Source organism: Pezoporus wallicus, unplaced genomic scaffold (genome assembly GCF_028554395.1).
Source record: "Pezoporus wallicus isolate ANWC-B61680 ecotype Strahan unplaced genomic scaffold, APGP_CSIRO_Pwel_v1 contig_447, whole genome shotgun sequence".
Taxonomy (NCBI): Eukaryota; Metazoa; Chordata; class Aves; order Psittaciformes; family Psittacidae; genus Pezoporus; species Pezoporus wallicus.
The window spans coordinates 693,529-835,183 of record NW_026636385.1 but is presented as its reverse complement, the minus strand read 5'-3'; the positions used below and the strand labels follow the sequence as shown (position 1 = coordinate 835,183).

Genomic DNA, 141,655 nt, shown 5'->3' with positions numbered 1-141,655 from the left:
ATAACTGTATGATCTTTATAGGCAATTAAACTAGCAGGATAATGGAATATGTCAATTGGCAAAACCAAAAATTCAGTCAAGATCTACACAGACACAGCTGGGCCAGAAGTTCATCGTGAAATGGGACTGCAGTCAGCAGGGAATAGGTCAGCCAACTGATAGTGCTAAAACCGTCAGAACACCAGCTGTGGTATAGCCAGACATACAAGTCGGCCCTCTTTCTCCTTTCCTTCCTTGTGACCAAGTTTACAAGCAAAACCCAGGGTATCTTGTAACTGTAGCCTCTTCATACTAGTTTGATGAATACTGCTCATCAGTGAATATGTCATAAAGTCCACTAACATGTGTGTTGCCTCGTAAAAGGCATTTTGAACCCAAGATCATGATGTTCACCTCATATTTGTTTGCTTTATGCACTGTTAGTATACTTCTCTATTTAACTGTGTTAAGAATGTGCTTTGCCTGAAAGCTGCTTTACTGGTGAAATATTAATAAACTACTGAGGTTTTTCAAGATTTAATGTCCAATGAGCTTGATGGCTGATCAGAAAGATTTAGGGTCCATTATGTCAGATCATTTCAACATAAAGACATTTTAAGTAGAAAGCACATATGTCTTGTTCAACATCTTTGTCGGTGACAGGACAGTGCACCCTCAGATCATTTCAACATAAAGACATTTTAAGTAGAAAGCACATATGTCTTGTTCAACATCTTTGTCGGTGACATGGACAGTGCACCCTCAGCAAGTTTGCTGATGACACCAAGTGTGTGGAGAAGGACTTGGGGCTGTTGGTCAATGAGAAAATGAACACAAGCCAGCTTCAGTGTGTGCTTGCAGCCCAGAAAGCCAGCCATATCTTGGTTTCACTGAAGGCCTGCAGCTGTTGCTGAATAGACACTAAAGCTGCTGCCTTGAGCAAAGGCAAGATACCACTGCTCTACTTGTAACTTTCCCTGGACAAGGCAGTAGTTTATGTAATTTGTGTAATTACAGACATGTAATTTGTGATTTTTGGATATATTTGGCTTTAATACCGGTCTTGTTCAACATCTTTGTCGGTGACATGGACAGTGGGATTGAGTGCACCCTCAGCAAGTTTGCCGATGACACCAAGCTGTGTGGTTCGGTTGATATGCTGGAGGGAAGGAATGCCATCCAGAGGGACCTTGACACACTTGTGAGCTGGGCTGATGCCAACCTCATGAAGTTTAACCATGACAAGTGCAAGGTCCTACACCTGGGTGGGAGCAATCCCAGGCACAGCTGCAGGTTGGGCAGAGAAGAGATTCAGAGCAGCCCTGTGGAGAAGGACCTGGGGGTGTTGGTCAATGAGAAACTTAACATGAGCCAGCTTCAGTGTGCGCTCACAGCCCAGAAAGCCAACCGTATCCTGGGCTGCATCAAAAGGAGTGTGAGTAACAGGTTGAAGGAGGTGACCCTGCCCCTCTACTCTGCTCTTGTGAGACCTCACCTGGAGTATTGTGTGCAGTTCTGGTATCCTCAACATAAAAAGGACATGGAACTGTTGGAACAAGTCCAGAGGAGGGCCACAAGGATGATCAGGGCACTAGAGCACCTCCTGTATGAAGACAGGCTGAGAAAGTTGGTGCTGTTCAGCCTGGAGAAGAGAAGGCTGCGTGGAGATCTCATAGCAGCCTTCCAGTATCTGAAGGGGGCCTATAAGGATGCTGGAGAGGGACTCTTCATTAGGGACTGTAGTGATAGACAAGGGGTATTGGGTTAAAACTTAAACAGGGGAAGTTTAGATTGGCTGTAAGGAGGAAGTTCTTTACTGCAAGGGTGGTGAGGCACTGGAACGGGCTGCCCAGGGAAGCTGTGAATGCTTCATCCCTGGCAGTGTTCAAGACCAGGTTGGACAAGGCCTTGGGTGATATGATTTAGTGTGAGGTGTCCCTGCCCATGGCAGGAGGGTTGGAACTAGATGATCTTAAGGTCCTTTCCAATCCTAACTATTCTATGATTCTATATACCAGTAACAAACAGTGACATTTTTGAATCAGTGGTAATACCAGCACATGTATAGAACTGCCTTAATGTGGCAAAAATGCAATGTCTGAGACCCCTGGAACATTATTTTAGAACATCTTTAGGAACATCTGGTAATAGAGGCTAGCGCAGATTATTGTTAAGTTTCTAAATGTAATATTTTTTGTATTAGCATAGTCTAAAGTCTCTCAACTGCTACTAAGTAAAGCAGGTGTATCCTGAAAAATAATTCCTTTGATTTTGCTGGTATCCACTGGTATTAAATTTAGGAGCCCTCATATGGGGATTGGAAATTGAATGTGTGGCTGGCATGTAGACTGATGTTTGCAACCTCAAACACATAGAGAATAGCAGGGCCATCAGTAGAGAAATAGTTGTGTGGTTATAGCATTGCTCATGACTGTTCTCAGCATGTGAAGCAGTCCTTTGGGACCAGAGACAGGCAAGTGCAACTGCAAGTTAAGGCAAACATTGTTCTCTAGTCCAGTTGCTACATTTTCCCACACAGTCCTGGGGTACATGAGGTACCTCTGTCCCCTGAGAAGGATGACATTCTTAACCCAAGGGTCAGCATATTCACCCTGTTTATGGCAATTTCTTAGCTTCCTTTCAGTATTGTCTTACAAAGAATAATTCAATATCTGTTCATGACAAAGCTGAAGTAAACTCATGCAAAATTCCAGGAGCATGTGAGTCTTTAATTGACCCAGTTCTCCTGACTGGAGGTGGCTCTGACAATTGGAAACTTGGTGAGCAAAGATTAAGGATGCTAAGTGATGTTCTACCCCCATCCAGTTTCCTGCTAAGAAAGGCAAAAGCTAAGCACTGTGAGTGTGTGTGTACCTGCTCTCTCAAAGCTATAGCTAGCTTGCTGGAAAAGGCTCAAATAAATATAGAAAATGTCCTGAAGCCAAATTAGGTGTAAGGATATCTATAAGATGTTAGTATCTATGAAGTTTAATTTCTTCGTCTCCAAATTGGATGATTTCTTTTTACAATATATTGTGCTAAAATTCAGAGTTCATCTCACTTGTGCTTAAAATCTGTACAGCATTGAATGATTTCAGAAAGAATGTCAAATCTGAGGAAACCTGTTACTGAGGATTGCCAACCCTAACCCAAGCATGCTAGTTTATTCCATTACTGTAATGTGAGCATTCTGCACAAGGGCATTTTGCATTCAGCTGGGCCCCAGCATTATGCCTCAAGGGCCAGGATGTAGGCTGGGAATACAGGAGGCTTTAGTTTGGAGAACAGTCTTCCCATAACAAGAATTAGCTAGAGATAGGTGTGACACTCAGTAAGACGTAAGAGAAGACTGGGGCCTCAGAGGTCCCCTCCAGATTAAATGGAAAAAAAAAAGAAAAAAAGAAGGAATTATTTTTGCTAAAAAGTTAAGGATTCAGTTGCCTTTTCTGCTGCTGCTATGCCAGAATATACAATTGTTAACCTAATGGACTCCAAATACTTTTGTATTCCAGGTTGTTTTCAAACACAGATTGTGCTGTATTGAAAAATAAGCCCTTCTGAAGGGATGCAAAAGTTACATTAAATGAAATGCCATAAAATTGTGGAACTGATAATGATTCATTGTGAGATAATATTTCAGTAATATGGAAGTTACTTCAATGTTTTTCTCTCCAGTTCAGTTACTGCTAATGAAAAAAAGAAAACATTTGGTTGTTTAAAGGAAAAAGGTTTAAGGTCACTAAATATATAGAATTGATTGTAAAATTAGCTTTCTGTTTTTTTTTTTGTGTATGTGTGATTAGAATACTTAGCAATAGAGTGACTTAATTCCTTTTTATCTCATCATTGCATAAGTTGCAGCTCACATCACTAATAATTATTTACAGGTGAAAACCAGGGTCCACTATTATTTGGCTCACATGCTATCCTGTGAGTTGGAGATGGTTATACTAAGTTAGTCTTGGTTTAATTTATATGCATCTGGTAAAAGCTTTGTTCCCATGCAGAGATAGTGTCTGCTGTATTATTGAGCAAATTGTTAGAACCTCAAGTATATATATAAAAAATAGATTTTACTGAGCATGTCTGCTGCTTCTTAAACTGGCTTATTTCAGAATGACATTCTAAAGCTTTCAAATTGTTCAGTTCATACAGTACCAAGAAATAGGCAGACTTAGCAAATAATACAAATAAATTCACTGTATAGTTTTACAAGTATTATGTCCAAAATGTGAATAAATGTCACATCTAGGAAATGCAGGTTTATTATTATAGCACTATTATATAGATTTGACTACAAAGAAAAATAAAAATACAGCTACCTTCATACAAAACAATATTCCAGGAAATCAAAGCAGATCAGAAAACTAGGTTACAGATAGTATTAACTGGAAATGTTTTGCTTCCAGCAGACACATAGTGGATTACATGTCTTATGCATGTAATTATGGTTCTAATTCTGCAGCTTTTAATTACATGGAGGATAGTTTCCACACATGTAATTTCTCACTAAACTGAGTAGTGATGGCTTATATGAGTCATTATTCAGACCACTCCCTCTAGGACCTAAAGCTCAAGTGTGTATTTATATATAAAGTTACACATGCAATTAGCATATCAGATTAAGTTGCTAAGGGAGTATCATGTTTGGTGTGTCAGGTACTCCGCAGTCATTTTATATGGTATAAATAGTTAAATATTTTCTTTTGTCTTCTTTTCTCAGTTCCACCTTTCTTACTTGTTTATGTAATTTATATATACATTCTTCTGGATCATACAGAGGGAATTGCATTTGAAGTTGTTTTGTTGTTTGTTTTTTTTTTTTTTCCTCAGGACAATTATATGTGGCTGCATGACCCGACATCTACCATTCTTACAAAACCCTCATGGTTTTCTTAGATATGCTTTAGGCTATGTAATTTCTTAATGCTGGGACACATCAGTGAGTTTGACTGTACATGTTCTTTGAACATTTATTTGTAGAAGACAGGCTTGACTGATCACAGGCTTCAGTGATTGTTTTAATACATACTGGAAAACTGACCAAAATAATAGACCAACACATTTATAGTATGATTGTCACTCCATTTCTTTGTACTTAAATTAGAATTGACTTTTAGAGGATTATTTTGTTCAATTTGGTAGAGATGTTATTAGTAAGAATATGATAAATAATGCCATGCAATACTATGTAAATAAACCAAAACATACAGTCCAATCAAACAAAACAAACCAACCCAACACACCTGACACTGTGGAGGCTTCAGAAGTCAAATTTCTGATCCTGAGAGAAAACGTAGGAGATACTATGACAAAATTACTGAAACTGAGCAATAAATTGCTTTTGCTAGCTAGCCTCTGTGGGTGAGAGATTTTCAGGGATCATGTAATTTCATTTGTGTTTGCCTGCATGGCTTCTAGTCACGTTTCTTCCAGCATGAAATGCTTGTGCTTGGCTGCATGAAAAGATGCAGCTGAGCCTCCAGGCTGGTGAAATGCCATGTGACTTTCCACCTGTTCACAGGTTTCATCACTGTTTCCAACTGCAGCAGCAAGTTGTCAGGATGGATGACAAGGTCCATCCTTGTGGGACCATCTTCTTCCAATAGAAAGCCATGTGTAATGTGAAACAGAGAGAGAAAAGGGTTGTCTTATAAAATTGGTAGTAACATGTAGCAAATCAAAATATTTTTACTCTTATTCTGTATGGAGTTAATCAGAAAATGGGTGGTGAGTTCCACTCAGGGATATTTTATATTCTTTGTCCCACTGGATATAAAATACTACCTTCTTCCAGAGAAGCTATAGTTGAACCTTGAAAAGCTATTGTATTTAACAGAAAGCATGCTTTGCTAACATACGATGAAGACATATTTACTACTCCATCCATCCATCCATCCATCCATCCATCCATCCATCCATCCATCCATCCATCCATCCATCCATCCATCTCCTTCCTTTTCCTGTCCTTCCCTCAACACAAGGTAGTTTTATACAAAAGACATCATTTTCTAATCCCACTGTTATTGTATGCTTACCATAGCAAATGCTGCTCATGTGTAGACTTCTGTTTTGTCCAGATCTCTTCCTGCATTAAAAGACTTACATAATCGTATTGAGAGAAAGCGTTTAGAGACCTGTAATCCACTGGTCTTACTGAATGACTTTTTACATAATGAGAATCTGTCAAGGGTAAATATGTTGACTACGAGTTCTGTTAGCACTTAGAAACAAGATATTTACGGAAAATGTACATAATACTAAACACTATAAGAGAAGGAAGAGAAAGCCCATAATGAATCCTTTCAGACTACAGGCAATAAACACATTTAATTTTTAATCTGAAAACTAGTCACATCAGTCATTGTTTTTATATAATTGCATTCACATAAAAATATTTTCATATTTACCTGAAGAATTTTGAAACTAATTTATTTCACATAATGTTGAAGTTTTTATGTTACATTATTTGCAACGTAAGGAGAATGACGTTAATTATGGTTCTCTGTTCATTTTCTTAATAAACTGCAAAACAGTGTAGAGGGACTTCATGGTAATAGACTGGAAATTTTGGAATAAAATTAAGATATATCACTATATTCAAGTGTGGGAACCTGAGAAAGGTGCATTTATATACAGAGAACTGTAATGAGAGTTACTTTTATTCCTGTGATTGAAATAAGGATTTTTTGTTTAGAAAAGCTTACTGACAAGCTGTATTAATATTGCAGGTTTTGTTTGGTTTTAATTACTGCTGCAAGCCAACAAGTAACTTATAAGAACAGACTTTAAGTTAAATAAATAGTGACATTAACAAATTTCAATTATTCAAAGTGTAGAAAACACCATCCGTGCACAGGCAAAACCAGTATAACTCAACTCAGGAATATTTTAGTTTACAGCAAATTTAATGCATATATCCTGTGAATAAAGACAAAAGGACTGAAGTAGAACAACACTGAAATGAAGCAATTACCATTTTCTTTTGTACCGAAAGCACAGTAACATTCTCATTCATTGATCAGCATGAGCGTTTGCATGTCATTATACTATTTAGAGTATTTTTAAGTTTGACCTCCCATTTTTCGCTGACAGAAATCGCATTTCCAGTCTCCTTCCTGTTGTATTCCAGTGGCTGGAAAAAATGAAGACTGAAAATATACAACATTGCTTTATTTCTTAATTTGAAAGAAGCATCAGTACTTTTGGGCAGTGGTGGTTTCATCTTGGTTTGACATTGTGCGCTGTTGTGCCTGACTTCCGTCACATGGAGCGTACACTTGTTATCTAGTGTAGGAGAGTAGGAGATCAGTGGCAGGAACATGATCTATTTAGATAGTGCCAATCCTGTTAGAATTCTACTTAATCTATTAATTTTAGATAGTCTAAAGATAAGATGATACAGATTTTTAGGTACAAACTAATGATGAATAAATCTGCAGCCAGCTTTGACTTAAGATTTGAAAGGACATTATCTTTCCAAGGTCCAGTCCTTTAAATACTAATGTTTACATACTTATAATGAAGCAAGACACATAGTTATAGGCTACATATGTGAATTCTTTGAGTCCTGTATCCAAAAATCCAAATTCAAAAAATTGCAACTGACTGAAAATTTACAATTCACTGACTTGCTGAAGCTTACTTTGGAAGATGAGATTACTTGTTCTTAAAGGTTCTACACAACTAACCATGAATAAACACTGTACCCACTTCAGGACACCAAGATATATGGTAATGAACACTGGGTAGGTGTTACCATTTACTAATCCACCAGAAACCAGACTTGCATTACTTGGGTTTTCAGAACATGTGGTTAAGCAATCTGATTTCAGAAGGAACATGGAGCTTTCAAGAAGCACAGCACAGAGTCCAACTTCTTGACCACCTTCCTCTGAACTAAATAAAAGCAGAGCACAGAGTTCAAATGCCCACAAATCCTCAAGGACTAGCAGTGGCACTCCAAATATGTACATTCTCCTGCAGCTTTTGCTGTATTTTCCATGAATTTGTTTAGTCAGGATGACTGTGAAGGAGATGATCCCATTTAAATCAACACACAACAATTACACCTTGTCTAGACAGATTGAAGCAGTAGCACCAATAAGTACAGGCCTGATTTTGTTCGAATGCTGCCAGGGATCTGAGGACCTTGATTAATTATGTAGAAACCCCATCCTATGAAATGAAATACATGTACTTCACATGGAGTGAAATACAGTAAAAAGGAACGTGGAGTCATCTTATAAAACTGAATTCGCATGAGAATGGAGCTACGCTGGATTTATGGGTAGAACTTGCAATATCCTTCAGCGTAAGGATAGTCTCTAGGCTGTAATTCAGGCCTCCACCTACTGTCTTTTCTCTATTATTTTCTTTCTCACGTACAAAATGACCGGATTCAAATTTGTCACATTTTTTCTCCCCATATCCAGTTCTCTTAAGTTTTAAAGAATAAAGTGCTTGCTGAAGTTTTTCAAAGTATGTTTAGTTCTGAACTCAAAAATACTAGCTGTTTATGAGTGTTGTCCACATCATTTTATTTAACAAGCATCAAGACTATTGTCTAAGAACTTCACAAAACATGTCTGGTTGCTACTGTTTAATAATGTGCCCATAATAATCGCTGCAGAGGAATAATAAATTACTAATCCCCAATATTACAGGGCCTTTGTATTCGGCCATGGAGTGCTTCATACACCTATGGCACTAGAAAGTATGAACCATGCTTTCTTGATCGGGTGGTGTGTGTTCACAGTAACAGGAGGTATTTCCATAAAGTTACACAAGAAACACCATCAAACATGGGTCCTTTTACAAAAACATAAAGCTTGTCTGCAAAATTAGTGTCTGTCCCCTCAGCTTTACATGTAAATGTAGACAATTCCATAAGGAAGCACTGGAAAATTTTACGATGCTCTTACATTTACCTGCCAAAATTGCCATGTATCAAGCTGGACCAGTCCTACAGGCTCCCTGCTTCACAGGTTAATCAGACAAGAGTGAGGCAGGAAACTGAGAGGCATTTTCATCTATCTCTGGTTTTCTGCAAAGAATTCAAGAACTTGCAGAAATGTGACAGTCCATAAACAGGCATCAATCCCTGCCTGCCAACCTGAGAGAGGATCCCTCTGCATTATAGAAAGGTCTGCTTTAAATTTTTTCTTTTCTTCTAAAATCTATTTTCAAAAATGACCGCCTCTGCTGTGGGCAGATTCATTGCTCCTATTTCCATAGTTAATTGTGAGATGCAAACCGTTAACTTCTACAAAAAGAAAAATTGGAACCAGTTGCCTTTCTGTAGGGGAACACAAACTCATGGTACATGTGGATGAGAACTCTTGCTGGGATTTTTCTGAATACGCAACTCTCCCATTTTTCTCCCTGGGAAAAATTGGGAAGTGATTAGTCATTCATGTACGCAATGCCAGTCCATGCACTGGGGTTTGTACAACCCAGTCTAATTCAGCAGAGTTTGGTATCAAACACAGCTTAGGCTGTTTTCTCCCTCCTCCCCCCCTCACCTCCAACTATTAGCAAATCCAAAATAGAGGTTGTTCACATGCTTTTTCAAGGTTTTCATCCTTCCCCTTTTCCTCCACCAAAATAATATTTTGTGTGTATGATTAAATCCCCTTTAGTATATTCATTTTGTTACAAAACACCTGCATTAGACTCCGAATTCATGTTACTCTCCAATACTGTAAACAGTGACCAGTAGCAAACACTAGAGCCTGTTGAAGAACAAAAAATACAGGCTTCTGCGAATAGCCATCTATTAATAGCAGACAAATCCCTGCTATAGCCAGCAGTGGTAATACCCTGATACTTCACAGTTAACCGTTACAAGTCCAACACATGAAGATATCATCCTATGCTGCAGGCTGATGTGCATCTCTTCAAAGAAGAAGAAACAAAGCGTGCATTTTATGATACTGAGAGGCAGTTCTGCTTTGTTTTTCAAAGTGCTACGTTTAAATTCTCAGCTCATCCAAGTGACCCATTCTGAGATGAAAGGTGAGGTGTGAAAGAGACTGACAGGGTCACTCTGGTCAGCCCCACACCACCCTAAGAGAGTTTCACCACACACACAGCCAGGACAATAGCGATAATGAGCACTGCAGAGAAAATAATCCCAGCTAGAACCTTGCTGATATCACAGAAGGATTTATTTTCCTCCACGGAGATCATGCCAATAGAAGATGCGCCGACGCTGATGGTGGATTTTAGTTCGGCCCCCGGGTCTTGCTTAGCCTCTACTGTCCACTGGGGGACATTGACCTTCATTTCCATCTCGTACATCATCTCTCCTACCTGGTTAATCTCATTTTCGAGGTCTTTCAAATCCACCACGTCTATATTGTGCTCGGCCTCATATTTCATGTTCTGGACGCTCATGGCCCTGGCAGCCACGCCAGAGGTTCCCCCACTCATGCCTGTTTGGATCAGGTGCTTTTTGGGGACGTTCAGTGGGAACTCGTGGCCCAGCTCCAGGGCTCTCCTCATGTCTATCTCCAGGATCTCTAGGCACGTGGAGAAAATCACCCATAGCCTCTCGAACTCAGCTTTATCTTCTTTACTCACGGTTTTGTCCTTCAGGACCGTGGTGAGCTTGTTTCTGTTGGCCACCGCTAGCTCCTGGGCTTTCTGCCGGGTCTTCTTGAGCTCTTCGCGCAGGTTCTGAGAGTCCGAGGTGCCGCCAATGGTCAGCACCATGTGCCGGTAGCAGGCGGTCACCTTGTTGAGCGCGTCCAGCAGCGCTTTGCACTCTTCCTTCACCATGATCCCGGCGGCAGGTGCCTCCGCGCCGGTCTGCCCTGCTTCTGCTCCGCCCGACTACCCGGTACCGGGACCAGGGAGCTGCCAAAGGCGGATGCTACCAGCACACATGGCAGGCAGTGGCTTCAGGTCGCGCTGCATTCAGCACCCTCTCGCCCGCCTCGCTTCCTCGCCGGCTGCTCAGGCGGCTCCGACGTCTCCGGGAGCTCGGGCGGGCTGCGAGGAGCCCCGAGGGACAGATAGCATCGCTCCCAGCCCGCTACCGCCGCTGTGCCGCGGAAGCGAGGTGGATCATTCCGCACCGCGCTGAAACGGGACTCCCGTAGATCGGGCGCCGCTTTTTGAAAAGCGCCGAACACTGAGGAGGGAGGAGAAAAATCAGATCAAAAGAAAGCAAGGCTCTCGAGGGCGGCAGCCGACGGCTGGCTAAGGCTGGCTGTTCCCGGCCGCCGACACTCACGTTCAGCCCACCCCAGCTAGAAGCCTGCGGGGTCACATGCTGCCACCTGGGGAATGCTCGCTACTGCGGGCGCGCCTCTGCCCGGCTCTATAAGGCCTCTCAGGCTCCGCCCCACCCCAAGCTCCAATTCCGCGGCGGCTGCCAGGCTCCACGCTTGTTTCCCGTCGGCGCCTGGTCATTGGCTTCGTGCGGCGCTGTCGCCGCGCCGGACCCGCCCTGGATTCCGGTAGGGCTTGGCCGGGGCGCGGAGCGGTTGGGGGAGGTGGGCCAACAGCGGCACTCCGCGGCTGGGCAGGAAGGGAGGCGATGTTGTCGGTGTAAGTAGGGCTCCCTTCTCGGACGCCCCGGCTCGGTGTCCGGCGACTGGACGCCTTCCTGCGGCGCCGGTTACGGGACCTGCTCTAGGAAGCTGCCGCCAGGCCCCAGGGAGGTCTCGTGGGTGCCTCTCCGCCCCTCCGTGACAGGCAGGCTCGGCTGCGGCCTGCCCGCCGTGCTGGGGCAGGGGCTCTGCCGCGGCCTGCGCCCGGGACGGAGCGGCGGGGCGGGGCGGCGGTGTTCGGCTTTTGCTGGCTCTTTGGCCTGGCGGCACAGGGCGGTACCTGCGGTCTCGTCGGCAGCCGCCTTCTGTCTCGTTCCTCCACCAGAAAGTGCTGTGTGTAGTGTTGCCCTTCACGTAACGCCAGGTTGGGTACGCGGGGTCAGTGCGGTCGGGTTCCGACTAGACCCCATAGCGCAGCGCTGGGAGAGAGCTCACCGCATCCTCCCTCTGTAACGGGGTGTTTGGGAAGGGCTGGTGCGCACTGAGAGTGCCTGCAGTTAGCAATTGAACATCGCAGTGTAGGAAACACACCGGTTCCTTGCTGACCCAAAGGATGCCTCGTAGACAAGTCTTGTGAGTGTGCTGAAGCACGATATTATGGTTAGTGGTGGATAGTAGGCCATGCTTATATGTACATCTGAGCTGTCTAGAAGACCAGAATTGATGGTGTTGAATGCTACAGAATAAACTAAGCTGTGTTGTCTCCAGCACATGAGGCATCTTTGCCAGTGTGGAGTTCTGGAAAGAGAACTTGCTTGACAAAACATATGCTGCTGCATATGCATTGATGTTTGTGTTTTTCTGATACTAAAGTAGCTTGAAAAAAATATGAAGACATGCTGTGATGAGAAGGGGAAGCATGACTCCCTTATCATGCCACCATTGTAGTGCTGTGTGTGCTATGAGCAAGGTAACTTGCTGTGAAGAACAGAGTTCAGGCAGACTGCGTTTCTGGTGCTGAGCCTAGCCTGTACAGTCTTCTAAACTATGTTCCTTTTGGATCTTAGTAGCCTGGACTCCACTGACTGTTTTTTTTTGTTGTTCTGCCTTAATTTTAGCCCTAATTCTAAGCCATGAGTAGCTTCTGCTGCAAGTTGCCACCTGTGGAAGAAACTTCTGTAGATTGCCAAGTTACTACAGAGTAAACTGAGTAGCTCTCCTAATTTGTGTGTTGGAAGCCTAGATATGAACCAGTAATGTCTGTTTCCTTATAGGAATAAAGAAACACAGAAGATTTTGACCTCATCGTAAGTAAAGTCTTATAATTGCTTAATCATTGTCAGGTGGAAAAAGGATTAGCTCTGGGTTTGAATCTGGAGTCCTGTGTGACTTAAGTGTTAAGCTTATTGCAAACTAAATGATGCATATTTATGTGTGTACTACAGTAGCTGTGTTTAGTCTGCCACATATCACTAAAATTACTTTTCATTGTTGCACATCAGAATCTTGAAACTGCTTCTCTGAAAGTGGCTGAAAAGGGGGGAGTGTTGTTTCAGGAACATGTGACTACTTAAATCTGAGGGTGGCAGCAGTTGTAATCTATATCAGATAATACCTAAATACATCTTTAGGTGCGTCATGTGGGAAGAAAGGCTGTTATTTAGATTAGTTCTAAATTAAGTTCAGCTGCATGCAATTATACAATTCAGGCAGATTGTGGAAATGCTTAAAAATCAGTTATATTTGTCAGACAGACATGGTGTTCTGAAATCCAGATCTTTATACTGCCTTCAAAGATAATGCCAGCTAACTGAAATGTTGTATTGGGAAGTTAGGATGGAGTGTAAAACTCCTTAAAAATAAATTGGGGTGTTAGCATGATGAGTAGGGAGAGATGTGTTTCCTGGTTCTGTGGAAAGACTTTCTTGCAATTGATGTTAATGATCATAGTCTTCCTATTTCAGTACCCTTAAAAATGTTTGCAAAGTATTGTGATGGTTCTTGAATGTCACTACTTCTTAAATCCTATATCTTTAATAGACTTGTAAATAGAATTTTAAGTGAATACAAGTCTGTTTTGTTTAAGTGGTTGATGAGCCTTGCCTGGTGGCTTACTTCTGGAGGAAGCTTCTATAAGAATTCAGTCTGTGGAATGCTGTAGCCTGGGAAAGCTTGAAGCCACTGTGAAATGAGTGGGGAAAATAAGGATGGGGTACAGTGAAAATGAAACATGACTTTGAGCCCTTCCCTCACCCAGATAACTCTGTATAACTTCCTCCAATAACTATTCTGTGACTTGCTTTCTGCTAAGCATTTTGCTAATAAAGTGGCTTGATCCATGGGACGAATCTTAATTTATATAATGGAAGACTGTTAGACTGCTATGTCTGTGTGAGGGTATTTACTGCCAGAAAGCTTTTAATTATCTGAGGCTGGTGTATGGTGCATTATATAGCCTCAAAACAGTAGTGGTGGTTAAAATAATTTATTTTGCTAGTTAGAAGAACTTACCTGCTGAATTGTGTTTCAGCTTTCCTTACCCTTGCTCTGCTCCCTAGAGGAGGGAACTAGTGTAATTTTACACTGTTTCTCTTTTCTAGATATTTTAGTAATGATCTGATGTTTATCTTACTGTAAGTCTTAGAGCTGGCCTGCATGGACTTGGTTGTCCTATTCAGGTATACAGAGAATGGACTAAATTCCTGTCCAGTTGTCTGGTCTAAGGACAATCTGCACTAAGGTTCAGGGTTGCTGGCTTCAGTTCCCCTGTATTTCTGTGGGTGGCCTATGCTGGGTCTGACCCCACATACTGGTTTCTTTACAGACTTGCTGCTAGTCTTGGAACTGATACCAACCTTATGTGGTTTGCTGTGAGCAGGGGTTGTCTAGCTCTGTAGTCAAGAAATGGTGGTACCTGCTGTGACCCATGTCTTGGCAGTACTGTGTTCAGACCCACAGCACCCTCAATACACAGGCTGGGGAATTACACTGCTGTCTTGCCTCAGTAGCTAAGAATCAGAATAACTGGCTTACGTAAAATATTTTTAATCCTTGTATTTCAGCTCCTTAGTTTTCCTCCCCATCCAAAGAAGTACTTGTGCTGACACCTCTTCAAGCCTGAGCAGGTGGCCTTAAATACAGCTTACTAATATTTGGAGGAAACATCCTTGTTTGAGCAGCTGTCCTGGGAACTTTGTTAATGTTTTACTGTAAATGTTCCTTGTAACTGTTTGTGGTTCACTGACCAGCACTCTGCACTCAGTTCCAGGGCTTGCTTGTGATTAGCTCAGGATTCCTTATCTCAGAATTTAATGGAGCTTTAAAAGCGGTAAGTAAAAGAATGCAAAGAAATCCAGCTATTCCAGTGGATTTCTAAAGCTGTGAGAATTTGGGATCTAGTCTCTGTTGTGAAGAGGAGAATGCAGCTTGTTCCTAATACTTGGCTACAGACAAGATTATCTCAAAAAAATCAATGGAAGTGACTGGATAAAAGTGGGAAGCTTGCCTGTTGGCGAGTGAGGCACTCAAAGTGTAATTTCTGTGGAGGAAAGAAACAGGTGACTGGAGAGTCAAGATAGTATGTTCTTTACTGTCACATCTGAGATAAAAATGCATCCACAGCAAACTGTGGTGCTAATACACTGTTACAATAGAATCATAGAACAGTTTTGGTTGGAAGAGACCTTCAAAGGTCATCTAGTCTAACACCCCTGCAATGAGCAGGGACATGTTCAACTAGATCAGGTTGCCCAGAACTACATCCAGGCCTTGGATGTTTCCAGGGGTAGAGCGTCTACCACCTCTCTGAGCAACCTGTTTTGATATTCTACCATCCTCATTCTAAAAAGTACAAGATCTGAAACGTCTTACTACTTCTTAAGAATGGGCTTGGTTTTGGAGCTTACGAGGTGGTGGTGAGGGGTCATAACAAAAAAGCTGTATGAGGACTTGATACAAACCGATCTGCCTGTACTCCCCTGTTGCTGGTAGGTGCTGTAAAGTCCCTGGGGGTCATTGTCTGAGAAGGGTGGGAGCAGTGGTAGGAGGGCTGGACTTGCTAGGTCTAAAAAGGGCTTGGGGGATGTTGCCCAGAGACAAAACCAAAATTATGAGATCCTGTGCCATCTCTTAACCCTTCACTGGAAGAAATATGTGCCTGAAGGGGAGGGGCTGGGAGAAATGAGCATCTTCCTGGAATGCTGCTGACCCTTTCCAGACCCTGTTATATTGCTGTCAGACTGATGTTTTGGGATCATAAAACTTAGCTTTTCTCTGCTTGCTGGAAAGCCTTAGGCTGATTGCAGATTCAATGCTCTGTAATCTGATAATTCAGAGGTGTTGCTCTGACATAATTCAGTCTCACAGAAATCGATACAAGCTCAATCTGAAAGGGGTAGGAATAGATGGTTTCCTCCTTTGCTCTCTTGCAGTGAACAGGGTGCACTGGAACATCTTGACCGTTTTTCATATAGTGCTCAGTGTTCATCCTTTAGGGAGTGAGTAAAGGTTCTTGTGTGCTCAGAAACAGTGAGGGGTTCTTTTGTTTTTGTTTTGAGGTGAGTGCTGGTTTGAGGGTTGTAACCTGTGCCCAGAAGTAGAGTAAATGAAGAATAATTGTGCAGGTAAAGCAGTGGCTGAAGTAACAACTAGATTTTTATTTGGGCTGAGACTAGTTAAATTACACGGTTAAATTCCTTTTTGCAGAGTGCTTTAAGATTATGCTTAGCTTTGGCTGTTTTTGTTAAAAAGTGATGCTCTTAAAAAGAAAGAAAAAATTTATTTGTTTTTCAGAAGTGCTTTCAAGTTAACTACAACTGGGGAACAATTGCTTCCTCTTCTTCTGCAGAGCTCTGCAGTTTGCTAATGTGATAAATACACATGCAAATTTTATCATATGTCTGCTACTCTGAGCTAAATCTACCATTACTGTTGTCGAGTTGCTGCTTGCTCTGATTTTTCTCATGATTTTGAGCATTTCAGCAGGTGGTATTTGAATTACAGGTTTACTAAGCCTTAGTTGTTTACTTTTGTAAAATGTGCAAGCTAAGATGAAATTGGCTTTGTTGTGAGAAACTAAGGAGGAGTGGAACTTCACAGTGTTGTTATGCAAGTAAAATTCGGTGAGTTTGTTTCTTGAGCATGACCTGCTAATGGATCTGGAGAAATGGCATTCTGCTTCTTTGTAGCTGGACCTATGTGGAGAGGACACTGACATACCTGATGTTAGCATTCCAGTGTAATAGCCTAACATGCTCTCCTGGGAAGATTTCAGGTTACTGAGCCAGGCTAACAATTTTTACCAACTTCCGTAGCTGTATTACTGTCTTTGTTCTGCCAAAGTATTATTAAAATGCCTTGGTGAAAACAGAATCTTACACTGTCCAACACTGAATATTAAGTGTTTGTGTATTAGAATTTTGTATGTAGATGTTTGTATATTAGAATCCCTAATGCTGTTATGAAAGGCATCTTCTCTGCAGTATATTTTGTTAGTTCTTTAGTAGTTGTTTAGCAGGACATTCAGAAGACTATGTGCCTAAGAACTGAGTAAATAGTTGAATGACTTGAATGTGGACATGATGTAACTGCCAACTAGCAATGCAAATGTGATGACATCATTGCTTTAATGTCTGTTTGTCTAAATTTCAAAATGCTTCTTAAAAGGAACTGAAACCTAATAGGTCTGTGAAAGATACCTCACTTGGCTATCTCTAGAGGAACACTCCATCAATAACAATAAATTGTCATAGTTAAGTCCTACTCATTGTTTTCAGTAGTAAAGGTCTTAAGACTTCATTTCCAGTGTTTTGTAGAGAACAGTGATGTGCCTAGATCCCATGGTATGTTTTTATCTTCAGCTGTTCCTTGTTACCACTAGTATCATTAGAATTATCACTCTGCTCTTAATCTAGAAGTGATTTGTCTGTTTTAAGGTTATGATTGTAGTTTTTTTAAGCAGTAACATAATGCTTATTAGATTATCTGATCAGCTAGCTTCTGTTTTTCCATCAATTTCAGCTATTTCTGTGTTCACAGGCATGAAGTCACACACTTAAGTGATTTCATTTAAACATTTTATGTGACTCTAGTACTTGTGTATTGCTTTACAGCTCAGCATGCTAGAATTTAATAAACATCATAGCAAATGTGGCTTATGACAATTTTTAGTGTTTTTTCTGTTGAGCATTAAACAGTTCTGGTAATGTATATAAGGCTTTGTACATTTCCTGCTTTCTTAGTGTTAGTAAGTCTAAAGCTGTCTGAGGTGCAGCTAGAAGAGTAAGTCTATTCCCTGGTGCTCTTACCCTCCCCCCTCCCCCTGGTTAAATTAGGTTGAAATTGGATGTTGTGTTCTGCCAGCAAACTCTCTATGGAGTATTGTAATGTGTTCCTAGAATTACAGCAATGCATTAGCCGTTGTTTTCAGATGCATTTAATGCTTGGGGTAGAAATTGACTTAATCTCAAAAATGGCTAAGCCAAAATTTGGGGAATCTCAAATGTACTCTATACTCTGTAGACTTAATCTATTTAAGTTTAATATAAATTCCTTTTTTTTTTTTTCTGTAATTGCTTGAATTGTGGGTGGCTTATACATCCACATTTCTGACTCTCTGAAGAATGCTGTGGACAGGTGAAGGTTGTCCAAGCAAATATGGTAACTGTTTCAGTTAATAAGTATTCTACCCTTTCTTTTTCATACCCACATTTTAATCAGACAGGGTAGCTAACAGCTAATGTTGTGCTGAGCAGATGCAAGGCTGGGAGAGAAAAGGGAAGGATATGCAGAACTATGATTCTCAAAATAGTACTAATTCGGCTAGTGGTGGTGACTTCCTGCTGTATAGGAGCATGGATGTGGTGAACTGTTAAAAGTTTGCAATCTGCTTCTGCTAGAGGTAGGTGAACTAGAAGTTTTAGTTTCCTTATTGGGGTACAGCATGTCGATGGCATCTTAGTTGCATTAGAGTAGGAAAAATGCCAGAATTCAGTGTTTGAATACAGTGCTCTCAAGTGTGATTCAACCCTGTTAGTAGTTCTGTAATAAAATCATCTACACGGGTGTTACTAAGTATTTTAAACTAGTTATTCATGGTATGCAACTCATGAACTAGGAACTGAATATGACAATTTCAAGCTCTTTCTGTCATGATCTGTCAACTGAAATGATTCTTAATGTACTGTAATTGCTTGTGTGGGTTTGGTTTTTTTGTTGTTTTTTGTTGTTTGTTTGTTTATTTGTTTTTCCAGGCACAGGTAATGATTTTAGAGCTACATCAGTTGTATAGACAGTAAGCTTCATAAGCTGAGGTTTTCTCTGGGAGCTCTCCTTGTCCCGTAAATATCTCTACCTGTTTTGCCAGTGAATGAAATGTTTTTAATTCCTTTCTGGACAAAGCTTATCAGTTGTTTATTTCTTTCTGATGGTCAGCTATGGGTTTCCAGATGAGGATTTTTTTTTTTGTGGAATATGTTATTTTCTTTCCCTTTCTATTAAGGAAGAACTTCCTGGACTTACCTTTGTTAAACTGAGAGTAGTACAGTAACAGCAATTGGAAGCACTTGTGCACTGAGGTTGTCTCTGCAGTATGATGCTTGATTATTGTTTCAATGTGTCTTGTGTCAATGTGCTCTTTTCCTTGACACAGTACACAGTACGCTGATACCTTCTCCATCTTTCTCTTGAAGTGACAGTCTCATCTACTGCTTGACCAGATGCTGAACATGAATTCACCAAAGAAAAAGGCAGATGATGATGCCTCAATGGGACAGCTACAATAAAAACCGCTTGTTTTGGAAAATGCCTTAAGAGACCATATAAACTAGCCTCCTAGCTTTACTAGGAGTCTATTATATCCTCTAGTAGAGATTTGTTTAACAGGTTCTTATTTATAACATGAGAGACTTGATAGCCCTGCTAAGCAATCTAAAATGTGTTTTTTATGTTCCCTTTTGAAAGGTGTTCCTGTTTTCTTCAGCTAAGGCCTTTTTCTTCTACAGATATAGAAAAATCTTCAACCCTTCACTAAGTGCTTGGGGAAAAAAATCTGACCTGTTTCATGCAGTTTCTTCAGTGTGAACAATATCAGTGCATTTCAAGTTTGGATCCTGCTTCTAGGGCTTTCTTGCCTTTCTCACTTCTGATTCTCCTTGCTCAGTTCATTTCCTCTGAAGTGTAGCACACAGAAAAGGATGTAGGACTCCAAAGTAAGTCTTGCTGTGTCAGACTCTTGCAGGCTGCACATGTGTGTATGTAGAGTACTTATTATGTATAAATCATCACTGATTCATGTTTAGACTGTAAGCTGCAGTCATTTAAGATTTTACTTGGAATTGCTGCCTAGCCAGCTGTTCAGCAGGCATTTTTATTTGTAGCTAAATAATCCTGCTTACTAAGGTCTGTCTTAGCCCCGATGTTCTAGGAATAACTGAGAAACCTGTTCTTCCAGCAGATGTGCCCCTGGGCTGGTGTTGACTTTTCTCCTATCCCCCACCACAGGCTGAGGAGGCTCACAGCTTGAACTTGGATTGCAGCTGCCTGCCAGGAAATGTTTATAGCAGTCATCAGCTGTGGAATTATTGGTGATCATGCTGTCTGCTTGAGCACTGCGGTAGGGCAGATCATAGAATCACAGATTGGTTTGGGTTGGAAGGGGCCTTAGAGCTCATCCAGTTCCAACCCCCTGCCATGGTCAGGGACATCTTCCACTAGAGCAGGTCGCTCCAAGCCCCACCCAACCTGCCCTTGAACACTGCCAGGGATGGGGCAGCCACAGCTTCTAAGGCCAACCTGTGCCAGCGCCTCACTGCCCTCACAGGAAAGAATTTCCTCCTAATATCTAACTCTGCCCTCTCTCAGTTCACAGCCAAAAAGAAATCTTGTAAGTGGATGAACCATTTTATCTGGAACTTGAGAGAAGTACTCTGCTTGAGGCAGTTATCTGCCTCTGCCAAACTTGAGTGGTTCAGGGTAAGGTTGCCCAAGTTGTAACTGGTGACCACCTCATAGTGGAAATTGCTTGTAACTTTAACTGATCATTTTGTGTTTAGCTCCCTTACAGAGTTCTCCTTGTGCCTAGTTATAAGGAGGGAGCGGAGAGTAGATCAGTTAACAGACTGTAGATCAGTTAATGGTATAGCTGAAACTCAAAGGCTATCTAAAAATCTGTGGAAGTTGGGTGTATGTTATTCCACTCTTAAACTGCTGTACAGTGGTTTCACGTCTCTTCCATGATCTACAGAGAAAGGCATTTTTTAGCACCAGTACAGCATTAAGTAGTAAGATATTAAAATACTACAGAACAAGTGTAAGGAGCTCGCACTGAGTAAATAATGTGCTAAGTGTAATTCTACATTTAGGAAAACAAGAGGGTACTGATTGTGTAAGGATGGCTTGCTCAAAGTCCTGCTGTTCTCACCCTTTCCTGCGGTGTACAGCAAAAATTGCATGAGGATATGCAACTCATGTTGATTCCTAAGGGAAGCTGGATAAGGGGGAAAGACACGGAACAAAAGAATTACTTAAACACTTGTAAGCCTGTTAATTTCAATTATTCTGAATAAAATAATTAGTTATTCCAGGAGGTACCTATTTGGGTTTTTCCTTCTGTTGTGTCTTGGATTAATTCTGAGGAAGCAAGCAGTCGAGGGTCTAGAGATCATCTTTTCCCTGTGACATACCTAGTGATAGCTTTTCCAGGGCTTACAAGTTGAGTTTTCTGTTTGCAGTTGCTTTTTTGCTCTCTGTTTTGCCAAATGTTGTGCATCAGCCCTATCTCAGACCATTCAAAAATTTTTCTGTGTGAGCAGAGATTACCACAGATGATGCATTTAACTGTGGCATTTTAATTATGACATGGATATTTATACCTTCTCGGTGTACCTCTCTCCTATAACTTTCCCTGGAAAGTTGAGGATTGCCTTACACAGGAGTTCCTGTTAAACTATCTGGGTGTCTCACTGAGGTATGTAAGTTAGTAATCCTTACACAGGTGAGTCTTAAGACTTACATGAGTGTGCTACAAAAGCATCGATGTCCTGTGATGCAGTAGAGTCTCCTGTAAAGAAGATGTTAGTTTGTGTCTCTTGGCTTGTTTTAGATCTTGACAGTGCAAGTTAGCTTCTCTATCAAAATGGTAGCAATGTAATCCTAAATTCTTTCAAGTTTAGTGCAACCATATCATGCATTGTTAGACTCCAACAATTGGAAGGCTCAAGGAGATACTATGAGGATAACTATGTAATTGGAAATGCATATTCATGGAAAATAATATATCTGAATAACTTCTGAGTGTCTTATTAGTTAAGCATGCCATTGACTGTTTGCTTGAGACCTGAACCTCCTTTTTGCTTTTAAACAAGGGAAATTGAACAGCCCTCTAGGTATTCATAAATAGTATGTTTTAACAGATACTATGTATGACATGCTAACCATTCTTCATGTATATTTTAGAAAATCTCCTTGGAATATCTGAAGTCTATATGGCAATGTATGATGAAGATATCTTGAAAAATCCATTTTATTTAGCCATTCAGAAGCAACGTCCTGATCTATTCAGCAAAGTTGCAGAATTCCATGGTATTGTAAGTATAAATCCAGTAGATTTAAAGGCTGATGTTAAATAGCAGCCATATGAATTAAAATCATATGCCTGCTATGACACATGTAAAGATCAGTGAAAGCCTACAAAACTGGGAAGTGAGGTAGAGCAACTTTTAAGTTGCTTGTTATTTACTAATATGGATGTCTTGATATACTGCATGGTAATAAAAGGTCAAAGTTGGTGTTGTTCCTGAACTACAGGAAGCTCGTTTTCTTTGCTGTGAACTAAAGTTGCATATCTTTCATTTGTAACTTAAAATGATATTGACCTTTTGAAATTCCTGGTGGACAGGCAATCACTCATTTCTGACAGCGTTTTATATAGCAAAATACAGCTGTGAAACTGAGCCGGAATAAAAGCTCCACCCTTAAGATTTCTAATCTGGGTACTCTGCAGTTAATCTTCATTCAGAATTAAGTGTGTGGAGACTCCATGTAACGTGGAGGTCATTGTTACCTGATTATAAAATTAAGCCCTAAATTACACAGGGTTCTTTCACTGGTGTATTACTTAACATGGTGTTCTTTCACTTGTGTATTACTTGACATGGTGATGTGATCAGCTGAAATGCCACAGTCTGTTGACCAGTTCTGTCTATGGTCTAGCACTTCACTATTTCTGAAAGCAGCTGAGTACTGAAAGCACTGCTTGATTCGTGCTTCTCTTGAGAATGAAACATGTCTCTTCACTGTGTGTACAGTGTTTATGTAGTCATAATGTGTTGCTTTCTGATTAGGGATTTTTCACGAGCTGCCAATCTGTTGGTGTGCAGTAAAGCCAAGATGCTTCTTATCTTAATTTTTGTTTTCCTTATTATGATGGAATTTCATTTTAGCTTGAAAATATACTTCACTTTTACTAACTACCTTATTTTAAGTCATCTAGGTGACTTGGTGCTGTAATTTAAGATTTCATCTGCTCTTACTATTGCTTGCTTCAGTTACATGTATCATCCTTTTTCAGTTAAGTCACTAAATGAAACTGCTAGGTTAACCACCAGATTGTGTGTGTCTATCAACGACCTTTCCTTTTTATTACTTAAAAAGAAATGCTTATATTTGCTGGTAATTGTTTATAAGCCAGATTTAATTGCTTGCCTCTGAAAGGAAAAAGCTGTTGGTGTTTAGCTGGTGTTACATGGCGTTTCTTTGTAACACGTGGTCTAACCTTTTTTTTTTTAGGTGTTAGTTCCATGCAAAGGAAGCCTTTCAAGCAACAGTCTGTCTACCTGCCAGTTTGAATCTTATGTTCTGAAGCCGCTAGAAGACAATTTTCAAACCTTAAATGGAAAGGTATTTCTGTTTTGATGTCTGAATGTAGCCTGGGGACAGTAAAATAAATGATTCACTGCTGTTGGTGATGGATAGTGTGAGCAGAGGTAGCTAGGAGTTAAAGCTAACTGATGAAAGCAGTATGTTGCCCATCTAAGCCTAAGTTCTCAGGGAGGTACTGCTTTCTAGGAAAAGCTTCGTTTTGGCATGTACACAAGAATAGTTGTCCTGTTTAGATGGTAACACTGCCTCTTGTTTCTGCTTACTATTCCAGTTTGTCAGTTTGTGTTCTGTGGCCGTTAGGTATTCAGGTATGTGGCACAAGGGCCTTTAACACTTAGATCACTTTATCACTTAGTATCACTGTTTCTGAGTTTCAGGCAAATAGGCTGCCTATTTTTGCAGATGCAAGTTCACCAAGCTTTAAGACAAAACAATGATATTGAGTTGTATCTGAGGTCTGATGTATTCAGTTCAATAAGCAGAGATTAATGTAGCAGCAAGCCATAATAACCAGTTGTAGCACTGCATGGGATCACTTTTTTCAGTGCAGTCTGAGACGTTGCACCCGTTTGCAGGCTGTCATCTAGATCTTCCTACTGCAGGTGTCCTTACTAGAGTTGCTTGAGAAGTTAAAGCTGAGCTGGAGAAATGTAGACAAGATGGGTGGTATTTTTCTGAAGCTGGACTTAGTCCCCAATTCTGAGTTCTTTTTCAAGGTCCCTTCCCTTCTACTAAAAGTGTTGTAAAAATCTGCAAACTCTGAAACCTCCTCTAGTAGCAGACTTGTGAAGAAAGTAGGTATGAGTAAGGTTTAGCCATTGTAGACTAAAGGAGTCTTTGTTTCGGTGTCTGCAGAGCGTGAGAATATGAAATCTCTTCAATCTGGAGCTTCTTTTTCTTGCAAGATTCTCCACCACCACCCCCCCCCCCCCCCCCCCCAAAATGTAACTGCAATGCAGAAGACAAATTATAACTTTCTTCTGGTGGAATTCTACATTTGGATCTGGTTTCTGTTTTGTTTCAGGAGATATTCATACAAGGAAAACTCATCATTTTAGGAACTGGTTTTAAGTACAGTCTCTCGGTACCTGTTCTTTTTGAGGAAACATTTTACAATGAAAAAGAAGAAAGCTTTAGTATATTGTGCATAGCTCATCCATTGGAAAAAACAGAAAGCTCAAGTATGTACTGAAGTGTTAACTTGGTGGTCTTGTTTGCACAGTGAGCAAATTAGTATGTTTGATACACTTAACTTCCTTCATTCTGGAAAATTTTGGCTTGGTTGAAAGCTGTTGGCATTTATTAGCCTCCTGGAGAGAAATATTAAGTTGCTTCCAGGCAAATTTAATTCTATAGGGTCTATGCCCCACTCAGCACTAAAAGCCATCTGTGGAATATGTGATCCAGCATGATTTCCTTAGCAATGCTCTTTTTAGTTTTGTTTGCTTAAAGGGGTTTAGTCTTCCATGTGACATGTCTTGAGATGCTGCATCTTGAAATGCAAGGTGGATGCACAAGAAAATGGAGAGGTAAATTCTTCCATGATCGCTTCATCAGTGGTTAGAGTCTGTGTAGCACATTTATATAACAGCTCTTGTGGTTCTGGTCTGCATACATATATGCTTCAATTCTATAAATATTAATCTAAATAAATTTTTTTGGCATTCTATATTTGGCCATTACTTAATGTACTTGTTTAGCAGTCCTTCAGAAGTGAGATAATTTGTAATTCCAGAAGTAATTTGGAATGAATGAGATCTAAGCCTGTTATTAGTTGCCTGCCTTTGACTGCAAATGAAAGACTTGCCTAGAAAAAAATTTCTGGAGAAGCCGTATGAATTTTAAGTGAGGGATCCAATTGTCTTATTCAGAAGGAAAATGGATTTGATGTAATGTTTACATGAAGCAACTTTGCTCTCCCATTCAGAGACAGCATTTCTTAATAAAGAATATATTATGTGAAAATCCAAGATAGGATTTCTTACAGCTCAGTTACAGCAGACTGACTTCCTACATGGGCATTCAGTCATTTCCATAATGTACTTTTCCTCTGCATTCAGGCTTGACTCATGCTCAGATTGGGTTGTGTATGTGGCAATAAATTACCCCATTGTAAAAAAGCATATGGAATCAGTTTTAGGTGTTCCGAATAAATATTTGACATAAAAGGCAAGAGAGCCTACTCTAAATGTGATGCATTAAATTCTTTTAATTAGAGCAGTGCCTTCAGTTAAAGGTGTAGTAAGGTGAATTAGTGTTTCATTGCATGCAAGTTGGCTCTGTATGTTGGGACAGAAAGTACTTTACCATGCATGTGTATTAAGCCTACATGTTAATTCTTGGCTTTCATTCTAGGTGAATCTACAGTTTTGTCAAACTCCTTTTCTCTTAAAAGTATTGAAGATGTTAGAGAATTCTTGGGAAGGCACTGTGAGAGATTTGATAAATACATAGGATCTTTCCATAGAACGTTTAAAGAACATGAAAGAAAAAGTCTCCGCCACTACATAGTCAGTATCTTGCTTCTTGATATTTAATTTGCTAAACATAATTCACTGCTTTGGGTGTCTTTCTTATTTTCTGTATCAAAGTGAGCTAGAGTTGAGGGCTAGTGGGAAGGGAGAAACAGTTACTTGCAAATTACTGCATCTTAACTACTAGGTAAAGGCGGTTTTTGCTAGCTGAAAATCTTACCATAATTCACACTTCTAAGGCAGGAAAGACTGCTTCTTTTGCTTATTTACCTGCTTTGTTGCTGCAAGTCAGATTAACCTGAATCTGACTGCTTCTTTTCCTCTCTCCCCAGGATTCTGTCAGTGCACTTTATACCAAATGTCTCCAGCAGCTTTTGAGAGATTCTCACTTGGTAAACACTTACTGCAGTAAATACATAGTATGTAGTGTTACTTAAGCAATAAATTGTCTAACTTTGTGTTTGTATGGCTTTCTTTCTCTAGAAGGTGCTTGCAAAGCAAGAAGAGCAGATGAATCTGATTAAACAAGCTGTTGAAGTAAGCATCTGAAATGAAGGAAAACAATTAAGAAGCTGTTTTTTACTCTTCCCTTCATGCCTAAAGTACCTTTTTTTCTGCAGATGTATATCCACCATGCAATATATGATCTAGTCTTTAAATACGTGGGGACTATAGAGGCAAGTGAGGTAAGTTTGCTTGATTTGTGAAGATTAATGTAACTAATCTAATGCATTTTAAAAACTGTTGCCTTTCTGTTGCTTAGGATGCTGCATTTAACAAAATTACAAGGAGCTTTCAAGACCTGCAGCAAAAAGACATGGGAGTGAAGCCGGAGTTCAGGTGAGAGAAATGATTGTGGATTCTTTGAGGAGTCACTGGGATCCTGTCAAGACATCCAAAAAGCGTTTGCCTTCAGACAATAGCAAGTCTTACTTATACTTCATTCATTTGAGATGGAAAAGTTAAAAAAGTGTCATTTTAGGACAGTCTTTGTATTCCTGGTTATTTCCTTTGCTTTTATGTTTTCATGCTTCCCTCTGCATCTACAGGGTACAGAAATGCAAGTGTACTTGAGAGTATAGATGGAAATACTTTAATACAGTTCTTCATTTCAGCTCTGAATAAGTTAAAACTTTGGTTTTGAACACACTGCACAGGAGCTCTGTATGCTAACCATTTATTTCAAATTATTTTGTAGCTTTAATATACCACGTGCAAAGCAAGAACTGAGTCAATTAAACAAATGTACTTCCCCTCAGCAGAAACTACTTTGTCTACAAAAGGTGGTACAAATTATTATGCAATCTCCTAGCCAAAGAGGTTAGTAATTAGTGAATTAATAATTTAATTTAAAACCTTTTTCTTAACTCATATGCACAAAGCACTTTGGTATATAAACAGCTGTTTGAATAGCATTTGTGGACTAAACACAATTAGGCTGGGGTGTGCCTTGCAGATCTCTAAACAAAGCAAAACAGAGACAAGATAGATACTTCTGTGTTTCTCATTGGGTGAGGAGAGGTACTTGGTTAGCTTATATATATATATATTTTTTTTTTTCCTTAGAGCATGCAAGCTTTTTGCATGTGGTAGGATTTTTTCTCATGCATAAGAATTGAGGGTGATCCATTTTAAACGCCACTGATTGCTGCTTCATCGTTCTTGCCTGCTTGTCCATGCTTCTTGGTAATCTTGAAATGGATGCTTGTCGGATGCATTTTTTGCAAAATGCAGTGCTGGTAGGGGACAACAAACTTTCTGTATGCTGCATATAAAGTGCTACCATAGATTACAGAAATTATTCTGTGATAGGAAAGCATGGCCCTCTTAATCTGGTATTTTATCTAGTCTGGAGAGAGAAGATACTTCCACTAAGCAAATGGAGTAGTACAACAAACTTAGGCTTTCCCTACATCATCTTTTCCTTTTTCCATGACCCAGGAGTCTTCCTAGAGAAGTGTATCAACTTTGAGGGTAGGGTTTTTTTGGTGGTGTTTTTATGTGTGGGGTGTGTGGTCGGTGGGTTTTTTTTGGGAGTGGGGGTGGTGTGTTTTTTGGATTTTTTTTTTTTAATTTATATTTATTCCTCCAGGAGTTTTAGAAATCTGGAGCTAGTGCTCTGGCTTTTCGTGTATAGAAAAGAAGGGATGCTAATCAAACATTGCAATTTGTACAATGCAAACTATATTTGTTTTTTGGTGTCTGGCAACCTATTTTAGAGGGAGGTGGAGAACATTTGAAAGGCTGCCTTGGTTGCTCAGTGCATTCTACTAATAGAGCTGGCCCTTGTTCTAGGGAGGTGGAACCCCATTTGTATGTATTGCTGTTGATTTGAGCCATGACATGACTAACATTAGGTATTAATTATTTTTTTAGTTAATGTGGAAACCATGTGTGCCGATGATCTACTCTCTGTTTTGCTGTATTTGCTTGTAAAAACAGAAATCCCAAACTGGTATGTAACTATTTTGGCTATACAGAACTTGATCATATTTTATGTGTAATGCTGCTGTAGCGGCAAATGTTACTGAATAGGTAGTGATGGAACTTACTGGAAGTGAAGAGGGGCTGATATAATGCAGAGAACTATTTTAAGTAGGACAAACAGTGAAGATGTATTACAGGTGTGACCAAATTAAGGACCTGTCAGGAATTAATGTGCTGCATCTTGCTGTTCTGATTGCCACCTAAAAAAATACTGTAACAGAAGGCCATGTCCTCTACAAAATCAGCATGTGAATGTAGACTTCACAGACTGGTCCTTCCTTGTCTATACTTTTAGCTGTGAAACCTTTTATGAAGCTTCAATACATTTCATATAGAGAAACTTGAATGCTTAATGGCTTCTGCTAGCCTGTGCCATTATGTTTAACTCTCCTTGCTTATCAGTAAAAGTATATCTATACAGGTTTCACCTGTACCTGAACTGAATTTTAGTGTTGGTATATCGCATATCTCAAGCATTTTTCCCTTAATTTCTAGCTATCACTTTATACTGGGACTTACAATACTTGAAATACTTGTTTGAAATGTATGAAATAATCTCTTACTACTGTTCTTTTGCTGTCCTTTATATTCTTTATGTCTAATTAATAACTATTCAATTAAAAGTTAAGAGATAAGTAGTATTCTGATCCATCTGCAAAGCTTAGAACAGCTATTGTATTGCTAGCCTAACAATCTTTCTAGAAGCTTTTTCTTAACCCACACCTATTGTCTGTCTGGATTGCTGAAGATGAGTTGCAGTGTGTAATGCTAGTATCTTACTAACTTTTATTTCAGGATGGCCAACTTGAGTTACATAAAGAACTTCGGGCTTTGCAGCTCAGTGAAGGATGAATTGGGATACTGTCTAACCTCAATTGAGGCTGCAATAGAATACATACGACAAGGCAACCTCTCTGACAGATCAACAGTAAGCTGATCTTAATGTCTGTCAAATACGTGTTTGTTAAGCTTGTAGGCATAAATCCAGTCAGGGGGTACAAACAGCTAAGATGAGTTCCTTTTTTGCACTTAAACTGAGGTAACTATACCTGAAGCAAACACTAAAATAATCTAAGTTATTACTGTGAAGTCCTAATCATTTAGCAATAATTACTGTTCATGGTATGCTCCTTGAGGAAGCACTTAAATGTTGTCTGCCTCTTCATGTAAGTAGAGGAGACACCACAGCACTGTTTTCAACAGCTGAGTCTTTTGTAAGCTTATTATCTCACATTTGTACTCTTTCTGTCGTGTAAAAGCAGTGTGGTACCTGAGATCAGGCATAGCTTAAACATGCTTTTCTTTCATAATTTCAAAAAGCATAGCTATGCTAGCAGAATGGAGATAGCAGTGTAATTTAGAATTACTCAGTAAATCTTCCTACTCTAAAACCTCGATGTGTTTGCAGTGCACTTACTGTGTTGCACTAAGTGGATAATTTGATGTGAGTGCAGAACCATAAGGTGACGTTTGAAGGTCAAATATGGCTCTTGGGATCTCTAACCAAGCAGGAGGAGGAAGTTTGTGGATTCATGAGTTATTTCCTACTGGGCAACTAGACCTTCTGTCAATCAGGTCAAATCCCTGCAGGTCATATTGATATAACTTCAGAAACTTCTGTGATTCAAGAACTTTTGTAATTTATTAAAGGAATCTAGTCTTATGGCTGTAAAACTTCCTACTACTGCAAAATTAGGTTTTCCTGATCTGATGTAGAAATTGGGAGTGGACTTGAAACCAGAATAAATTTGATGTGTATTGGTCTGCCCAGCTGAAAAGCACTGGAATCTAATTGTAGGGGCCAGAATAATGGCTCAGTGCTCAGAGCTTGGGATTTGATGGCCTGGGTCACAATCTTAAAAGAAGGAGCACTTAAAGTAACTTAGCCTTTTTGTAATTTTGGGGTTTGTTCTGTCCTGGGCTCTTTCCATGAACCTGTTACGAATGGGGTTTTGTACATTCAAAAAAAAAAAAAGAGGCTCTTCTGTGTAAAGAGACTGTTGTATTTTTGTCTGTAATGCTGTATTGAATGATGTTTAAGAAATAAATGTCAGCTAAAGAAAATAACCCTGCCAATCAGTTTTGCTTCCTGCAGTCACATAGCTGTCCTGAACAGTCAATATGCAAATTGCTATGCTGGTGGTCTGGATGGAGAACTGAAACAAAAGTACAGCTGGCTTCAACAGTTCTAGAAAGCTGGGAAAAAAAATATACTGCTCTTAAAATTCTGCAATAAAGACTGCCTTCTATTAAATGCATGGTCCTATCTCCTTATGTGGCTAAGTATTTTATATTGGGATTGCCCCCAAGTGCTTATAATGAGTGTCAATTCCATTAAGGTACCTCCCAAAGAAATAATAAAGTATCTCTCCTGAAAGATGAACTATGTATTTCAGAAGTCTAAATGAAGGCAGTCTCATACATAAATCAGCTGGATCAGCTCCAGACCTCAAGTGCTAGTTTCTAACTTCCTCACTTCAATGTATGTACAGTGAGCATGCAACAGGAGCTCCTTACTTATAAGCTGCCATTCGTAAGACTCAGCATGACTTGGAGGTAGCACCCTGGCAAGAGGTAGAAAGCAGCACGGTGTTGAAGACAAGGAATTGGGTGACCACTGATCCTTCCCACGAGCACAGCTGAAAAGGAAAGAGACCACCCTCTTCTCTAATGTAGGGTAAGGGATGAGAAGATGGCACTCAATAAAGAGGAAGAAATAGCCCCTTGGCAGGAAGGGTGTCGAGGAGACGGAAGAATGTGATAGGAACTTCCAATAGTTGAGGAGGTAGAGGAGCATCATAGGAACTTCCAACAGCATTGCTTTCCCTTTAGGATATTTTAATGTTTAGTTTCTGGTAGAGGAGCTCAGCTTCCTGTTTAAAACGGCAGGAGCCATTGTGTTCATGCCCTATGCTTTCTTTTTCCAGATGGTGCTGGAAACGGCTGTGGGATTTAAGTGAGCAGGAACATTGCTGTGCCCTGGGGCTTCATTACAGCCCCTCATGTGGCTACACTTAATTTTATAGCTGGCTTCAGATGGAGCCTCTGGCAGCTGAGTAATGCTGTTGTCCAATCCCTAATGAAGCTAACTACATAAAGAAAACTTGGCAGGGAACTAATGTACCATGTGGGATAATGGGCATATTATCACCCTCATGTCAGTAAGAAGATTGCATGTAGGAGCTGCTTGCCAGATTTCTTCACCCAAGGTCATATAGGCCTTGGGGTGACATTTTGGTTGTGGGGAGGAGAGGAGGAGGAAACTGATAGCACAAAAAATTATATTTTATTTTCTGGGAGTTGTCATTCTTATTAGAATTCTAGTTAACAAGTATTGGGCCTTAGTTATGTTGCTATGCACAGCTAGCGTGCCGTAAAACCCTCTAGTTCAGAGGTTTGAAGTTAGATATAAAGTAGGGAGCTGTATTAGCTGCTAGGGAATAAGTAGCATTTTGGATCTTGTATGCAAAGAGCTGTAGGTGGCAGTGAAGTAGGTATGGAGGAACTGGGAAGCTGGGAGAAGCGGGGAAAGGAAGACTTGAGCAGGAACTGAGGTTAATAAAGTGTTTGCCTGGGGGTGTGTGTGGAGGTAATTTCCCCAAGTCATCAGTTGTAATCTGTGAAAGTCACCTTGGACAGGCCATTATACAGGTGCACTTTCATAGGTATAAATATTTAATTTCTTTAGTATGGAGAGCAGTGTCAGATAAGACCATTAATGTTTTGATGTGTGTTTCTAGATGATATATATTTAAAATGCCTGAAAGTTCCACTCAAAGCGTGGGGATTTTTAATTCCTGGAACTGAAGCTCAAGCAAGTTTTATCATTGAAGGCCCAAACTTAATGCTTCAGCCAACACATGATTCTTATGCCATTCTTATTCAATTTCAAAGATACACAGTTTCACCTGGGATGGCCACTTTTTTCTCAGTTGCAGAATAGATAATACCTCTACATAAGGATTGCTGTCTCAAGTGACAAATAATTATTCCACTTATCTTGTAAAAGATACAGAGGAAAGAACAGTGCAAAAACTACAGTAGGTCCTCCTAGTGGTTACTTAGATTCTTCGTAGTGCAACTATAAAGCTGTCTGTGAGCATTCATATTAGAAATTCCAGTTAGACTTCAGAAACTTGTATCAGCAGTAAGGCTTTAACATTTTTTTTTTTCTCTAGTTACAATGTTTTATTAAATATTTTTAGGGAATTTACTCTGGATCACACTGAAGAATTGATCCAAGGAGACTAGTGTTATGTGCCTTGTAATTCTGAAAAGATATGCTTGGATATCTTTAGCTAAAGTACTTGGGTTTGAAAAGATTGTTATCCTTGAGTACCTGAGTACAAACAACTGAGTGTGAAGTATACCGATGTAATCTTTTATCTCTAGATTTCATAAACATGTTTTTAATGACATCATTTTCTATACAATGAAGGATCTTTTAGTCAGTTTTATCAGAGGCATCTGTGTTGATTTTTCAAGCTTAAGTGATCTAATTCCTAGAAAATTTCAACTCTTTATTTTTGGTATTCAAGTGATCATCTTTATTTGCAGTTCACTAGTTTCTTAAGCTTCATGCTGACTTAGGAAAATTGAGAGCAGAGTTGGACTTCTTTTACTCATTTCCATCTGGTCTCTACCGCAGAGGTTATAGCCTGGATCCTAAACCATTAAAGTTTATCTGACACATGTGGTCTTCAGTTTGGTGCATGCTTTCCATTTGTAGGGAAATAGTTTTATCCAAAACTAACATCCATAGAAATGATATTCACTGCCAACCCTAAGGACTGCTTGATCAGAATCAAAAACCTGCAAGTGTTTCCATCTACTTTCTTAGAAGGTATTTTCTTTATTATTTTATTTCACATGAGACTCAATGTTGCCATTTCAGATTTTGAGTCACACTTAAGAATTTTCACCTGGTTTTGGAAATGTTTGTGTTCTTTGGTGCATTCTGAATTCTTCAGATTTCTCAGGAATTGGGAAGTACTGCTGTGAGAGTAGAGTTACATGTCATCTTAGTTCAGTCTCTGATTGTCAAGAAGTGACCAGTGAGAAACGCTCTGTGAATGAATCTACAGCAGAGTAATGCTTTACCTGGTGCAGTTTTTTATTTCCCAGCAGGTAGAGAGTTCAGTGGGGTCTTTGGGTGAGAGTTGTATCTGTGTCATCTCTCGTCATAGGCACCAGTCGATGTGTCTTATGTGAATTTGTCTAGTGCCGCTTTGAGTCCATTTATGCTTTTGATTTTTGCAGCAGCCAGTAGACATGAGTTCCACAATAAGAGAATACTTTTCTCTTTTCCTTACTCCCTCCCCCGACCTAATGTGTGATGCTTTTGTTGGGCACCCTAGTTCTTATCTCTTGAGGAATAGCAAATACTCATTCTTTGCATGTTTTGTTTGGACTTTGTGATTTTTTCTAGATCACTGTAGCACAGCTGAATCTTTTCCAGGATGAAGAATCTTAATTTCTCCTTACAAGAAAGCTTCATTGCACCTTTTTTCGTTCTTGTTGTCTTTTTTATGTCTTTTCTTGTTTTGCCATGTTCTTTCTTACCTGCTGGAGTCATAATTTTATTAATGCTCCAGTAAAGAAATATTCTGATGAACATCTGTGTATTTCTTTGAACAGCAGGTGTGCAGATTTTCAGTCTCAAAATCCTAAATGTGAAACTGATTTAGGTTTTGCATGCATCTCATAATTCATAAGTGGTAAATACAGTGTTTCATTTTTTTTAAAGTTAATTGAACTGTTAAGGTACTTCACTTTTGCCTGTAAATGAGTATATAGATAATCAACCTGAATGTTTTATTTTCAGGAATCTGAGAGACTATGTGACAAGCTGCTTTTAAGACAAAGGATGAACTTGTCCCAGATGTCTGCTGCTCCAATAGACTGCTTATTTAAGGTTAGTAACTTTTATGGCAGAATAAGTATGTATTTATATCCCTTCCTTTCTGTGATTTTCTGAAATATAATGCAGTGTTAATTACATTAGTACTGTGAAGTGTGTTTTCGGAGATGCTAAGAGCGTTGTTTTGAATTTAGTGGATTTCTGTGCCAAAATATTACCAAGTTAATATTACAGATTTCAGCATGTTACACAAAATACAGAGCAAATGAGGATGAAATGCTATTGGTATTGATGGGCCCATTTAATGCACAGATGTGATGTTACTGTCAGGTTCTCTCTCACAGCTTTTAGTGCTTGAAATTAAGTTTTCTGAAATAAGCTAAATGTGGTCACCTGACAGCTACTTCATATTATATGTTAATCTCACATCATTCTAAAAGAATTTTGCCTCTACAAGGACTCAAAGCAGAGCTTCTAATTATATGTGTTCACAGCTTATGGCTAGAGACTTGCTAATTTTATAGAAATGTTTTTGCACAGAGGGAACTCAATTTCGTGACTGAGTCTAAAGAGAACAATAGAAATTGTTTCAATTTTTTATAGAAAGTGAAATAAGCCAAGAACAGATTCTTTTTAATACTGAATGCCCGTTAGAGGGGTTTGTGCTGTGACATTGTTCATTTTTGCTTCCTAATGCTTGAATACATGTCTTTTATAATCAGTTCCTTTCATTTTGTGCTTCAGTAAATTACTCTGTTTTTTCTGTGGTTTTTTTTTGGGTTTTTTTGTTTGTTTGTTTGTTTTTGGAGTTTGTTTTTTTTTTCCTTAAAGGGAAACTTTTTTTCATATTGGCTCCTCATTCTCTTTCTCCTCTTGGATTTTCATAGCATATTGCTTCAGGTAATCAGGAGGAAGTGGAGCGATTACTAAGTCAAGGTGACAGTGATAAGGACACTGTACAGAAAATGTGTCATCCACTCTGTTACTGTGACAAATGTGAGAAGCTAGTGTCTGGGTAAGCACTTCTCATATCCACAGATATACAAAAGCTATGTAAAAGCCTTAGTCTGAGATTTAGTTTTAAATGTATGCTGTTCTTGGTTATAGAGGAAGTTGGTAGTACTTCATAATAGAGTAGAGGGTGTATGTTTGTGTGCTTTGAAGAGGCAGAAGAAAGACTAGGAGAATACTGAATGCCTGGGAACCATCAATTTTGCGATGGAGGCTCTACGTCCTTTGGTAAATGTGGTGTAAAAATGTTTCTTCTCTTGAACCTAACTTACACATCTTAGGCAAAACTGCATCTCAGAACAAAATGTGAAACTCTCTGTAAGATAATTTGCCAGTGTAAAAGGATAAAGGATAAAATTTCCAAAATCAGGGGGGTTTGGCAGTTTCTCTCCTCCTTAGCACTGCTGCATAGGTAACTGAGCTGCTTTTAAAAAAATTGTGTTTTAAAGGAAAATGAATGATCCTTCCATTATCACTGCATTTTCTCGAGATGACCGGGGATATACACCACTTCATATAGCTGCTATTTGTGGTGAGTATTGTTGGTCATATTCACTAGTGTTTTCTGCTCCTTATTGTTCCTTATCTTTGTGATAGCATGTTTTCTAACTTTGCGTTAAATAGTGAATTTTGCATTAAATTGTTTTCTGCTTATTTGCTATGGAGACTGGTGTCTTGGCACAGACTGGAGTTACTGTATATTCTTTCAGACTGAGTTTCTTATGGTGAAGTTACTGTTTTGTTTGTCTGCTGGCTGCTTACCTTTGCTGTAGCAGTTACCAAGGTAGCTCTTTATTTAGCTGTGAAAAAAATGTGTCTTCAGAAACCAGACTTGTTTCAAAGAACTGGGACATTGAGAAATGGATCTTTTTTCTCTCCTTCATCTGGCTATGTATGGTAGATCTGTACCACTTCCTGTCTTGTAATGGTCATTATGCCATTAATCTTACATTTATTAAAGGATGTGTTAATTTTCTTAGTGATTTTTTTTTTAACAAATAATTTTCTTTCTTATTATCTTGAATCCCAATAGGAGAGTGCTTTGTGTGATACAGCTTTATTTTATCTTCTTTTCCAACTTGTAAGATAAAGCATAGCTTGCTTTTAGCTGGAGGTTCTTTTGTAGAGTTTTGACCTTGAATAATCTGCAACAGAACCCCCAAATACCAAGGAAGTCAATTTATGGTATATGTAAACATACTATACAGAAATGCAGGATATCTTGGTTTATAGTTCACATTTGAATTTTAAAAGTAGTAATGTTCTTGTTTACTACTTTGTTTTAATGTTTGCATATTTTTCAAGGGCAAACATCATTAGTGGATTTTCTAGTAGCCAAAGGAGCCGTTGTCAATGCTACAGATTACCACGGTTCAACTCCACTTCACCTTGCCTGTCAGAAGGGATATCAAAATGTTACAGTAAGCACCAAAAGGCTTAATTAGAAATAAGAAGAAATGCTTAACCTAAATAATAACTATATGACTCTTATTAAGCTCTTCTGCTCTTGCTGTCACCTACATCTTCTGGGAAATTTACCAGAACCGCACATGCTGTAGAATTGATGGTCTTTTGTCATTGTAGTTGGCATGGTATTTTTTTTTTTTCTATACTGCAAAGTTTTCAGCCATTTGTGATAACCAAGAAATGGACAGCTGTGCATATCTGATAATTCATGCATTTTACTAACACAAATCTCTAATACATAGTTCAGATGGAGAGCCTATAAACATCTCTGCTTTTGATTAAGGCAGAAGAACTGTTGCAGTCATTGGAATAAATTAAATGATTTCACATTGTGAATACACATTATGATAGCATGTGTAACTGCATTAAGTATTATATACTTGAATTTTATATATGTGAGATTCTTCAGGTAGCATTGTTGAAATTAAGCTGTGTCATCAATTCCATAGGCTCTTAAAATACAGGATAAATTATCATGTAGTATATGTATTGCAGTGTTTGCTGCAGTAGGTGATTTCTGTTTTCAGTGACAACTCTAAATATATAAGAAGCAGTTTTATTTGGTTCCTAGAGTAGGGCAAAACCAGTACTGTAATGCTGAGAGTGTAGTGTCTGAAATAGGAGGGACATAGCTAGTTTTCATGAAGTGCTTCATCATGCTAGAACCCTAACAGAAGCTACAGACCAGCAATTATTTGTCCATTAATATTTTATTTACTTAAATGTCTACTTTTATTTTTCCTTAAAGCTTCTCTTGTTGCACTATAAGGCAAGTACTGATGTTCAGGACAATAATGGAAATACTCCACTTCATTTAGCCTGCACTTATGCTCATGAGGATGTAAGTAATTGTTTTCTAACAAACTAAGTGGGCATTCTAATGGAACGGAGCTAAACTGTGATGCAAATTTGCACTAAACTTGCATATTAAAAAAAGTAAATAAAAACCGTTCGGAGGCTAACTGTTTAACACTGTAAATTAGGACATTATTCAGTAGTTCATAGCAATTTTTATTATGCGTTCACATAAAAGATAATAGTGTGCAAATGCAGCTGATTTATTTACCTCTTTGTTTAATGACACTGAACTGTAAAACCTTGCATTTCAGCCAATGGCTTATATGAACAGCAATGAAAAAAGCCTTTTTAGGATTGCCCGTTATGTGAATTGAGAGACAATACTGTAATTTATTGATAGCTCTCCTTCTCTTTCCAGTGCGTCAAAGCTTTAGTCTACTATGATGTGCAATCCTGTAAACTAGATATTGGTAATGAGAAGGGAGATACTCCTCTCCATATAGCTGCTCGCTGGGGCTATCAAGGGATCATAGAAGTGCTTTTGCAAAATGGAGCAAATCCAGAAATTCAAAACCGGATGAAAGAGACTTCCCTACAGTGTGCATTAAATTCCAAGGTATTGCTCTTCTAGCCCAGCTTCTTTCTGATGCAGTTCCATGGAGGTGTAGATGCTTACCTGCTAATAGGATTTTGTGGTCTGGTGTTATTAAAATTAAAATGTATGTTTCACTGTAAGGAAGACTGGTCACATTTTAAATCTAGTAGCAGGAATACAGCATGTGGTATGCAACATAAACTTGTAAATGGGCGCTTTTAATCTGCTCAGTCATAATCTGTTACTAATATTAGGTTGTTGGCTAATTTGTGTTTTGGTCAGTAGATTCTTCTTTAAGTGGAATTACATTGGTTCTCTTTATTAATATTTTTGTGCAGATTTTGTCATTGATGGAATTAAACTCTCTAACATTTGAAAGAGGACAGAGTGCTTCTGAGGTAACAATGAATGCAAGTTGCTAAACTTTTTGCCATTGTTTAACCTGCTTAATTTGATAAATAACTTTTCTTTTGTGTGGGGTTTTGTTTGTTTGGGGTTTTTCTCCAACTTTAAGTCACCACTTAGGTCTCCTCAGCGGTCAACAGAAACTTTCAGCAGAGGATCATCTGTCTCAAGCCTATCATCAACATCAACTGAAATAAGACAAGAAGAAGTGAAAAACAGTTATAAAGAGGTAAGACTAAGGTGTAAGTTCTTACAATAAGCAAAGAGACGGAGCTGGAAGAGTGATATTTTGGAACACTCTTTTAAACTGCTTATTCAAGAATAGCCTTCTGTCTGTTTTGGAAAATTATATGCTGCTATCTCAGGTGCTTGTCAGCTGAGTATCTAAACACTTGTATGGTATCAACTGCTTTGCTGCTTATTTCTGGGGGAAAACTGAAAGCATATTTGGAGTAGTTGTTCAGATTTACTGCAGTTAATACATAACTGCATACGTAACTGAATTTGTTGAAGTCTGTAAAATTATAATGGCAGTCAGTGCCCGAAGGACCTTGCTGTCCTCTCCAGAAGTTGAATGTCTTTTACTTAAAAATCTGTCAGGGAAAGAGACTATTACAGGCATACTGGCAAACAACAAACTAAAATATTAAGACAGTCTTTCAAAATAGGCATAGGAAATCCGTTTTGTAACATGTGAAGCAGTACACACTATGTATTAAATATCTTGTACATATGTTGTTGCTGATTTTGCTTTATCCACACCAAACAAGATGTCATTCTCTGATTTTTTTTTTTTTCATGTGAAACCTTGGAACCCTACTTTCCATTTATCCCTTCCTAAGACTGTCATATCACCACTCCTTCTGATGCTTCTCTCTTCATTTTTTTCCAGTTCTCCTGTTCAATTTTTGTCAAAATTGACTTCCTTAGTGTTCTTGTTTCTCTCTCTATCACCTCTATGTTAAAATTTTTCCTATTCCTGCTAGTAAAAAGTTGTTCTCTTGCCAGAAGTTTCTGCTTTCTAAAAATGTTCAAGACGCTCAAAGATGTAGAGTTTGACTGGACAATATTACTTTACACTTCATTATCACTTACTCTGACAGCCTCAATGCAGGACTGTTCCTCCTTGTTTGTGCAAAGCCAAGTACTCTAAATAAGGTCTAATATGCATAAAAATTCACCTTATAGATTTAGTTTCATAAATTCATAGATTTATCTGTTTTCACTTCAGGGCTTATTTTTCCTTAAAGGAACAAATTTATCACACCCAAAAGTTAAGACTGTAATTCAAACCAGGGGAAAAGATTACGAGCAAGTTGCACCTTAGATTCTTGGCATTAATGACCTTCTCCTGTAATCCAGCTTTAGTTCCTTTCTGTCATGGTGTATGTCTTGTATGTGGCTTGTTTACAACTTAGAAAAGAGAGAGTAAAGGAGCCAGGCATGTAAATTTGGAACATCCTCTGTTAGAACTAAACTCTCTGCACAATTTCAACAGGAAAACTGAGCATGCAAGTGAACTGCAGTAGATTCATTTCATCTGTTTTTACATTTAAAGGAAGGCACTTATATTCCATGGAGGAATGAGAAAGCAAACTGAAAAGATGGGGAAATGCATGTAGCAGACATTTTGCTCTAAGTACTTTTAATAAATTATCTATAAGCTGAATAACAGATGTTGTATGCTTCTCCACTGCTAGGGCCTGAGGCAGTTTTTAGAACTATAAGGAAGGTGCTATTTTTGGAAGGAAATTATCAGAGCTTGTGGGTCACCTGCTATTACTGTTCAGCATCTTGTATGTGATAAGACTGGCTCCTGAAAATCATCAAGACCTTTACAATCTCCTTTGACATTATCCTATATCAGCAGGGGAGACATATGGGGAGCAGAGGCCTCCCTAATATATATAGTCCATTTTAGATTTAGATGTATAGAGATTAGGATTCAGCCCAGCTAACTTCAGATGTCTGAAAGACAATTGTCCTAACTTCAGACATCTACTTTCCCTGCTTAGTGAAGAGAAATCAGTACTTCCAGAGAGGAATTAATCTCAGACATGCTTAGTTTGACCTGAGTTGCACTTCAGTGTCATTTGGTGACTGCATTTTGTTCTGTAGTTAGAAGAGAAGTTTAAAAGACTGACCTAGGTAAGAGGGCTAACTTTTAGGCATTCAAAGTTAGCAAAGAGGAGTTCTGCTTTGAGTGCCCATTGTACCACTTCAGGGAGCTTTACCTTGTATTGGCAAGTGATAATAAAATAAAATTTAGAAGCTTTCCTGAAAAAAAAAAAAAAGAAGAGATTCAATCTAGCCTCTGATCTTTCAGCTCTGGATGCTCTGTCCTTTTGCTAAAACCCTGAAGAAATGGATCAGACCAGTAAAACACAACTTTCTTTCAGTCTCCTTCCTAGTTTGCTTTGCCACACACTGCTGTCACAGCAAGATAGTAGTTTCAAGATAAAGACTGAAATGTAACTGTAACTGTTGCTCCATGACATCCTCAACTTGCAGGATGTTTCTTCATATTGAAACAGCTTTGTTTACACAGCAGAATCTTTGGTGATTGTAGCACAGTACTAAAATAATATGCTATACTGCTGAATCAGACTTTCACAAAGCTTATTAGCTGATTCTTCAACAGTCTTGTCCTTGGTTCAGCAGTAGCAGTCATTTTTCTCCTTCTTAGTAGCTGGTGCAGTGCTGTGTTTTTGACTTTCAGCCTGGGAACAGCACTGATAATGCCGATGTTTTTAGTTGTTGCTCAGTAATGATTACTCTGACCAAGGACTTTATGAGTCTTACGCTCTGCCAGGGAGGAGGGGAAGTCGAGAGGAAGCAGAGACAGGACACCTGACCCAAACTAACCAAAGGGGTATTCCATACCACAGCACGTCATGCCCAGTATAGAAACTGGGGGGAGTTACCCAGAAGGGCTAGATCGCTGCTAGGGTTGGGCTGGATATCAGTTGGCAGGTGGTGAGCGGTTGTGTTCTCTTCCCGTGTTACTTCCCTTATCATTATTATTATTGGTGGTAGCAGAGTGTTTTTGTGTTATACCTTAGTTACTGGACTGTTCTTACCTCAACCAGTGGGAGTTACATTCTTCCAATTCTCCTCCCCATCCCTCCGAGAGCAGGGAGAGGAAGAAGGAGGGGGAGTGAGCAAGTGACTGCTTGGTTCTGAGTTACCAGCTAGGCTTAACAACAAATCTGCGTAGGCCGGACGAGTCTCCTTGCCCATTTGCGGACACCTATCCACTAAGTTCTGGCAGGTTAGATCTCAGCTCCTTCATGTGAGAGTAGAGAATCAGAGAAGCAGGGAGACAAGTACATTTCATTCTCTTGCTTTCAAAAGCAGTCAGAGGGATCAGGAGAATGGCATCTGTGCATTACAGAGCATCTTTCATGTCTTCTTCCTCCTACTTGCCTCTTTCCCCCCTGCAGAGCTCATAAACAGGAGAATACTTACATCCAGTAGCTGTGCTCAGGCATTATCTGGCCTGAGCATACACATACTTTTTGTCTAGTGCTGGTCCCTTGGATTAACTCGCTGATTTGAAGTGACCTGGTTTGTGCTAATGCATACCCTTTGATATTTGTATCTTTTCAGATTTTAAGTAAGAAAGCAGATTTCATACTTACAGTCAAGTTAGATTTGTAAATGTTTGGGTTTTTAACATAGGAATAAACCAGTAATCTGCAGATTGGAAACAATTGGAAAGCATCATTTTCATCTTAAACTGTTGTTTCTCAAATAGTAAAATAAAATCTGTATCTTTTGTACTTCTGGTAACACACAGTAGCTCAGGAAGATTCCAAACAGTACTAGCATTTATCAGGGTAGAAATTTATCTTGACTAGGGATTCTTAATGTTAGGTTCACAACGGAAATGCGTGATCAGCTGCTGCTGAAGTGGCATAGTAACATATATCGGCTTACATGGCTTTGTTTATGTGTGGGCTACATGTCCTGTATTTAGGTAAGTACTGTTTATCTTTAACTAAGCAAGTCAGATCATCAGATGGCCTTGCATGGCTTTTGTACTTCATAAAGGAAGAAGGTTTTTCCTTTAAAACTTTATCAACAAATATGAAATGAGCAAGCAGTAATGCTACCACATGAGCTTAGGGAGGTTAGTAAAGGACACAGGGTTTCCTGTGTACAGCTTAATATCAATACTAACAAAGCAAATAAATTGTTTTCTTAATACATAGGTGCAAAAACTCCTGAGAGCAGTTGCTGATGGAGATCTGGAAATGGTGAGTCTTAGGATGGCTGTTGGATATTGCTGAATTCCAATTTACCTCATTGAAATTGAGGAAATTATTTGTCAATAATATTTTGAGTAACACCTTCCCAGAAGATCTGCAGGAGCTGTGAGAGGTCTTGCCTCCACACACAAGTACGCTGATCTTCCTCCTGCCTTGGTTTTTGAGTGCCGTGATGTTAGCCCTTTCCAAGTACCTAAGAAAAGGTGACTGTTAATGTATTGTCCCTTACATTATGAGACCAATTTAATTCTCACTTTGTCTTGAGTTTCTGAAAGACTTGTCTCACTGAGCATAATACAGACTCAGAATAATACACTAGATAGATGTCAGGTGTAACATTGCCAGATGGTGTGATCATGGAGACTTAATAAAGTTGCTGCTGATTCTAAGATGACTTTTGTTTGTAGGTGATTAATGAATTTCAAGGTAAAAATTTATTTCTTAAACAGCTTTTTTTTTTTTTTTCTGCACTGAATATAAAATTAACCTGCAGTAAGCACCACTGTTTACAAATTTCACATGAATGCTCTGAGTCCTAAAACTGTCTACATTGAAGAACCTCTTTCCTCAAAAATGTGGCATTGTATATTGAAGAAAAAGCGGAACTGTCAAGCACCTGGGAATTGACAGACCTGAGAAAAGTCGGTGCCCCTGCTTAGTTTTGGATATGGGTTAAATATCATCACCCTTGCCACATCTCAAATTCCGTAAAGCAAAAGATGAGGCAGAATTTGCATTGATATGAGCTGGCACAAGTCATCTGCGCTAAAAGGATTGGGAGAGTTTGAGAATAAGCGAACACTGAAGTCTTGATTAGGTAGCAGGAAGTAATTTCTAATGTGTTTCACTGCTGTGTATGTTGAAATTTGTAGCTGCTTTGCCAACAATAACATTTGATTTTTTAATTTGGCCTGTGGGCAGTTGATGCCAGGAGGTAGCTGTATAATCATCCTGAGATATTCACAAGTGTATGTTTGTGAAATCTTACTTGTCTACATATGCAAATTTATGAGGACATGGAGCCTTTGGACTTTCTAAAGGAGGACTTGCTTTTTGTGCCAGGTACGCTATCTCTTGGAATGGGTGGAAGAAGACTTAGAAGATGAGGATGACACAGCCAGTGCATCAAAACTAGAATTCTGCCATCCGTTATGCCAGTGCTCAAAATGTGGGCCAGTACAAAAGGTTAGAGTATTCATTCTGTAAAAAGAATAAATTACATTCTTGTAATGTAACTTTTAGCTCTAGGGAAGTAGCATTCATATTGCCCAAAACCTCTATCTCTGCCTGAAAAGCAAGGGAATATATATCGATCTGAAACAGTTCATCTGATGTAATGAAATCATTTTCTTTTTAATTGAAGGGTAGAAAATTTTGGATACAGGAAACATTCAAAGATTTGCTCAATATCTAATGGGGTGAAAAAACTTTGCAGTTTGCTTTCAGAATATGTGGATTGCTGTAATTAAGGTTTGTCCAACTTTGAATAAATACAGTACCCTGTATTTGCTTGGAATTTCTCTATATGAAGCTATCATGCTGGAAGAAATGAGATAAAAATAAATTTCATTGTTCCGTTCAAAAGTGCTACCAAGGTGCTCTGGTTTACTAACTCTTTTCCTGAAGGTCTCAAATTATGCTCTGTAGTAGAAGTTCTTGTAATGCCTGTTTTCCTCTTTGGTATATACTTAGCAGGTATTTGGCTGCTTTTTAGTCAGGAGAGAGAAGCATAATTAATTTTGTAGTTCTGGTGTCTGTTTCCCTCAACAGAAGTTTTCGAAGATCTCCGCTAATGGACTTGGAGTAAATGTTTCCAACGAAGATGGTTTTACACCACTGCACATGGCTGCACTGCATGGACACTCTGAACTTGTCTGTCTCTTACTGAAACATGGAGCCAGTATCAGTGCCAAGAATGCAAACCATGCAGTTCCTCTTCATCTGGCCTGCCAGAAGGGTCACTTCCAGGTAGCTGAGCCTCTTCACAAGTGCAAGTTATTTAACACTTAACCACCAAAAAAAAGCTATTTTGTGAAATTATCAACATGATTGAAACAGTAACAGTGAAATGTAGCTACTGTTGTATGCCAAGCATTTTAAAAATACTTTGTGTATCTGGATCTTCCTATGTATTTTTTGCCTGTACCTTCTGTTGAAGGAGGTTATGTGTGCAGCTTGGTATCTTCAGTAGCCACAGCATTAAGTATTTTCTGTGTCTTCAACTAATTTAAGTAGATTATGAGCCAAGTGGTAGAAGACAACCTTATCCCTTGCTTCGAGTCAGGGAAGCATGAGCATTGAAGAAGCAGTACGAGCTAGTGAGGCAAGGATATTAGCACAGGAGGGAGAATAAACAAGGGGAAAAACAATGATCTAGGAAGAAGTAGATGCAGACAGGCAAATTGAGAGTGTGCAAAAAAGTGGAAAATCGGGTTTAAAAATAGGGAGCTGAGAACTGCAAGAGGGAAAAAAAAGAATTATGAAGATGAAGGGGAGACGAAGCACTAGGGAAAGGAGAAGAAAACAAGAATACAAGTTAAACTTGTAGATTAATGGAGGTTAGTTTGTGTGGTATTTACAGCACAATTCCTTCCAAGTGTTCTGATGAGTTCTGGAGAGGAAAGGGTGAAAGGACACTGTTGCTGTGGTCGTTTGGTTTTCATGTTTTGTGAAGTTATTGGTTATGCATGGTTTTCACATATCTCCAGGTTTATTTTCTGGCCTTTCAGTTGCTTTTCTTTGTGTTTGCTTTAAAAGTGTGTGGTAGAATGTGAAAATGAGTATGATAGAAAGAGATGCTTGTGGTTATTATCTGTTTGGCAAAGATGAGACTTCTCCATCCTTTTTTCTTCCATCTCTTTTCATTCTAGAGGAGGGCTTTCACTGCATGATTATGGTTGGCTGGTGTCTTAAAAGGTTATTTCTGTCAATAGGTGGTAAAATGTCTGATGGGTTATAATGCTAAACAAAATAAAAAGGATATATATGGAAACACTCCTTTAATTTACGCATGCTTGAATGGTCAGTATGAGACTACTGCCTTGTTGTTGCAGGTAAGATCACTGAAAACAGAATGTTCAGAATAATATTTCTCATGTGATACTTATCCAGCACTCAGGAACAGTATTTTTAGTTATGTATTTCTCTGTCACAGCTACTTGGGAAAAAAATTAGTGTATCTGTTACCTGACTTCTTTCAATCCCTTCCTTGTTTTTTATTAGATAAATATTACTCTATTGTTGTACAGAGAGCTTTTTTTATGGAAATTTTTTTTGTGGCAGGTGTTAAGTTTTCTTGCTGATGATTCTGTCGCAAGGGGGGGTTTGTGGGTTTTGCATTTTTTTTATTTTTTTATTTTTTTTTTTTTAGTATCTCTTAAACTTAGAGTATGTAAACATACCAAAATGAAATGAGCTAATCCATGAAATTGTGGCTATGAGAAAGGAGAAAATAATATCAGGTGGCTTATTGTTGAAGTGTTGATTGCTAGCACATGCTTTCTGGGTTCCTATACAGCCACAAGACTTCTGTTGCATTGTTCTCATTCATACATTGAAAAGGAGAGGAAATCAGAATAATCATATGCTATCTCCATTTTGTGCTGTTCTGTCTTTATAACTTCCATTCCATCTTGCTGCCCAGCACGGAGCTTCTGTTAACCTTTCTAATGCCAAAGGAAATACAGCACTGCACGAGGCAGTGATAGGGAAGAATGAAGCCTTGGTAGGCTTGCTCCTTCGGAATGGTGCAATGACGCACATCAGGAATGAAAGGAACTGCACCCCTGCAGACTGCGCTGACCCGGTGAGTGCAGAAAGATCATGTCTGACATTAAATTTCTCTAAAGTTCCATGTGCAGATAAAATTGCTTGTCACACCAGTATTTGCCAAGGCTTCTATACTTGACAGTTATGCATGATACAAAGAGTAAGATGCCTGTTCATTGTACAATGTGCAATACAGTACCTGTGGTAGATAAAACCTGTTGTATTTCTAAAATAAGTTATCCTAGACAATCTGGAAAGAGTGAAAGCACATACATGAACAAAAATGACATTAAAATATGTACTGGTAGTGGCAAAGATTGCAGAAGAAATGTTGAGTGTAGGAAAATGAACATCTTAAGCTAATCAGTTACACTGAGAGCAGTCTTCCTTGTTGCATCCACTGTGTTTTGCCCTTCATGACTTTTGATACCTTTCATCCTGTCTTTGATAACTCTGACCTTCCTTTTATTAACAGAATAATATGTAATACTAAATTATGAAGAATTATTTCAGTCTTTTAATTATTTGATGCATGGTCCCTATCTTTATGTGCCTAAATAGCCTCTGAGATGTAGCATAATGGCTACAAAATTCTGTACTGTATCAATTTTCGTGTGTTTATTATCATCTAAACTGAAATAAGCTTAACCATAAATAATGCAGTTTAAAATAATAGGCCAAGACTACAAAATCATCACTTCAGTACAGTGCAGCTTGTCCCTACTCAAAATGATACAATTGAATTGTATTTATAATGAGTTTTTTTTGTGTGCATTACATTCTTTTAAGCAGCAATTAATTAACACTCTGCGTAGACTATAATCCTGAATTGTATTGATGTTTTTCTTTTTCTTTAATAATGGTGAAAATGGAAACTTTTAAAATTAAGAATTCAAATATCATTAAGTTGCTGGAAACAGCACCAAGCTATGTACCTGCATCAGCAGAGAAAGAAAAGGAGTGTGAGCAGCATGCTTCTGTCAAGATAAGAAAAAAAGGTACATGTCATATTTCCACTGGTATGAATAAAAAGGGATTTAGGAATTCATGTGTGACTCCATCAAGTATTTTGTATAATTGACTTATATATAATTAAAGGATAGTCAACTCTTTTGCACATTTGCTACAGGTAGTGCCTAAATTACTGTAAATGCAGCATACTTTTATTATGTTCATGACATTGCTACAAACTCACTTTTTTGTGCGTGGGGGGAATTCTATGTACAAAAGCATTTAAAGGTGAAAAAACATGCCACATTTGAGATTATATTATTAATATATACGCGTACAATTTCAGTGCAAAGTAAGCAAAGAAGTAATTTTCTCTAAAACAGGTTAGGCAGTGACTCTTCCATTAGTTAGTGTCATACTGTGGGAAAGAAGTAAGAGCTACAAAGGTTAAACTGTTAAGCATGGTTAGTTAATTAATAACTTTCAGTAAATGGCAGGATATTGTACAGCCTAAGCAGATACACTGATACAGACGGTACTGTTTTGACAGTACATCTGAGCTGATGCAGTGGCTTATTGCCACTTGAAAGAGGTGGTGTTACTCACCATCCATCCTCACCTCTTTCTTTTTGCCCTCACTTTTGGTCTTGCTTTTGCACTACTTTCCTTAGTTGGCTCAGTTTTTCAGATGAATTTTCAAGCAGGTGCAGTTCACTAACTTGAGGCAAGGGGTGTAACAGGTTTCATGCTGAGCTAGACAATGCAGCCTAGCAGAGGACCAGCTGCCACCAAAGCTGTGGAAGGATGACAGTGAAGCTGTAGAAGTAAGAACTGAGGAAGATGAGGAGCAGGAGTGCCCATTTCAGCATCCATGAGTTTCAGTTAGGCTTCTGGAAAGAAGTCTTGCCTGCTCTCTATGAAAGACTGTGAATGCTTCCTTGATATAAAACCAAAATTAATCACAGTATGCTGATGCCCAAATTTGATACAGTTCTTTCAAATATTAAGAGAATAGTTCTAAAAGAACAATAGAAGACATGAGTAGGTAATACTGATGCAGAGCTGGTATACCACCTGTGTGTTAATTCAGGTTTGTGAAAATTGGAATGAAGGGACTCAAGGTCCAGAATTATACAGTCTCATCAGAAGCATGGCCAGTCATGCTAATCTGATGGAGGATGCTTACTCCTGCAACTTAAAATGCTTTAAAATTTCCAAAGATAAATTGTGATTTTGATACAAGTTATTACTATTATACAGTTTTACTATAAAATTTTAATTCTAATGTCAGTAGAACCACTTTTCAGAACTATGTTTTTTAATTCTCAAGTGTGACTCCATTCTAATTTTAGCTGCCTGTTCTTTTAAACCCCTAGTGAATTCTAAGCCATGTGAGAAAGTTGATGATCCCATAAGCAGACAACTTCAACTGGTCCAGTCAATTAACAGATTTAACAAGTAAGCATAGCAGCTTCCTCAGAAATGTTTTAACTGCTTCCCACAAGCAAACAAGAAATAAAATGGTTAAAAAAGCCCCCAAACGGGTCAGGCAGTATTGCACATTACATACGACTAATTTGATGGTAGATGTTAATCTGCGAGGTGTGCATGTTCATATCACCAGGCAGATGTTGTGATATGACATGCTTATTGGTGATCAACACCACTGATGTGCTGTGCAGCAGAAGGGAAAAGCTGGCCAGCAAAGGGGTACTTGCAACTATACTGAAAATTGGTTTTCCACTAATACTATGTATTAAGTACTATGAATTAAGAATTTCAAAGCAGAATGCTTATCTTAGTCCTTCACTCAGTGGTTGGGTCTTGCCTATGATCTTTTAAACATTAAAGCATATTCTGTGATAAAATACAGGAAATACTAGTAGGCTGTCATTCCGAGGTTCAGGTGCCAGCGAGCAGCCTTTCTCTGGGGAGGTAGTGCCACCTTCTGGATTTTCTGTGGCAGAGACTTTGCAAAGAGTTAATGTGGTTGAATTTAATTTCTTTAAAATATTTTTTTAGAGCAAAACATTTACGGAGAACAGTAACAAGAGATAAAAGTGTCCCTAATTTTGACTATGAGTTATTGCATCAGGTAAGTGGAAACGCTTGCATTATTTGTATAACAGTAAATCTGATTGTTTTGTCTGCTGTTAATACCGATACATGTAACAGAAAAGGTTTTTTTAGTAGTGGTTGTTGGTGAATCCCAAAAGTTCTGACCTCTTTGCTAATTTACTAATGTTTCATCATTGTTTAAACTTCACTGGTGCTTCTGTAACACCTCTTATTCTTACTTCTGTAACACATCTTATTCTTACTTTTAAACCTCTTAAGCCTCTTACTGCAGGCTTCATCTCTGTCTTTTCTGTGTCATGGCTAGAAAAATCTAGGTTATACCAAGGCTTGAAAAACTCTGCAGCTTCTGAGGGCTGTTGTTAGCATTGTTTCAGTAAACTGGTATTATAATTAATTTCTTTGGTTCTCATCTTAGAAAATCTGTCATGAGCATGCTTGGATTCTCTTTTGTTTTTTTTCTTGGTTGCAGGGGGGGCCAGTAATCAAAGAGAGCCACTCACTCTGAAAAGGAAAACTCAGATGGGGAAATGGAACGTAATAATAGCTGGAATGTCCAAAAGGAGTCTTTAAGGGGGGTGGGAGGGTGGGGGTACTTCCTCCCCATTCCTCCGGGAGCAGAGGCGGGGGGCGGGGGGAGTGAGTGAGCGGCTGCGGGGTTCTGGGTTGCTCGCTGGGCTTAAACCACGACACCTTCTCTGACAGGTTAGATCAGGAAGCAGGGAGCTCTTGCCTTTGCCTTCATCAGTGCCTGGTGGAGCCTGTCTGTATTATTACTTACATTAGTACTTAACATGTTTCTTAATGGTAAAAGAAATGGCTGTTAATTTCAAGTATCTTGAGACTTGCATTACATAATGTGCTTAGAAGAGTTAGGATGGTACTGGGACAGAGCAGTGAAAATAAGTTTTGGAAAGCCTTTGTTACCTTTTCACTTGTGGTACTGCTGTGTATAGCCTGGGGCAGGTTTGCCTCTTCTTTTTTTCTCATATGTAGACTGAATATAATTTCTGTCCTACAAAGTACACTATTTTTAATCCTTGGCTGTGCTCTCAGTGTAAAGAATACCATGTAATTAATGTGATAATTGTAGTCAAGAAACACTATATTCGTTTTACTTCTTTGTAATGAAGCAGGCAATGCTCTTAACATGCCATTTTCCTGTCCTCACAGTTAGCTATCAAAAGCTTTGATAAAGCCAAGTTAAAATCTGTTGAAACACTGGACCAGAGTGAAGTGAAGATTATTGGCACAGGATGCAGTGGTGAGTTTGTGAAACATGACGATGTGATAGAAGTTCCTCACAGGAGCAAACTAACCCACTGGAGACACACTGTTAATATGCCACTTTCAGCAAAGAATGTCAGTGATAATAGTTTATCCAGCCCTGGAAATCCAAGTTTTTCACAGTCAAAGGACTGCTGTGATGACTTGCTTTCAGAATATTGACAAGTGTGAATTTGATGTCAAAAGCTGAGGTTGTGGCAATTTCAGTAACCCTTCGCTGTACACCCAGTGATTGATTGACACTTGCAAGCCTGCCTTCAAGACAGAATCCAGGATGACCCCTGTGCAGGAACAGAATGCTCCTAGCACTTTGGAAGACTGAATCCTCTCTGTTGGATTTATGTTGGAGGTGTAACTAAACAGCCAGATTGTTACTGATCTCAACGAACAGGGACTTACTGAGGTGGAGACAGCAAAATTAGTTTCCTATTCTACTTAGCACTTATTAAAAAAATCTGTGTAACAAGTAAACCCAAATGAAACCCTGTATTGTATTTTTCAGCCACCACTTTGTTTTTAAAAGTCTTTGAATAACTTTTTGCATTTTCAGTCTTTATCACTACGTTGGATAAGTATATATAAATAAATATATATTTATATATAAAGATATATTGGATAACTAGGTATTTATTGCCAGAGGTAATTGAAATGTCTCTATTTTTATTGTATGTTACAAACTGTTATAGTATATATTTCTGTATATCTCAGTAGCTGGGAAAACAACAGTCCATAACATCTGTGGTGCTGTGTTAGAAATTTATACATGCTGTTAATGAGACGGGGTGTAATCCTTGCTCATTTCTTTGCGATGTGCCCTGTATTGGTCTGCAAGATCAAGTTCTTACACAGGATCCAAGGGAAGAAGCAGAGAGCCCTTGACAAAGCTGAACTCTGGACTTGATGCTCACAGCCTCATCAAAAAAAGGATGCAGAGGCAAGTGTAATGACACATAGAATCATAGTGGTTTGGGTTGGAAAGGGCCTTAAGATCATCTAGTTTCATCCCCACTGCCACGGTCACCCCAGACCATGTCGGCCGAGGCTCTGTCCAACCTGGCCTTCAACACTGCTGAGGATGGAGCATTTACCACTTCTTAGGGCAACCCATTCCAGTGCCTCACCACTCTCACAGTAAATAACTTCTTCCTTATATCTGACCTTAACTTCCCCTCTTTTAAGTTTAAACCTATTTTCCCTTGTCATATTGCTACACTCCCTGATGAAGAGTCCCTCTCTGGCATCCTTGTAGGCCCCCTTCAGATATTAGAAAGCAGTTGTGTTTTGGTTCCCCCCTCTCCCTTCCGCTAAGGAAAGTCATGCAGAAATGCACAAATAAATATTCATGGTTCTGAACCTGGTAGCATCTGCAGATAAAACTGGTTTAGAGCCTGCTCTGGACTGCTCTTTAAAAGGTGGAATTCCAGTTATGACATGTACTTCTCGCATCAGTAAGAATTTGTTAGAATAGGGCAAATACTGTCCCATTCCTAGAGGTGATAACTGAAGAACTGAAAGCCCACAAGTAACTATGAGATGACAGCTTAGATCTGAACTTCATTTTCTACTGTTTCTGTTATGGTAGGAGAACGTGTAAATAGCACAAGCCAGGTTTCTTAAGTGCAGTATTTTTTATCCTTGACTCATCACATCCTGCTTGCATTTTATTTCAGCAACTATTTTGTATGAATAACTCCATTTCTTTTAACTGTGCTATTAGTAAACTGCCTGGCAAAGTACAAAGCTGGAGGACATACTGGTGATTTTTTTTAAGTAACTTTTTAATCCAAGAGGTAAATGGGCAATAAGTGCACATGTGGACATTTGGAGATATGAGGGTCGTGTGTTTATTTTTCTAATAATTTATGAGTTAATCTGACTTTCTAATGTGCCTTGGATTTGTGCCAAATGATGGAAAGAAAAACTAGTAAAAACTCTTGAAAACACTGTTTTCTATGAGTGCTTTTTTTCAAAGAATTTAGTCCTTTATGCAGATTTCCTTGCTTTTGTTGTGGGCATTTGAAGACTTCACCTTGTTTCTGTATGTAAGTTGAAGAGAAACTGTTGGAATTTACTCTCAAGTTCAGTGTGACTTTCTTCCCTCTTACATTCATGGATTACTATTACTAGGTTGTGTGCCTTTGGATTAAGGTTTAACATTTTCATGTAATGCCCTTTAGCTCTACATTCCCATTTAAAAATGTAGGATGGATGTTCAGCTGCTAGAAGCGAAAAGACCAAGAAGAAGAAGAGATCAATTAGTTGTTTGTTTTTTTTTTAATTCTTGTGGCATTAAAAAGATGACCTACAGTAAGTCACTTATCCTCATCTGTAGCAAAAATAACCTAGGTATTATGTCTAAAGTTTAAGATGCAAGTTAAAATGTAATAGATCTGGTTTCCAGACTACATAGGATTTTGCTTGTGTTTTAAACTATGTTGTGTATTTAACTATATTATTCTTAAGACTTCTTCACAGTATGGATGAGAAAAGTCACTTCATTAACTTTTTAATACTGGTGGTACTGTGCTACATTGTAAGCATAGAATATACTGCTGTAACTACAGTTAGCACAGGGACAGCAGGTACAGTATGAGGTCTTTTTTTCTTAATCCTTAATAATAAGCATAGTGTGGCTGAATAGCTTTGGAAACAAGTTTTAAGACGGCTTATTAGGCACCTTTGAAAAGAGTTAGAGAAAATTATAAGAGGCTGTGAACTCTGGGTATTTGCTTTTTTTTCTATTAAAACCAAATTTTGAATACAACAGGTATTCAAGCAAACAACTTGTTCCACACTGCTAACGTTTTAAGTGCATTGTGTTGTATTCTATTCAAATTATGACCCAGATGCAACACTCACAAGTTTCAGCCTCAATACAGTTACAGAATTACTGGTTAATTTACTTGGAAAAAGAAAAAAGAATTGGCCAAGTGTTAATATAACACTTCCTTTGAAAAACCTCCCCCACAAATGAAGTATTAAAGAAAGTAGTAGCTTACTAAAGCAATATAATGCAGACCTGGTAAATATTTGCTATCGTATTTTTAAACAAAATTTAGATTAAACAAGACATCTAACAGGAGAACATTTTTTTTCTTTAGTTTTATAGAAAAAGTAGAAGTTTATTAGAATTAACCTGAGTTGTCCATTCTACTACAGAATAAGAATAGTTGTCATTGTGAACCTGAGGCTACTTAAGTGACCAAGCCAGGTTTATTCAGTGTTCAGTCTAGAATAAAGCTTATTTCCTAGCATTCTGGATATATAGAGTATGTACTAAAAAAAAACCACTTAAATGCCAGACAGTTCCACTCTAATCTAAATGATGGAAAGATAACGACCGACAAATTATTTAGGCAAGTTTGCAAGTTTCCTTTGATGTGCTTCATCAAGCTTGTAATTAAAAAATACTTTAATATTCAAGATATGATGATCAAGGGCTAAAGAGGAATAGGATTTGAAGGGAGTACCCCTGGAAGCTGTCCCTGTCTAACCATGTGCAGTGCAAATACACCCATCAACTTCATGACACTTGGAATTTGTCTGCAAAGTGTGTTATCTACCACACAGTTCAGTTTAACCTCCAAAAGGTTGTAACTGAAAATAAATCCACATTGTTAAGTCACATTTTAACAACTCGCATTTTAACAGCCGTTCCAGAGCAGCAAGGACATAAAGCTCATGCAGAGAAGAATTTTATAAACTCAGGAATGGGAATGTGAAACATGGATGCTAAGGACCTACCTATCTGTAGCCTTAATGGGAAAACTCTTAAACCATCTATTGCCACACCATAGCTTGAAACTCTTCACACTGCTAAAGAGTCATTAGTCTAAAGAAATTTAGGATACACCCACAATGGTACTGAAGTTAAGGGATCTTAATTACAAAAATAGACAAGCCATATGCCATAGTCCATATTAAACAAAAATAACCATTTAAATACTCTTCAATGCCATTCACACAAAAAGAAAACCACACACTAGTGCTCACTTAAAGCAATTTTATTCTGTTCCTAAAAAACAATGCAGTTGGGATTCATATATGTTTCTGTAAATCAGGTCAGCAAAGGGGACTGTGGTGGTAGAGTGTTTATCAGTACATTATTTATCGTACTTACTTCCATAACCATGTTCTTGAATAAACATATAGCACAGGTTCAGTTTCACTTTACGCATGCAGGAGCTGCAGAGAGTTTAGGAAAACGGTCTTTTTTCAAAGTAAGAAACACTCCAGCCATTTGATAAAAATGGAGGTAGTTTTAAACATATAGGATACCAAGTGTCTGAACAGTGCTGTATTACAGAGTTAACTTCCTTTTTTGAGACAATTTATTTCATAGGGGAAAGATGTTGTCTGCTGGTTACAACTTCACAGTGCCTGATCTGAAGTCCTCCGATTCAAGCACCACTGTGATACCCTCACTTCATTTGATTAATTTTCAATAAGGAGTTGAGAGAGAGTGAGCTGCTGGATGGGGTACCTCAGAGGCTCAGGAAATTTCCTTTGTAACACTTCTGTGACTTAGCACCCAGAGGTAAGTCTTTGAACTCCTAGGAGTGGCTGTTCCAGCTTTACACTTAGCTCCTCCTCGTGTTACGGTATATTGTCCTGGTTTAAGCCCAGCCAGTAACTGAGAACCATGTAGCCACTTGCTCACTCCCCTCACTCCCGGAGGGAGGGGGAGAACTGGAAGAATGTAACTCCCACAGGTTGAGATAAGAACAGCCCAGTAGCTAAGGTGTAACACAAACCACTGCTGCTACCACCAATAATAATAATGATAAAGGAAATAACAAGGGAAGAGAATACAACCGCTCACCACTCACTGACCAATACCAAGCCCAACCTGAGCAGTGATCTGGCCCTTCTGGGTAACTGCCCCTAGTTTATATAGTGGGCATGATGTGCTGTGGTATGGAATACCTCTTTAGCTAGTTTGGGTCAGGTGTCCTGTCTGCTTCCTCCTGACTTCCCCTCCTCCCTGGCAGAGCATGAGACTCAGAAAGGCCTTAGTCAGAGCAAACATTACTTAGGAACAAGTAAAACCATCGGTGTTATCAGCGCTGTTCCCAGGCTGAAAGTCAAAAACACAGCACTGCACCAGCTACTAAGGAGAAAAATGACTGCTATGGCTGAACACAGGACCGTATCCACCCCTTATTCCACACCATTCACATCATGCCCAGATCCCACATTTTTCAATATACCATCACACTTGTCTCATATAAATATATATATATGTATATATATCCACACCCACACAAAGAGAGAGATATCATTACTTAGTGCATGGACCAGTCCCTATAAAGCTGCTGAATTCATCCTGTCCATGATGTCAGGCTCCATCTCTTGTAGCAGTCTTTCAGAGCAGGAGAGATGGTGTGCAGTGTTGGATTGTTGCCTGCTGACGACATCATGGAACTCGTCTAGTCATTGCTGAGCTTGTCTGGTTTCATCAAAGTTCATTCCTTGTTGGGATGATGGTCGGAGGGAAGTCAGGGCCAGTCGCTGGTGACCTGAAGACATCTAGTCGATGGGCTATAAAAGTGCTACATAACAGGCAACAGCATACAATTGAGTTCATTGGCTGTTTTCCCCTAAAATAAATTCCCTTGAGGTACACATCGGACTTCCCATCTTCCCGCATTACCCACCAAGTATATCCAGGTCCCTGAGCAAAAGCAATCCCACGAGTGGGTTTGCCTTTACCTGAAGCAGGAATAACCCAGACTGTCTTCCCCAGCAAATTCTTCATATGCACCACGGGAACTTTGTCCCCTTCTACAATATGTAAAAGTTCTGACTGGGCTGGGCCAGCCCTGTTGGCAGATCCTCTGGTGTTGACCAACCAGGTGGCCTTTGGTAAATGTGTATCCCAATGCTTGAAAGTTCCCCCACCCATCGCTCTCAGTGTAGTTTTTAACAGCCCATTGTACCGTTCGATTTTCCCAGAGGCTGGTGCATGGTAGGGGATGTGATATACCCACTCAATGCCATGCTCTTTGGCCCAAATATCTATAAGGTTATTTCGGAAATGAGTCCCATTGTCTGACTCAATTCTCTCTGGGGTGCCGTGTCACCACAAAATCTGTTTCTCAAGGCCCAGGATAGTGTTCCGGGCAGTGGCATGGGGCACAGCGTATGTTTCCAGCCACCCGGTGGTTGCTTCCACCATGGTAAGCACATGGCGCTTGCCTTGGCGGGTTGGTGGCAGTGTGATATAGTCAATCTGCCAGGCCTCCCCATATTTATACTTCAACCATCGTCCTCCATACCAGAGAGGCTTTAACCGCTTGGCTTGTTTAATTGCAGCACATGTTTCACACTCATGAATAACCTGGGCAATAGTGTCCATTGTTAAGTCCACCCCTCGGTCACGGGCCCATCTATATGTTGCATCTCTGCCCTGATGGCCTGAAGTGTCATGGGCCCACCGGGCCAAAAATAATTCACCTTTATGTTGCCAATCTAAGTCCATCTGAGCCACTTCAATCTTAGCCGCTTTATCCACTTGTTGGTTGTTCTGGTGTTCCTCAGTGGCCCGACTCTTGGGTACATGGGCATCTACATGACGTACCTTCACCACCAGGTTCTGCACCCGGGCAGCAATATCTTTCCACAGTGCAGCAGCCCAGATGGGTTTACCTCTGCGTTGCCAGTTGCTCTGCTTCCATTGCTTCAACCACCCCCACAGGGCATTTGCCACCATCCATGAGTCAGTATAGAGATAAAGTACTGGCCACTTTTCTCGTTCAGCAATGTCCAGGGCCAGCTGGATGGCTTTCACCTCGGCAAATTGACTCGATTCACCCTCTCCTTCAGCAGTTTCTGCAACTTGTCGTCCAGGACTCCATACAGCTGCCTTCCATCTCCGATGCTTTCCCACAATACGGCAAGAGCCATCAGTAAACAAGGCATACTGCTTTTCACTTTCTGACAGTTTATTATATGGTGGGGCCTCTTCAGCACGCACCACCTCCTCCTCTGGTGACATTCCAAAATCTTTGCCCTCTGGCCAGTCCATGATGACTTCTAGAATGCCTGGACGACTGGGATTTCCTATTCGAGTTCGTTGTGTAATTAGTGCAGCCCATTTACTCCATGTAGCATCAGTTGCATGATGTGTAGAGGAGACCCTGCCTTTGAACATCCAGCCCAGCACGGGCAGCCGGGGTGCCAGGAGGAGCTGTGCTTCAGTGCCAATCACTTCCGAAGCAGCTCGAACCCCTTCATAGGCTGCCAGTATCTCTTTCTCAGTTGGGGTATAGCTGGCCTCAGATCCTTTGTATCCCCGACTCCAAAAGCCAAGGGGTCGACCTCGAGTCTCCCCTGGAGCTTTCTGCCAGAGGCTCCAGGTAGGACCGTTCTCCCCAGCTGCAGTGTACAGCACATTTTTTACATCTGGCCCAGTCCGGACTGGTCCAAGGGCTACTGCATGAACTATCTCGCATTTAATTTGCTCAAAGGCTTGTTGCTGCTCAGGGCCCCATTTAAAATCATTCTTCTTCCGGGTCACATGATAGAGAGGGCTTACAATCAAACTGTAATTTGGGATGTGCATTCTCCAGAACCCCACTGCACCCAAGAAAGCTTGCGTTTCTTTCTTATTAGTTGGTGGAGACATTGCTGTTATCTTGTTGATCACATCTGTGGGGATCTGTCTACGTCCATCTTGCCATTTTATTCCCAAAAATTGAATCTCCTGTGCAGGTCCCTTGACCTTACTCCGTTTTATGGCAAAACCGGCTTTCAGCAGGATTTGGATTATTTTCCTCCCTTTCTCAAAGACTTCTTCCGCTGTATCGCCCCACACAATAATGTCATCAATGTATTGCAGGTGTTCTGGAGCTTGCCCCTGTTCCAGTGCAGTCTGGATCAGTCCATGGCAAATGGTAGGGCTGTGTTTCCACCCCTGGGGCAGTCGGTTCCAAGTGAACTGGACACCCCTCCAAGTAAAAGCAAACTGTGGCCTGCACTCTGCTGCCAAAGGAATTGAGAAAAATGCATTGGCAATATCAATCGTGGCATACCACTTGGCTGCCTTTGACTCTAGTTCATACTGAAGTTCTAGCATGTCCGGTACGGCAGCACTCAATGGTGGTGTGACTTCATTCAGGCCACGATAGTCTACTGTTAGTCTCCATTCTCCATTAGACTTTCGCACTGGCCATATGGGGCTATTAAAGGGTGAGCGGGTCCTGCTGATCACCCCCTGACTCTCCAGTCTACGGATCAGCTGATGGATGGGAATCAGGGAGTCTCGGTTGGTGCGATATTGCCGCCGGTGCACTGTTGTGGTCACAATTGGCACTTGTTGTTCTTCAACTTTCAGCAACCCCACAGCAGAGGGATCTTCTGAGAGACCAGGCAAGGTGGACAGCTGCTCAATTTCCTCAGTCTCCAAAGCAGCAGTATCAAAAGCCCATTCGTACCCTTCTGGGTCTCTGAAGTACCCTCTCTTGAAGTAGTCTATGTCGAGGATGCATGGAGCCTCTGGACCAGTCACAATGGGGTGCTTTTGCCACTTCCTCCCAGTCAGGCTGATTTCAGCCTCCCATAGAGTCAACTCTTGGGATCCTCCTGTCACTCCAGAAATATAGATGGGTTCCTCCCCTTGACAGCTTGATGGCATCAGGGTACACTGTGCACCGGTATCTACTAGAGCCTTATACTTGTGGCTGGGACTGATGTGCCAGGCCATCTGATCCACACAGTCCAGTAAATCCAATTGTCCCCTACCTCCACCTGGCTGGAAGCAGGGCCCCTCTAATAGTGATCACAATATTGGTTACGTGTTATTGACAGGCATTAGTCTTCTTTACCACAGGAGCTGGAGTAAAATCAGTTCGTCCACTCCATTTGGAAACCTGCTCACCAGAGACTGAAGCCACAGCTTTCATGGGATGACCACCCTTGACCTCTGTTCTCCTCTTCAACTCACACACCCATTCCTCCAAAGCTGAGGTAGGTTTTCCATCCCACTTCCTCATGTCTTCTCTGTGATTCCACAGGTAAAATCATAGGGTGGCCCGTGGCATGTACCTCCTATATCTTCTCTCTCAAGCAGTAGAATGCCTTTTGTTAATAGCTGAGACATGCGCTGGTACACGTGAGGAGCTGGATAGATCAGACAGACTGTCTCTCAATTGTCTGAACTGAGACAGTTTTTCCCCAGCTGAAATGATGGAAGGGGTGAGATTGTCTTTGAGCTCTCAGAGCTGACAAATCATTTCATCCACTGTTGGTGGTGTTACATCATGCCAGGTTATTGAAGCCAATGAGTGGGAATATGATGACGGTGCACTTTAAATTTTTGCCACATGGGTCATGCACATTAAGTTTCAGCTGGATCTACGGATGCATTCCCAGCATCCAGCCTACGACAGATCATGTCTACAATGGCTGATGCCCTCACAGACTGGATGGATGCCTTTCTCTAGTGTGGTCCAGCTGGCCGAACGACCCATACCATTGTCCTTGCATGGAAACCTCTTTCACAGCTGCCAAGAGCCACCTCCAAAGGCTCAGGGACTGTTTCTCACGTAATAATAACTCTTGTTCAGATGCTGTCCCATGTAGTAAGTGCATTGGTTCTTCATCTTCTTCACGGTACGTGTTGCTTTTTGTGCCTTGTTTGCTTTTCCCCTTGCATACAGCGGCAACCGATACTGGCATGAATTGCTCCTTTGGTTTAGCTGCACGGATTATCACTGTGGTTGGAGTGTCTGCAGTGTCTGCCACTAGGGTTGGAGTGGCTGCAGCATCTGTTGTGGGGGTTTGTGCAGCTGCTCTGCTTGGGGGCTGAGTAGTACCAGCAGCTGCACTGTTGCTGTCAGAGTCTGAGTAGCTGCTGTAGTTGTCACTGGGGTTGCTGTAGTTGCTGTACTTGGAGTTGGAGTAGCTGTGCTGTCTCCTGCTCTGCCAGCAGATCCAGAGACATATTCCCTTTGAAGGTGCTGGATAGTGTTGAACAGGGCTCTCTACGCATTGGACAAGCCCCAGCACGTTGCCAGGATTTGTCCCTCTCTGGTACGACCAGGATGACAACACACCTCATTTAAGTGTTTTACTAATTTTTCTGGATTTTGCACTTGTTCAGTGGGGAAGTTCCAGAGTGCTGGAGGGGCCCACTGGCCTAGATACTTGCCCATACTATCCCACACACCCTGCCACTCATGACTGTCCAGCCTCCGGGAAAATCTCTTGGTCCTCTTATATTGTCACCTAACCCTAGACAAGACCCAAACCTGACTCTGCTTAACTCTTGAAATCAGATGAAATGGTAGTGGGCAAAACACACTCTGTATGTGTGCCAACATGGTGATCCCCATCACAATCAGCAGGCAGGTCTCAAGGGTACCCAAAGGTCTTCAAAACCTTTACAACTCTCAAATGATGCTGTAAATGGTCTGGTGAGGAGGCTGGGGGTGTAAGGAAATGTCTCCTTCATAGGCTGACCACCCGAGAAGGGAAAAAAACATGTGTAATTGCTAAACATTTCCATTACATACCTCCCAAAGTATATAGGTGATAACCAAACTGGGAATGCAAAACAGATTAGTTTCATCATCAATGAGTCTATTGTATTACAAGTCATTACCATAAAGTACAGTGAAACAAGAACCTTAGCCCAGGCCCCCCCCGATAAACACACAGCAAAGACCGGCTGTAAGTAAGGTACAACATGCTGAAACTCAGAGATCAAGCACAACTCTGAGAGCTAATAAACCAGCATTGTGACTATTGACTGTTAATCCAAAACAATGAATGCTTATCACAAATAGATTAGACACACTCTGGTCAGATCTGTCATTGTCTCAACCCTTCGTGCCCCACGTTGGGCACCACAGAGAACTGTTGTGGTTTAAGCCCAGCTGGTAACTCAGAACCACGCAGCCGCTTGCTCACTCCCCCTCCTTCTTCCTCTCCCCGCTCCCGGAGAGACTGGGAGGAGAACTGAAAGAACGCAACTCCACGGGTTGAGATAAGAACAGTCCAGTAACTAAGGCATAACAAAACCACTGCTGCTACCACCAATAATAATAATGATAAGGGAAATAACAAGGGAAGAGAATGCAACCGCTCATCACCTGCTGACCGATACCCAGCCTGACCGAGCAGTGATCTAGCCCTTCTGGATAACTGCCCCCAGTTTTTATAACTGGGCATGATGTGCTGTGGTATGGAATACTCCTTTGGCTAGTTTTGGTCAGGTGTCCTGTCTCTGCTTCCTCCTGGTTTCCCCTCCTCCGTGGCAGAGCATGAGACTCAGAAAGTCCTTGGTCAGAGTAATCATTACTTAGGAACAACTAAAACCATCAGTGTTATCAGCGCTGTTCCCAGGCTGAAAGTCAGAAACATAGCACTGCACCAGCTACTAAGAAGGAGAAAAATGACCACTATTGCTGAACCTAGGACATATATCTCCAATTGCAGCAAGTTAAGCGTGTGCTGTTGCTGGAAGCATAGCTTACACAATGAGTACAGGGCAACAAACTGTTCATGCTAATGAAGCAATGGGGAACCCCACACTGCTCAGGCCTCTTACACTACAAAAAAATTATGTTATAGTATCCCCTTCTCAGACTTAAAAAGACGAGTTCATTTGTTGGCCTTTTTAATTATAAACAAACAAAAAAAAAAAAACACAAAAAAAAAAAAGCGTAAACATTTTCAGATCCTGCATTCTGCCTGACAAAAGCATGTTGCCTTTTCCCAGGCATTTTTTTTTTGGCAGACAGTCCTACAGTAGTATCAGTAGTCATCTTCTTCATCGGAGTCCAATACTTTCCTTCTGTTGAACTAAAATGAAATGTGAAAATAGAACGGTCACAGTAAATACAACACACAGCAAGCCTCTCAACCTCCATGCATTGAAAACATTACATGGGAGCAGAACATTCACCCCATTACCCACCAAGTCCCTGCCTCGTGTAAGAGTGCAGGACAGACACAACAGAACACTGACAGCCCAGTGCCAACATCTGCAATTCTTACTATAGGCAAGGACTGATGGGATTCAATCTCAGAACTTACCACTGTAGGTAAGACAGGTAGTAAATACAAAGTGAAGTTCACAGAATCACAGACTGGCTTGGGTTGGAAGACACCTTAAAGCTCATCCAGTTCCAACCCCCTGCTAGGGGCACAGACACCTGCCACTAGAGCAGGTTGCTCCAAGCCCTGTCCAACCTAGCCTTGAACACTGCCAGGGATGGGTCAGCCACAGCCTTTCAGGCCAACCTGTGCCAGGGCCTCACCACCCTCACAGGGAAGAAATGGTCCAATACCTGCAATTTTTCTGCCCTTTAACAAATCAAAATTACATGTAGGAAGCTAAGCTTACCTTTACTGTCGTTTTCTTTTCTGTTTGCTGACTCACTTTTTCAAGTATTTCTATCAAACCTTGTTCCGATACCTAGGAAAGCAGAAGAAAAGCCATATAAACACATTCTGAGAGATGCTGTATCAAACAACTGAATCACATTTCCCCTTCTGTTCTGCTGCCAGGCAGGGTACGCCACAAAACGTGCGTACACTAGCTCTATAATATGCATGGTTTATTAAACCATGCATGCTAAAGTAAGTAAGCACACTAAAGCAAACCATATATATATAAAGTACATATATATTTATATATAAAGTACAGAGGAAAATTAGTAATGCATCAAGTCATTACTGCATAGAGAGAACAGAGATCAGAAGAAATACATGACCAGTCACCACCGAATCATCATCCAGGTCCACACTTCAAGCTGGGAAGCCCCGTTGCAGCCGATGCCAGGAGTCTCAGGTAACTGGAAGAATTCCTATGTGGTGCGTCCACCCAAAGGTGAGGCTCCAGATTCAGCCTCAAGAGGGTCTTGCCTTTATACCCTTAGAAAACCAACCAGCTTTATGCCAGATTTCTAATTGTTTACTTGTGGAGAAGCTACGCAGGCTCTCATGATCTCACTGTTGTCTATGCTCAGAGTGTTGGCCAGGTGCCCCATTGCAGCCAAGTATGAAGGTCACAGAACAGCTGCACACCTATGTTTTCCTGCCTCTCTCTGACAAACAGTCACGATGAACATAAACATGTACACTCTACTGAATACACTTTGACAAAAACATGGTTTGTTATGACGCTCAGTCATGAGAGGGAATTAGATCCTAGCTAGGCTCCCACCTGTTACACTTTCTTATAAAAGGAATTATATAACACTACTTAGAAGCTCTCAGTTGTCTTTTTCAGTTATTTAATTTACAGATACTAAAACCACCTCCCTTCCCCCCCCCCTTTTTTTTTTAAGTGTGAATTGGGTTTGCTAACAGATACATGCAAGAAAGAATTAGAAAAATATAACTCACCTTTCCAGGTAATTGTCCAAATCTTGCCATCTGTATAAGGTAATTCTCCACTGCTTTTGCTTTGTCTGGTTTCACAAGTGCTAGATTACTTACTGCAAGAGAAACAGGTTCCATTTGTTTTAAATCATACTCAAATACCTTCACTAGGAACTAAAAAGTGACAGATATCCCTATGCAACTGTCTTCTTCATGCCAGCATCATAAAATAAATTCAGAAAGGCATTTTCATTTATGTAAAACATAGAAAGATACAAGACAGTTTTATTTCTTACTTTTACATATTTGATCCTAATTAATCTAATTTTGATTCTTACTATAATTCCTACTATTAATTAAAAAAAAAACCATCATTTCGATGTCAGTTAACCCTACCCCTCCAATTGTTGCCATCAAACTAAAAAGCTGTAATGGTTTCACCTTCTCATCAGCACCAGTGTTTTTCTGCTCTGGCCTCTACAGAAGCACATACATGCTTGATCTGAGCAGCACTGGAGCACACTAGGTGGGAATTTTTAATTAGAAAGTTACTTGGATACTTACATCTTGCACGAGCTGCTTGATCAAGAACTTGAGCTAAAATAGTATTTCTTATCTCTGCTTCCCTGTAATGAAAAATCAACCACACATTAGAAGTGTGATTTGAAACACCCAAAATAATGTACACAAACCAGCTAACTACAGAAGACATTCAATTCTTGTCAGTGACTTCTTGAGGTCCCTTCAAATCCCACATCAACCCAATTCCTTTTGTAGCATTTTCGGTTGTGAGTAGCTCTATGTATGTTGACAAGTTAAACAGCTGACCACACCTTCCAAGAAATCAATGTGGATTTATTACTACTCACACCTTCCTCCTGTTTGTTATTACATCTCAGAGACAAAAGCCATGCTACCCACTTGTAAATACTCTGTATTCAGAAATCTGAATTTCATGTGGAATTCAAAGGGAGCGCACGGTACAGCAAGTGTTAAGGAACAGTCCATGCAACTGCAAGACAGAACCAAACCTCCTTATTTATGTAGAAGTTTTTAATAAGTCTTCATATGCTTACAGTTACTAAATATTTGCAAAACTGGAATTTTAGTTTATGCATTTCAGTTGCTATAAACTTTGAGTGTGTGCAAAGTTGAGCTCTTTAAACACGTATCTTCAATTCTCCACTTACTGCAGCTTCTGCAGTGCTTCTGCACTAAGTTCTGACACAAAGCTTTTTGTTTCACATTTTTAACTGCAATAGATGTCCCAGAAAATTGAATCAACTAGGAAAGCATGTCCCCACTGCACTAACAGAGCCAAACCCAAACTCATCACTCAGACAAACACCAGTTTGGGAAGAGCTCCACAAGTCTTCAAGGGTTTTTTTATGACCAGGTCTTAGCAACCCTGAAAAGCCAAGGTTTCCCAGTTCCAGAAGCAGATGACTGTGGGAGTGATAATGCTTCCCCCAAACATCCTGTTATATAACTAGGGATCATGAGGTTCATAGAACCACAGACTGGTTTGGGTTGAAAGAAAGCTTAAACCTCATCAAGTTTCAACCCTCTGTCATGGGCAGGGACACGTTCCAATAGACCAGGGTGCTCAAAGCACTTAAAAGGTTACTGCATTCAGCTGAGGTCCAAAGTGAAACCGAGCTGCTGGTGCTGTTTTCCTCCCTTTGCTCCCACCCCAGTGAAGGTTCAGACTGCCCTGAAGCTCTGTGCTAGATCATCCTGTATAGTCATGGCCTGGGGGCCACACTTGCATTGATCAGATTTTAGCTATCCCTGGATTAAATCTTCTGACATTTAAGCTATTCTTTTTTGGTGACTTTTCCAACCACAAAAAAACCAAAATCAGGTATTTCAAAGAAGTGAAAATATTTAAAAAAATATATAAATGCAAAAGGTTCCAAAACAACTCAGTGTGAGACCAAAAGTCAATAGTTCTCATTTATACCTCTGTTTTGCTTCCTGCTGCGATGAATCACCAGAAGGATCCTGAAGAATGAGATCACAATAAGTATGACCATCAACCCATCCAAACCATTCAATATTCCAGCAAAGTCAATGTAAACTAAACCCGCCTGACCACAGATGACATCCTGATAGTAAGAATCTGCTGCCCTGGCAAATAAATGTGCCACCCCATGGTTTCCTCACACAACAGCAATGCAAACTTGCATGATGACTTGTGCTGCTGGATCCATCCACAAACTGCTGTCGGTTCGGACATTATTAAAAGGCCTTCCTGTTGGGCTGAAGGTAATAAACTTTCCCAAGGCCCCGAAAGCAGACAAAGGCATTTAAACTCCATTAAAGCTGAGGAGAAATTAAATTCAACGTAATGCTTTGTATTTATCAATGAAGAAGAAAGCAAAATCCTAGCACGGTAGTTTGGGACTAATGCAGCCGAGACTGCTATTCAGAAGCAAATAAAATAAAAAAGTAAAAAAGATGAACTCTGTGTTGAATCTGCACCTCAAATTTCGTAAGTACCATTACAAAGTGTGGCAGCTCAACAGGAAACCAACAGTGAGAAGAAACGGGACTGATCATAGCTGACATTTTAGCTCTAAACACAGACTGGAACGCCCGGCGATGGTGACTCAGAGCGAGCGCCGTGCGGACCGGTCGGCGGAGGGAACGCTCATGGGCCGAGCACCGCACGGCGGCAGCCCGCGCACCGGGTGCGGGCCCGGGGCCGGTGACAGCTCACTCGGGACGTCCCCAGCCAAAGCATCGGGCACGACCGGGCCGCTCCCCGCTGCTCCCCGGTCTCTTGCCGAAGCCTTTACTCGCGGCGAGGCCCTGTCCCGCCCGCCTCCCCTCCCACACGCCCGGAGAAGGTTCGGGCGTGACGACCAGGCCGTGCCGCGCCCGCAGAGCTCCCGTTTGCCCCGGCTCGGCGGCAGGGCGCAGGGGGCACTGCCAGGGCAGCAGCCGAGCGGGCGCCTCGTCCTTACCCCGTGTTTGGCCTGCAGCTCGGCCAGCCGCTGCTGCCGCAGCGCCTCCAACTCCTCGTCCGCCATGGCTCACAGACCGCGCCGGCGCCGCGTCAGGCGCTACAAATCAACCGTCGAGAGCGCTGGCGAGGGGCTGGGCGAGGCGCAGGGATTTTCCTCTTGGCGGCGCCAAGGGCAGCCCGATGTCGTGACGCGGGAGTGGGTCTGTTAATGGTCTACTGCCGCAGCTTGAAGCGATTATCATAGCCCCCGACCTTCAGCGGGCAGCGCTTGGCCTGCGTGTGTCCTGTAAGTTCTCTGGTTCCCTCAGAAACACCCCGAACAAGAAGGGACACACGCAGGGTTTGGCCAGCCTTCCCGGCAGTACAACACTGACTAACGTTCCCCTTGCCCTGCAGAGCTGTGACTCCTCAAGAAATAACTCATTGTACCGTGACCACTGCTTCCCAGCGCAATGCACGTTGGCAACTGGGACTAAAAGAAGTGTGAAATGATGTGGCTTCCTGCCCTCGGCTGCCAGGTCTGGCCCTGACCCTGACACCACGTACCACCAACAGGTACTGGCCTTGAATGGATTGGCACAAAGTCACAGAATCCCAGACTGGGTTGGGTTGGAAGGGACCTTAAAGCTCATCCAGTTCCAACTCTCTGCCATGGGCAGGACACCTTCCACTAGAGCAGCTTGCTCCAAGCCCCGTCCAGCCCGGCCTTGAACATTGGCAGGGATGGGGCAGCCACAGCTTCTCTGGGCAACCAGTGCCAGTGTCTCAGCACCCTCACAGGGAAGTCACTCTAATGTCAATTCAAACTGTTGCCAACACACTCATTTCATCCCTTTGGTCATCATGTTACATGAGCAACTTTACATCTCAAATTTCAGCTTTTAATGTTGGTCAGTGTCGTGCTTTAAGCCCAGCCGGTAGCTCAGAACCACACAGCCACTCACTCACTCCCCCCCTTTTTTTTTCTCCCCACTCCCTCAGGAATGGGGAGGAGAACTAAAAGAATGTAACTGCCACAGTGCAGCAGCCCAGATGGGTTTACCTCTGCGTTACCAGTTGCTCTGCTTCCATTGCTGCAACCACTCCCACAGGGCATTTGCCACCATCCATGAATCAGTACAGACATAAAGTACTGGCCACTTTTCTCCTTCAGCAAAGTCCAGGGCCAGCTGGATGGCTTTCACCTCGGCAAACTGACTCGATTCACCCTCTCCTGCAGCAGTTTCTGCAGCTTGTCACTGGGGACTCCATGCAGCTGCCTTCCACCTGTGATGCTTCCAAAGCACTGGAGGGGCCCGCAGGCATAGATGCTTGCCCATACTGTCTCACACACCCTGCCACTCATGACTGTCCAGCCTCTAGGAAAATCTCTTGGTGGTCCTCCTTTACTCCCATGGTAAATATTCGGGGGGTGAGGGGGCAGGGCTGGGGGGGTAAGGAAATGTCTCCTTCATAGGCTGACCACCTGAGAAGGGAAAAAAACATGTGTAATTGCTAAACACTTCCATTATATAACTCCCAAAGTATAGAGGTGATGACCACACTGGGAACGCAAGTCAGATCAGTTTCATGATCAATGAGTCTATTGTATTACAAGTCATTACCATAAAGTACAGTGAAACAAGAACCTTAGCCCAAGCCCCCAGCTGATAAACACACAGCAAATACCAGCTGTAAGTAAGGTACGACATGCTGGAACTGTGAGATCAAGAGCAACAACTCTGAGTGCCAATAAATCAGCATTGTGACGAGTGACTGTTAATCCAAAACAATGAATGCTTATCGCAAATAGATTAGACACCCTCTGGTCAGATCTGTCATTGTCTCAACCCTTCGTGCCCCACGTTGGGCACCACAAAGAACTGTCATGGTTTAAGCCCAGCCGGTAACTCAGAATCACGCAGCCGCTTGCTCACTCCCCTCTCTTCCTCCCCCTGCTCCCGGAGGTATGGCGTAGAGAATCGAAAGAATGTAACTCCCACGGGTTGAGATAAGAACAGTCCAGTAACTAAGGTATAACACAAAGCACTACTGCTGCCACCAATAATAATAATGACAAGGGAAATAACAAGGGAAGAGAATACAACCGCTCACCACCCGCTGACTGATCCCCAGCCTAACCTGGGCAGCAGTCTAGCCCTTCTGGGTAACTTGGTCAGAGTAAACATTACTTAGCAACAACTAAAACCATCGATGTTATCAGTGTTGTTCCCAGGCTGAAAGTCAAAACCACAGCACTGCACCAGTGGTACAGATACTAAGAAGGAGAAAAATGACTGCTACTGCTGAACCCAGGACAGTCAATCATGTATTCTTGCTAAAGACTGTATGTTTTTCACTTCGAGATCTAGTTTAACTTAAGAACCTACCAAAAACCAAAAAAACCCAAACCCCTAAACCATCAAAAACTCTTCTAACAGGATAAATAAGCCACAATTTCCTAAAAATGGAGGTTTCTATAAAGATGTAAAGATATACTTGGTCATATATCTGTGATTTTCTGGTTTTAAAAAGTAAGAAAAGCTATCAAGTGCTTGTTCCATTCAGAACCGCAGTGAATGCAGACAGAATTAGTTGAGTAGAGTTCATTTTCTTTGGAGCTTTCCATGCTCCATATGGATGACAGGAGCCTGTCAGCCCTACCTGCAAACCTTCCATCCATCCAGATAGCATGGGAAGCATATTTATACCTCGATAAACTCAAAATCGGGGAGCACATTTGTAGTGGGTCTCAAGGAAGGGTTTGGGTTTTACTTCCATGTTAGCAGCAGAGGGAGTCCTAGTTCTACAGAAGAGTGTTTGCCGTTCATCATGCATAAACCCACCCACCCCCCAAAAAGGCTGGGTTTTTCTTCTGTGCAGCATGTTCTCACAGATGAAGCTTTAATCTATATCGTAGATCTCTGCTGCTGTAAATTCATGCTCCATTATACCACCATATGCTTTGCTTCAGTCAGAGAAAGCTGCAGTAATCCTAATACTTCATCTAACTTTATAGATATTTGTGTTGCGTATTTGATTGCATATTGTTTGCGCACACGCTTAAAGGTTATGTCTTTATAAGTTGTCTTAAATGAGTTTATAAGCAGTGAGCTGGCAGCTGATGCGATTTTATGTTTTGAGAAGGCATCATTGTGGTTATTGTCAGTTACAATATGAGATTCAGGAAGCAAAACAGAGATGGGTTAATTTAAAAAATCCAGAGGCGTGTAGCACTATGCTTTAGGTTGTATATCTGTTTTGTCTTGTCAGCTGCCTAGTTTTGGTCTGCTCTGGACAGCCTTTAATGTGAAAACATGAAAGAACAGATCCAAGTTTTTCAATACTGGCTGAGTTGCTTCACAATTTTCAGGACTTTTAAATGTGATGTAGAAACAGTGGATTCCTGAAAGGTTTGTATGCATTTGATATGCCCACAGCATGTGTCACTGATATTGATGAAGAATGGTAAGCAGAAAATAAATGCTTTAAAAATGCTTTTTTTTAAAATTTTTTCTATTTTAAACTTTTATGATAATTGTGCAGCTTACACTGCAACCTAGTATATATTGTAAATAATGTCAGTGCTATATAATTGTTAAATACATTATATTAAAAGCATACTGTGTGTGGAATAGAAAAAGATATATATTGCTAACTAATCTGTATACAGTATAAATGCATATTTTAATATAAATGTATAATGTATAATAAAAAATATATGTTTCAAAAGCCATATTTTGGTATATCCTGTTTTGAAGTACTTCAACAGACATAATTTTCCAGTGCAAACTGGGCTATTGAATGCATCTAAGTTGAATGATGTTTAAGAACTTAGGCTTTGTTCCTTGGTCAGTGAGGGCTTAAAAGGCAAAACCCAGGATTCTGTGGAGGTGGGTAAGTCTCATACTGCACTGTGTGGCTACTTTTGTCTTACTTGAGGCATCAGATAAAATTCCACAAATATTCAGATCAGCAAATTCAACAAGAGTTAAAATTCTTGTTATTGAAAGGCAAGTTTAAATTAATTTTGTTACTCTGATTGTTGCTGTGATTCATTCCTTTTTATTTTACCGTTGTAATTTAGTGAAATTAATTGAAAAATTATTTCCTGAAGTTTTCTAGCAGAATTTACTTTTTTTTTTTAAAATGGATGAAGAATAATTCACTCTGGTGCTAAAATACAATGGCACTAACAATATGACTGGAGAAAAACATGATTTTAGAGGGGAATACTCTGTATTATTCTTCATTTGTCAGCTGTCAAAGGTGCTCAATAGCAGCTGGATTGCAAGTAATAATGCAGTAGCACATTAGTACTAGTGTACATTAGTAATTCAGTGGAGTGACAGGAGGAGTTATCAATGCTATTTGAGATATGTAAAAATATCAAGGATATCAGTTTTGACAAGCAGGAACCTTCCCAAGTCCGTTGAGACTTAATTTCAAACACTAGAGGGCTCAAGAGACGTTTCTGATTTTTTTTTTTTACACAGTGATTTAATCACTATAAATAGTGTGTCTCTTTCAGCAGTGCTTACATTAACTTCATAATTATCCTTAAGATGAAACCATATTACAGTGATAACAGAAGAATGGCAATGCATGAATAAGCTAATGAACAAAACATCTCCTTCCTAAAGCAGCTGTAAGTAAAATAAAGTGAAATACATCCAGCTATGACAATACTCTGCAGACTCTATGTCTAGTACTTCGGTTTGGAAGATGTATGAAAATACCCTGTGTAATGAAATCCTTGCTTAGGTATCTTGGGTCTGAATTAAAATTTTAGTAAAAATTAAACACATAAATGTTGCTGTTGTAATTTAAAAGATATTTAGCAAACATTGCAATGCCCTCAAAATAGCCTTCAAAATTTCCCCTTTGATTTTCATTATTCTATAATCAAACACACTAAGGCTAATAAGGATTATTTGCAATGCAACAATTTGAATGGATGCCTCAGTAGTGGGCTCTAAATAAATAAATGCACTCTTGAGAAACATTGTGCCCAGCCTGGGTCCTGGGTTTACAAAGATTTGTGAGCACTAATACAGAAGTACACAGGGAGTGGAGCATCTCCCTTATGAGGAAAGACTGAGGGAGCTGGGTCTCTATAGTTTGGAGAAGAGGAGACTGAGGGGTGACCTTATCAGTGTCTATAAATATATAAAGGGGGAGTGTCACGAGGACGGAGCCAGGCTCTACTCAGTGGCAAACAATGATAGGACAAGGGGTAATGGGTACAAACTGGAACACAAGAGGTTCCACTTAAACTTGAGAAGAAACTTCTTCTCAGTGAGGGTGACGGAACACTGGAACAGGCTGCCCAGGGAGGTTGTGGAGTCTCCTTCCCTGGAGACATTCAAAACCCGCCTGGACGCATTCCTGTGTAACATTATCTAGGTGTTCCTGCTCCGGCAGGGGGATTGGACTAGATGATCTTTCGAGGTCCCTTCCAATCTCTAACATACTGTGATACTGTGATACTGTGATACAGTAGGATAGATTTGGAAATAGAAGGACATAGACATACAAGTCAGATGAAAGGAGATCTCAGATAGGAAAATACAGAAGTGAAAACAGGAGAAGTGCTTTTTGTTAAATTTTTGTAGATAGCCTTTTTTATTATATTTTATTTCAAAGCATAAACAGCTAATGTTTTGCAGATTTGCCATCAAATCTGAGGGGCACTCTCAAATGTTATGTATGCTATATATATTTAAAGTCTGATACAAAAGCTGGGAAGTCAATGGCAGTATCTTACAGATTTCAGTAGAACTGAATCAGAGCTGAAGTCCAACACCTACAAAATACTTGAGTTCCTGTGTAACATGGGAAACCCCAACAAAGTTGATACCTATATGTATATATTTCCTATCTTAGGATTGCCACCACTCATAGATTTGCTTTGCTACAGAAGTGCCTATAGTAATTTTAACCTTGCTGAAGCCATTATTTGTGATTTTTATAGCTTTATGTGCTTTGATGCCTTAATTTTTTAAAACATCTGCAATAAATGTTTTTTCTTTTCCAAGAATTAGAGCATGAATGCCTTGGGTGTCTTGGCTAAAATCTTATACTCTGGGTTGTTCATTCTCTTTCTGGGTAATGTGTTTGTGCCCATACAAAGCATCTGTGTTTAATGAGCTGGAGCACAGCAAAGCCAATAAAACACAAACTCTGCATTATCAGCACATCTATGAAGTGAGGAGTGGGCTGTGGATTAAAACAACTTTCTGGTTTTCTTTTTCAACTGTAATATATCATCCTGTTCTCCTATAATAGTACTTAACTGTATTGCTACATTTCTACAAGATGAAGCACTTTGTCAATTGGTTTGATTAATGACAGATGTTGACTATACTGTTTTACAGTCCCTTCTTAAGGACTTTCTTACTACATTTCAGATTCAAGCTAGGAATTAATTTGAACAAAACAACTGTATTAACAGTCTAGAACCACTATATTCAGCCTAATCAAAAAGGTTAAGCACCTCTGGTACATTACTTGTTCTGAAACACATGTTCCCCAGCCCCTGAGTAAATCACTGAACTATGAGTAAAGGGAGTAGACAATTTAGAAATATCTCTTTAAGTTAAAGGAAAGGTATTGTAGTTGCCAGTGTATTGTTTTATATAATAAAATTAGATACTCACACTTTTCTAAAAGCATTAGTTTAGAGGTTTTAAAACTTGCTAAATTGAGGTATGTCCACCCAAATTCATTTTTGCTTTAAGAAAACCCCAAACAAACCCTTCTGTGTCCTTTGAATTTGATGCATTTGAAGTGTGGCTCTATTAAAAGATACTACTGTGTAAAAATCAAATGCATTAACCTAGCAGTTCTCTCCTGTGTATTAGTATCTGCTTTCTTAGTAACAAGGATGAACTATTGTTATTTATTTAGTTATTTTTGGAAATGACATGGGTTTACTAGAAGTGCACTAGATTTGTTAGGCGCTTTTTTGTTTGTTTGGGTATTTTTTGTTTCTTTTTTTGTTTCTTTCTTTTATTTAAGAGAAGTATTTATTGGATATTTATTACATTCCAACTGCTAAATTTTGCTCTAGCTTATGGAGGACAATCCTCTTTAAATGGCATGGGACAATATGGGTTCTAGTTATTTATTTAAATAATAGCTCATGAAATAGCAGATGTACATTAAAAGCATTTAATATAACTCACTTTAACGCACTATCTGTTACCTCTTCAGGCTGCTGTTTGATAAATAAAGACAGAAGAGTAAATGGATGCCAGACTGCATAACAGGCTACAGAGGAAGGTGATCAGAACACTGGAGCTGGGGAAGGAAAAGAGAGACTGGGATAAAAAGTAGTGCTTGCTCCTTTTTCATTTTTGTCATTTATTGTTGCTCAGGTCAAGGTATGGTGAGAAAATCTGGGATAACTGCTGCAGCATTTAGATATTCCACACACATGGAATGGAACAGCAGCTGTTCCCAGGAAGGGCTGTGGACAGGACCAACTGAAAAATGAAAACTACTCTCAGGAAAGCGGGCGATCCGCTGCCTGAGCAGTCTTTTACCTAGACTTAGTTACAGTAGAATTCAGTAAGATGTATATTGACTGCCTTCAGTGTGTCTCACCACACCTGCGCATACTATTAAGGAAGATAATGAATCCTTCATGGAAGCATCATTCCTTATGGTTTCCTTGGGCTGCAGAAACAAAAATATTTTTCCTCTATTTCCTTATGTAGGTTTCCCATATGCTTCTTTAATTTTTGAAGGTGAGCCAATTACTTTAAAAACTTTAAAGGTGGTTTTTGCCTTTGTAGGTAGTATATTACCTTTTATTATTTACTAAATCAGACTATTTCTCAGAATAATTTTTCATTTGTCTGACACAACTGTTAGTTCTGATGTATATCGTAAGACACCTCGAATGAGCACAGACACCAGTATTTGGCACTGTCACACTGTTCACAGTTATTTAAACAAACATTATCTTCAAAGGATGCTCTCTTTCAACCTGTAGTAAGCCCTTTAGGTAGGATGCTGAGAAGCTCACCAGAAACCTGCCTGGCTTCTGCTGAAGCCTAGGGCAGAATTGAATCAGATATGTTTTCTTTGCCAAATCTGCAAATTCTGACAGGGTAAATTGTGTTCTGATTAGCTCTGCTGAGGCAAAAGTAGTTTGGGATTCTGAAACACAGAGAAATGTGGTGACAAATGAAATATATTGAAGTTTTGGGAATTATGATTATAAATAGCAAATACAATTGAGACTGAAATGATTCTTTCTATTTACTTCATGTACACAAATAATTGAAAAATACTCCAGGCAAGGTTTACTAAGATTTAGTATCAGGCATATCCATTCATTGTGGCTTACATATTAAATGCAAACCCAGCAGCCTGCTTCTCAGAGACATTTTATTAAGGCAGTTACAGGGATGAAGCATAGTTTTGAGAAAATGGATGTTTAGAGAGTAGTATAAACTCATTTACAAAAGTCATTATTTAAAATAAAAAAAAAGTGAAGTGACTCTGTGTCAGTTACGTAAGTCAGAATTCTGATTAGAAAAACTGTATGTTGAAACTTAGGATTGTAAAGAAAAGCTTTTCTGTACAGATTTTCAAGCTGTTTACTGAGATTATTAATAATGTAAATACTTTGGAGGAAACAGAATATACCATTAGCGTGTTCTTCGGTGAGAATTTATTGTGAGTGTTTTGTCTGATTTCAACACACCTCAGATTTCACTTCTGCGTATGTATCTATAGCTCATTTAGTTTGATGATAAGATATGTAGGAGGTGTTTCTGGCTGCCTTAAGAACTATGTCCACTTACATAGGCTATTGTAATTAAAACCTTTATCCTAACCTTCTTGGTAGACAACACACTCTAGTTAACAGCAGAAAGGGTCTTCCAGCTAGTTGAAATAAACTGGGAAGTAATTGTTATAAAATACTGAAAGATACTGAAAGTGTCATCAGTTCTTCATTTGTGAGGAAGGATTCTGCTTTTAGTGCGTCAGAAGGTGTTTCTTGCACCCATCTGACTGCTAGATTCCAAGAAAAAAATGTGAAGTGCAGAGAAAAAGCTGCATGAAGAGCTAGCAAGGATCAGACAACAGCAGCTGTACTTCTGAATAATTTAGGTTTAGTTTGCAAAGTTGTACAGGAAAGGATCATCACTTACACTTGCATTTGAGAAAATGGAGCTGCAAGTGTTGTCATAGAAAGTGACAATGTGCAAACCATCTGAAATAGCACAGCGACTGTCTTGTCACTTTGAGCTCAATCCTGCAGCACTGTGTGCCAGCATACAGTGGGAAGTAAATAGCGTAGAACGAGATCCCTTTGTTGAGATAAGGCAGCAGTGCAGAGCCCTTCCTGAAAGTATGGACTGCTGCTTGAAAGCCATGTCTGTCAGGTGTGCCAGATGACATCCATATCAGCTTGCTCCAGGGGGTACATTAATACTGTTATTGACAGGTATTTATAGTTACTGGCAGTACAAAGTCCCAGGAGACTGCCAGCCCCTTTCTCCCCCTTGAAAGCCGGCTGCTGAGAGTGGCAGCACTCAGTGCTGCATGCGTGTTTGCCTTTTGGTCAAAAGGAACTGCTTTCATAGCAACTTTTTCTGAAACATGCCTGTTTTATGTAGTCAGTTTAATTTTGAAATTAGCTGAAATTTAGTTTAATAGGTTTGGGTTGGTATATTTTTTTTTTTCGTTGGTTAAATAAATCTTGGATTCTATTTCTTTCTGTTTATCACCAGAAACATTCTCTAGTTACGTGTCACCTAAGAAAATTTCTTTTACCTCTGCAGATACGGAGGCACTGGGAGCCGATTATTCGTGACTAAGGATGTAACTTTGTAACTTCAGCCCAATGCCACTGCGCAAGTACAACCTGAGAGCAAAACTCGAATTTTATAATAAGGGGCTACCTAGAAACCCACAAGAAGATAACTCGGCAGCCACCCGCGTGTTGACAGACGTGGCAGACAGCCGGCGGGATATCCCCGTGCGCTGCTGCCCGCGTAAGCGCGCGGGGAAGGTGGCTCTGGCAGAGGAGGGAGCTTGCAAAGGTGAAGCGGCGGGTGAAGCAGCGCGCGGAGGATCCCCGGCGCTGGCGGGCGGTTAAGTCGGCCGACACCTGAACCAGGCGCACGGGGCGCTTTATTCCGTGAGGCCCGTGCGCGCAGGGGTAGGGCGGGGCGGCGGCTGCCCCAGCCCCAGCTCAGCGCCCCGCGCGGCCCCTCCCCACCCGCCCGGTGGCCGCGGGAGCTGCGGCCAGGGCAGGGCAGAGGCGCGCCGGCCGGTGCCCGCCATGGTGCCCCGCGGATCGCTGCGCGCTGCCGGCTCCCTGCTGCTGTGCTGCGCCCTGGCCGCCGCCCGCGCAGCGCCGCGAAGGACGCCCTCGTTCGACGGGCAGGTCGCGGAGAACCGCGCGGCGGGCACGCGTGTGCGCGGGCTGAGCATCCCCCTAACGCGGCTGGCGCCGGGGCCGTGGTGCGCGCAGGTGCGGGGCAGGCGCTGGCGGCTGCAGCTGCTGGGCGCGGGGCACTCGCACTTCCGCGTGTGGCTGCACGCCCGCACCGCGCGCGTCCTGCTGCGCACGGCCCGCCCGCTGGACCGCGAGGCCCGCGCGCTGTACGCGCTGCGCCTGGCGCTGTGCTGCCGCCGGTGCCTGCCGCGCGCCGCCGCGCCCGCGGAGCTGGCTGCCATCACCGTCCGCGTACTGGACGACAACGACAACGCGCCGCGCTTCGCGGGGGGCCCGCGCCGCGGCGTCACGCGGCTCCGCGTGGAGGAGACGCTGGCGCTCGGCTCCGCCGTGTGGCAGGCGCACGCCGAGGACGCGGACGCGGGCGCCAACGCGGAGCTGCGCTACTTCGCGCTCCCGCGCAGCGAGCACTTCTTCGTGGTGCCGCGCAGCGGGCGCGTGCTGCTGGTGCGCTCCCTGCTCCACCTGCGAGCGCCCATCACGCTGCGCCTCTACGCGCGGGACCGCGGCCGGCCGCCGCTGCTCAGCGCCCCGCTGGAGCTCGAGGTGCTGCCGCAGCCCAAGCGTCTCCCGATCCCCCGCGATGCCGCCCGACGGCGCCGCCGGTCTGTGCTGGTGCCTCCCCGCGCAGCCGCCCGGCCGCTGTCCCTGTCCGTGCCAGAGGACGCCCGCCCGGGCATCCGCCTGGCGACGCTGGTCCCGGAGCGCTTCGCTTCTGCCTGGTTCGAGCTGGTGTCGCCGCCCGTCGAGGAGTCGCCGGTGCGTGTGGAGCGGGAGAGCGGAGTGGTAACGCTGAGGGCCGGCCTTGACAGGGAGGCGGTGGCCCACTGGAAGTTCGTCGTCCGCGTCCAGGAGCGTCCAGGTACGTGAGGGCACACACGGGGGCTGCCTCTGCGCTCGCCCCTTGGGTTGCAGCCGCAAACAAAAGTTAAATCTGTACCCAGTAGTGGTCGCGTCCCATCTATCGGTTGGAGGATGGGTTGTCCTTTAAGAAGTCCCCAAGTGACAGCACGTGCATGGGAGTGGTTGAGTGTCAAATGTTCTATGCTGTTACATTATGGAATGTGGCTTTGAGTTTTTACGCCTGTATAACTGGTGTAAAACAGTGTAGGGCTCAAGAAACATTTTATAGCGTAGGGGGTATTTACTGCCCAGTTGTGTAAAAATGCGTGGGGCAGTGGGTTGGTTATCGGAATGTAACTATTCCATCTGTCAAAATTCTTAGTCATTAACAAGCATCATGGAAAGTGTGTGGTGTAACCAGAGTGTAACTTACATGATACATGTGCTGAGACAAAGCTCTTTGCATACACAACGCTGCTTACACGCAAGTGCTTGCTGAAAAATGCTTCCTGTAGCTCTGCGTGGCCTGAAGCAGCTTGAAGCCATCGAGTTTTGAGTCGTTAAAGTTCCGCGTGTTTGGTGGAAGGTTTTGAACGGTTGGTGCCTTCGTGCTTCTGTGGCTGCACTTCTCTTAAAAACCTGAGGATTCAAACGTGCACCATGGAACCTCTGTGTGATTTAAACTTATCCTTTACAGGGTCTTAAGTTAGGTAGAATAACTCATTTCATTTATGTCTGGCTGATTACACCTATTACTTTTTAAAATTCTTTATTTTCATTTTGAATTGTCATCTTAATATTTTTCACCTATGAAAACAGAGCTTAGTTTAAGCATGTTTTTAATTCACCAGATGGTGGGTGTCTGTGTACATGCCCCGTGTCTCTCGCTATTTTTGTGTTATGTGTGATTCTAACATTGTTTTGAAGATTGTCTGGAATGTGAGTATTCAGAAGAAAATTGTATCAACAGGAATGAGTTGGTTGAATTGATTTCAGCTTGGAAAGGTTTTGAGGGGGTTTTATGTTGTTTGTTTTCTAGTGCTTGTGAAAACTAGCAACATCTCAGCAGTGCAGCTGCTCAGAGTAACTTCTTCACAGAGCAGCACAGGCAGGCAGAAGAGAATATTTCCACACTTTTCCTTTCCCTCATCATTTCTGTTTTCTGAATGAGGGGCAGCCTGCAGGAGTGAGAGGCAGTTTACTCTTTGGTGTCTGTTAAATCCCTGAGGATGTCCACAGGGATTCTCATTAGCACTGACAGTTTCAGTGACTTCCCCAGAAATTCTAAGAAAAATTTCAAGAGAAACTCAAGAGTTCGAGAACTTCCCATCTTGCAGTAGAATTACAGCTGCTATCTCTTTAGCTAATTCTCCCCTTATGAAAATGCTTTTTGGCTGTCAGTAATCATTTATTAAGACACATGCTTTGTTATTTAAGGATGTCTGTTGGAATAATTAATTTACAGTTATTACTTCACATCTGGGCATGCTTGGGTTTTCTGTGTGCCACTCTCAGCAGATGGATACCACACTGGGAAGTCCCTGATTACATGGGTATCATTTGAATCTCTTTTAATTCGTAATTAAGACCCACTCTGCCATGAGAATTTAGGTGCTCTGTTGCTTTCTTTACTTTTGTACGTTTCTGGTTTGCTTTAACTTCTATTTTAAAAGCCATATGAGGGTAAGGGACAGAAATGTGATAGACTGTCATTATTCTTCGAGCCGCTCAAAGTCATCTCTTCAGAAGGTTTATGTTTAATGAATGAGCAAGCTGCTGTACTTAAAAGTAGCCCATCAGATACTTCATGAATTTTCAGAGATGACAGTAGAGAAATATTTGTATATAGTTGTACTGTTTCTTGAAGGATATGCAGTAGGACTGGGTACAATAACCAGTGGCTTTATCTCATGTTAGGGTATGAAAATGGGAAAAGAGATTTCTCCTGGTGGCAGCTGGAGGCTTAGGACCTTCTGGAAATGTATCTTACCAAACTTTTTGTCAATAGATATTATAAGTGAAGATGTGTTGCAGAGTCAGGTGTCAGAAGAGTCCAGATACTTGCAGAGTCTTCTCAAAACAATGTCCTCTCAAACTCCAAATATTTTATTTGCAGTAATCAAAAAAAAAAAAGAAAACAACCCGAACCCCCAATTAAAAAAAAAAAAGTCTATCTAAGGTAGAAGTCTTAGAAGTTGGAGCAGTTTAAAAAACAATAAAAAATACTAACTCGAGTACTTAATTTGCTAATAGATGTAGGCCAGTATGTAATAGCTGTACTGACCTAAAGGCTTGCAAGACTTTTAACGCTCATAAATCTCCTTTGAAAAAAAAGTGAAATGACCTAAAAATGCCAGGAGCGACCTTGCTTCTTACATATTATTGTTTAATCATAATAATGTAATATCTCTTCCCTTAGTACATTCAAGGACTGTATAATAGTTGTTCATGGTTGCAGTGACATGTTCAGTCAAGTATCTATTCTGTATTGTCAGATTTTTTAACTCAGTGTTGGGCATTGTCAGTTTTATCAATTGGACTGGTGCAGAGAAACCTACATTCTTAACCAATATAAGCGCTCTATTTTCAAGTCTTGTCTTTTAGAAGTATCTGTTGGATTTTTGAGGGAAGAGACATTTCATATAATCCTAATGCAGTCAGAAGTCTGAGAATTTGTTTGGTTTCATAGGCTGACAGCATCTTTTATAATTGGACGCGGTGAAAAGAGATGGGTTTAGGGGCACTCCAGCACACTGTATTTGAAATGGCAGTCAAACTATTTCAGCACACGTATTTTCCAAGTCTTGTCTTAAGCAGTGTAACAATCAAAAGTTGTTAGCCAGATGACTACGTATTAAGGCCCTCTTTGGTGTAACAATAGAGGTAGGTGCGGAATATGTTTTCTGAGTTGGTGTATGAAATGACAGGATTTATTACTTTGCAGTAGCTGTGTCCAATCGAGTGCATCCTTATTACCCAACTTTGATATCAAGTTTGAGGAGCTAGTTTGTGCTACTTTATGTTGAAACCCATTCCTAGAAAACAAATGGTGATAAGAGTTTTTTTTGAGATAAAAATGGATTAGGTAGAGGCATAAAGAACTAGTGAAGAACCTCAAGAAGAAAGGAACAATTATCCAATCAAGATGTTTGGTCACTTACTTTAATTTTCAGGATGCTCTTCAATTTTGGCAAGTCTTTAAATTGGACTCCCTCAGAGGATCATGATTTTGAGAGGGATTTCATTCCTTTTACATACTGAGTTCCTCTATGTGTCTTAAATTTTATGTGAAAAATTACTAATGATTTTACAAGCTTGTGACACCCTTTTAATTTATTAGAAGTTTTCCTAAGCTTTTTGGGCAAAGTATGTAACCCAGTCTTCATAGTATGTGATCATTAAAGTTTTTTCCTGTGTGTGGTGTTTTTTTTCAGTCTAAGAACAGTTTATTTTATTGTGCACATGTGGTTTGTATCTCCCCAAAGGATCACATTTCTAACTTTGAATAGTTAATCTAAAATGTTATGTTTTCTCCTATATGTTTAACCCTGCCTTGTTTAAGCTTCTTAATCTTAACAACTGCGCTTAATGAGACGCTCTCCTTTTGAGCATGGAGACTGTCAAAAGGAATCTAGTGAGGAAGCTGACAGCAGAGCTGTCGTTGATCTGCATAGCTGTTTGCTGAAAGGCATTTTAGTAACAGATTTTCCTGCTTTTTCTTGGAAAAGGGACATCCTTTCAAAAAATGTGAATTTTGTATTAAACTAGGAAGATTTTGGATATCGCACAAAACCTATTTGTGTTGTGGTTCGGACCTTGTGGACTTGAACAAATGTTGTTGGATGTATAGTAACTCTGATTTTACTAAATGGGTTTTCCACTGAGGTGGCCCATGTTTTTTACATCTATTGAAAGGTTAAACAGGTGTTGTGCTATGATTAGTCTGACATAAAATGATGAAAGTCTAAAATGTAGGTACATCACATAGGCAAACTGACATTTTTTGAAGTGCTTCTGCTATAGAAGCCAGCAGTTGTATTATGTTGATGTGTAATTCTTATGCGGAGTATGTTGGTAAAGAGCTGATGTCATTAGCTGTATGGATCTAGAAGTTTGCCTACACACAGACAGGTATTTTAGAGACTGATTATTTATATTTTTTAGTGACTTACTGCTGCTTTTAAAGAACATTTTTGCTATGGTTGAACTTCCCAGCAAGTCACTTACTATTTTGCTTGTTTGTTTGGGGTTTTTTTAAGGATGAAAATTCTGAGTCATGGCATATCATATATTTCCTGCAAGCAGAAACTTGGGCCAGCCAGTGTTTTATGTTCTTTAATGTAGCTGGAATTCAGAGGAAGGCAATATAATAAATCCTTCTGTTTATCAGTTTCAAACACAGATAGGCATGAAAAATAAGCAATTATAGACAGATACTTTTGATGAGGTTTCAGCAGTAGATTTTGAGAATTGATTTTGGTGATAGGGAATGAATTTCAGTGCTGCAGCTTTTGTCAGTAATACTAAGTTAAAAGGAAGTAATTCCAACTGGAGGAAACGTGTTAGAAAAAGCAGACTTCAGGATTGAGCTGCCCTAAGAAGGATTTTTGATGATACACAAATTGACTCTAATAGGGAATTAAGCAGCTAAAGTAGGAAAAACCTCTGCACTAGAGTTTATAATTTTAGTCTTAATTTTTAATATAAATTGAAAAGAGAACAGTAGAGAGGGATAATAATTAATTTTGATATTGCTAAAGGCAAATAAGTGCTGTTTGCAATTATATGGGAAAAGTAATCTGCTTTCATTAGTTTCCATAGTGAAAATAAGTAAGAAAAGAGGAAAAAGTACTTTCTGGATGACTAAAAAGATGATTTTCCCCTTTTGAATATGAAGTAGTATTTTCTATATGGCTTCTAACAATACAAATTTCTAATAGAGGATGTTCCAGTGTTATGTTACTGTCATGTCTATGTGCAGCAAGATACTATTCTTTTAGTAGGATTTTTTCTGATGGATGGCATTGTGTAAGGTATCTGCAGTGTACCTGGCTTGAGGGTCAAGTATCTAGCATTTAATATTGAAGAAATTCTTGTTGCTAGTGTGTTACAAAACAGTTTGAAAATTCTTTTAGGGATGATGAAACCTGTGTCAGATTCCTGACTTAGGATCTCAGTACTGGGTTGATGTGTGCTGCTGAATATAGTTGAATATGACTTTAAGGTCTCTTAACTATTAAAACACAAGTACCTGGAGGAACATGCCCAAGTCCTTTCATTTTTTGGTTATTAAAGTTTGTTAGAGCATGTGACAATTGATCTGAGTCCTGATGCAGTTCTCCACAGTTTTCTTACAAGCAGAATGTTATAATTAGGTACTAAATACCAGCATATTAATGTTCAGTAAACTGACAATCAGTAAGTGCAAGAGTGGAATTTGTATCCAGGTTTGTTATTACTTGTTCAATAAAAATCAGTTATTCTTCAATTGTGACTTACTTTTTGGTAGAGGAATTCAGGCATGTTAAAAACTTCAGCAGAATGCGAAACTGCATGGGTTCATGGAGCGATTGGGATACTGATTTCCAGATTCCAGAGAGGCAAAGACAAGTAACCTTTCTGCTCGTGGCAGGGTTACCAATGTGGCGTTCAGATCCTCGATAGATCTTGCTATTACAGGGGCAGATTTTCTAAGGTTCTTAACTTGGTTTCTAAGTTAGTGCTTGTTATTTTAAGGCTGCAGTATGCCCAGGCAAACTAAGCTATTATTGAGTATTTGCAAACTTGTGACAGGTTCTACAAGACCTGTTCTTTTCAGGAGACAGACAATTTTGACACTAACTTCTCCCTTTTGCTCATATTCTTTTTTGGACATCTTTGTGTGTATTTCTACCTCAGACTCAGATCAACATCTAACAAGTTTCCTCCTCTGCAGTTTCTTCAGGTGTCTTGAACTAGTTGCCCTGGAACTGTAAGAACACACATTCTGGCATGAAACACATCTCTTTGAAGCACATCTGGTTCTACTTAGTGTGGTAGTGCGAAATAATATTCATGCTGCTACTTTTTACATCATGATTTACATCACTGCTTTTTGCATCAGGATGTCGGGGGAGGGACTCTTCATTAGGGACTGTAGTGATAGGACAAGGGGTAATGGGTTCAAACTTAAACAGGGGAAGTTTAGATTGGCTGTAAGGAGGAAGTTCTTTACTGTTAGGGTGGTGAGGCTTGCCCAGGTTGCCCAGGGAGGTTGTTAATGCTCCATCCCTGGCAGTGTTCAAGGCCAGGTTGGACAGAGCTTTGGCTGACATGGTTTAGTGTGAGGTGTCCCTGCCCGTGGCAGGGGGGCTGGAACTTGATGATCTTAAGGCCCTTTCCAACCCTAACTATTCTATGATTCTGTGATGGTTTTTTGGGTGCTCCATCTGGCTTGTTTTGTGTTATAGAGAGGAGAAAGCAGGTAGCTGCTTTCACAGAGTCTGTCTAAATGCTGAAGGAAATTAATTATACCTGGGTGACTACAGGGGCAGAGCGGTAGCAGTTTAGGCTACTATACTCTGACCTCAATATCAGTCATTTTTATTGTGATGAGGAAATTTGAGTTTATCTTTGGAACCTTTGGCTTCACATGCAATGTTGAAAGGAACATTTAGCTAGAGAAGCCAAATTGAGCATCCTCACAGCAGGCCTCCCAGCACTCCTGGCTGCAGAAGTGAAGTATGTAGCACACACCAGTCATCTCAGTTAGAGTTCAGAACACTTTGTAAAACTGGGATGTATGTGGTAGCTGAGAATTTTTCCACGAAAATATAAAAATGCATGTTGTACATCTCTGTGTTCTGCAGTGGTGCGAGGTGTTTTTAAGGTTCTTTTTCAGGAAACTGTTAGCTTCTGTGATTTACTGTTTGATAAATTAGAAGTTTGATTTTGCTGTAGTGACCAGTTTCTCACATGTGTTATCTTAAACTAGTATTATATTCCCTGGGACATTAAATTCTGATTACAGGATATAGTTATACAGAAATCAATTTGGATTTAACAAGTTACTGTCAATACACTTTCTGTTGCTCTTTAGAGAAGAAGAAAAAGTGATGCACTTACAGTTACAGTTCTAAAATTCAGATGAATGAATACAGTTTTACCAGTTTAGGAAGAACTTCTGTGATTATCTTGGCTGATTCTCTATTAACAGAATTGTCTTGCACTCAAAGGTCATGATGGGTTAAGTCTCAGTAAGAAACTTACATTTGCCTCTGTTAATCATAGCACCAAGAAGTTTTCTTTACCACAATCCACTTACTGGTTGTTTATAGATTGCAGATTACAATTCAGTGTACTAAATATGCCACTTGCCATCAGACAGGGGATCCAAAGTGTGAAAAGCTGAAGCTTGCCAGAAGCTGGTGTGAAAGATATATTAATACTTCTGTGGAACGGAGGGATAAGGTCAATAAATGTTCACAAAATTTGGAACAGGGATGTTTTTTGAAGAGGGATGTCCATTAAGGAAGTAGAGAGGGAGGGAGAGCACAGCTGCTAGGTGGCACACATTCCTGGGGGAATATCCCTCCCTAGCAAGATAACAACTACAAGATCAGACATTTTGGCAGCGCTTTATGTTTAGAATCTTAAATGCTAAGGTCTTTGTATTATTAATTAGATTAAATCTGATAATTTTAGTTTAGTTCTTTGTATGGTGTTTCAGTTCCTGTAAAGCTGTTTTGAAAATAAGTGCGTTTATGCATTTTCATGTATAGTAATAACTGAAATCAATTGTTAACACCATCAACTTTCAAAATTCTGACTTTACATCCATTATTAAACTTGTGGATAAATTGTGTTGTAAATATAGACAGCTGTTTTTACCCAGACCACATTCCCTTTCACCTTCCCAGGCTTATAAGCTGGGGCATAGTGCCATGTCAGCCCAGTTGTACTCTTTCGGAGTCAGACAGGGTGCGGATACACCACTCTTCTGGAGTTAAAGGCATTCAAGATGGACTGCAGGAGCACTCAAGTTGGCTTCTGTAGCAAAACGTTTTACAAGTTCAGTGCCAGCCCACCTGGAGCCAAGCTGGCCAAAAGGCCTAAATTCATAGAATCCCAGACTGGGTTGGGTTGGAAGGAACCTTAAAGCTCATCCAGTTCCAGCCCCCTGCCATGGGCAGGGACACCTTCCACTAGAGCAGCTTGCTCCAAGCCCCTGTGTCCAACCTGGCCTTGAACACTGCCAGGGATGAGGCAGCCACAGCTTCTCTGGGCACCCTATGCCAGCACCTCAGCACCCTCGTTGTAAAGAATTTCTTCCTAATGTCTCATCTCAATCTCCCCTCTGTCAGTTTAAAGTCATTCCCGCTTGTCCTGTCACTACAAGCCCTTGTAAAGAGCCCCTCTCCAGCTTTCTTGTTGGCCCCACTAGGCACTGGGAGCTGCCCTAAGGTCTCCCTGACTCTTCTTCAGACTGAACAAACCCAATTCTCTCGGCCTTTTATATTTATACTGTGCTCCCTGATGTTACTGGTTATACTTATCAGTTACAAAAAATACCACCTTTGTCTCAGTGTTGTTACCCCAGCTAAGTTGTTTCAAAATGTGAGCTAGCTATATGTGGTTGAAGGAAGCATTTTTTTTTTTTTTCAGTTGAAAAAAAGGAGAAAATAGGTTTCTGTCTTCTGTATCACTTTGCTTCCTTAGGAACATGAAGATTTTAATCCTACCTTTTGGTCTTGTGTTCAGGAACTTGTTTCAATCAGGATGTTTTCCCACTTCTTCCTCCTTTATCAGGAATGCTTACCTCCCTTCCTGGAGATTTTGGAGCAGTTTCTTCAGTCTGACATTTTTACTTTCTGCTACGTTTTCAGTAATACGTGCCTCATACTTACTATTTGTTTAGGAGCTTGGCTGTCTTCACTGGTTAATTTAATAATAGCAGAGATAAACACTCTTCCCTCAATTTTGAAAGATCTTCTGTTGTCCATTTTTTGAGAATTTGGATGGTTCCTTTCTGTGGTGGTTTGTTTCTGGGGTTTTGTTTAGTTATTTATTTTTAATAGCATTTAATATTTAATACAAGTGAAAACCATATTAGGATTTCTGGGAGCTTCCCAACCAGGAAAATCCCTAGTTAGGGTAGACTGGTTAGAATTTTTTGGCAACAGATATTTAATTTCCACAGTTCAGAGCTGCTGTAGCCATTGTACAGTATTGCAGACAATGTACAGTCAGGAACCTGTACATGTTTCTGTTACTCTGAGTGTCGTTAAGTAGCTGTCTAAATATGTCTTTGTTTTTCTGTGACTATTAGGGAAGGATTGGTACTTGGAGAACTTGTCACTTACCGTGATGGATGTAAACGACAACGTACCCAACTGGGCCATGGAGCCCTTCCCGTTCCTGGCTGTGGTTTCCCCTGAAGCTGCGGGAGGTACTGAGGTATACAAGCTGCTTGCTCTGGATGGAGATGAAGGGATCCATGGAGCTGTAGAATATATTCTCTTGGACGGTAAATTTTAACCCTCCCAGTCCCTGTGTGGCTTCACTCTTGTGACTTCTTTGGGTTTTAGCCTCAGTTTCATTAGTGAGAAATCTTCCCTTCCTCCTGTAAAAGGTTCATAAGCCTTCAGCTCTGTGTGTGAGAAAGATCAGCTTTTATCGAGGGCGTGGACAGACTTGCCAGGTTTGAAGGGTGTTCTCCTTTCGAAGTTCCCGTCCGGAATGTCACCTGGGGGGTGGTGGGGGTTGGAGCAGTCAGTCCTCCTCAGGGCTTTGGCAAAGGGGTGACAATGGCAGCAGTGGTCAGCACTGCTCTGCTGGACTGACTGCATTTTTATGAGATAGGGCAGTATGTGGAGCATGGTTTGTTGTGGGGAGAGAGCTAATGTTCCTTCTCTAACAAATTTTTAAGGGACTGGGTTGTGCCTTAGCTTTGCATAGCTAACAGACCTATTAATAACTTGGCTCTTAAAGAATAGCTCAAAACTGTGTAAGCAGAAGGGGAGTATCAATACCACTGCAAAGGTGATTTTGTTCTTGGCCAGGGATCTAGCAGGATATTTTCTGGTAAGGGATACTTAGGGTCAAACAACAGCAAAGTGTTGGAGGATAAAGAAGAGTAATAATTGTGCAGAGAAGTAAAATGCAACTTAGAAATGCACTCATGAATGTGATTACTGATACCTGATTTCAAAGTTCTAAACAAACTTCTGAGTTTTTGTGTGCATGCTGATTCTAAGCCAAAACCAATTAGGGAATCGATACCCTATTTGCCTCCTAGTTTTAATCAAATAAAACTGTCTTGCTGACGGCAACTTGTGGATTTATTTCTTTTAGGTGGTGAAGACAGATTTGAAGTTGAGAAGGACACTGGCTGGATTAAAACAACGGGTTTGCCACTGGTGAAGGACAAGGAGTATTTGCTGACTGTACTAGCAGCAGATAAACTTGGAAGCAGAGGGTCTCCAGCTTCTGTATCTGTAATTGCTGGATTTCGACCACCCCAGTTCACTAACATATCATACTTTGTTTATGTTCCTGAAAGTATGCCGCAAGGAAAATCGTAAGTAACAGTTAAAAATAATGCAGTGAGATTGTTTCCTAGTTTATTTTCTGTTTGGTCTCCCCAAAGCCTCAATCTTATTTATGAATCATAAATAGATACTGCGAGTAGAAATTTATATATCTTACTAGAAATGATCAAGATGTAGAATCCTTAAATTCTCATATTTAAATAGGACCAATGAAACAAGGACACAGGAAATTAGAGTTGCTGTCACGCACTGGATTTCTGGATTTAGGATTTCACAGCTGTGGGCTGATTTAAGGCTGCTCCTGAGCAGAGGAGCATCACCAAATCTTCCTGTTCATTTGGACTGCCATGAGTGCTAATGTGCTATCTGCAGGGGCAGGCTGATCCTGTGAAAGACCAAGCCAAGAAAAAAGTTCTCAGTTGGGTTGTTAAACGTGTTCACATCATGGCTTTTAGTGCTGTTGGGAGAGGAGAGTGGCATGAACATGCAGACAGGGTTAGAGTTAGAAGGCTAGTTAGTTAGAGAGTTAGAAGGAGGGCTGAATAATTCCTGCCAGCAGGAGCACGTCAGCTGGCTGAAACTGTGAAACAATATAATAGGAAAATACAGAAAAAGACTAAAGTGAGATAATGACCGACAACAACCATTTCCATTGTTTCAGTAGTGCACCCAAAGGAAATGAGAAGACAGCAGCATGGAAATGTAATGGGGACAAAGGTGTTCAGACAGAGTTTTGTCTTTTGGATTGTAGTTGTCACTGGATTGTAGTTGTCAGAGGTAGTTGTCTCACCTGGGAGACAGAATGCTTTTTCCTAAGAAACCTGCATGAAGGCAACAAACACTTAAGGAATTAGTATTCTGTTCTATTTTTAAATTACTTCTACTTCACACTGCAAGTGTTTTTCACACTTGACTTCAAACATATTGGACTTTGGCAGAAAAAAATAGTGTGAGATGAGCTAAAAACATGTCCTGTATAACCTGTAACAAGCACACTGTTAGTGACTTTATCCTTTTGCAGTTACCTTATGAAGCTTTAGGGACTGCATAACTGCAACACCAAACTTACTATGCCATTATTAGAATGAATCTGTCACGTCTTGCTTTAGCTTTTTGTTTGCTGCCTGAAAACTGGCATTGTAGCAGTGGAAAGTTAGAGTAGGCAAACTCAGCTGCAGCAAAAATGAACTCCTGTGTTCCTGCATGTTAAACCCTTATTGTGTTCTGCTTCCAAGAGTCGTATCTTTATCAGTTGAACCTCAAGATGATGTGTGAACCTCACTGTGTAACTGGGTGTTTAGAGTTTGGTGTTTAGGTACAGCTGTCAGTGATCAGACCTGCAGGATTGCACCATCATTTCTGATATGGATAATTTTTGTCCTGTTTTTCAGTATGTTGTATTCTGTGCTTGAGTTCTTTTTAATTTTTTTATTTTCTTTAATACAGCTTTCTTACAGTCACTGCTGTGTCGTATCAGAAGAAATCCCTGAGCTACAGTTTACTGACTAATCCCAGTGGTCTGTTCAGTATTGATCAGGCAACAGGAGATATCAGTTTAACTCAGAGTGTGGATTATGAGAGTGACCAACACCAGTACCTTCTTTTGGTCAGAGCACAGGAAAATGAGCAGTTCAGCAGTGCAGCAGAGGTAGGTGTTCACTTCTGGCAGTCTGTATGTATTACCATTTTCCTTCAGCCTTTCCAGATTTCTGTACAGATTCAGTAGGGGCTCCTGTTGCCCCGGTTCATGCTGTCTATTCTGTTGTCCATTTTAAAAGTCTCTTTGTCTGTAAGAAGATATTGACTCCAATTTAAAACAAAGGCAGAACAGTAAATGATTTGTTTCTGATGAGGTGCACAGAGAAAGTAATAAAAGCTCACATAGATTAAAAGATGATGGTTTATGGTGTTCTGGAAAGCTGTTTGACAGCAAAAACATTTATAAGTATAGTAAATAATGTTTGAATTCCAGGATTCACAGAGCTGGGAAGTGCATGCAATGTAACAGTTTGTTCCTGCTGCAGGAAATGAGATGTACGCTACAGAGGGAGCAGGGGGCTGGCTTATTAGGAACAAGTATGAGGACACAGAGACCCTGAAACAGTGTCTGTGTCAGTGTAACAGTGGCTGTAGCACACCAGAGAGTGGTCATTTTTCTTGACCGTTTTAGGTACTACAGGATGAAGAGTAGTGGAATATGACTTGAAGATTATGAAATGATTTTACAAATACATTTAGCCTAAACATAGTTTAACGTATGCCTGCTTTACACTGATACAACCTTATCAGTTAAGAGACAGCAACTCTCTGTTTATAAGAACCTGTGTAAGAACAGATTGTGTATGTCTACCTGTTGCACTGTAGTGCAGAATACCTCAACCGACCTTTGACAGTCTCAAATGTAACAGTACGAGCTGCCATAAAGGCTAATTTAACTCACTCCTTACTGTTTGGAGTGCAGGCAGTGTAACTGTGAACACATATTTGACATAGGAATAAGACAACATTTTAAAAGATGTTAAAAGCAGAATGATGCTGTAACTGAATTCAGAACTTGGTTTTATAATGCTAAAATGTAATATGCTTGGTAGTAGAATCATTAGTGTTACAAATTACAGAGGTGTTAGAAGATAAGATAATGCAAAAAGGATGCTTGGAAAGCAGAAGGTCCATCTTCTTTTACATTATTAACAGGAAATTATCAGTGGAGATGAAGGGTGGGTGGAAAGTGTTGCTGCAAGGGACTGGGACTTGGCAACTAGAAGTATTTTGGAATCTAGTATTTCAACATTTCTTAGAGCAGTCTAAGAAAAATGGCTTATCCTATGTGCTATAGCTTCTGAAGACCTCAAGGATGTTTTCAGGAAGTTCTTCCATCTGATATTTGTAGAGCAACAAAGTTGTTGTCTCAATTCACTTTGCTGTTTAACATTCCTCTTTTCTCTATTAAGGTTTTGGTTGTAATCACAGATGTGAATGATTGTGCCCCTGAATTTCATCAGTCAATTTACAGCAAGGCTGGTGTTCCTGAAACAGTTACTATGACAACTGCACTTCTACAAGGTTAGTGCTTCTAAAACGATTTGTTATGTTCAGTATGAGTATTGACATTTTCCTCCCACTAATTAGACTTCAGGTCAGAAGGCAAAATTGCCTGCCCCAGCATGGGTAGTTGCAACTCTCTGAAGACAAATGGCACCACTTAGAATTGGGTCATGATTATTTACTGCTGCTACAGCCCAAATAATTTTGAGGGACAGACGGCAAAGGAAGCAAATCTTTGTGGGATTTTGAAGTAACAGGGCTTCAGTTGGGGTTAGGATTATAGCAGCAGGTTTATAATAGCAATCTTGCAACATTTCTTCTCTTGAAGGAAGAGAGTGATGTTTGATCAGAAATTAGGGACACATCACCTCACCTTCTCTGCCTATCTTAATTCAAGAGTCCTACGTGAGCTTGCTGTAGGATATACTACTTTTTTGCATTAAAAGCCTCTTGCGTAGTTTAACTGGTTTGTGGGAGGTTTTGTTTAGGTGCTTGAAGAAGACGACTTTGCTTCTTCCCAATGCAACCAGTAGCTTAAGCTTTAAATGATGATGCTTTGTAAATTAGGTGAACTTTGGCTTTGCAAGCTGCAAAAATCTTATGTTGAAAATGTTTATAAAGAAATGGGCAGATCCTAGCAATAAAATGTATGTCACCTAAGTGGTTCTACAAGGGCCTGATATTAGTGTTCGACCCTTACACAACCTTTCTATAAATCTTGAGGGGGTGTGTGTGAATTAAACTACAGGAAAATCGCTGTTTGCTAGTAAAAAGGATTTTATAGCATCCACTGTTCTACTTCGTGATTTATCCTGTAGTAATAGTAGTCTGTAAGTTACTATTCTGGTAACTGCTCTCTTAGCATAGAGTTTTGTAGGTTATGGGTAGGATCTGACAAACACATGACATGAGGCAGTTGAAAAATATATATAAATATTTCATATTAAATCACACAGGGTGTGATCTGTCCAAGTGATCTTAAATCAGCAGTGTAGGTGGACATGAGAATATATATCTCTGTGTGGATACAGGTTCTTGGTAGTACAGGGCTCTTTAAATCCAGCAAGGGCAAGATCTAGCAGCTGAATTCAACCAGGGACTTAACTTTATTTTTTTAAAACAACTTATTTTCCAGTAAGGGTTAGTTCAATAAAAAACATAGGCATAGCACAGTTGTATGAATTATTTCAAGCACCACATGCCAAGGCAAGTGCTATTCCTGTTTTATGCTGCACAGTAATTCTCTTGTTATAGTACTTAACATTCCAGGTCACAAACTTTGATCTACACAATGTCTTTCTCTCTTAACAGTGACAGCCACTGACTGCGATTCAAAAGAGAATGCCGAATTGCTATATTACACTTTGAGTCAAGACTTCAGCATTACTTCTCATGGTACCATTTTTCCAGCAACACGGTTAGACTATGAGCGACCTAACCATCTGTATGAGTTTATAATTATGGCTGTAGATAAAGGAGAAGAGCCAAAGACTGGGACAGCGACTGTTAGGATCCATGTTTCAAATGTGAATGATGAAGCCCCTGAGTTTTCCCAGGCAATGTAAATATGTATTCTTAAAAACTCTGTTATTTTTGTCTTTTACAGTTGCTTTATATGTTTTGGTCAAAAGGCTAGTCATTACAGGATGGTAACTGGCTTCAGTTCAATCAAATCTAAGAGTTGGACCGACAGATGTGGGTTGATCTTTTGACTCTGAGACTCTCTTACTTCCAGAAAAGAAAAAAAGTGTGGTTCTTAATTTTAAAGTTTAGGCATACTTTCAGTGTACAGTAGGACTTACGTGTCTGTCTAGATAGAAGAAGTTGTATGTAGACAGTCTCTTTGAACAGATCTTGCATTTTAAGTTTTTTCCAATATGTACTGAAAGAGGTGCAGTCTTTTCAGATTATACATTTCAAGGGGACTTTACCATCATCAAAGGAAATTGAGCAGAAAAAGCAGGCAAGTCAGTGTTGTCCTAAGCCTTCATCCAGAGTACATGGTGGAATTTTGCCTTTTAATTACTCAATTTAAGCTTAGAGTCAACAGACTGCATCCCTGGTTTATAATTGTTAAAGAAAAACGTTTCGATGACAGAATCCTAAATGACCACTGAATTATAAAAACAGCAAATAAATGTCAGTGAGTGGAGTTCACTTGATTTCACTTAGTCCCGTGACCTAAAAACTACTTTTCCACTCTTCCGCTTTCTAAAGCATCAGTAAGGATTTTTCTTCCTTCATTAGGGCTCAGAAATGTCTGGAGCAATGTCATAAGTACTATAAACTTGCATTCCTGTTAGAGGCTTAGTAGTGGAATTCCCAGTCAGCTTCTGCATCAGTCTTCTACTTACTAAAGCTAGAAGTTGCTCAGGACAAAATCCCAGCAGAGATTTCATTGGTGCTAAGCTTGTGGTTTAGGTGAACAGAACATCAAAGCTTTCTGACAGTCCTTACTTTGCGTGACGAGAACCTATGGCTTCAAAATCTTGTCCCTTCCTTTCTTTCCTGAACACTGCTTAGGAGATACAGCTTGGAAAAATTGATCTTTTGTAAATTCTCATTGGATCTCAATGCATTTTCAAACACTAAGCCCAATTAAGTTTCTCACTCTCCAGATTATGCCTATTTTTTGTTTATTTGTTTGTTTTAATATTCAGGGTCATTGAATATTTATCTGTTAGTCTTTGATCTGTTTCTAGTTTTTTAATCAGAAATGAGTGATAGTATTAAAGATGCTGTAAACATTTCTTAAGCAATTGGAAGCAGAAAACAGTTTAAACAAAGCTCCCTGCCAGCCCTTATGTTTAAAGAAGAACATGATTAAAATGAACATTATTTTAAATTACCAAACATTCACAAGAAGCTTTTCTGTTTCTTATGCTATAATAGCAGGGAAAGTGTTGTATATATGTATAGATCTGCATTGGAATTGAATTCAGCTCCTGGAATTTGAATTATCTCAAGTTCTTGTTTAACCAGGTTAACCAGACTTTTGAATTTGCTTTATCTTTCCCATTATGAAAAGGATCTTGAACCCAAAGGTGAAATATGGACAGAACTTAGTTGAAGTTTTCTGTGAAATAGATTCATCATGAAGACTTGTAAATTAGGTCCTGTTGAGAGGCTGGTTCGCAATTACTGCAGTGATGTGTGACAGGCTAATACAAATCAAGAATCTGCTGCTGTCCTTCTAGCCCTTTGTTTAAATAGATTTACAGTCCAGCATAAACTTGTGATTCCTTGCCGTGAGCTTTTTTTCATCATGGTTACTCTTTATCTCAGTTATGAAATGCTGAAGGCTACCACTGTGTATCATTTTGTCAGTTTTTACTTTCCCCTGTTTAAGAGACCTCTTCTGATGACTTGAACTCTTCCGTCCCTATATTTCATGTTCAAAACTATGAGAATTACTGTTCAGTTGCTTTCCAGATGCAGAATTAAGACAGTGTCCTGAGGGTTGTGACTGAATTAAACGAGAATAATTTACTTCTCTTACTTCATGGCATATTAAATTGGGAGAAGAAAAATGCTGTTTCTGCAAAGGTTTTGATGAAAACACACATATCTAGACAACAAGGGGGAGGTTTTCTGTGCATCCATTTTCTTCAAATTTTTCTATTCTCAGCATATGGAGAGTGGATCCATAAAAACTCTGAAGCCAGCGGCTCATATGTATTTTATCTGTATCTTTGGACACAGCCAGCTGTAGTTCATTCTTATGGCTGAGCTTTGGCATATTTATTGTGGACCAGTCTCTAGTATGCTTTAGTCTGACCTGTGCTCAATCCAGTCAGATAAAATAATAAATATCACAGTATCACAGTATGCTAGAGATTGGAAGGGACCTCGAAAGATCATCTAGTCCAATCCCCCTGCCGGAGCAGGAACACCTAGATAATGTTACACAGGAATGTGTCCAGGTGGGTTTTGAATGTCTCCAGGGAAGGAGACTCCACAACCTCCCTGGGCAGCCTGTTCCAGTGTTCTGTCACCCTCACTGAGAAGAAGTTTCTTCTCAAGTTTAAGTGGAACCTCTTGTGTTCCAGTTTGTACCCATTACCCCTTGTCCTATCATTGTTTGCCACTGAGTAGAGCCTGGCTCCATCCTTGTGACACTCCCCCTTTATATATTTATAGACACTGATAAGGTCACCCCTCAGTCTCCTCTTCTCCAAACTATAGAGACCCAGCTCCCTCAGTCTTTCCTCATAAGGGAGATGCTCCACTCCCTTAATCATCTTTGTTGCCCTTCGCTGGACTCTCTCCAGCAGCTCCCTGTCCTTCTTGAACTGAGGGGCCCAGAACTGGACACAATACTCCAGATGCGGTCTCACCAGGGCAGAGTAGAGGGGAAGGAGGACCTCTCTCGACCTACTAACCACCCCCTTCTAATACACCCCAGGATGCCATTGGCCTTCTTCGCCACAAGGGCACAGCGTTGGCTCATGGTCATCCTGTCGTCCACTAGGACCCCCAGGTCCCTCTCCCCTACACTGCTCTCTAACAGGTCGTTTCCCAACCTATACTGGAACCTGGGGTTGTTCCTGCCCAGATGCAGGACTCTACCCTTTCCCTTGTTATATTTCATCAAGTTGCTCCCTGCCCAACTCTCCAGCCTGTCCAGGTCTCGCTGGATGGCAGCACAGCCTTCTGTTATGTCAGCCACTCCTCCCAGCTTAGTGTCATCAGCAAACTTGCTGATAGCTCAATTCCCTCATCTAAATCATTGATGAATATATTAAATAATACCGGTCCCAGTACTGACCCTTGAGGCACTCCACTAGTTACAGGCCTCCAACTAGACTCCGCCCCATAGACTACAACTCTCTGGCTTCTCTCCTTCAGCCAGTTCGCAGTCCACCTCACTACCTGGTCTTGAACACCACCAGGGATGGAGCATGCACAACCTCCCTGGGCAACCCATTCCAGTGCCTCACCACCCTAACAGGAAAGAATTTCCTCCTTATATCCAATCTAAACTTCCCCTGTTTAAGTTTTAACCTGTTACCCCTTGTCCTATCACTACAGTCCCTAATGAAGAGTCCCTCCCCAGCATCCCTATAGGCCCCCTTCAGATACTGGAAGGCTGCTATGAGGTCTTCACGCAGCCTTCTCTTCTCCAGGCTCAACAGGCCCAACTTTTTCAGCCTGTCTTCATACAGGAGGTGCTCCAGTCCCCTGATCATCCTCGTGGCCTCCTCTGGACTTGTTCCAACAGTTCCATGTCCTTTTTATGTTGAGGACACCAGAACTGTACCCAGTGCTCCAAGTGAGGTCTCAGGAGAGCAGAGTAGAGGGGCAGGATCACCTCCTTCGACCTGCTGGTCACTCTCCTTTTGATGCAGCCCAGGATACGGTTGGCTTTCTGGGCTGTGAGCGCACACTGAAGCTGGCTCATGTTCATTTTCTCATTGACCAACACCCCCAAGTCCTTCTCCTCAGGGCTGCTCTGAATCTCTTCTCTGCCCAACCTGTAGCTGTGCCTGGGATTGCTCTGACCCAGGTGTAGGACCTTGCACTTGTCATGGTTAAACCTCATGAGGTTGGCATCAGCCCAGCTCACAAGCGTGTCAAGGTCCCTCTGGATGGCATTCCTTCCCTCCAGTGTATCAACCGAACCACACAGCTTGGTGTCATCGGCAAACTTGCTGAGGGCGCACTCAATCCCACTGTCCATGTCAGCGACAAAGATGTTGAACAAGACCGGTCCCAACACCGATCCCTGAAGGACACCGCTCGTTACTGGTCTCCAGCTGGACATTGAGCCATTGACCACAACTGTTTGCATGCTTCCATCCAGCCAGTTCTTTATCCCCTGAGTGGTCCATCCATCAAATTGATGTCTCTCCAATTTAGAGACAAGGATGTCGTGTGGGACAGTGTCAAATGCTTTACACAAGTCCAGGTAGATGACATCAACTGCTCTACCCCTGTCCATCAGTTCTGTAGCCCCATCATAGAAGGCCACCAAATTGGTCAGGCAGGATTTCCCCTTAGTGAAGCCATGCTGGCTGTCACCAAGCACCTTGTTGGTTTTCATGTGCCTTAGCATGCCTTCCAGGAGGATCTGCTCCAAGATTTTGCCAGGCACAGAGATGAGACTGACTGGTCTGTAATTGCCTGGGTCATCCATTTTCCCCTTCTTGAAAATGGGGGTTATATTTTCCTTTTTCCAGTCATCGGGAACTTCACCTGACTGCCATGATTTCTCAAATATGATGGCCAGCGGCTTCGCAACTTCATTCGCCAGCTCCTTCAGGACCCACGGATGGATATCATCAGGACCCATGGACTTTTGCACGTTCTGATTTTTAAGATGGTCTCAAACCAGATCCACTCCTACAGCAGGCACAAGGTCTTCATTCTCACAGTCCCTGCGTCTGCCTTCCAAGACTTGGGTGGTGTGGTCAGAGCATTTGCCAGTGAAGACTGAGGCAAAGAAGTCATTCAGAACCTCAGCCTTCTCCAAATCCTGTGTAGCCAGTTCTCCCGAGAGCTTCCTGAGGGGGCCTACATTCTCCCTAATCTGTTTTTTATTTGCTATGTACCTGTAGAATCCCTTCCTGTTATCTTTAATACCTCTAGCCAAGTTTAATTCTAACTGAGCCTCTTAAGAGCTTATTATGTCAGTGATGTGTCTGGACTTGAGGTTTTTGCAAAACTGATGTTGCACACACATCCTCCAGATCTGATTCTCATCTTAGTCCTGCTGGTGCAAAGAAGCGTTTTGAGAATTTGTGTCAGAAAATGTGCTGTGATGAGCAATGCTTTAACTTGGCAAATGTTTGCTTTGATTCTGTGAATCAGGCAGCTCATTTTTTTTTTAATTAAAATAAAAAAGCAAATTCTGCATTTAGCGCAAATCTTGTTGCAAATCTGAGTTTCAGAGCTTCAGTACTGCTGAAAGTTTGCAGCGGAAATCTGTGAGAGGTAACAACAGAAAGACATGGTTGGTTGGACAGATCATCAATGCAAACATTTCACTGGTTAACAGAAGCATCCTATCAGTGTAATTGTATTAATAAATTACAAATCTCTGCAGTACCCTTTGTGCATATAGTGAGTAGGTGGTGTAAAGCACTGTTCTGTATATATTATTTCCTGTCTAAATTAATAAGTATATCATACTCATTTCTTTTAACAGCTACAGGAGTTTTGTTTCTGAAGATGCGGTCCCAAACACATTAGTTGCTACAGTTAATGCCATTGACCCTGATGGAGATGGTGTGACATACAGTATTCTCTCTGGGAATCAAAAACGAAACTTTGTTATTGACCCTAAGAAAGGTAATAATATATTAGCTCTTTGCTGTTGCAGTTATAATGTTGATTCTGATCTGGTGCAGCTTGAATTTGGTCTTCATTTGGCGGCAGTTATAAAAGCTGAATAGCATATTCTGTTTTTGAAGCTAATACCTAATTTAAAAAGTGCAGGGAAAAGATACAGTTGCTCTACACTCTGTTATAATGTTAAAAAAAAATCATATTATTTTCATAAAAGCTTTGTATCTTACCTATCTTGTTTATTGTTTGCTTTTGGTCAGTAGCTTAGTAGAGAACATTATTCTAGGTAACAAGTAACTTAATAGAGAGTGTTATTATTGGTAACAGTGTAGCCTTCCAAATGTCAAACAAGGATAGGACGTGAGTAACATTTAAACTAGGAAAGTAGTTTCAAAATTGCAGTATTCACATGAGCAATATTACTTAGCCAAGAATACTGCATGCATGAAATAAAAAAATACGTGTGGAGAATGCTTCGTGGTTTAAGTAATTTGTTCTGAAATAGCAGATTTTGCATCTTTTAAAATTTTTCTCAGCACTTGAATATTTTTAAAAACCCAAAGGAAGAAATCGCACAAAATCAGTGTCCTTATTAAAAGAAAAAATTAAGAAATGCATAAACATACATTACCAGAGCAGGCTGGCACATGCCTTTAAATTACTAGGGTTTATGTGCTGGTGATTGCTTGAAAAAAACAGAAGATGATAGAAAGAGTCCTTCAAATTGAAATCCCTCTGAAGGATTGAAGTAACGTAATTAACTTCATTTAAACTACTTTATATGTAACCTGTTTTGACCTGCAATCAAAATCAGAACTTCTGTTTTTCAAAGCGTAAGTGTTAAATATATAGGCAGGAGTAAGCTGCGCTATGTTATTCCTCCTTTATTTCATAGTGTTCACTTAGCAGGAGATGTTAATTTCAATGCAGATCATGTTTCTGCAATATCCATGTTAAATTCAAAAATGTTCCCAAAAATACGGTCTACAGGTAATTTTCAAGTGTTGAAACATGATCCTGAATTTATTGAGAGCTCCTTTTGTCCTTTCTGAGTTAAAACTAGAATTGTAGGTTCCATGAGTTAAATTTCTAAAGGTATTTTGGCACCTGAAGGAACAATGATTTTAAAAGTGTCTAATTGCCATGGGGATGTTGTATATCTGATCCTCCTGAATTTCTGTAAGTGCACAATGAATCTTAACATTTGTTTGAGAGCATCTCTTGAGGTTAGCTCCATAGTTTTAATATAGTCACATATATATACTTTTATGCTTTTTTACCAATTAACTTTTATAGTCTTTAAAACTTAATTTTAGAAACATCATCATTTTCTGGCTTTTGTTGCTTAATAAAAGTTATACAGTGGCTTGTAGCATTTTCTTTTCAGAAATGATGTCAAGGGAATAGTCTGTACCCCCTTGCTGCAGAAATGCCAAGGTAAAGTGGAGATCTGTCAAACATAAGTGCTGCAGCTAAAACAAGACATTTGCAAGCAAATTGAGTGACATTGATGCTGTGACAATACTGTTGTAATGGCAGTTGCTGTTATGCCTCATGAACAGAGGTGATTGATGGATGATGGAGCAAAACGATGACAGCTTGTTACTGCATGGCCTCAGATAGCTGTAGTCTCTTTTTCTTTTGTGGCAAATCTTTCATATATCTTTCTCTGACAGCGCCTTTGTGTCCCACCCATCATTTGGGTGACTTGGGAGAATAGCAGAACGCAGGTTTCTGAGAATATGCCTGTAGGGATAAATTCTGTTGTGCTTGTGCTGCAGGAAGGTAAACTTGAGCTACTTTATGTAAGCTACAGCAGTAGATGTGGTGCCACGTGCTTCAGTAATGATACAGGAAGACAAGCAGACTCACTAATGGGGCAGGCACAGGTAAAACACAAGTCTGGCACAATGTTTTTCTGTATTTTTGTTTTGCTCTGTTTTTTTTTCTGCAGCAGATACACAAAAGCTAATATGTGCAGGTCAGCTGATTTGTAACTGTCATCTCATTTAGCTCTGTAGACAAACCTGCAGACAAACCTGGTGTGCTGTCTTAATTCTGTGTTCATATCAGGCTGCAGTAAAAATACCATGATTAAATTGAACCATAGCAGCCTTATGGCTAATTGATGAATAGATAAACCAGAGTGGTTTGTTGTGGTGCTTAATAGTGAGAATAACTGTAGTTGGTTAATGCAGTAAAAAATTAAACCCCAACAACCTATTGTTTTTACAGGGCTAGTTAGACTTCGTTCAAGTCCATTTCTGGAGCTGCAAGGAACATATGTACTTAATGTCACAGCTGCTGATGATAATGCCTCTGGAGGTCCCCATTCTCTTACAAGTACTGCCCAGGTTGTTGTGAAAATTGATGATGTCAACAATAACAAACCTGTCTTTCAGAAGGTAAATATATGAGGCTTATCATTTGTATTAGACTGTGTGGTAAATGCTTAAGACTGTGTTATTGGTACAAGTGGTGCAGCAGCTGAGCTATTCAAGAAGTGGTCACTTCCATCTCTCTTGGAGGCCTTATGCTACTGTCTTCTGCGTCTTTTCCATCCCTCTCCTAAGATATACAGGGTTTGTGCTCTTGTGGCAGAATAGCTCCTGTGAGCATTGTCTTTTCCCTGAACCACATCTCATCTCTGGCATTTTAGAAGATGGAGTGAATAACTTTTGGACCCATGCTCAGTGTGACATGTGAGGAGGAATGGATAGGTATAGTTATATAGGTGTATCTATGCTGTGGACTTGTTCCAGAATATTCCAAAACACCTCTCTAAATTACTGTCATGGTTTAAGCCCAGTCACGCAGCTCATTCACTCACTCCCCCTGCTTCCTCCCTCAGCTCCTGGAGGGATGGGGGGGAGAATCGAAAGAATGTAACTCCCATGGGTTGAGATAAGAACAGCCCAGTAACTAAGGTATAACACAAAACCACTGCTGCTACCACCAATAATAATAATGATACAGGAAATAACAAGGGAAGAGAATACAACCGCTCACCACCTGCCAACCGACACCCAGCCCGACCCAAGCAGTGATCTGGCCCTTCCGGGTAACTGCTCCCAGTTTCTGGGCATGACGTGCTGTGGTATGGAATACCCCTTTGGTTAGTTTGGGTCAGGTGTCCTGTCTCTGCTTCCTCCCGACTTCCCCTCCTCCCTGGCAGAGCATGAGACTCAGAAAGTTCTTGATCAGAGTAAACATCACTTAGCAACAACTAAAACCATCGGTGTTATCAGTGCTGGTTTCCAGGCTGAAAGTCAAAACCACAGCACTGCACCAGCTACTAAGGAGGAGAAAAATGACTGCTACTGCTGAACCCAGGACAATTACATAGGCTTATTTTGAAGACTGTATGTCTGGAACTGATGAAAAAGAGAAGAATAAAAGTGCGTTTTTATCTTAATTTGTTAAGTACTAAAAATAAATGCTTGTATAAGTTTTCAGAATGCTGATTCATATTAAAGATCTGTTGTCTAAAAATTAAGTTGGATGCTGATGGACAGTGTTGCACATTTTGAAAAGTCAGTGACTATCAGTGTTACTCTTGGGAATTCTCAGTAATCTGTCCTCAACAAAGTTACTTTTTGTAGAAATCTCGTTTTGAGCAAAGCCGTTCTGTAGACTGGGCAAGTGTATACCCTCTTTTTTCTCATGAGGTTTTTGCTGATATGGAGAAATATTTGCATTTGGAAATTAACTGTACCTTTTTGGCCAAGTATTTTCATTATTTGGAGATGCTTATTGGCCTCATGTTGTGTTACAACTGCAAAGTAGCAACTAAAGTCTGTAAATTAGTCACATTACAGGTAAAACATTAGTATCAGTGCATATGAGTGAAACTGTAGCTAAAACTTTTTTCCTTCTCCCCCCTCCCATATCTTTAAATCAAACAGCATGGTAAGTCCTTGTGTTTTTTTTGTTGGGTTTTTGTTTTCCTTCCTTCTTTCAGTGTCAGTATTACCAGGAACATGCTTTTGTACTGGAAAACCAGCCTTCAGGGACAGTTGTACTGCAGGTTGAAGCTACTGATGCTGATGAAGGAGCCAATGGTCTAGTGAAATACGGCTTGGTGCAGAGAGGTGGTGTCCTGCCAGCATTTAGTGTTCATCCTGACACAGGTAAAGCAAGTAACAGAACTGATACCAGAATATAGAAACCACTTTCTTACACTGATGGAAAAAAACCCTTAAATAAAATCATACTTCATGGTTTTTCATTTAGTTTTTTGATAGCAGACAAAATAGAAACTGCATTAACTGCATGAGCAGATATTCTGTGAAACCAGAAGTGTCCTACATGTTCAGGAGTGACCTAGAAGGAACTTTTTTTCTGACATGTGGAAGTTCTGCTGTGTGAAATAATGACTTGTCTATTTTTTTGTAACTGGATTTGAAAGAACCACCATATTTTAAATGCACAGTATATTGCAGCATTACTAAAGGCATAGAAACGATTTATCTAAATGACAGCAGTCTTACAAATAGAAAGAGACTAACTCTTGGGAGGCCAAAACTAAACTCAGGCTCAGCTTTTGGAGAGTGAAAGACATGAAGCATGCCTTTATCCTGTCCTTATTGCTCTTCAAAAGAAATATTTTGTTTATAATGTCATTCTCTCAGTTTGGTACTTACCTCCACTTTCTAAATTTAAGTTCAGTTGTGTGTAGATGTAAGTGTATATGAAGTTTGTATCTGCCTGAGGCAGGACACTGTAAGCTGTTGAAACAGTTAAATCTTGTGTTTGAATGCTTGAACCTGAAGCTCACATTATAGGTTGTGTTTCATTGTATGTGTTTCATTGTATGACAGGCAAATAAGCATCCAAGTGCAGAATGCACAGTATTTTAACTCTCTGGTGTTTAATGTGGTTTCAGGTGTTCTGACAACTGTTCAAGTATTTGATCGAGAAAAGCAAAGGGAATATCCTATCACTGTGACAGCAACAGATCAGGCAATGGAGCCGCTCATTGGAATGTGTCAGATAAATGTTATCATCCTGGACCAAAATGACAATGATCCGAGATTTGAAAACACCCATTATGAATGTAATTGAGAATCCTTGGATAGCGTTTCAGTGCCCTGAGTGTGAGCTTACCTGATGTGTTGTCTTTCCTGACAGTACATCACATGTCCAACTAGGTGGTTGCATCCAGGGACGGGCTTACCTTGATTGTAACTCTGTGTAATGTGCAGTGGAACGAGAACAGTCTTGACTCCTGAGTGTCATTATGGGAAAATTCCTTGTAACAATAGCCATGTCAGTACCTTTCCTTACCTGAGTGTACTGAGTGTCTGTGGTACCACATAGAGATGTGAAAGTTGCAGTGAGAACATGAGTGTGCAGTGCTGAGCAATAACTGTATCCTTTGTTTTCTGATTTATAGATTTTTGTAATAACTTTTGATTGCATACTTTTTCCCATTCGAATTTTTTAATTCTTCATAGTTTGTTGTTTTGCCTTGCCTTCTTGGTTCCTCAAAAACTCCCTGTTTATGGATGAACCCCCAGGGGCATGTATATTGTTCATAAACAAATGAAGACTTATAATTCTCCGTTTCTCGTACTAACTGAAGGAGAAATGAGACTTGAATTATCAGTCTTCTCAGTTAGTATAACTAACTCGTTTATAGTTGTACTAAGTCCTAGAAAGTAGGACCTTTTCTTCTAGCTTTATGCAATAAATGAATATTACATTTATGTATGTTTCACACAGAGCAAGTAGTGTCTTAGTAAAAATACAAGAACTAAAAAAAGTAGTATAAGAAAAAAGAATTTCAGGTTATCAGTGTGGTAATAAGAAGTTCAGATGTGATCCATAGCTCTGGAGTGACAGCAGCACTTCAGAATACTCAGTTGAATTCTTACTGCCATTGTTCCAAGGAAGATAAAGTTATAGCTTTAGTATTTCTTCATTTCTTAGTAAGATGCTTATGGTACTTCAGTGAATTAATGATCAGTTTGAAATATCCTTTCCTTACATTAGATTTCCTAAGAGAAGACACAAGAGTTGGGACCAGCTTTCTTCGTGTTGCAGCCCATGATGATGACTACAGCTCCAATGCTGCCATTACATATTCAATAGCAAATGAAGAACCTAATTATTTACAGATTAATCCTACTACAGGCTGGGTGTTTGTGAACCAACCCATATCTCAGGTATGGTGCTTGCTTTCCTTTTTAAGCTATTTCAGTATTACATAGGACAGACTCAGGTTATGAGTTTGTGTTACTCCTTCACATTAAAGGATCAATATGTTTAAATTGAGCATGAGTCTAAGGCTTTTAGCTAATGAGTTCATTGACTGCAAATTGCTTTCAGCTGGGAAAATAGCACCTGACAGCACTGCCTCTGAGAACTTGTTCTTCCCATTTCATTAGCTTTGGTATAGTGATACCAAGGACCCGAGGGCTGAGACCATAAGCAGGGGAGCAAGAACCTGGGTGTAGGACTTCACTCCGTTAACAGGCAGTGAGTTAAGACACAAACCTGACTGAAACAGTGTTAAACTTTGCTTCTGATACAGAGCCCCAGCGTGATTAATGTTACTCATGGTGAACTAAGCTGTCCCTTAGAAATGAATGCAACTGTTGCATGTAGATACCTAATATTTATCAGTTTCATTAGTTTCTAAATACCTACATAAGCAGTTTGATACTTTCAGAGTTGCAATTTCTGTTGAAATGAAAATATTGTGGCAGATGTCAATCTTTAAATAGCTAATAGATATTTTTAATGTAGAGATTTAACTCCTAAGTAACTGACACATAAAATTTTGGTGAAGGTGTACCCTTTTAACATATTTTCTTTATTGAATCCAGGAACCTTACAGACCTAGTAACAAAAACTGTTGATAGGTTTGCATAAGAACTCAGGGGCTTTACAAAGTGCTTCTTTATTTGTTTTGTTGTCAACTTTGTGTGAAATTTGCTGAGGTTTATTGAGACAAATAGGAACATCTTCCAGCAACTTTTAAGTGAAGCAAAGAGCAGAATTTCCAGCAACCTTGCACCTACTTCATATTCTGAGCTTAGTATATTACAGTTGTGGATGATTTTGTTCTGTCAGGTTTTTTAAAGTGTGGCTTTAATTTTATGTCATTATTTTGAAAAAAAACCAGACCCAAATTCACTGGAGTCCTGATTAAAACACTCTGTAATAAAACTTTTGTTACTGTTCAGAGGTCATCTATAATTCGAGAGATTATTGCTACAGATGGAGGTAATAGAAGCAGTAAAGTTGACCTTGCAGTAATTATTACCAGTGCAAAAACCCAGCCTCCACAATGGGAAAGAGACAGCTATGAAGTTGTTATTCCAGAGAACACGACACGAGATGCATCAATTTTGGTAAGGTTGTGACAGATTTGTTTGTCTACCTGTAGCTCTAAGGCTATAGAGTAACTTAACACTGCTTATTTGTTTCTGTGTTACCTGAGGTGATTATTTGGTTTAGAGTACTTAGTGTTGTTCAGTTTGACTGCTTGGCATGAGTAATCAAAACAGCTTTATGAAGTAAGTCTAGAATACATATTTTTAAGACAAAAGCATGAACAACAAAGCACGTAATGACTGGTAACCTTTGCCTGCAGCTGTCTGCAGCCTGGAGGTGTTCAGGAAGGGTTAAGATTTGGTATCAGGAAATGCTTGTCATTTTCAGCTGAGAGCTGATGATTTGTGAGAGTCAGTGCACAAAAGCTTTTTGGAATGTTGCTGTGCTTATGAAACTTTCTGAACTGTGCAGACAATCAAAGCAACTTCTCCCCTTGGTGATCCCCATGTGACTTACAACTTAGAAGAGGGACTTGTTCCGGAGACCAACATGCCAGTTCGTTTCTACTTGACTTCAAATAGACGTGATGGTTCTGCATCAATCCTGGTAGCTGAGCCACTAGATTATGAAACAACAAAGAGCTTTCTGCTGAGAGTTCGAGCACAGACTGTTGCTGCAGTTCCTCTGGCAGCATTCACTACAATCTATATTAGTGTAACAGGTTTGTAAGCTGTGCAGTGATGTTATAGTAAAATCATAGTACTTTTTTTTCTTTAAAGTTTTATACTTCTCCTTATGCATTCTTTTTGATGTTTTAGATGTCAATGATAATGTCCCATTCTTCACTTCACCTGTTTATGAAGCCTTGGTAACAGAAGGAGCTGATGTGGGGACATTTGTTGTTCAGGTGTCAGCTGTCGACCTTGACCTTGGTCAGAATGGTGAGGTAAGCAAGCAGCGGTCTACATCTCCTGTGACAAAAGGTATGGAATAACATCTATGTGAACAACAGCTAAACAGGCTACAAGTCTTCAACCTAGAAAAGGGATGACTAATAGGGAAACATGAGATGAAATTAAGTCATTAGTAACATGTTTCTCTGTCTTGCCATGTGAAAAATGCTATTAAACCTAGTAGGTGTGAGACAAAACAAAATATACTTATGCCATCTGTAGTTCAGGTGAAAAACTTGCTGTAGAATGCTCTCATTCGGAAAGGTCTTCATAGACCTAAAATGTGATTGCATAAATTAATAGAAGAAAAAAATGTGTTAAAAGCTTCTGTGAGTTGTAAATCATTGGGAGTAATGAAAATTGAATCATTATAAAATACGTCAAGTTAACACCAAAAGTAGATGTATCCGTTACTGATTTTTAAAAATGAAAAGTAGTTGCATCCTTCGAACAAGAATGCAAGCTCAAGACAGGAGCACAATAGGATATAAATGAGACTAGTACGAATGCAGCTAACCTGTGGCTATTCTGTTACTACCTGGGATTGTTAGCTGAGTTTGGGTGCTGTTGCGCAAGTGCTTTGCAAATGTGAACTCATGAACTTGGGAACTGATTAGACAAGACAAATTTATTGCCTTTACAGATTGGCTGTCAGCATGCGAGGAAGTTAAGTGACGTCAAACTTGATTGCTCAAACTGGCAGCTTTACCTAGCTTTCTTGGCCCTGATTAAGTTCTCAAACACAAGACTGTTCTTCCTCTCTTTAAGTACTTACTTGCCAACTATCCAACAAAAGGAAAGTACATATTAACTTTTTTTTTTTAATCCTTTAGATAACTTACTCCATGTTACATGACAGTAGCAGAGACTACACATATTTTCGCTTGGACTCACAGACAGGCTCAATATACACTGCCTCAGTGTTTGACAGAGAGAAGAAAGTGTCCTATCTTCTAGAAGTCAAGTCAGTAGATGGCTCTGAGTCAGCTCGACCTGGAAAGCATGGGAAGCCAAACTCTGGTAAGAGACAGATGTCTGTGACAGGGATGATTTTACCTGGATTCATCTCTGAAAACAGAAGCTTGAAATGCAAGATTAAGATATTCATTGCCCTTTTTTCAAGTGTACTTGTGAAAGAATGTCCATTGTTGTGGTTTTAAGTTGGTTCTGGTTTTCTTTTTTTATTATTTGTCTGTGCAACAGTTGTGTTGGAGCTCGAAGAGGTATTTTATATGATGAGCAAGTAAGTCTTTTGTTCTGGAATTAAAACTAGGACTTCATAGATAGTGTTTACAGAGTATTTCTCTGCTGGTAAAGATACACCCATTATCCTTAGGATATAGACCTTTGGGTAGTGAAAGTGTTTTTCAAAGCACTGCACAAGGCACTGTGTTCAGTCTGAAGCAGTTAATGAAGTACGAAGCAGGAAAGTTCAAGGTAGAAAATCCCATTCTCAGTTGATGGCTGTGCTTAAAGACAGACTTAAAATTTGGCTTTTTTGGCTTCACGACAAAAAGTTATGACTAAAAACTGTACAATTGCCATATTATGCGTCAATTATTCACATATTATCTGTTTAAACATACTGGATGCGACATTCATTTGATATCCAACTGCTTTTGAGTAATGTTGTATGTATATGGCCCACAGCCCTAAGGGTTTGTTTCTGTATTGTCTGCATATTCATCTTCATTTAGTGTGTGTCTGGACAGCTTAAGGAGCTGTAGCTGACAGACATGGCACAGATGAGTATTTTAATCTCTTGTTTCTTGCCTCTCTAGACACTGCCTATGTGTGCATTTTTATCAGTGATGTGAATGATAACAAGCCTGTCTTCACTCGAAGTGTCTATGAAGTAAATGTGGATGAAGACCAGGATGTGGGCTCAACTATCATTACAGTCAGTGCTACTGATGAAGATGAAGGTGAAGTATTGGAATTTGCAATAGCTGTGTCTAAAATATTAATGAGTTAATTTCAGCACACCAAGACATAGTTAGTGGTGTTAGAAAGGAAAATGTCTTTTTGTCTCTCTCTAGATTTTTAAACTTAAGTGTGAACTGATTGGGCATGAACATTAGTTCATAATGGAGCTGTGAGGCAGAAGTCAAATAACTCTTATTTCAGGAGGCAATGCATTAATGTGGGATGATGGGGAATAATTTCTGTGCCAGCAAATACAAATTTATAATAGATCATATAATTTTCTTATAAATGGGCACCAATAAAAATGTCCTGGTTAACTAGAACAAATCAGACTTTATTTCAGTGGGATTCATTTGCTTTCCCTATAGACAGTATATTTGTATTCTCTTTCATTTTTTTTCTTTGTATGCATTCTGATGTTCGAGTCTAGACTTCCTAGAATGAGTCCTGAATGGTTCTATGGTATGAAGTATTTTATGATAACTCAGTATTACATGCTGGGTGTTAGCAAATAAGAATTTGTCTTTTTGGTCCCATAGCCTTGGCCAGTCATATTGATCCTTCAGTGAATTTGAGGGATCATAAGTAAAAGCAGAATTAATACTTCATTGCAAAGACACAAATTACAGTTGGACATACCAGAATTGAAAATGCTGGTAAGTAATCTGACATAGCTCCATGTTTTAAAAGACCACAAAGCTGTAATACCAAAAATAAGTTCTTGTATGATTTGTACTTCCTCTTAACATCCCATGTTTCATCTGCTTCAAGAAATGTGTATTTTCTGACACTGTTCGTAATTGACAGGAACAAATGCTAAATTACGGTATCAGATCACATCTGGGAACACAGGAGGAGTCCTTGGTGTAAAATCAGAAACAGGAGCCATTTTTATTGCCCAACCACTGGATTATGAAGAAACAAAAATGTATGAGATTCGCATGTTGGCCTCTGATGGGAAATGGGAAGACTATGCAGTTATCATCATCAATGTCATGAATAAAAATGATGAGATTCCAGTTTTCTCTATCAGTGAATACTATGGAAGTATAATTGAGGAACTGGATGGATTACCAGTCTTTGTACTTCAGGTAGTACATATATAGAGAGATTATAATATTTCAGTGAAAGAGCACAGATTTACCTAGGGTAAAATTATGTTAATAGTCCAAAACAGATATATTAATGAAATTTAGTTTCATTAGGGTTTTTTTTTGTCAGTGGAAGAAGAGAAATGGACTTTTATGGAAAAATAATTACAAGGATATTAAGTAGAAAATAAGCAGAATAGCTCAAAATCCTGAAAACATTTTAAAGTAGCTATCAGAATAGCATAGTCAAATCACCTCTAAAAATATGAAAAATAAAATCTGATTTTAGTATTAGAATATCTACCTTCTTATTGTGGTACAAAGCACATTTACCTACCTGGATTGTCCCTCAGCCACCTCTCATTTGCCAGTGTTCTGGCATGCACATACTAATAACATATTACCTACTTTTGATTGGACTCCTTCAGACTGTAGGAACACATATAGTGCAATATTTACGTATTTTATAATTTCCATGTCCTTGTTGTCAAAACTTTTGTAGGTTTTGGCAAATGATCCTGATAGTGATGTGGATGAAGCAGATTTGAGATACTCATTGCATGGGCATGGCGCAGCTGATGTTTTCACAATAGATGAGAGAACGGGTAGCATTTACTCCAACAAGATGCTGGATCGGGAAGAGAGAGCACTGTGGAGATTTGTTGTATTGGCTACGGATGAAGGTGGAGGAGGACTTACAGGATTTGCTGATGTAATTATTAACGTGTGGGATATAAATGACAATGCACCCATGTTCACATGCATGCCTGATGATTGCAACGGGAATGTCTTTGAAAATTCTCCTGCAGAAACGTTAGTCATGGAAATGGGTGCTGTTGACTGTGATGATCCAAATGTAGGTCTTAATGCTGTCCTGACCTACAGGATAACAGAGAACGTAAGAAATGAGTTTGGTGCTGACATGTTTAATATCAACGCTGATACTGGGACTATCTATGTAGCGGGGGGAATGCTAGACAGAGAAAGGACTGAAAATTATTTTCTTACTGTTGAAGCCAGAGATGGAGGAGGTCTAACAGGAACTGGCACTGCCACTGTTTGGATTGCAGACATCAATGATCACGTACCTAAATTCATAAAAAACGTGTGGCAGGCAGTAATTCCTGAAAACAGTGCCATCGACTCAGAAGTGGTGCAGGTGTGTGCTACAGATGCAGATTTTGGGGAAAATGCTGGCTTAATATTCAGTATCGTAAGGGGAGACCCAGATCAGAAGTTTTATATTGGGAATGACAAAGAATGGCAGTGTGCTGCTATTCGACTGAAAAAAAAATTGGATTTTGAGAATGCACATGAAAGGCAGTTTAATCTTACTATTGCAGTGGAAGATCTTGATTTTTCTAGTATTGCAGTGTGCCTGATTGAAGTTGAAGACTCTAATGACCACAGCCCAATTTTCCCTTCCCAGTTTATTCAGACAAGCCCTTTCTTTGAAAACACGCCTGTAGGTACTACAGTAACCACAGTAAGAGCTACAGACAAGGATTCTGGTTTGAATGGGAACATTATATATTCTATACAGTCAGATTCAGATCCCATGAGACAGTTTGCAGTTGACCAGTATGGTCATTTGGTTGTGGCAAATGCACTAGACCATGAAGTCATTCAAAAATACAGTTTAATTGTCCAAGCTTCAGATGAAGGGACACCTGCCCGCACTGGAAGCGTTACAGTTCTGATTAACTTGCTTGATGTTAATGACAATGGACCAAGGTTTGAGGCACCATATATGCCTGTAGCTTGGGAAAATATACTGAAGCCTGAAATAGTGTCAATGAACCATACATCAAAACTGCTGCATGCGTTTGATCCAGACAGTGAGGAAAATGGGCCACCCTTCATGTTTTCATTACCCCCAGATTATCAGAGTTCTTTGGATTTTTCTCTTACTGACAACAGAAATAACACGGCGACTGTAACTGCTTTGAGGTCCTTTGACAGAGAAAAGCAGAAGGTGTTTCATCTGCCAGTAGTTATAACAGATAGTGGGATTCCAGCTATGAGCTCTACAAACACCCTAACTATAACAATTGGTGATGAAAATGACAACTGCCATGAATCTGGCCATAAGGAAGTCTATGTGTACAGTTACAAAGGTAAGTACTATCTGGATATTATATCAGATTCATGAATATGGTACAATTTTAAGCATAATTTCTCTCTTGCACTTCTACTTTTTTTTTTTTAATGGTTTACATATTTCAAAACTGAGACTCCAGTTCTGTAAACTAATAAATCAAGTGGAATGAGTAAAGTATATGTGCAGACCCTGGTATGTAAAAGATCATCTCCCAGAAAACTATTAGCTGCAGACAAGTATATATTGCACTTGCAGAAAAAGCAGTATTTTTTTAAACCAATAAAATCTGTTTTCCGGTAGCTAGTTTTTACCTGCACAGAGGAGAAGTCTTTTGTGTATGAACCCGTGATTGGGGACGCATCTGATGCTGAGAGATCTGGAGCTGAGAAAGGCAGAACTGAAGCAACTTTAAGAAATAGAGGGTTATAGATGAGCCCTACCCAGAAATCTCAGAGCAGTCCCACTGCCACTTTGACAGGCACTGTGTGGCTGAGCAGGGTAGAAGTCCTGAGGAAGGAGGTTTTGTGCTGTCAAGAAAGGATCCAAGAGAAAGATGGGTTGATGCTTTTTTAGCTAAGGAATAATCATTGGGATGCAATAAGTGACTGCTTCCTGGAGCATGTAGTCTTTGGACTGAAAAAAAGATGATGCTGCTGTTCTGGAGTGGTGCACAGTACTGAGTTCATGAAATACTCTCAGGAGAGCTGCTCTGTGATAGTAGCAGCAATACTGTGAGTTTTAAGGTTGTAGTGGGAGAGAGCAGAGCAAATACATCCATTACATGAATGCTTTACAATTTCTCAGAGTAGGTAGAGGATGAACATTTAGATAATATTTTCTAAAAATTGTCTTTAATTAATTTTTTTTTTTAATTATTTGTAAAAGTTGACCTTAAATAGTCCTGAATAATAGAACTTACTAAGCATGGTTCATTACACCTATCCCCAAATACTCTGTCCCATATAGACTTGGCTGTATCTCGGTCATCATTGCATTAGCACAATTACTCATAAATATTAGAGAAGATTAATCTATAGAAGGTATTCTTGCAGTGAGTTATTTTTGCTGAATTCAGTATACCTAAAAGAGAAAGAGATGTGACCAGTTCCTACTGTAGAAATGAGAGAATGAAGTTCCTAGGGTGGATTGGCTCCAGATTTGAGCCTTAAAACATTTTCCATGTTGCTGGATCTTGGCTGTAGAATTCAGAGGTCTTTTTCCCTGGAGTTGCTTCTTTTGCTGTTTTAGAACAGCGGCCTGGATGTTTCACTTCAGTGGCAGCCCACAGGGGTCTGAGTAAAGTGCCAAGACCTGGCACAGCTTGGTGGCTTCTTGCCCATTTCCTTTCCTCTGTCCTGGCCTTCTCTCCCAGATGCACCCTATGAGATGCTCTCCCTCTTTTGCTGGATTCCACTTGTGTGACACTGGAAATAATAGAGTGGCAATGAAACATTTGGGTGTTAAATTCTGATGTGATGATTTTTTTTTTTTTTAATTTTTTTTTTTTTTGTCTGAGAATTGTATATAGAGTGTATTTATTTATCATTCTATTGTTGTTTTGTGTTGTTCTCAGCTTTTCTTCTTTCATGTGACATCCAAGTGTGCTCATGTTTCCAGAACTGGCAGAAATAATATGACAGGCTATGCATTATTTTAAGAATCTTGGATCGTAACCATCACCAAATTGAGCAGGAATCTGAAAATAATAAATGCAGTAATGAATGCAGCAAAATATAAAGTGCACTGAAAAGCAGAAATTCAATGCAGATTTATTGTAATTTATCTCAACAGGAAAATGGTCAACAGCAGTGCTTGGGGAAGTGTTTGCACCAGATCAAGATGACTGGGACAATAAAACATTTCTCTCTGAAGGAAAAATGCTGAAGTGAGGATTGTACTTGTGTCAAAATGAGTAATATTTATGCTTCTGTAATTATTTTGCTCACTCTGTATTTCTCCATGTACCGGATGTGCATAAAGCCAGGGTTATTGAGTGTATTAAGGAATGTACCTCCGAATGCTCTTTTTCTTTTTTAATTGGGTAACTAGGTATTAAGAAATTAATGCAGGAAATGTTGTTTTCAAGAGAATGCAGGATTACACCATGATGTTGATTTTTAGTCAGATGTCGTCATTAGTTTATTTGAAAATGTGCATTCTGTTAAGATCGGTTTTAAAAATAGGCAGAGGTTTTAATACTTGCTTTCAAATGTTAGAGTTAGTGGAATACAAATCCCAAATGTAAAAGTCAGAATGGAATCATTTAATCAAATTTGGAGGGGAATTTGGTCATCTCCTTTAATGGTTAAATTTACAATTGCATGTGAAGACCACAACTCAGATTACTGGAGTTTCTTCTGTTAATGTAAGTGTTGAATTAGATCCCTAATACCCACTTGTATATTATTTGTTCATATCATCAAGTGAGATGGCATATAGCATAATCATATGCTGTTTGAAATACAGAAAGTGGATGTGAATATCCGTGTGAATTGTTGCATCTGCTGTGAATAAGAGTTTAAGAGCTTTATGTAGCCCAAAATTGAAGGCTTACTTTCTGTCTGTCAGTAGCCCCTGGATCTGTTTCCATGTTAAGAGGTTATTATTCTGCAGTAGTGGTCATGGAATACTTCCATTATTACTGATTACTGTCCCTTTGAGGTGGGAAATGAAGATGGTATCAGAGATTTCATACAGAGCCTAACCTGTTCCAGATGGATGATTATGGTGAACCCCATGGTTCCACTACACACTGCTTTCATTCAAGTTTGGGAAAGTCTGGGGATTGGGAGTGGCAGAAACATCTTTTTATAAACTCTACAGATTGTCATTTCTGAATTTAGGTGTTTCTGGTTCTTTTCTGCTGTTGTTTGCTAATCCACTTAAGTTTTGATTCTGTAACCTTCATGGTAACGTTTAAGACCTTCTAAATAATGAATAAAGTAAGTGCTCAGTTTTATTTTATTAAATTAAAGGTCTTTCAGATTAAATCAGAAGACTGGTTCTTTGATGATGGTGGATAACACTCCTCAAGGAATGTACAACTTAAAAGTTAGGGTTTCTGATGGAGTTTGTCCTGATGTTATATCTACAGTACAAATCCATGTTGAAGAGCTGGAAAATGAAGCTATACAAAACTCAGCCGCTGTGCATCTGTCAGGTTAGTATTAGTTGCTGGTGAAAGTTAGTTGTTAGTATTATTTGCTGCTTCTGTAACTGAATGTTTATGTGATGTAGGTGGTGTTATGTCAATACTTAATTTACTTACCACCATAGGGAACTTCCCAGTATGTTTCAGTATTGTTAAATAAGATATTGAGAAACTAACCTGTGGTGTCCCAGCATTTCATGTTTTCAAACTCAGATATCACAGCAGAGGAGTTCATAAGGAGAGATAAACATGGCAAAACGAAACATGGCAAGTTCAAGGAATTACTAGCAAAGATTTTACTCACTAAGTCCAGTGATGTCATGGTCTTCAGTGTGACGAACATTGATGGAAAACAGATAGATGTAAGATTTGCAGTCCGTGATGGCTCATCATATTACAGACCTGAGAAACTTCATGCGGAGATGGAGGCATTTAAAAATGAGGTATATTCTCTAGGGTTAGTGTGTGTCTGTCTAATTCACCCAGATACTGAATGTGTGGGATATACATCCCAAACCTCAGTGGAAGAATATGCTACATCTACAGATAAGGGGCTTTTTTCTTCAGTCAGGACAAAAACACTTCTTAGGCTAGCACTTAATTCAAAGTTTCTCCCTTTTCCTTAGTCCCACACATACAGTTATAATACAGTTGCACTAACTTCTGGTTCAATAAGTATAACCACTTTTTAGTCACAGAAAGATGGTTCTCCGTTCCTGTTACGGTACAGTTGCTTGTGTTGTCTCCAATCAGTGTTTCATTGTGTAATCTATCAGAGTTTTGAATATGAAGTCAGAATACCTAGAAGCCAAAGTGGTATTGTAGTACAGAGAATGTCTTGAAAATGACAGCTTTTTAGATGTTCTAGATGCTGATGGAAATACCCAAAGCATCAACTTGTGGTTAGACACTTAGAGTAGAGGCTTGATACTACCCAGATGGAAATCCTATTTTAGAAAGAAATGGCACTCCATATTAGAAACCCTGCTGGAAAGAACATGCAGGTTGGAAGAACAGTTAGATCAGTGACATGGAGTCAACCAATTTTGCGATTGTATTTAACTCACTGAAAGACAACTTTAAATACAAAGTGACGCCCTCCCCCAACTTTTTTTTCTTGTTATAATAGGAAAAGGGTTCTTGAATATAAGCTGTTTTCTTCACCTTCCAGATGTACCCTAACTGTCCTACTCTTTTACTGGATCCTGCATGTTCTCTAACTCAGTTACCCAGACACTACACCAGTCTATCTTGGCCCCACTTCTGTTTTCTGTAGTTCTTCAGATCTTGGTTTCACTGAAGGCCTGCAGCTGTTGCTGAATAGACACTAAAGCTGCTGCCTTGAGCAAAGGCAAGATACCACTGCTCTACTTGTAACTTTCCCTGGACAAGGCAGTAGTTTATGTAATTTGTGTAATTACAGACATGTAATTTGTGATTTTTGGATATATTTGGCTTTAATACCGGTCTTGTTCAACATCTTTGTCGGTGACATGGACAGTGGGATTGAGTGCACCCTCAGCAAGTTTGCCGATGACACCAAGCTGTGGGGTTCGGTTGATACGCTGGAGGGAAGGAATGCCATCCAGAGGGACCTTGACACCCTTGTGAGGTGGGCTGATGCCAACCTTATGAAGTTTAACCATGACAAGTGCAAGGTCCTACAGCTGGGTCGGAGCAATCCCAGGCACAGCTGCAGGTTGGGCAGAGAAGAGATTCAGAGCAGCCCTGCGGAGAAGGACTTGGGGGTGTTGGTCAATGAGAAACTTAACATGAGCCGGGTTCAGTGTGCACTTGCAGCCCAGAAAGCCAACCGTATCCTGGGCTGCATCAAAAGGAGAGTGACCAGCAGGTCGAAGGAGGTGATCCTGCCCCTCTACTTTGCTCTCCTGAGACCTCACTTGGAGCATTGGGTACAGTTCTGGTGTCCTCAACATAAAAAGGACATGGAACTGTTGGAACAAGTCCAGAGGAGGGCCACGAGGATGATCAGGGGACTGGAGCACCTCCTGTATGAAGACAGGCTGAGAAAGTTGGGGCTGTTGAGCCTGGAGAAGAGAAGGCTGCATGGAGACCTCATAGCAGCCTTCCAGTATCTGAAGGGGGCCTATAGGGATGCTGGAGAGGGACTCTTAATTAGGGACTGTAGTGATAGACAAGGGGTAATGGGTTCAAACTTAAACAGGGGAAGTTTAGGTTGGATATAAGAAGGAAATTCTTTCCTGTTAGGGTGGTGAGGCTCTGGAATGGGTTGCCCAGGGAGGTTGTGAATGCTCCATCCCTGGCAGTGTTCAAGGCCAGATTGGACGAGGCCTTGGGTGATATGGTTTAGTGTGAGGTGTCCCTGCCCATGGCAGGGGGGTTGGAACTAGATGATCTTAAGGTCCTTTCCAACCCTAACTATTCTATAATTCTGTGATAATACGTGGCACATCTTATGAAGGATTGTTCACTGAAGAGACAGCAGCACCACTTGAAATTGGTGTGGATATGGTAGAGTCAGCTGATTCTGGGAACCAAGCAGAAATATCTTAACTTGCCACCTGCCAACACATTGGTGTATCTTCAATAGTTGTGTGGATTTTGAGACTCATCAGAATGACCAAGTAGGAAATGGCAGAGACAGATAGTATTCATGAAGCGTAATGACTTCTTCTTTTGCATATTTATTGAATTACTGCAAAAATAATGCAGAAAACAGATTTCAAATATTCTATGCCACAATGTATGGCAGGTGAATTCATCAAAGTGGTAACAACGGGATTGCTTCACATATTTTCATGAAAAATATGTTTGTATTAATTGTATATAACCTTTCAATATTTAATGAATAGCTTTAGTGAATAATCACCAATAATTTACAGAAAACCAATTGTAGCTGGAGAATTTCTCCAGTAGTTTTTGTACATATGTTTACGTATAAATACTGAAAATAAGTAATTAGCGCTGGAATTATTCATTGAATTGCTAAATAAATAATATGTTTGCATTACCTCCTTGGGATATAGCTTTATAACAACTATTTTTATTTAGCAAGAAAATAATCCATCCTAATACCATGCTGGAGCCAAGGTTGCTTATATACATTGTGTTTTTTTCTGTAATGGCATTATATAGCTATCTAAATGTTCATTAGGGACTATCCACTAATGGTGATAGGTTTGGGCAGCAGACACCAGGCTACATTGACAGGATGCCTCATGTCTTTATAAAGTGTATTTTATGCCTTTGGGGACAATCAGGATATTTGAGGCTATGGTGAGAATTGATTATAAAGGTCAAAGTTCTTACAGTGGTGAATTGAGATTACTGTATCAGTGGGGAAAACAATCCTCTGCTTTAGTATTTATGTATTTGTTTTCATAATTTCAAAGCTTATTTTGGAGATATTTATGATTTGAAAAAAAAACCCAAACCCCAAAACCCAAACCACCCCAAATATTAAGTGTATGAATAGAGTCTGAGTCTGATCTACTCTTAGTTTTACATTTGTATACCTCAGTGTATACCTCTATAACAGTAGTGAGAGCTCTTGTATTTGGCTGTTTGGGCTTTCAGGTTCAACCCCAATTAATGATAAAAAGCAATGAACTAGCAAAAGGGATACTAGAATAGCTAGAATAAGATACCTTATCCAGTTGACTTCGTTTTGTTTCAGACAGTTTGACTTTAAATGTAAGTTTATAGGTCACAATCAGGAACCAGTAGACAGAATCCTAATTGCTACAAAGTCGTGATGTCAGGTGCTGCCTGTGGACATTGTTATTGAAAGCAGCTCAGCCCTGCATTCTTCCGTGGCTGTGTTCTGTGTGAGAGAAGGTAAGAAATAATACCTGGGTGTAACTCATGAGGAAGAATTTTTATCCTGGCTTGAGCTGGAACATGCTATCACAGTGCAGAGAAGTGTGACACAGACATCACAGCTCAGAAGGTGGAGTCTCAAATGTTCTCAGAGCTTTGATCCTTGGAAATAACATTAGTTGGCCAGTACAGATTTAACATGCTCACAGGCAGTCATGTCGGTGAATAAGTTTTTAGGAAATACTGCTACTGTAATTTTTTTAAATTTTTCCTGTATTTGGCAAATAATTTCTTTTGCCTTTACACTCAGGAATGTTACTAATTAACACTCAAGAAACTAAAGCATTCCATGAAGTCTGCAAAGGCTTAGACTTTTGAGAAATGAAGGAGTAAGTAAAAGCCTTTGTTGTGATGAGACTGGCGATGTGTTAAACTCTATTTTCTCCTAGGTCCAGTCAGCTTTACAGCTGAGCATTTCACAGATCGAAGTAGATGAATGTAGGAGAGCAAACTGCAGCGAGGGCAGTGGCTGCAAAAACTACCTTGCTGTGAGTGACATCCCAACAGTGGTGGATACGGGAAGTGTGTCGTTTGTGTCAGTAACAACCACCACCAGTGCAGTCTGCACCTGCTCAGCTCGGGACCGAGTTCATCACTCATGTTCCTCCTACCCTCAAAGCCCTTGCCTCAATGGTGGGGTGTGTATTGACACTTTGAATGGTTACAGGTGAGGAAACTTGTACTGCGGGTTCTTATGCCTCTTTCTATTTTCTGTGTGTTAAGTGGTGCTTACAAGGTCCAGGTCTAAAAAATCATAAATGTCCTTCCGACTGAAGGAGAAGTGAAAAACCCCACTAGTGCACTGGAGAGTAAACCTAGTGACAGCCGGGTCTTTCCTAATGGCCCAGTAACAGAGCTGTAGTCCTGAAATGGGTGCACATAATGTGTGAGTAAGAAAAAAAAACCCTGAGAAAAAACAGTGGTATGATTAACGTGTCATTTTTTAAAAGCACCTAATTCAGCATGAAGGAATGGGAAGTGCGCTCTGTTTTGGCTGGTTGGTTGGTTGTTTTTCTTTTCCAGAAGAGTAATAACAAAGGCAAGTATCAGTGGTGATAGCAGGGATGTAAGGGGAGGGAAATGTAGTTTAAACATGGGAAATAAAAAAGTTTAGAAAACATTAGATAGGAAACTTGCTTTATTTTAGCATCACTTGGTGTGCACCAGTTTTCCTTTAGTGAAAATATACTGGTTTATTCTAGCTAGGAATTAACCTCCCTGAGTTTTCTCTGTAATACACTGGCCAACTGATATTTGGTATTCTGTGTTACTCACTTAGGGAAATAATTCATGGTTCTCCAAAACATGGCCTCAAAAATGCCCTTTTTTTTTTTTTTTTAATGGAGATAGTGCATCGGATTAATATGCTTTGTATCCTTTCAGTATTTTAATGATTGCCAAGCAGCCTTGAGATTGCTAAAGTGTTTATTGTTTCACTGTTTTTTTTCTTTTTTTTTTTAATTGTGATTTAAGGGCTACATTTGTTGCATATAAAACAAGCAAACAAAGAAGTTTGAACAGTGGGGAATTTTGACTATTTGTTGAATTTGTGCTCTTTCAGATGTCTTTGTCCTGCCTCATTTCACGGACCAGACTGCCAGCAGACAAAGCACAGTTTCCATGGAAATGGTTATGCATGGTTTCATCCCATCAGGCCTTGTTTTGAAAGCTCACTCTCTCTTGAGTTTATTACTGTGGTTCCAGATGGACTTTTACTGTATAGCGGTCCTTTATCAAATCCAGAACCTGCGAGTACAGAAAACTTCATTGCAATAGGTACTTCTGCAAAAGTGTGTGCAAAAATTCAATGTCTTTTGGGAATGGGTTTCCTCTGAGCAGTGTAGTAGTTAGAGTATGAATTCTGTTTTTCCATCTTGTGAGAAAATGTTTCTCAACCTTTCTCAGCATTTCTCAACATTTCTCAAAAATGTTTTCTGGTTTCAGAATTTCTTGAAACAAGTCCTACTAAATCTTTCTTCTTCAAAGTCTATTTCTGTAGTCTGCATCTATGGTTTTAGGTCCATTGCTGAGTAGTAGAAATCAAGGGCAGAACAAAATAGACAGACTGATATATATAAAAAAATACTCCCCCAGGAAAAGTGTAGTGCTATGAAGGAATTTAGGGACTTTGAAGATGGGTATTACATGATTTATGCAGTCTTAGTCGCATGTCATTCTTACCTAGTTTGATGAGAAATCTACTTCAACTGCTTTCAGTCTTGGGGCATTTTTTCATGTTTTAAAAAACAGGCAATGATTTGATGGATGAATCCAGCCCCATTGTGCCACCATAGGAAAATCTATACACAAGTAGAACTCATTCTGTTGACACAAATTCAAAATGTTACTATTACTTATTTTGTCTGAGTTAATATACAAGAAGCACAATATGGTTGGCATTTTTTATTTTCCTAATTAATTGAAAGGTAATACTGGATATTGTTAATAATTTACCTCATTTTTGCTTTGTTTAGCAGTTACATGTCTATATGAATAAGAGAGGGAGTAAAACCTGCATGTGTTCATAGAATAGAATAGTTGAAAAGGGCCTTAAGATCATCTGTTTCCAACCCCCGTGCCTGTGAGGGACACCTCACAGTAAATCATGTCATGAAAGGCTCTGTCCAACCTGGCCTTGAACACAGTCAGGGATGGAGCATGCACAACCTCCCTGGGCAACCCATTCCAGTACCTCACCACCCTTACAGGAAAGAACTTCCTTATATCCAATCTAAACTTCTCCCGTTTAACCCATTAGCCCTTGTCCTATCACTGCCGTCCCTAATGAAGTGTCCCTCCCCAGCATCCCTATAGGCCCCCTTCAGATACTGGAAGGCTGCTATGAGGTCTCCATGCAGCCTTCTCTTCTCCAGGCTCAACAGGCCCAACTTTTTCAGCCTGTCTTCATATGGGAGGTGCTCCAGTCCCCTGATCATCCTCGTGGCCTCCTCTGGACTTGTTCCAACAGTTCCATGTCCTTTTTATGTTGAGGACACCAGAACTGCACACAATACTCCAGGTGAGGTCTCACAAGAGGAGAGTGGAGGGGCAGGATCACCTCCTTCGACATGCTGGTCATGCTGCTTTTGATGCAGCCCAGGATACGGTTGGCTTTCTGGGCTGTGAGCGCACACTGAAACTGGCTCATGTTAAGTTTCTCATTGACCACCACCCCCAAGTCCTCCTCTGCAGGGCTGCTCTGAATCTCTTCTCTGCCCAGCCTGTAGCTGTGCCTGGGATGGTTGGTTGGTGCAGTCAGAGCCTTTGCCAGTGAAGACCGAGGCAAAGAAGTCATTAAGAACCTCAGCCTTCTCCAAATCCAGGGTAGCCAGTTCTCCCGACAGCTTCCAGAGGGGGTCTACATTCTCCCTAGTCTGTTTTTCATTTGCTATGTACCTATAGAATCCCTTCCTGTTATCCTCAACATTCCTAGCCAAGTTTAATTCTAACTGGGCCTTAGATTTCCTAACCTGGTCCCTAGCTTCCCGGACAACATCCCTTCTTCCCAGGCCACCTGTCCTTGCTTCCACCTTTTATAAGCCTCTTTTCGTTCAGAGTTTCCTCAGGAGCTCCTTTTCCATCCAAGGAGGTCACCAGGCCCTCCTGCTGCACTTCCTTCTGGTTGGGATGCAACACTCCTGAGCTTGTAGCAGGTGATCCTTGAATATCAACCAACAGTCTTGGCCCCCCCTGCCCTCTAGGGCTGTATCCCATGGAACCTTACTAAGCAGGTTCCTGAAGAGGCCAAAGTCTGCTCCCTTGAAGTCCAGGGCAGTGAGCTTGCTGCACACTCTTCTCACTGTCCTGAGGATCTCAAACTTGACCATCTCATGATCGCTGCATCAAAGGCTGCCCTGGAGCGTCACATTTCCAATGAGCCCTTCCCTGTTGGTGAGCACGAGGTCAAGCATGGCACCTCTCCTTGTCGGCTCCTCTATTATTTGCAGAAGGAAGTTGTCTTCCACATGATCGAGGAACCTCCTGAATTGCTTGTGCTGGCCTGTACCATCCCTCCCAACAGATACCAGTGTGGTTGAAGTCCCCCATGAGGGCAAGGGACTGCGAGTGTGAGGCTGTTTCTGTCTGTAGAGTGCTTCATCCGCAGGTTCTCCTTGATCAGGCGCTCTGTAACAGATCCCCACAGTAATGTCTCCCATAGGTATATTCCCTTTAACCCTGACCCACAAACTCTCTGTGGACTGCTCACCTGTCCCCAGACAGAGTTCCATACTCTCCAGCCTATCCCTAACATAAAGAGCAACTCCCCCTCCCCGCCTGCCAGGCCTGTCTTTTCTAAAGAGCCTGAAACCTTCCATTCCAACACTCCAGTCATAGGAGCCATCCCACCATGTTTCTGTGATGCCTATTATATCATACCCTCGTAGACGTGCACACATCTCTAATTCCTCTTGTTTGTTCCCCATGCTACGGCTGTTTGTATAGAGGCATCTGAGCCGAGCTCCAACTGAAGCCGGCTCATTGACTGGAGCGGCTGGGATATCTCTACATTGCTCCAAGCATTTATTATAGGTTCTGGCAACTGACTGGGTGTGTTGGGATGGAATTATGCCCCCTCCCCCAACACATCTGGTTTAAAGCTTTCTTGACCAGTCTGGCAAGCCTCCTAGCCAAACCAGTCTTCCCCTTGCCAGACCAGCTCCACCAGCCCCCACTAGACCTGGCCTACAAACTTGGGTCCTGTGTTCAAGACACCCAAACCCCTGCCTATGGCACCACCATTCTAACCATTTATTAACCTGGCCAATCCTCCTAGCCTTTTTAGGCTCCTCCCCTGTACGCTGGAGAATTGGTGAAAAGACCACCTGAGCTCCAGAGCACCTAACCACCTCTCCCAGGGCTCTGTAGTCCTTCTTTATGTTCCCCAGGCTACTGCTGTCTATATCCCTAGCACCCATATGGATCACTAGAAGCAGGTAATAGTCAGTGGGACTTACTAGAGCAGGCAGCCTCTCTGCAACATCCCTGATCTGTGCCCCTGGTAGGCAACACACCTCCCTTGAGACTGGATCAGGCCAACAGATGGGTGCTTCTGTTCCTTTCAGAGTAGAGTCCCCTACCACTACGACCCGCTGCTTATTCCTGGCAGCACCAGTAGTGATCTTCTTTAGCAGTGCACCAGCCGGTTGTTCATGGCACGAATGTGTTTCCTCATCAGCCCCCTGCAGGACAGCAGAGTGGTTCTGGGTGAGGACCACAGATTTAGGAGGAAGCCCCATGCTTTTAATTGTCCTCTTCCTCCTTTTTTTCTTTTATTGTTTTTCTTTGTTACTATTTCCCAGCTCCTCGGGTTAACGGCCTCCTTCTTTCCTCCGTGAGCTACAGGGGAAGCTCGAGGCCCCTGCACAGTTTGGGCCGGGAGCAAGCAGTGCTGCTTCCTCTCAGCTTCCCTGACATCTCGCAGCCTATTGACAGCATCCCGCAGCTCAGCCCCTGCTGCAGGAGCACCTCCACCAGGGAGCGCCGAGTGCAGCCCTGCCCATTGTGCACCCTCCCCTCACCAGACCAGTGCAGGCACTCTCTACACCCCGAGCTCTGCACTGCAGCCTCCCCTCTCACCGGCTCTGTCTGGGTGCCTACGCTGCCACCGCCGGGGCAGCCAGAGCAGAGCCCCCAGACGGGGCCCTGATCATACGACGGGTGCTCACCATCCCGCTCTCCTGCCCACAAACTGCCTCGCCGCGCTGCTGCTCGCTCGCGCTCCCTGGGGCAGGTTTTTACCCAGTCAGGGCTGGTGCCGCTGCTTCAGGCTCCGCCCGCTGTGAGTCCCTGCCCGCGTGAGGTGAGCTGCCGGCTCCCGGGCAGGTCCTGCCGAGGACTTGAGGCTCCCTCGGTGGCTGTCGCCGCTCTGAGCTGAGGCTCCTGGACGCTGATCTCCCCCCGCTCCGGTGCTGAAGGCGTCCTCTCTCGAGCTGCTCGCCTCAGCAATTCAATTGTTTATTGTGTTGTTTTAGAGCACTACAAACTTGCAGATTGCTTATCAGGAATTAGTTTCCATGTTTTGGTGGAGAAAGTGGCACAGTCTCAAGCATAGAAATAAATACTATGTTTAATGAGTATTTCTGCATATTAGAGGTCATAGAATATAATTCTAGCGACTTCTGTAGGGAACCCCACTTTAGGTAAATAACCATGAAAACAGTGCATTCACTAACTGCTAACATATCCAAAATGGAAAGATTCTCATAACTGAATTTAATTTCTTGTTCATTTTGTATTAGAGCTCTCCGGTGGCATTCCTGTGCTGAAGATGAGCCATGGCTCAGGTTTTGTGATGCTGCAGTTTCCAAGTCACCTGAATGTAGCAGACAAAAAGTGGCATCAACTGGAAGTCAGAACTAGCGGTCAGGTCAGCTATTTGATTCCCACTCCCAACCTCCCCCTCTACCTGCATGTTTGTATTTCCAATGGCATTTATTTCCTTGTGCAGAAACAGAAGTATAGAAAAAAAGACTGTGTAATTATGTTTTATTCTGTGCTTGTAGATTTGATGAATAATACAAGCATTGGGAAGACAGCATTGTCAATTCCAAATCTGCCAGTGTTGTAATCCATATTTTAGGATCAGAGGAATCTTTTTCTTGTTTTCTAAGCTTTGCAGCACATGTGGAATGTGCATAAAGGCTTAGTTGTACTTTACACAATGTATACATTCGGACAATGAAATTGATTACCTATGCACAAAAAACAAATAATTGTTTATTTGCAAATGCAATTACAGTTTTTGTGCAAGTGGTTGAACTACTCAGAAGCATAAACTGAATGCAGAATTAAGTGCCTTCTTTTGTTAAGTGGTTTCATTTTGGCTTTACTGGTTATTGCAAGGTGGAAAAGAGAACAGAAAAAAGCTCCAACCTTTTTTTGCTTGATGGTGTGCAAAAAGAAAAAGAAGAAATTTTTTATTATTTTTATATAATATGCTTATTGAATTTTACAGAAACTCTTAATTCGGTAATCCCATGTTTTGGTGCAGAATGTTCGATTCATTTTGGATCAGTGCAGTGCAGCTCTTGTTTCGGAGATTGAAGGGGTAGGCAAATGGCTTTCCACTGAAGATCGTACAAACTGTGAAGTCTTTGGGTCTGTTCCACGAAGAGAAAGGTACATATCTGGAGACTGACTGGAAGACAGTTTATTCTAAGGCCTTTGAACATTTTACCTGTCAAATTGAAGCCAAGTTATTAATGACTAGGAGCATTGAAAGCATTTCCTTTTCTCTAGGATCTTCTGGGTCAAGTCTGGACCTTAGAGCACTAACCAGATTTTAAGGAACCTGGGTAGTGATGCAATGCTAAATGACAACCCCAGAACACTATGTGGCTAATACCGGAGCTTTTGTGGGTACCCTGTGCCATCTTGTTCCCACATGATTTCTCACTTTATTTGGGCCTCAGGTGGAGTCCTGGGTCCAGTTTGTGTACCTCAGTGCAGGATGGCTGTGTACCAGCTGGACTTAGTCCAGAGAGCAATGACTGTAATCAGCTTGTCTTGAGAACAAGACTTATCAAGAATGAAAGGATTGAGGTCACTTAACAGCAAGAAGGGAAAACTGAGGAGAGATATGATGTCAGTGTATATAAAAGAATGCTACAAAGAGGATTTAGATGATCTCTTCTACACAGGGCCTTGAGTTATGGCAAGGAATATTTAGGTTATATTTTAGGAAACCTTTGTACTAGTAAAGATACTTGAGCTGTGAAATAGATAGTCCCAGAAAGTGTGCTGATTACCACTGTGATTAAGCCTTGTCATCAGAGGCATGGAGCCTTCCTGGTCATGAAAGGAGCACACAAAAAAGGGAAAAATACAAGAACAAATGAAAACAAAAGATGGAGTTGATAACTCAGGAGAAAAAACTTTGTGAGGACTAAAATAAATGGAATTCTTTGGCTCAGAGAGATGACTGGGAGATGCTGCAGACCCTGGACATGTGTAACATACCTTTTAGACCACAGTGGCCCAACTTTTACGTTTCTGGCCTTTATCTGGCCTTTGTCATACACAATACAATTTTTTTGTTACATTATTCCTGTAGTATAGGATGAATGCGCATGCAAAGGAGCACTTGAAGGAGAATATGGTGTCTGGAATATCACAGCTGTTCCTGACTTGAACACAAAAGTACCTGAATTGTAATAGTTAAAACCCCACAGACTTAACTGTCATGTTTAAAAAAACCTTTATCTTCCCCTTTATTTTAAAGGGCCAGCTACTGCTCACTGGCTGATTGTATTTCAGAGAAAGAAGATAAAATAGTTGTGTTATTTTGTTTTTTTAGAAAGCCTTTATTGTTTGGAAATACAAAATAGATGTTCCTTATGCCATAATGTTTGAAGATAAATTCAAATCTATTTTTATTATTCATATAATTTTTAAAGGTATTTGCATGTGAACCACGTTCTACAGCTGGGTGGTGTAAAGGAATCGTTACCATATTCCTACCCACAGCTGCTACACAAACACTTTTCTGGTTGTTTGCGCAATTTCATCTTGGATACTCAGGTACGAGAATTGAAACATTTTGCTTTAGCAAAGGACTAAACTTCTTTATTCAATTTTTGGGGCATCTGTGTTATACCTGAAACTTTTGCTTCCATTCACCTATTCAATGCCTGTGTGCATCAGTGTAAAATAAAGAAAATTCTGAATTTTGTGTCATATTAGAGTAACTACCTTGAAAAAATATTTTTCAATTATAAACAGATATATCTGTGAGCCAAAACCAGTGCTTTTCTTTATCCGCTACTACATGCAGCTGTCTTCCGAGCTTCTTTGCACATTCAGGGAACTTGTGAATGGCAATTGCATAATGGTATATTTACGCCAGCTGTCTGCTTTGTTAGAAAGTATTAGGGTTTTTTTGCTTTCGTAGTCAGTTGAGTTTATTCAAAAGCAAAATGTGGTCTTGATAAAATAAGTTGAAATCTGAATATCAAAAGGCAAACTTGGCATCTTAAGTAGTACAGATGAAGAACAGACTGTTACTTGGTGAGCTCTTTCTTTTTAAAAATGAAGTGTGTTTCTTAAATAATATTTTGGTGTTGTATGATTTTCTCTTAAAGGTATATGATCTTCAGTCTCCTGCAGAGTCCCTGAATAGCTTCCCTGGCTGCACGCTTACGGATGGGAGCTGTGAGACCATGGGGTCTTCTTCCTGTGGTGTTCATGGGAGGTGTCTTGGAGACTGGGGCTCATTTGCTTGTCAGTGTTTGCCGGGTTACTATGGCTATCAGTGTGATAAAGGTGAAGTCGTCTTCTGCTATGTCATTGATAGGCTGGTAAATTTTACAATACGGAAAACTTAGAATGTTTGCAGGTAGTGATTGCTGAGGTGGCTTGTGATGTTTACACTGTGTAAAGCCATGTTCCAGTGTAGTTGCCTGCCATTTTTTACAGTTTCCTTTCTAATTCCCTTTGAGAAATCGCTCTCCAGTATCAGACCAGTTCTTTAGTCCTGAGAGTGACTATATAGTCCTGTGCAGTAACTATACAATGGAGATTGCATGAAAAAAGAATTCTGGAAAAAATTATTTGTTTTCATGACAACTTTTAGAATTTGCATTTGTTTATACTTTCAGAAATATCTAATAACCTAAAACTTAAATGTGAGTATGCCACTACCCCTTAATGTGCAGAATTGGGACTATGCAACTGGAATTAGAAATTATAGCTCTTTTGGTGTCTGGAGGAGACTGTTGGCAGAAGGATGTGTGGTTTTGGTATCGTAGGATCTTACCTTTAGCCCTTATGGAGCCAAAATTTGTGGCAAAAATACAACTATTAAATACCAGGTTGTGAAAATTGGTTGTGGTACTTAATACTTTGCAGTCTATTCTTTTGTCTTGGTCAGAGCCTCTATCTTCCTGCTATCATCCCGAATGAGCACTGTAAGGAGGAGCAACAGCAGGATCAGTTCAGGAGGGAGATCACCTCTTTAGAGAGGAGGATAAAGTGGGAGAATGACTGTTGTGGAAATAGATAAATGGGCATATCCTGAAAGAAAACTTACGTTTCATGGATCCATGCTGTGCATTTCAATTTTTTACTTTCAAATATTACTATGAAAACAATGTAAACATTAATATTTTCTGCTTCTCACAAAATGGTTTAAAGGTCTTTGTCCTGTATTTTTAGTTGCCAATGAATATACATTTGGGCCCGGAAGTCACATTCGCTATCAGCTTCCCATCAGTGTGCCTGCCCGGAGGACACTGTTTGAAGCCATGATTAGGACACGGCAGCCTGATGGTGTCATCGCAAGCATGTTGTCTCGAAATAAGGATGAATACATCACCCTGCAGGTGAGCAACGTGTCCCAGACAGTGATATCGTAAAGTTAAATCAATGCTTGTGAATAGTTAGCCCAGAAAAACATTAGCTTAAGTTGGAAATAGAACAAAAAACCTCATGCTAAGCAAAAAAATTTTGAATTCATTTTATGGACACTTACAGACCTGAACCTCCAATTAAGATGTTGACCACACAACCATGGTATCCCATTGGATTTCAAAGGAATTTATTGCCAGTTACTGTGAAGTATAGTTTGCTACCCTGGTGTTCTCTTCAACCAGGGTCACAAGTGGCTGATTCTGCATAGTTTAGACTCTGCCAGAAACGTGCCTCTAGCAGTTCTAGTGATGTCAGACTCTCAACATGACACCCTTCCCATGTTACACACATCACTGAATGAGTCACCTCTTCAGCTAAGTTGGTTTGGGCTGTTAGTGTATAGGTGATGTATCAGATTCTCACCCATTTGAAGAGCCCTATAAATTGATCCAATAGAGATGCAGGGTAAAATTACTCCAAGTGAATTCCATGCTAGTGTGGGTACACCACTACCAGTATTTAGGTTGTCCAGTTCAGCAACTCACTATATGTATATTATACTCTGTGTGCACCGTCAACATACCCTAAATTTAAACAAATTGATTGAAGTTACAGGTCAATACAAAATATCAGGTGATGACTTTTCTTTCTTACTACTTTGTTAATTATTCACAAGGTTGTTCAGGGATTATTAGTGGTCTCATATAATCTGGGTGATGGAGACTATTCTGTAAGCCTTCCCTCCTACCGCATTGATAATGGTGAATGGCATCATATCACACTGGAGAGAAATGAAAATGAATTTACTCTTCGCCTTTATGAAGGAGGTGGAAAGAGAGAAATTCGGAAAGCAGCAGGAATGTACAAAGAGATTGTGATTGACCCCAGTAGCTTGGTCCTTGGAAACACCCACCTATTCAATCAAAACAGGAGTTTTCAAGGTGAGGAATTCTTGACCTTGGTGTTCAGAGTATGCACTGTAAAAAAGGTTTATTGGTACTACGTGGGCATGTTGTGAGAAGCTTTTCTGTTTATGTAGAGGCCAGAGTAAACAGATTTCTTGCATGACACTTTGCGAAAGGGAGACATAAACTTTTCTGACTATGAGAAAAGTACAGCAGGGTATTATGTGCAAATACTGGACTTGGAAATAAGATGGTAACCTCTTCACATGCCTGTACATAGAGTATTTGTAGCTGGAGGTCTACAAGCTTCTCCCAGGTATTCTGTGAGTAGCTCACTGTGTTAGACATGCAGAATTGGTGCATTGCATAGTGCTATCCAGGCCATCCAACAGCTGTCCTTCCCTACCAAATACAGCTGTCCCTGTGCTGGAAGGAGTATTTTTATATGTGCACTGAATAGCAGACGACAGGTTGGTTTATTACCTTGATGCACTACCCTTTGTTTACCGGATTTTACCATCACTAAGTTGAGGCATTAACTACAATTAGAAATGGTTTATTGAATTAGAGCTAAGAATTCAGATTTTTGTCAACTGAGTGGACGAAGTCATGATGTCTGTTAAAAAGCAAATCCATTTTAAGCCTGAAAATTGAATGGTTATACAAGGAGAAATATAGAGAAATGTAAGATTAAGACACCCATAACAGCTTTTTACGCTGTCCTCAGTTGGAAGCTTCCCTTTCCCTAAAATCACAGTATAAATAATGCCTGGTTACACAGCACATCTTTTGTACTGACAAGAAAGACACACACCATTACTTGGTTCATGCCTGTTATCTCTCCCCCATGCCCTTCACCTCTTTAACCAGATTAGAGTAAATCCATTGAAACAAGGTGGTAATGTTTTCACCAGGTAAAAGTATTCCAGTTAATAACTAAAGTGGGAGGAGAAAACATACAAAATGTATATGCATTAAATAGAATAACAACATATATATTTTACAATTACAATATCAATGTATCACAGATTATTTAGAAAAAGATGGTTTCTCTTGTTTCAATAGAAATATTCCAATACCTAAAGTTTACACTCAGAATGAGGGACCACGTTTTGAATTTTTCTTATGGGAGTGATAGCATTTGTTTTTAAGTAAATAGTCAAATGGTTACATGATCATAATTTTAACTAGAACAATTAATATTGCACTTAAGCAGCTAAACTTTAAGGTCTTTGAAGTTATAAAATGTACTTAAATACATAAAGATAGATGCTTTTGTGCTGAGGCATCTTGTACATACAAAATGACATGAAAACATAGTGAAGGGGTACATGTTATTCTGTCTTGAACCCAGCAGACAGGGGCCTGCAGCAGCACTCAGTTCTTGTGGAAAACATGGGGAATTTTGGTCAAAACTTTTAACATTCAGTCAAAAAACTTACTTGGAGAAATGCTATGAAAGTTCAGGTAAATTCAGTTCCTTTGTTAGACATAAACTGCCAAATCTTACAGCTGCTTCAGATCATTCTTGCAGAATGGCTTTTAAAACAATTTCTTTGTGCCTTGCCTCAGGATGTATGAAGGATGTCAGATTTAATAACTACAGAATCCCTCTGGACACTCATGTGAAGGATCTGGTGTCAGTATTAAGTGCCCAAGGCATCAAAGAAGGCTGTTCTTCAGAAGCTTGTAGGAATAACCCTTGTAACCAGGAATTTATTTGTATTGATTTGTGGATGATGCATGAATGCAGGTAATTGGTGCACAAAACACAGGTAATAAAAACATGAGGACCTCCAGCTGCAGGTGGGAAAGGGTGGAAGCTGAAGAAGTGTGCAGCTGGAAGACTGCCACTGGGAATCTCATCACCTCAACAGAACCAGTGAAACACTAAGCTAGATGCCTGCACAGGCGCCATGTTACTCAGAGAGCACTCTCCTTTTAGGAAGTACCCTTAGCTGATGTAAATCTGCTTTATCTCCACTGGTTCTGAAATGATTTCAGCTGCCTCTCTTTTCTAATGGAAAATGTTTGAAGAATAGCAGCAAGTCCAGAATGTTTATAAACCCTGTAAACCCTGACAACCAGGAAGAAAAGGTTTGTTACCTGGAGCAGAGCACTACCAAGGCTAGCTGTCTTGTGGAGCTCGTGCTGCGCAATGTAGATGTGGTTTCTTTTTTAGTGTCCCACTCCTAATGCTGTCTTAAATTCTGACCTCTGACCCCTCACTGGCCACTTGAGTTGCGTCAGAAGCATTGCATCATTAAGCTCAGAGTTCTTGCGTTTGTCTGTGGCTGGGGTTAAAACAATGCTAATTCAAGCTAATTGTGCTGTGAAAACGTACATGTGAAGCATTAATGACTCCACTGTCCACAGTATCAGGAGTTGTCTAGAGGTGTAATTTTGTTCTGGAAATTCACTGTGATGGAAACACAAAGAGCATGGCATAGCCCATCCTGTTGAGACAGAACTACAGACCCTAATGCAGGTATTTTTCACATGGGTAATCTGGCAGAAGTCAGTGGAACTGAGTTAAGAAAACCTGAGGGTTTAAAGCTGTGGAACGCATTGTTGTGTGGGTGCTTTAGAAATACTGTAGACCTGTACTTAGATTCTAAGTAACTTCCTTCTAGTAGCTACTTCAGAAACTGCATCATCAAATTCTGTTTTAAATCTTAAATGCTGTCTTCAATGCTTACTTTTCTACAAGTTTAATGGTTTCATTTTGCCTTTGTCTTTTTAGTTGCCCTCCAGGATACATGATCATGGAGAATGCCACTGGTAGACAATGTGTCCACACTGCGTGTGCTAAAAGACCCTGTAAATACGGCACCTGCATCTCACAGTCACCAGCTGAGTTCCAGTGCCGCTGCCCTGATGGCTATACTGGACATACCTGTGAAGTCACACTGGCCGTCTTTCACAAGGATACAGGCCTGAGCTTTAGATCCATGTTTGCCATCTGCATTTGCTTTTTGGCTCTGTTAGGTAGTTATGGCAACTACATCTTGCACTACCTATGGTGAACTCATTTATCCATCTTGTCCTGAATAGTCTTCATCTCACTCTTCTGCTGAAAAACTCAGTTTCCCACTGGAGACTTGACTCTGCCTTCACTTCTTTGCCATGCTCCCAGCTCCATCAGTAGCTTGTTTTTCATCCTGGTGTGCGTATCTTGCTAAGTGAATCAACATTTGTGAGAGTTATGGGAAGCTTTGAAGTTTTATTTTATGCATGTTTTTACTTTATTGCTAAGGAAGTGTTCAGATGCCTAATTGGAAGCGAATGTAATCGAAAAGCAAGGGTGGAAATTGCTACCAGATAAGCTTTGTTTAAAATACTACTGAGCGTTAAACGGATTTGTCAGTCTAGGGGAAATACACTACTAGGAGTACACTTGATCAGAGAATAGCAGTCTCTTGCATCTTAACCAGTGGTGTCACAGCTCCTAACAAACAGCTGCTTTTTGCTTCCTCAACCATTTTCAGATCTCAGAAGAGGAAGGACAAGGGTCTCACTAGTGAGGAAGGATCTCACCTTTGAGTCCTTCTTGTTAATCAAATTCTATGAAAGTTTGCTTGAAAGATTTCTCTCTTGGCTTTTGCAGTGTTAATTAAGTTTCATTCAGAAGCTGTAGTGAGAATATGAAAATGAATGTGGATTTTAAATCTATCTGCCTAGCTACCTGCAATACCATCATTGTCCTCAGCTCTCCTAGACACCATGTTGGCCATACAAATACAAACAGCAAATGACATGGGAAGCCAAATACTTTCAAAGCTTTCAGAATCCCAGGTAGCTGAGGCTGATAATAGATTGTTATGTTACAGGAGGGATTCTTTTGCTGTGTTGGAGGAGTTTTATTGTGAGGTGACTTTGTGTTGCTGCCTGTGCTTGGCTGGAATTGACTGAAAAAGCAAGAATATCTTTGACCTAATAATCCTAATCTTTCAGTTCTAAATTATAAGTAAGAATCAGTTTTTTTTAACCAAGTGATGTGCATTGTTGTAAACATTTTAGTAGATGTGGCTAACAGTGGTATTATCACAGAACTGTAACTTCCATTAGGACAACTTTAATAAAATTTCTTGTTCTCAAGATTTCAGGTGCCCTTTCTCTTTCACAGCTTCTAGAAAACAGTAATGCACTGAAAAGTGATTGATACATGCAATTTCACTTACAAATTTATAAGTTTCCAATAGAAGGGGGCCTACAAGAAATCTGGAGGGGGACTTTCTACTAAGGGTCTGTAGTGACAGGGCAAGGGGGAATGGCTTTAAACTGACAGAGGGAGATTGAGATGAGATACGAGGAAGAAAATCTTCCCTGTGAGGGTGGTGAGGCCTTGGTACAGGTTGCCCAGAGAAGCTGTGGCTGCCCCATCCCTGGCAGTGTTCAAGGCCAGGTTGCATGGGGCTTGGAGCAACCTGGTCTAGTGGAAGGCGTCCTGCCCATGGCAAGGGGTTGGAACTGGATAAGCTTTAGGGTCCTTTCCAACACAGACCAGTCTGGGATTCTGTGATTAAAAATCAGCTCAGCTAAAAAATGACTGCCAGACAGTTACCATGTGTGTGAGCATCTGTGTGACGCATTGAGGGGCAGGGAGGAACAGGTAAATACACATCTCAAATGCACTGATTTGGCTTGAAGGTTGTAGCTACACAGCACAGTGCAGGGTACAGCCCTCTGTGTACACGTGCCTCAGTTTCAAGGTCATCCAGATGCTGCTCCACAGAATGCACTCGACTGCCACGTAGGTATTCTGTAAGAGCTGCTAGTGTTGTTAATTCACTTCATCCTTAGTTTATGATGTCCAATGGTTTGAAGTCTTACAATGAGCTTTTATCAGTATTTATAGGGTTGGTAATACAGTGGTACACAAAATGTATCAAAGTAATTTTCTCTTTTGTCTCATGTCATCTTGTGCTTCATTTCTGTGTAATTGTATCTGTTATTGACCACACATTGTTAACTGAAGTGCTACCACTTACAAAGCTTAACTCAAGGCAGTAAATAGGTCTCTGAACACCACTTGGGTTCATTCAGTTATTTAACAGCTTAAGAGTATTTAGGGTATTTTAAGGTTCTTTTTCAAGGCCTGTTCTATCTTTGATGTTCACTTGTAACTACATTGAAGAGTACAAGAATAAAGCATTTGCTAAGAAACACAAAACCAGACCTTGCTGTGACTGGACCACAGGCAGTGCTGCAGCACTCATACTCTAGGCCAGGCTGCAGCTCTTGTGCATGTACAGGTTTTATCTGTTTCTGAATGATGTTCTCTTCTGCTCCTGTGTGTTCACACAGCTCTTCTTGGTGCTGGATTCTTGTGGGCTCACTGGAAGACTCTCAAAGGTGTGAAGCGAGGAGTTTACCATGTATCTGCCCAGCATGAAGGTTTGGAGGATGAGAAAATATCCTCAATTACAATGAAGAAGGGGGTGGGGAGCAAGACGAGGTAAGGGTCATTGTGTTATGAGGGGACACGGTGCTAATGAAAATGTGTTTATGCTTTTCTCTTATAACTGAAGACCTTAGGCTTTGCTCTGCCAGCTCATTACTGCAATTGGTGATGAATTATTGGCAAGGTTGAGTACACAAGGGTGAACATTTCTTAAGCAGAGATAAGTGCCTATCAAATTCTGTCTTAAAGCAAATGATCCTATGTGCATATTTAAAAATCCTTGTAGAGTGAGTTTAGTGAGGTAGTAAAGAGCTCACAGCTGATGGTATTGGTTTTGTGGCTCAGAACACGCAGGTTCTTGGTGGCAGTTACTGCTGCAGCACTGGGGGCTTGGAAGAGCCTGGCGTGAGATGTTCTTCATGGACAGGCTTGCTCTTGGCAGAGAAAGGGGAGCTGTTCTTGACAGCAGTTGCTCAGACTTGACATGTTAAGGAAGCAAGGTGTGACACCGATTCCTCTTCAGCCCTAGAGCACATGGTGGTTGTGGAAGAGCCTTTCTGCATTTTTTCTGTTCTGGAGTGAAGCACACCAGTGAACACAAACTGTGTTTATACTGGCAGTATAAACAGTTCCTGGTTGCAGGTAGGATTTTGTTTGTTTTTATCTTGGAGCAGTTCTCTGTCTCCGATTGAAATTCAGCAAAGCTCATCAAGATTACCTAGGATCATCTCTTATAAAATGGATATGTGGAGTTTAATTTGTGAGAGAATAAATGTAAGTTTTTGGAAAGTGCTGATTTGACAGCTCTGTCATTGATGCCTACTAGTCAGATAAAACGTGTGAGCAGTACAGATAATTACGTGTTTGCTCAAATGAGTTCTGTCTCTCATAGTCTGTCAGGGTTCTTTGGCCTGTAAATACATCCAGAGGCACAACCTTTGGTTGTAGGACAATGCTTCTTTTCTTCCTTCCATCTGGCATAAAGATTCCAGTCTTTGCAACTGACACACATGGTATTGGTGCCTTCACTGCCAGAAGCTGCACCTCAGGAACTGCGGCACAGTTACCAGGCAGCATTAACAGCATTCACTGCTTCTGCACTAGAAGGGAATAGTTTATTTTTGTAATAGGTAGTTACTCGGATTTTACAGTCATGCCACTTTTGTGTGACAAAACCAGCCATTATTCCACAGATTGATAACATTTTAACAGAAATCACCATAGATGGTTGAACTACTGATGAAGGATTTCTTTTAACATGTGGTTTGTGAATATCCTTTCTCACTTTTGTTGCCAGACTTGGTATCAGTTTTTAATGATGATAAAATATTAAGATCTGAATTTGAGAATAAAAATTGGAGCATTTTTGTCATTTTTGTTTCACTTCTAATAGGTTCAAAATCATGTTTAATTTCTTTACTGTTGTAGTATAGCTGCATAGGTGTTCCTCATACCTTTTGGCTTAGGCTTATTGTAGGTGGCAGTTGAATGAACAAAGCCATGTATTCACATCCTCATGCATTCACCCCAAATGGACTGCCTTGGGATTTGTTCCTTCTTTGTTTCCACTAGAACATGAAATTTTGAGACCTACAGAGAATATTGATTTAACATGAGTGGTTTCTCACTCCAGGCTGCATGCAACGTGGCAGAGCTGCAGGTGTCTGTTCAAAGCAGTGCTGCCTATTCCCTCTGCAAGAAGAAAGAACAACCAACAAGACTGGGCCGTCTCCTCAGTGACGTCCCCAGGCACACAGGAGCAGACCAGGCCCCCTGTGACTGTAGGAGCGTCCTGGACTAGCGCAGACTTCTGTCAGTGCTTGTCAGATGCTGTCCGAGATGCCGACTGTCGTCCGCAGGCGGTACCACACCCGCACGCTGCGGGTGTTCTGCATGGAAGGAGCAGGCTTGGTGGGCAGCAGCCTGAGCTCCCTGAGCTCCTCTGGACTGGAGGAGGACCTTGTGTATGATGACATTAAAGAGTGGGGACTGAAGCGTCTCAAACTGAGTGAACTGTTCTCGCACACAGATGCAGAAGAGCTGTAGTTTGCCAAGTCAACTGTTTTCAAAGCAAGGGTGAAGGACAGTTTTTCATGCTCCTGTTATGTCCTACCCCAGCCTCTTCCCTTTTCTTCCCCTGTTGTGGGAGGTGGTCAGATTCCCATTAGCCAGCCACACTTTGCATCTGATTGAACAATATAGTAGCAGGAGCTAATTGTGGGATATTGTGGGCATTTGTGTTCAGGGATATAAAATTACTGGAAGGCAATACTTATTTACCTACAGGGTTTAACAAATAGACTTGTCAAGGTAATAAAGGACTCTGCGAGGTACTATGTATGTACACTAAGACGGTGCTCAAAGCATGAAGAAAGTACACTGTGTGTCCAGTTTTCAGTAGGAGCTTTATCAGTTGGAGTTAAAAAAGCATGTCATCTTCTCATGGAAATCAGCTCCATGTTGTGTTACAGCCATACCTGTTTTCCTGACTAAGCCTCAGCTGCAGCACTTGCTTACTGAACCCACTGCAGACCAGGGTCTGTGTATCCAGGTAAAAGAACGAAGCAGCATGGATGGTCATCTTCAGCTTCAGTTACCTTAATGAAATTCCTTCATGCTGTTGTTTAAATGCAGAATCTGAATTTAGGCGCAACACATCAATCCACTGCTTGCAGCTAAATATTGGTCTGAATTAAAAGGCCAGGATTTCTAAGATACCAGCCCCAAAGATGTCTAGTTAGTAGCAGACACCACAGTTCACTGTGATCTCTCATTCCTAATGAGCTATTAAACTGAGCCTAAACTAAGGAGCAGCCTGAACCTTATCATTTGCATGTACATTCCTGTCCCTTGATTCTGCTAAACTTCCTTTAACAGAAACATTGCAAGAATTAGGGCTGAGAGGCTGCAGACTAACTGCTCTAATAGAAGCACTGACCCACTACAGCTGTAGCCAAGTACTGCTTTGGCAGGGAGAGCTGACCGGGGATTCAGAGGCATTTTCAGTGAATTAAAACACAACATCCCTTGGATGTGTCAGAATACCCAGTGTCTTTGGGATGACTGAAGTCCTATATCCAGAAAAGAACTTCACCTGGTGCTAGCACTTCTAAAATTAAAATCCTGTGATAAAACCCTGCCAAAAGTCTAATAATCCAAAGATGGTAACTTTCCAAAGGCTGTTACTGACAGCACAGAGTAACACAGGCCTCCCTCGGATACAGGTTAGTAGAAAATCATCATCAACTCGGGACAGAGAAACGCAGGGAAAAACTAACACTGTTTGCAGGGGCTGCAATATTATGCTCTAAGTTATCAGTCCCTTTTTCAGACGGTTTAATGGCCAGCTGACGTTCTGTAGTTCATTTTTTAAATTTGACAATAGTTGGAAAAGGCCCCACAAGACTAATTTTTTTTTCCTTTTAAATTGAGGCCTCTTGTATATATGAATGGAGTAAAGTACAGCAGGAACACCATCTTAGGACACAAACACAAGAAGCAGCATAGAATATGTGACTTACAGGCTGATAAAACGAATATATCATACATTAAGATAACTTGTTTAAAGCATCAAACTGTATTGTAAAAGCAATTAAAACTGCTTTGATTAAAGTTGCAGAATAGCTTGTTTTGGGAGGTCTGGCTGTTGTTTTTATATTAAAACCCCATGAACAAACAGGTGGGTGAGTCTGTGGCTGGCTTAATTTGCACCCTTCCCAGATGGGAGACATTCACATGGTAACCTTGTTCCTGTGTGCGTTTATGACATGTTGGAAAACCTTGAGCACACCGTTAACCAGTGGTTACACTGCAGATGATGTGGTGTTTCCTTCTGGAAAAGCTAAATGCCATTTTCCCCCAACCTGATAGCTTTGATTCACAGGCTGTACATAGTCTGTGATGTTGAAATATTACCAATACTCCTACCTGTGAGGAAATACAGGCTAAAATACCTCTCAGTGTTCACATGTGAGGTGTGTCAGCCTCTATATTTTGTGAACATAGAAGTCACAAACAGGATCTGGAAAATGAAGCAAATATGTTACACACAAAACTCTCTTCCTTCCCCAAACAGGAGTAACTTTGCACACCTTATGCTCTGTCCATACCTATGGATATGCTGTTGTTTTGGCTGGTTTTAATCAATTTTAGCTTGTAAGCTCCTTGGGGCAAAGACTGTATTCTCCCATGAAGTGGTGTATGTATCTAAGGCACCATATAAGTAACAGATAAACCTGTATGTAGTGTCTCCTCCTTGAATATATTTAGGGTTGATTAAAGCTTGGACTCTATTGAATTATTTCTCCCTCAGCTGTGATCAGATACTTCCACAGACATAAGTCATGCGTGCTGCTCTCTCTGAAGCCAAGGGAAGCAGCAGCTATTTCTAATGGATGTGTGGACTCCCGCTCCAGTTACACACTCACAAGGCATGGTACCATTGCCCAGGTGCTTTTTGCACACAGCATGGTGGTGGATTCTGTAGCAATTAGTCTAAGAATTCTGTGATATCAAAGTCTTGGTCCTGTTTGCTGAAGCTAACCTGGAGTTGCTGCAGTACTAGCATACTAGTGCTCCTGCTAAGCTATAGCACTGATTTGTAAGTAAACATGTATAATAACCCCCTGCCCCAAGCTCACAGCTGCTGTGTAATTGCAGTTGGCCTTACAGTGTAACCCAAAAGGTCAGAAACCATTTTAAAACTGCTCAAGAAACGTGTGTAGTTTGTAGTAATCACAGTAACAGGACATACTCATTTGCAGCTGTCATGCCCTATTAAAACCTCTTTCTAGGGATTACTAGTTAGTTCGCTTAATTTATCTATTCTAATTTGCATGCTGCTTTTTTAATTACTGTGCAGTTTCTGAAATGATATATTCACTGGCTCCACATTTACACCAACACATACAGGTATTTCAGTACTTCTACAAAAGAGCTTACTGCAAAGTAGCATGGCTGTTAGCGGCGAGGAGAAGCAGACAAGCCAACCCAATATGGGTGATAAGGAACTTCCACTTTATTTGTGACGCAGTTCACACATATATAGGAGTGGTATTCAGGCACTCCTTCTTGGCACAACAGTATTGGTTAGCCCCCACAGCTTCCTCCACATTCTCCTCCCAGGTCCGGTCTCCGGCCACCTGTGGGGGCCACCCCCTGCCTTGCTTGCACAGTCCTCCAGAACTCTATGGTTCTGCTCTTAGGGTCATTCTGCAACAATTCCCCCCTTTTTCTTTGTGCAAGCAAGGCATTATGGGTTATTCTGTTCACCTGTTTTATCACACAACTATAAGCAAGTCTAATAGCTACGATGATTAACCTAACAATGATACATAAGTGCAATACTTCAAACAACAGTGTTTGACTC

General features: G+C 40.6%; 4 protein-coding genes across 8 annotated transcripts; 2 read left to right on the top strand and 2 right to left on the bottom strand.

Annotated features, from left to right (window-relative positions):
- Positions 1-6,941: 6,941 nt before the first annotated feature.
- Positions 6,942-11,187, bottom strand: RGS9BP (regulator of G protein signaling 9 binding protein). The gene has a single exon (XM_057400156.1). It carries the CDS (start codon positions 10,759-10,761, stop codon positions 10,048-10,050), a length of 714 nt encoding a protein of 237 aa, XP_057256139.1. The 5' UTR covers positions 10,762-11,187; the 3' UTR covers positions 6,942-10,047.
- Positions 11,188-11,368: 181 nt separating this feature from the next.
- Positions 11,369-52,750, top strand: ANKRD27 (ankyrin repeat domain 27). Of its 5 annotated transcripts, none has more exons than XM_057400153.1 (29): positions 11,369-11,444; positions 21,930-22,060; positions 23,262-23,372; positions 24,379-24,535; positions 25,710-25,864; positions 26,161-26,220; positions 26,312-26,365; positions 26,449-26,514; positions 26,592-26,668; positions 27,027-27,148; positions 28,205-28,283; positions 29,111-29,243; positions 34,140-34,229; positions 35,063-35,190; positions 35,636-35,718; positions 36,492-36,607; positions 37,402-37,494; positions 37,870-38,067; positions 38,385-38,444; positions 38,561-38,680; positions 42,666-42,710; positions 43,785-43,907; positions 44,493-44,690; positions 45,656-45,775; positions 46,366-46,527; positions 47,380-47,488; positions 48,818-48,899; positions 49,464-49,536; positions 50,691-52,750. In XM_057400153.1, exons 2-29 carry the CDS (start codon positions 21,959-21,961, stop codon positions 50,964-50,966), a joined length of 3,192 nt encoding a protein of 1,063 aa, XP_057256136.1. In that variant the 5' UTR covers positions 11,369-11,444; positions 21,930-21,958; the 3' UTR covers positions 50,967-52,750. The 5 variants fall into 5 exon arrangements, with proteins under 5 accessions (XP_057256136.1, XP_057256135.1, XP_057256137.1 ...); XM_057400152.1 differs by having other exon boundaries at positions 11,415-11,535; XM_057400154.1 differs by lacking the exon at positions 11,369-11,444 and adding an exon at positions 21,305-21,441 and having other exon boundaries at positions 26,315-26,365.
- A 9,264-nt stretch (positions 52,751-62,014) lies between these two features.
- Positions 62,015-67,168, bottom strand: PDCD5 (programmed cell death 5). Its single transcript, XM_057400150.1, has 6 exons — positions 67,103-67,168; positions 66,097-66,137; positions 64,698-64,759; positions 64,158-64,249; positions 63,154-63,225; positions 62,015-62,609 (listed from the first exon to the last, which is right to left on the bottom strand). Exons 1-6 carry the CDS (start codon positions 67,166-67,168, stop codon positions 62,562-62,564), a joined length of 381 nt encoding a protein of 126 aa, XP_057256133.1. The 3' UTR covers positions 62,015-62,561.
- Positions 67,169-77,386: 10,218 nt separating this feature from the next.
- On the top strand, positions 77,387-138,386 carry LOC130594337 (neural-cadherin-like). The gene is given in 36 exon segments (XM_057400148.1): positions 77,387-78,425; positions 87,714-87,911; positions 88,739-88,964; positions 90,382-90,583; positions 91,887-91,998; positions 93,292-93,541; positions 99,128-99,270; positions 101,503-101,672; positions 103,229-103,397; positions 104,153-104,323; positions 105,262-105,434; positions 106,458-106,625; positions 107,020-107,269; positions 107,367-107,494; positions 108,335-108,521; positions 109,283-109,426; positions 110,235-110,518; positions 111,021-112,635; positions 114,411-114,504; positions 115,595-115,779; positions 115,984-116,213; positions 120,021-120,298; positions 121,193-121,407; positions 125,871-125,998; positions 126,623-126,750; positions 128,028-128,151; positions 128,712-128,892; positions 129,784-129,950; positions 130,655-130,919; positions 132,456-132,636; positions 133,627-133,871; positions 136,191-136,289; positions 136,292-136,341; positions 137,921-138,018; positions 138,020-138,161; positions 138,163-138,386. Coding segments are annotated over 36 exon segments (8,610 nt in total). The 3' UTR covers positions 138,334-138,386.
- The last annotated feature ends 3,269 nt before the right edge of the window (positions 138,387-141,655 follow it).

Coding starts and splice junctions, on each gene's coding strand:
- RGS9BP (XM_057400156.1), bottom strand. CDS start 10,761: ATGGTGAAGGAAGAGTGCAAAGCGCTGCTGGACGCGCTCAACAAGGTG.
- PDCD5 (XM_057400150.1), bottom strand. CDS start 67,168: ATGGCGGACGAGGAGTTGGAGGCGCTGCGGCAGCAGCGGCTGGCCGAG. Junction 66,138..67,102: donor AGCTGCAGGCCAAACACGGG/GTAAGGACGAGG, acceptor CTCATTCTTCAG/GATCCTTCTGGTGATTCATC. Junction 63,226..64,157: donor TTGGACAATTACCTGGAAAG/GTGAGTTATATT, acceptor CTGCTTTCCTAG/GTATCGGAACAAGGTTTGAT.
- ANKRD27 (XM_057400153.1), top strand. CDS start 21,959: ATGGCAATGTATGATGAAGATATCTTGAAAAATCCATTTTATTTAGCC. Junction 35,719..36,491: donor TCATATAGCTGCTATTTGTG/GTGAGTATTGTT, acceptor ATATTTTTCAAG/GGCAAACATCATTAGTGGAT. Junction 37,495..37,869: donor GCACTTATGCTCATGAGGAT/GTAAGTAATTGT, acceptor TTCTCTTTCCAG/TGCGTCAAAGCTTTAGTCTA.